The sequence below is a fragment of the Rhipicephalus sanguineus genome, chromosome 10 (genome assembly GCF_013339695.2).
Source record: "Rhipicephalus sanguineus isolate Rsan-2018 chromosome 10, BIME_Rsan_1.4, whole genome shotgun sequence".
Lineage (NCBI taxonomy): Eukaryota > Metazoa > Arthropoda > Arachnida > Ixodida > Ixodidae > Rhipicephalus > Rhipicephalus sanguineus.
The window spans coordinates 19,129,324-19,273,502 of NC_051185.1; the positions used below are offsets into that span (position 1 = coordinate 19,129,324).

Below are 144,179 nucleotides of genomic sequence, written 5' to 3' on the forward strand. Positions count from 1 at the left end.
GGATTCTGGAGGCGATACTAATCCTTAACTTGGGTGTCGGGTAGAGGCCCTCGCACGTCGGCGTTCGTGTTCTCGGCTGTGTTCCTTAAGTTAACTTTAGGCACAACCAAATGCATCAAACACACAGTTAGGCCAGGGAAAGCATAGAAGACGTTAATTGTTGTGTTTCACCCTTTGTGTGACAACAGGACACATACGTTTCACTTATGCATGCAGAAAAAGCTTTTTCTCACACATCAGCTGTCACAATAAGCGCAACGCTAAGTCTACGTATGCTCGTGAAAAATTGTTTTACCGCAATTTCGGAAGGTGGCTGTAGTGCCACGATGTCTTTGAAATTTGTTCCGTGCTTTACGGAAGCTTCTGAATGTTTGTCCCGTTCAGATTTTGAAAAAGCCGTCATTCGTAATGCCGGATAGTCTTCCGTTTTCCTGGTTTTCTAGAGAGGCGATTTCAGCTCCCAGTCATCATGTGTTTATGTAGATTTATGCAGTAACTTGATTGATAATTATACCGAGACACAGTCCTCTGCGAAATTGCCACGCTCTTCTCTAAGCCTAATTGGGGGATAACGGTGCATGGGAATAATCTTCTTGATATCGTATACCTCTTGAAAAGAGGGCCGATATTGAGGGACAAAATCAGTACTCGACCATTTCGACAGCGGAAGAAGGGACAACAAAATTCACAAAGAATTGTTTGTGTGTGTGGTAAAGCAAGCTTTACAGGTGCAGACCACAGCCCTATGAACGCTTGTATAAGATGCTGTTCCGCTGCTGGAAATGAGGTGCGCACAACGTTCTTCTGCCCAACATCACAAGTGCTCATCTGAGCCACTTGTTAGGGCCGTTTCATCCCAAATACACGGTGATGTGATCGCATGATGGTACCCTCGTGGGTCAGTGGGACACAAGTGTCCCACTTCTTTCTAGCAAAGTACTGGTTTGATTCTGATGAAATTTGTTTTATACGATTTCTTTGTAGTTTATATGTATATACCACAGCCGGTTTTTATAATATCGTGTCAAAAATATAGGCGAACCAGGCCCGTAGCCAGTGGGTGGGGCGAAATTTTGATGAAGTAGGTGTTTTCAGCAAAAATAAATAATTAAAGCAGGTGTTCTTCTCAAATAGTCAAAATTTTCAGCTCTTGCCCCCCCCCCCCCCCCCAAAAAAAAAAAAAATTCCTGGCTACGGGCCTGAGGCGAACTTACACCTACAATAGGGTTAAGTGCAGTGTGCTCATTGTTACGCGAAGTGGAATGATTTTTGGTCCGAAAGTGGACGAAAAATCACCCTTTTCCGTCGGTGGGACATGAACCCACAACCTTAGGCAGCGAAGCAGATCACAGGGGCCACGTAGAAAGAAGTGCACTGTTGAGATCCACTCCGCCAGGTGCTGCAACGATCGCAGCTGCTCACAAGAAAGTTGTCTGTTCTTTCAATGAACTCATTCAATTAATTTTCATTAATTATTCTGACAGTTAATTGGTTAATTGGTCCCTATCTTAACAAAGCTTATGCTCCGATATCATGCCTATCCAGTATAGCTCTTAACTTGAACAGGAACCATCTACGAGGATTATTCAAAAAGTAAGGGCCGTTTGGTCCCCAAAAAATAAATATTCGTTAGTAAAAGCTTTTATTGAGAGGTTTAATTTAGCACAAGACTACTTCACTTTTCTGCATGATCACAGTTAAATTCCAAGCACTTTTGGTACCGCTGCACCAGTTTTTTTTTTTAGTCCCTCTGCATAGAAGTTCGCCGCCGCTGGGAATTATCGCTGTTTGAGTTGGTCGGTAAGCATTTTTAGTACCCACCTTGCACACACCGTGACATATGGGCTTTTCAGTTACAGTCGTGCAAATTGTAGTGCGACTGAGAAGACGAAATTCATCCGACAGACGACTAACCGTCAGTCGTCGATCTAATCGCAATGCCCGGCCCACTTGTTGAACAGTTTCATTGGTCTGGATTCTGGCCCTTCCACTCCGCTCTTAGTCGTGCACATTTGCGCGGTCATTTGTGAAGTCTCGACACCGTTTTATTACCTTTCCTTGACTCACCACTTCATGTCCATAAACTAGGCACACTTCCGCATAAATTTGAGAAGCTGGTGATCCTTTTGCAAGCGAAAATTGAATTACAGCTCGCACTTCACAACAGGCGCGAGCAACGACTTTAGCACACATTGTCGTTTGCATTCCCCGACAAGCAGACGACTACTCAGTCAGAACAATCAATAACTTCAGTACCATCGCGAAGAATTAACAGATGGCGCTGCACAAATAAATCTTCATTCTCACGTGTAAATATGTAAATATTAGCAAACGGCCCTTACTTTTTGAATAGCCGTCGTATTTCGTACCAGTTTTATTTTCTAAAACATTTTCTGAATATTCGAGAAACAGGAAGTGCTCGACCGGATATGCTTGGAAGCAGTGGCGTAGCCAGGGCATGGCACACCGGGCCCGTGCCCCCCCCCCCCCCGCCCCTCTCCCCGCCCCTCTCCGCTTCGGCGGCGGTACGAGCGGCGTGAGCAAAAACAGGCGGCGGTGGCGGCGCACAGGTCTAATACACGCATCGCACTTTGAGCAAACATTGTCTGCATGTTATGCATATGACTGCTGTCATTAGTGGACTAGCTAGAGAGAGGGATAAAGGGAAAGCCAGGTAGAAAGATAGAGATGGCGAGGAAATTTGGGACTTTAACAAGATGCTAGGGGCATGTTTTCTACCCTCCTAGGGGTCGGAAAAACGTTAAAATGTGGCGCGCGCGCACTCGCACATACACACGCACACACAAGCACACACTCAAAAAGGACGTTCCAATTAGACTCGATCGCAAAGGTCGGTGTGTTGCAAGAAGTGCAGTAGAATAAACTAGGTTGGATCTTGAACTTAATACGACAGCGATTGAAGCAAAAGCGAGTCTGTTAGGGCGCGGGTACTTTTCAGGGTAAGTCACGCCCGTGCGAATAAGACAGTTTTCTTATTTGAAAGTAGTTTTGTATACCTTCCGCTCGCGAGCAGTGTATACAGAGGCAGCACAGGCGCCAACTTGAAAGCCACTAGTCACAGACAATGCAGGCAAAGAAACAAGTGCGCGTAAATTTACGTTCCGCCAGCTGGGTCAGCTGAATATTGCGCTGAAATTTTTCCCGGTTTTCCTCGCAAGGGAGGAACTTCTCGCTGACACAGCTGCTTTCGCATGCTCCATACCGACTCACCTTAAACATACCTCTATCCTGAGGCAATATTTCATTGTTTCGGATGCGAAGATGCGAGACACATTTCACAGTGAAGCCTCAAGTTTTCTGGCATGAATTTGCACGTGTATTCGACAGATAGATAGATAGATAGATAGATAGATAGATAGATAGATAGATAGATAGATAGATAGATAGATAGATAGATAGATAGATAGATAGATAGATAGATAGATAGATAGATAGATAGATAGATAGATAGATAGATAGATAGATAGATAGATAGATAGATAGATAGATAGATAGATAGATAGATAGATAGATAGATAGGATAGATAGATAGATAGATAGATAGATAGATAGATAGATAGATAGATAGATAGATAGATAGATAGATAGATAGATAGATAGATAGATAGATAGATAGATAGATAGATCAGCAGCCAAATGTTACCGCTGCGGTCAGGGAAACAACTCGGGACCTTGTTCTCAACAATATGACGTCACAGCCTGCGTCACAGCCTGCCTTTGTTCCAGTCTGTAGCCGCCAGTAGCGCTTGTTTAGAGCCTTTGTTTGGGCGCAGCCATGCCGAACATACACATCGCTGACCTTCTAATTGAGTTACACGATACAAGAGAAGGTTGTCTGTCTGTGATGAGTGATGAATGACAGTGGACGAACGGGGCTGGTCAGATATGCTGCGTGGGGACGTTGACCTTTGGGACTCTTAGAGTATTTCGTTCACACTATCAATGTGTGGGCGAATCAACGTTATCCTGAAAAGGCTGAGTTTGAAGAAAATGCCAGCTAACGTTGCCATTTGAAAGAATGCCTTTTCGTTATCTCATATAGTGGACATTTCAGAAGCAGATTTGACGTCAGGATTCGAGGAACATATTGATACCATCGTTACCAATAAATAGGCCGCGAAAAGTTAGCACACACAGAAGAAGAGCACAGACGAGGGCGAGCGCTGCCCTTCTAAAAAATATAGAAAATATGGACCACGATTCTTAAATATAGAGTTCTTGTTTCACGGTTACGTTTCAACACGTGGTGACCGCATGGGGGGCCTCACGGAAAAAAGTCATCGAGACCAGTCATGTCTGTGTAGCTTACGAACATACTTATTAAGAAAATAAATATATGGGATGAAGACATTCGTAGGTGGGCCGCGTGTTTGAGACCCCTCATCTAAATAATTAGAAAGAAAAACGTTGCAACCGGCTGCGGCCGGGACCCTATCACACAAGAGAAAGCTTTCTGTTTGCACGAAACACGCACATACTCAAAATATACCGTCTCACAATGCACTGATCCATTATCTTCCACTGCAGGTAAAAAATTTATAAAAGCACGATATAGCTACTGAACATCTGGAACACTACTTTTGTGTTGCCCCATACCTTCCCTCTCCTGCAGGCCGACGCCACCAAACACAATAAGGCTTACAGGGAGTTGGTCGAAGGACGTAATAAATTCGCGATAAAGACAAACCCTTCGGGGTTGGGGTTGGAAATGTGTTTGTACGCTAGCCACGCAGAAAAAAATTTGAATATTTTTTTCTCGTCAACTTCGCCACTCCGTGATGACGTGGATGATGGGGCGGCGCTGACACTCGCGATTTTCGGGCTAGCTCGTGCGCGCGATCGTCTCGAAGCGCTGGAGATACGCGAGCCCAGACTCGGACCGAAGGTGACCACAGGTGGACAATGACAGTTACAACGTCGTCAGCAGGTGCTTTCCCCTGCTCGCTACCCTTTGTCTTTGCGTTCCTCCTTCCTTTGGGTCTTGGAGACGGCGCCTGTGAAGCTGACGGTGGCAGCAGTGAGTCGTGCAGTGTTGGTGGGGGCGAAAACACCGGAACGCAACATATCGGAAGCTGCATTTCATTCGCAAGCTTCGAGACTGGAATGCGACGCCCCCAAATCTGACAAACAAGGGCGAACGAATATTTTTCAAGAAGTTCCGCGTGAGATGCGTCTATGACGTAAGCTCTGTCGAAGCGACTTCCTCGAAGACAAGCTGTCAGCCGGACTCGACGTCCCGCCCACTAAAGTGCCCGCTCCGCCCACCCACAGACAGCAACGTCATCTTGTCCGGAAACCCGAAAGAAACTCGACGGCCGAAACGAGTAGCTCGTCGTCTGCTCTCGAACGAGTTGAGACCGAAGGTCTTCTTATGCCTTTCGCGAAGAGTTCGCATTGAGCGGTCATGCTGCTCCGATTGTCGTTTTTCTTGGCGACTTGCGCCCTCTCGATGACGGCGGAAGTTGCCATTAACGACAGAAATGAAGACGATCCCTTCCCAAAGTGGTTGATCGACATGGGCAGTACCGTCAACGAATCGGACACGGCCATCTACAGCACCCGAAGGCCACGCGTCACTGGCAAGGTGAGTGCACGTATATGTGATGTCATTGCTCTTTGAGGACGATGATGATGACGATTATGTCTTCCAACTTCTCGCACCTCTCTTTTTCCTCGAGTGATCGCTTGACGTCAGCTGCGATTTTCGAATCACTTGTATTTTCGATTTGTTCGCGTCGCGTTTCTTGCATTGTTGTTTCGCTACTACATTTTTTTTTGTCCATAAAATTAAGGTTATGAAGGTGCCCAACGCAGGATCTGATTAGAGGGCCTTCCGGTTGACTTTGACCAACAGGGGCTGTTCCGGTTGGGACATTGCGCGTATCGAGTGGGCTATCCACACAGCTAGATCCATGGCTAGGCCTATCAGCGGTTACGATAAGCAAAGTCATCTAGAGCATGGATGAAAAAAAAGAAAGAAAATCGGGCAGTACATTAATAAAAACTAAGTCGGTATCATAACGATGTTGTAGGATATTGTAGAACGCAGGGGTCATATGAAAAACAAAGAAAGAAAATGAGAAACAGCTATAGCCAGAATACTGCTGACTGCGAAAGATGCGATTTAATTTTAACCAACGGGGTTGTAATCAAGTCTTAACATAGTCCCATTCCAAAAGGGATGCTGTTAAATATTCTCCTCTTCATCATCGTCATCATATTTTTTGTTTTGTTTTTATTACCGTAGAGTCCTTTCAAGCATTCGTATAAGGGTACTTTACGTGCCATTGTGTTTTATGTGAGCCCATGTCGTGGTTTATATTTAGTTCACCTAACGAGACCTAAGTTTGCACACGTTATGTGCGTCACGTTTTCCTAGCCTTGAATTTGATTTCATTCTCACTCTCTTTCTTTTGTTATTGTTTGCCTTTAAGGTAAATCCGTATATATCATCTGCTTAGAAAAAGAGAAGCACGCATGCGTACGGTCCAGGCCGCAGCACTCGTTAATCGATAACGTCTATTTGACTAATATCGCGACCCGAAGTAGGCACTCTGCGCTTCCTATTGTACACATTATTCAGCTCAACTATTGTGCTCTTTCTTCTCTCTCTTTCTTTCTTTCTTTCTTTCTTTCTTTCTTTCTTTCTTTCTTTCTTTCTTTCTTTCTTTCTTTCTTTCTTTCTTTCTTTCTTTCTTTCTTTCTTTCTTTCTTTCTCTCCGCAATCGCTTTCCTTATGTGAAGAACAACTAACTTGGCAGTCTAACGACTCGCCTGATTTTCTTTTTGCTTCCTTCCTTAGAACTAGCCTTCTCTTCCTTCTTTTTCATTGGAATATTTAAATTCTGGCGTTTAACGCGCAGTCGTGGACAATTGAAGCACGAAAAGCTATGGTTAAGCCTATAACGCGCTCTTTCGATTTGGACTTTTTTTTTTTTTTTTTGTAATACCCGTAATCTCCTACTGTCATCGTGACTTGGGTTTGCACGCTTAGTGTGAAGAGCAGTCTTTTTCAACCGCATAATTACAGGTGAGAGACTCCGCTGTCGAGTTATCGTTTGCGATGGATATTCGCGTTCTATTTGTCCATGACCGTTCACTCCCTTCGTGGCAGCCGTCAGCTGAGGACACGGCCTTCGTCTAGGTCGATGGAGCTAGCAGTGACGCGGACGCCAGCTGTTGTTGCTGGTGTCCTCTGAGCATGGTACATACAGAATGCAGTGGACTGGCCAAGTAGCGGGTGAATTTTCGAAATATTTTCTGTATTGTACAATTCCCAGGTGAGTGAGTCGATTAATCATTAATCTTAAGTGCCAATTATCAGTAATCCAAAAAAAAAATGACAGGAAGTGGAAGATGGAAGCTTGCGATGAAAAAATCGTAAACAGGGGGTGGATGATGCTCGAGCCGACGTTTCGACAAGTGGACTTGTCTTCTTCAAGGCTGGAACTGATTTATTTACTGAATTATCACTACTGAATTATCATTACTGAAACTATCATTACTGAATTGTCAGTACTAAAATACCAGTACTGAAATATCATTACTGAATTATGAGTAATGAAATTAGAGCCCGCACAATTTAGCAGGGTGTTCTTTCAGTCGCATGATATATTGGTGAATGCCAAACATCCCGGTGGCTGTATCCCGAGTAGTGGGCCAAAGAAATAAGAACCGGTTCTGAACCGGTTCTGATAAGAGGGGGTACTGGTACACTTTTCCTCAGTGTAGTGAACGGGCGACAAGATAGGAAGAGATGGCCAATCGTTTCCTCCTGATCACCAGAAGCTCAAAGGGGAAGTCACTAAACCTGGTCCATGCAAGTAAAAATTGAGGAAGGTAACTCAGTAACGAAATTTCATGATGGCAACTTCCGTCATCTTTGAATTACATACGTAAATCGCTGCGCCAGGAAAATAAAAGGTGGTCGTAGGCTCCTCGCCTTAATTTTAGTCCCTTCTTTCTTCTCTAATTTCCCTCTTAAGGCGAAAGCCTTAGGTTGCCTTATCAAACGGGAAAAGGCACTGTCGACGTCAAGCGGCGTCAACGAGGCAAAAAATCACCGCCACGTGATGACGTCATCATGACGTCAGAGTGCAGTCACATAACGTTACGTCACATGATGCCGTCATCAAATGACATCGTTCCTTGGTCAAAGGTGGGCCGCTCCCGGAGGCAGTGCAATACCACGTTGAGTGTAGAAAGCAGGGTTGCCACTGACTTTCGAGCAAATGTCGCCGAACTACGAGCAAAAAGTCGCCAAAAGTCGCCATTTTTTTTACAAATTTCGCCGAACAAGTCGCCATTCTAGATATGTGCGTCATACCTAGTAATAAAAATTTCCTCTCACGTATAGCCCCGTAGAATACAGTACCATCCAAGACCCTTAAATTATATTGACGTTTTCTCAATGCCAGTCGTATGGCCCGCATTACCATGGGAGTGCATGCTGCTGCTTCTCCGACTAGCCGCAAGATGTGCGTGGTGGAGCAAGGGTGAATGAATGAAACACTCACGATATCCTTCCATCCCTGTCCGCTCGTTTCAAAGGTAGAAGTGTGGTAAACATTGGGCGAAAACTGTGAAAAGCGTTGTTTGTAGCCAGCTTTACGCGAACATTATGAATTAAAAGGATTAAAAGGTTTATTGAAGGTAAGACGACAGAATTCTTACAGGAACCGATCACTACTGAGTCTTACACCTTTTCAGTGTGAACTAATATGATAAAGGACGTCACCGGCCCTTTCTTATAGTCCCTTATATCTACACGCGTCAATCCGATGCGTTATTAATGAACAGGTAGGCAATGTAAAATGTTATATAGCAATTGTTTTCATTGCACACGCTCACCGAGAGCAGTGGAAAATGCCTGAATAAATAATTTGTTATTGCACAAACAGCCGCGTACCCGCCTCTCTCCGCTATTCCGAAACAGTCTTTACCAGCTGAATTGGGGGTACTGCAACAGTAAATAAGTCGCCGAGCTATTCAGAACATTTGGAGCTTTGACGGAACAAATGGTTGGAACCTTCAGCCCCTTCAGAAGCGAAACTTTAGAGAAGCTTAAAGCGCCGAAAGCTATTAACTTATAGTCAAACACTGCCCCCTCGCGGTTTACATTTTGCTAGAATGTCTCTGGGGGACGTTGCCGTATCTCCTGCCTCTAGATGAATTGAAGAGATACGCACGAGTTACAGGACGGACATACGGAATGACGCGTAATGTGCACATTCTGCTCTTGGGTCTAAAACCAACAAAAGTACACATAATGTTGCCGCTCATTCGTTGGGAAGACACTGAGCTTAGGATGCATAACACAGTGGAGACCTAAGCCGAAAATCGCCAAAAATTCGCCATGTCGCCATTCATAATTTTAGGTCGCCACGGGCCCCTCAAATTCGCCAATTTGGCGAAAAGTAGCCACCATTGGCAACCCTGGTAGAAAGCTTTTGAAAAAAAAAAGGGGGGGGGGGGATAAGTACAATCGACTGGGAAGAAAAATAGGATGGATTTCGCCTTGGAGTCGTCATAGGCAAATGCATAAGCGCCCATGTGATTTTTTTTACCTACATGTGGCGCTGAGTTGTGCTCATCTACGGGCTGTCGAAAATAGCGGCACTGCTCAGTTTCGTAATCTCGTTAAAGTAACCACTCCGCACTTGCCCATCCCCCGACCCGTCTTCTGCTGCTACTCCCAGTGTTTTTCTTGCTTGACCTTAAAGAAGAAAGTAATATCTCTTTGTATAGGCATGTTTTCTCAGCAGATGGTTTTCAACAGAGCGGTGTTGCGTTTCGATTTTTGCTGCACGTGTGTTCAAAGAAACAAAGACATCTGTTTTTTGTTGGCTTGTGGGTCTGTGTTACGTCACAGATCTCTTCGTTTGTCTACGCTGATACATCAAGCAATGTTGACCGCCAGTTCTCGGTATTGTGTTTACGTCGCAAATATATAACTGGACTGAAAGGGGTAGCCAGCCATGGAAACGCTTTTCTTTCCTCTCCTTTCCTTTTCTTTTCTTTTCTTTCTTCCTTTCTTTATTTCTTTCTTTCCCGTCTGAACGACTTGCCTTGGGAACTCGTAGGCGCATGGCAGAAGCTGCAACACCATACAATGAAATTTTAAAGACGCACTTGGACATTGTTTTGAGCCGCCGTGGTTACTTCGTCAAGTGTCTTGACGCCAATGTACAACTACAATGGAAAATTGTGGGAGTTCATTCGCACCTTTTGGCGAAGAAAAATTAGCAGCTTCTATAAAGTTCACGACATCGTGTGCGTTTATTCATATAGATGGCGGGCGCGCACGCAGCGGAGAAGAAATGAAGAGCCATGTAGTGGGCAATGTAATGGAAAATTGTAGATGTAAGATTAAGAAACAGAAATAGAGTAGAGGGGAACAGAGAACGAACAGGGGTAGCTGATCTCCTGGTTTCCATTAAAGGGGCCCTGCAACACTTTTTCAGCGTTGTCAGAAAACGCTGCCGATCGGTAGTCGAGGCTCCCGAGAACACGCGAGCCAAACGCTACAGCGCAGCGCGCGGCCTAGAATTTACAAATAATTCTCAGTCAGCTAGAAATCACTCCCTCTTCTCTTCACAAATAATGCCATATACCCAAATTAACGGCTATTGGCTGATCTGAGCATCGTGAGCTGCATAGTTACTGCGGCCGCCGTGAGAGGCCCCCACGTGTCCGCGCGCGCGCTCGCGATCGCACTGAAAGTAAGCCGCACGTTCGAAGGAATAAAAAAGAAAAAAAAAATGCCCCCACCTCTCCGAAGGGAATCGTGCGGAAATGCGAATGCATTTCTTGCGCCGAGAGTACACGCCGTAGTAATTTTAATGGCGTAAATTAATGACGAGACGAGGATTTGTACCGTAACCATTTATTTACACATTCATCAGCACCTGTTTGTGTTGTCATTGTACCTGACGGCCATAATCTCACCCTTGTGGTCGCCGTTGGCGTTTCACAGCGGCGTCTCGAGCACACATTTCCGGATGTTCTTGAGGGGAGCCCAGCCAGCGAACGGTCGAGAGTGAGGCTAAAGTGAGCTAGCTCACTTTAGTGAGGCGCGAGCGGACGGGAGAGTCGGGCGCAGGGAGGAGAAAGAGCGAACGGCGAGAGAAGGAGCGGCGGAGCACTGCACCTACCCTCTCCTACACTCGCTCGCACCACATGCTCCGGTTGCTAGGGGCGAGGATAAGCGCGCTCGCCCGCAGCTGTTGCTATGGGAGAGTGAGAGCGGAGAGATAACACCTGCCGGCGCGCGGACAACGCCGGAGGCCTGACATAGCCCGACTAAGAAATGCATTCGCATTTAAAAAGTGCTCAACGTCATGACGCGTGCGTGACGTAACTTCTGTCTCCGTGTCATCCCTCCCTGCTTAACACCCAGCGCGTTCGTCGGGACGAGAGAAGAGAGAAAGCAATTACAGCGTGCGACAAATCTTTGTAACTCCGCTCGTACTTGACGGATTCGAAAAATTTTTGCGGCGGTCGATTCGTCAGGGAATAAACTCCTTTAGTGAAGCCATTCGATGGTTACTTGGGGAAGTGTTGCAGGGTCCCTTTAAGAGAAAAAATTGTGGAGCCCTTGCTCTATCAGAAAAATGGGTGCAAGCGAGGCTTTGCGTCGGCGTGCCTGACGTACTACCTTTTCTTTCTTTCTTCCTGTCTTACTTTTCTTTCTTTTCTTTCTTTTCTTTCTTTCCTTCCTTTTCTTTCTTTCCTTTCTTTTCTTTCTTCCTTTCTTTCTTTTCTTTCGTTCTTTCTTTCTTTTTCTTTCTCTCTCTCTCTCTCTTTCTTTCGCATTGTTCAGTGCTCTCTCCTAACTGTTTCTTTCCGCCATGCCGAGAATTGGACCTTCGTACACGTGCCTAGTAGCGCGACACTTCAGTTGCTACAGGCAACAACGACGGTCATGTGTTCACACACAGGCAACAATGGAATATGGCAACGTGATATTACAAATGACCTCGATAAAAGATCACATTGCCTAATCAGAAACGGCTGACCACCGACAAGCACAGTGATCGAGAGAGCATCAATTATTTGAAAATGGCACATACAAAAATCTACGTGAACGGCTCACCTTCGAGGGGCCAATTTCTGTACGCTCGCCGGCGCCGAGCTTTTCGCGTACGACGCCGCCAATGTAATGCGTGAGTTGTAAAAGACTCGCTTAAAGAAAGGGCCTGAGCGGTTTACGTAGTGCGTAGGAAAAAATAACCGGTGCATAGTTCGCACAGCGGAATGGATACGAAGGGATGGGAATGCAGGCGAGGACGGGAGAAGGTTAGATGGAGTAACGAAATGAGGAAGTTCGCAGGCATAAACGGAATCTGCCCTTGCAGCAAAACGGCAAGTTGGGCCAGTTGGTTGGGATTCATTTTTCTCCCTCGGTTACAGCGCAGCACGCACAAGGACGACAGAAGGAAAACGGACAACACGGCGCTGACACGCAACTGATCTGCTTGCGCAAGTCAGGGTGAAGTGGAGGTCAAAAGGGGAGGACTTCGTCCTAGACAGCACATGAACAATGGGCTGGTAATGACGATGACGTGCACGCAAATGGATGTTCGTAGAACGACGTAAACAATGAAACTCACAGGCTCCCTTGCACGTGCACTCGCCTAAGACGACTCGAAGACGAAAGCCAAGTTCTTCTTCCTCTCAGTCGACGTATTGATCCTTCCTCCACCCCCCTCCGAAAGCTCTTTGCACCTAACGTGGTTTTGCACTTCCTCAACCCGCCACGGTGGTCACGTGGTTATGGTGCTAGACTGCTGTCCCGCAGGTCGCGGGATCGAATCCCGGCCGCGGCGGCCGCATTTTCAATGGGAGCGAAAATGATCCAGGCCTGTTTGCTTAGATTTGGGTGCTTGTTAAGGAATCCCAGGTGGTCTAAATTTGCGGAGCCCTCACTGCAGCGTCTCTTAGTCCGTGTTTTTGGGACGTTGAACCCCAACAGTGTGTATATATATATATATATATATATATATATATATATATATATATATATATATATATATTATATATATATATATGATATCGTAATTTCGGCACCTAAAATTTTGTTGTTACATTACAGCCGTACGTTGCGCTGGGGGGCCTGGAGAGCGGCTCTTCAAATCCGAGATAATGAACAACTGTAATATAATTGTTGGAATTTAACGTCCCCCACGATATGATTATGAGGGACGCCGTAGTGGAGAGCTCCGGAAATTTCGACCACCTGGGGTTCTTTAAGGTGCACCTAAATGTAAGCACAAATGGCCTGCAGCATTTTCACCTCCACCGAAAATGCGGTCGCCGCGGCCGGGATTCGACACCGCGACCTTCGGGTCAGCAGTCGAGCACCATCCACTAGACCACCGTGGCGGGGCTGGTAATATGATTTCAAAAATGATATATTATTATTAGCTTATAAGTAGTTAGTACTAGTGCTCAGAGTAATTAGCAATCAATATTACTTAATTACTCATTACTTACTCTTTACTTACTCTTTTGTACTCAGGTTTGCTGTCTCATTCAGGCGTCGTCGTTTTTGTTGTGGTTCTCGTTGCTTTTGTTGCTAGCAACCATGCATGGCTCATTATTCAGTCCTCCTAAATAAACATTCTGTTTCCTTTACAGGTGAAAGGCGGCACAATCTGCCTCAACACCGAAGAGTGTGGCGTGGGCAAGTGCTGCCTCCGGCGGGGTAAGGATCCCCGACGCAAGTGCAGACGTTACCAGCGCATTGGTCAGCGCTGCACCGACGATCAGATGATGGGCGGCTACTACCAAAACTACTGTCCCTGCAACAGGCACTGTACGTGGCTCCTGTCTTATGCCTGCACGTTATTTCCGTCAATGGCAAGAGTCGGCATGTTACACATGGCGTTTCAAGAAATATGTACAAAATACTAAAAAAATCAGGAAAAGGCGACATTTGCTCGCTGTTTTCACAATTGCTTTTTCTGTAGCGGCAGGTATCTTAAGATGGTTAAAGACATAATTTCAGAGAAAAATTAGGAAGGTAAATTAATCAACTTTTAATAAGTGGAGTTAGGCTGTTATGTCGAATTGGAGATTTGAAGTTCTTAATGCGATGAACCGATCGTAGCTTTGAGGTGTATAAGAAGCGGCCTCTAGTAATTATTGTGGTGTAATGAAATTCATCCAAATTCAACGGTGAAACTGAAACTGAAGCACCAATGAGCGGAACAAGCAGACAACCAGAATGGCGCCACTGTTCAAGACAACGATTACGGAGGTGTAGTTCTTCCGCGTTCGTTAGCGTATGTGCGACATGCGTGTTATAACTGCAAGCGCAGCCCGCACAGCCACACAACGAAGTCGGTTGATGGTTGGCATAACGACGCTCACTCATTCTGGACGTCTCAGAATAACATGGCAGTAGCGCTGTTCCGCGTTTCAGTTTCGGTTTCGCGGCTGAATTTGGGTGAATTTCATTACTTCGCATTTATTATTAGAAGCCTATTTCTCGAAATCCCGAAGCTGCAAAGGGTTCTTCGCATGAAGGTCTTGAATTCTCCCATTTGATACAACCGCCTAACTCTACTAATTAAAAAGTTAGCTAACTTAACATTCTTAATTACTGGCCCAAATGATGTATTTAGCCATCTTAAGATGCCTGCGGCTACAGAAGAAGAAATTGTGGAGACATCGAACAAATATCGCATTTCCATTATTTTCCAGGATTTTGGGCACATTATATTGAACACCCGTGCATTCACTTCAATCAGCCGGCGGCCTGCAACGTACTGTCGACCGCAAAAGTTTGCGGGATGTGCAGCGCGTGGCGGAGCGACGAAAAACTGCATTGCTGCGTCACCTACAGTGATGCGGCGGGTGTTGAGGCTATCGGCCTCGGCGATTAGCGACGGCGCGTTTAGACAACGTGCCGTTGCCAGATCTAATCCCGGAGGCTGCGGCCAATAGCCTCAACACCCGCCACATCACGGTAGGTGACGCAGCAATGCAGTTTTTCGTCTCTCCGCCACGCGCTGCACATCCCGCAAACTTTTGCGGTCGACAGTACACACGCAGACACGTCGGTAGTTGGCAAGGAAATCTGAGGAAAAGTTGAGGACCGTGCAGCGAGTGATGGAATGAACAAAAATGATGTAAGAACTGCGGACCATTGATTCGCTTAAGTTTCCCTGGTGTTTCTCTGCACTTTTCTGTTCTCTCGGTGCGATTATGTGATTTTTTTTTCCTTTTCTGTTCTTGTGATTATCCGATTTGTTTTGCGATTTTCTATTTTCTCTTCTATGATCTCCATTTTTACTATTTTCCTACTGTTTGCTGCTCCGAGCACGGTGCGTCTAACTCTCGGCGCTGGCGTTTCGCCTCCGCTTCTCTCTTCCGTAAATAAGTGTCTAACTCCAGACGCCGTCGCTTCGCTGGCTCGGACAGACTAATTAACCCTTCGGCGATGCTGGCGTTCACGGGCAAGCAAGTGCTAGCGTTCCAAACGTGCATCCTGCTCGGCTTATGTGTATAAAACGTGGGACCTGCGCGACGCCAACGCGAGGTGTCAGGCTATGACAGGACGATTCCTTAAACTGCTGCGCAGTTAAAAATATGTTAGGTGTAGTACTAAGAAGCAGAAAGACAGCAGTCCCGTTTAATAAACAGGCGCAGCTGATGCCTATACGTTAAGAGGGAAAATTTTGAGGCAGTACCAACTTGGGTAATCGTTTTCTACACAAGCTCGAAAGCCTTCATTAAATTGAGATTGCGTGTTGCTGTAAATTTGAGATTGAGCGTTGCTGTAAAAGCGAATAGCTTAAGCTAACCAAGCTTAACAGTCAGAGCAGATGCTTTTGTACATTGACAGTTCGTAACTAAACTCAAAAGGTGCAAACCAGACACGGACGAAAAAGGTACAGCGCACATATAATACAAATGAAGAATTATGCCTGAGGAGCAAGTGTTAATACACAAAGAAAAAAGGCACGTAACATATACGTGTGTGTTATGTACCCATTCCGTCCGCGTCTCTTTCGCGCCTAGCGCTTACTTATACAACGCATAGAACAAGTTGAATTAATTGTGGAAACTCGTCTGCCATCGCAGCCATTTGCACGGTGGTTGGTCACGTCCTGAAGTGCGTCAAGAAGCAACCGATACAACGACCAGGTCCTCGAGGTCCTCGACCGGCGACTCCGCCGCAGGAGGAAAAAGAGAGCAAGGAGAGCGAGGAGATATCGAACCGCCCAGGGGCGCCGCCCAAGAACCCAACCTTCAACCAGACCAAGCTCGAGTTTCCGGAAATACCGGAGTTCTTCAAGACCTTCGGCACCTCGGAATCGTCACTGTTTCCAAACGAAGGAGGAGGAGAAGGTGAAGGAGAAGAGGGTGGAGAGGAGGGTGAAGAAGAGGGTGAAGAGGCCGGGAAGCACGGCGACGACCTGCCCGAAGACATCACGCCACAGGGTCAACCACTGCCCGAAGAGCCGCCAGAAGAGTCCACCGAGAATGAGGGGGCCCCCACTGTAACGAAACCGAGCCCTGCTCAAGGTTCGCATAGTCCAGCGCTTAGCGGTGGCCGTCGGCTATCTGGCCCGGTAAATCATGGACCGCGTGCTAGTCCACAGGAAGGACTTCCCGGGGCAAACAATGTGCCTCATTTGCCACCGTCTCCGCTGCAGCCTGCTGGCAGCGATTAGCGTTAGCAAGGATTACTTCGTCATCTAGGGGATGACCTGGAATCATCGCATCGGGCGCGTATCCAAGGAACCTTTCCGCAGGTTCCCTGCAGCAGCCGCCCGATGTCTCGGATAAGCACAAACTTCTAAGCTGTCTACTCGTTTGGGAAAATCTAGGTACAAAATAGCCTGGGCCTGAGGCAGATTTCGCTTCATAAGCCCACACACTCTACCGTACGTCCCGAAGTTTTTTTTTTAGGTCTTTCAGATCCCTCTCTGCAGGCCATGCGTTGGTCCTTCATGAAGCAACAAAAAAAAAAAAACAGATTACGCGAAAATAACGCGAAGAGCGCGCTTCGTCGCCAACGTTGTCAGAAGCAACGAAAATGACTTTAGGCTACAATGAAGATTAAAGGGACACTAAATAGAAACAATGAATTGGTTTAGATTGATAAAGTGTGCTCGGAGAACTCGTGTAGTTTATTTCACCATTATAGGTTTATGATTAGAGTAGAAAACTAAGTTCAAAGTTTCATTTTTAAATTTCGCGCCGAACCTTGTAATTCGTGATGTAAAAGATTTCAAACAGCATTTAACGTATTTTGGCTCCACTGGCTCGACGAAATTTCCACAAACTCGTTGTATGAGGTCTCTGGCCCCCTCAGAGGACAATGTACTTCGATTTACCGATTAGGAACTACGTAGGCCCAAGCAGGCGCAGTCAAAAATATGTGACGTCATGGCAAATGGCGCGGGAATTCCAAGGTGGCGTCGCCACCTGTATTCTTTTTGCGCCTTCTCTCGCTTATTAAGCGTCTTCTCGCAGCAAGCGTGGTGCCTTTGGTATCGTGGAAGACTACCAATGCGAGAAAAATCGTTTGGTCTTTAGTGTCCCTTTAATGGGTCAGCGTCATGTACCGGCGATGTCCTGGCGCAGGTTCAAATTCACACGCGCCCATTCCCGGAGTTTGCAGCCTTGTGGAAGTAATGACAAGTGAACACAATATGCAGTGTTAATAGCGGGAAATATATACAGTTTATTTGCATCCGTTTCTGTACAACATGCGCAAGATTTCCTTGCTTTTTCAACTTGAGACACGCTGAATAAAAGAAAAACTTATCACATGTTATCTCGCCGAATCAAAACATTTCAAGATTGCGTTGTGTGCACGAAAACATCTCAATATGTGTGGCTTCGGAAAGATGTCAGCATGTACAGCATCAATACAATATCTACACAAGTGCATAGAAAGGTGTTTATTGCAACTAAATGAAGTTTCACCTAAGATCGATTTGGGCTCGATTTGACGTCAATCAAAGAGGCCCAGTTGCCTTTCAATAACGCTAATAAAATCCCCGAGGCTGGGCGTGCAGTTACTTGAATAAACCTAGATATTGTGCTAAAAGTACCATTTTTTTTAACTACAAGGCGGAGTGTATGCTTACTTTGGAGGGTACAGAGCATCGAAATCGTGTATTGCTATCTCTTTAGGGACGGTCCTTGCGTAATGCATCGTTTTGCAGCCACACTTAGCTGCCATTATTTGCAAAACACCTTCACCGGGTATTTTTCCTTTGTTGCTCAGTTTGTGCATATAGTGGACGTATTCTATTCTTCCCACAAGGCCAACGATCCCACGAGTTCAAGGAAAAATAGTTCCTCAGAAAGCGACTGCTATTTGGAATTGTCTAGACATCACAGTATCTTCTTCACGCACACCTCGCTATCTCTTTGATCGGCCGTAGATATCGGAAGCTGTTGACCTTCCGATCACGATGGTATCCTGGCTGTGTACCAATTGGCGATATCCTGAAGAACCTGTTGCGCCATTTCGTCGGGTTCAGTGAGTAGGCTATGGTAGCAGTCCTTGTAGACCTGTAACAAGAGAAAAGTTGCAATGTGGGTTTGTTGAAGTTGCATCGTTTTGATGCAGCGCGAAACGACGCACGGGCACCAGAAGGCACACAAGGACGCCACACAGCGGTTTAAGGACACCATAACAAGGACACCAGGGACTCAACTAAGGACACCACACAGCAACAAGCATAGGTCAGCAACGTGACTCGCTCAGATTCACTCACCTGGCGCTCCTTGACCATCAATGGTCATTGCACCATTAAACAACATATAGCATTCAGATCGAGCCGTGAGTGAGTGAGTGCTATTGAGGAAAATTTTGAAGAGTCCGAGTGAGCCTTAAGCGCAAAATATATTTCTTAAGTGACCATATTTTTTTGCCAACCTATGGCAACAAGACAGCCTTTGCTATAACGTTAGCGGAGAAAGCTTTATTTGATCCTGAAGTTAACAAATTAACTTAGGTGTGATAACCATGAAAATATGAAGATATAGCACTGAAATGTTACACTGAAAATATGAAAGTGCAATAATCTAGCTTTAGTACAGCGACAGGGACATTGCAATGAATAATTGTTGGGGTTTTACGTCCCGAAGCCACGATATGATTGAGGGATGCCGTTGTGGAGGGCTGCGGAAATTTCGACTACATGCTGTTCTTTAACGCACATCGTAAGTCGAACTACACGGGCCTCAAGCCCTTCGCCTCCACCGAAGCGCAGCCGCCGCGGCCTTCGGGTTAGTGGTCGAACACCATAAACACTAGACCACCGCGGCGGGTGGCCCTACAATAAGGTAACCGTGCAAAACTGGCGTCCATGTTTGCTTGCCTTATCTTCTCTTAGAATGAATCCTTACCAAATAGCTCGGCTTTGTCGTTGTAACCTACAAGCTCCTTCAGTTTACTGTTTTAAACAAGGACGTTGCCTTAACAACTCGCTTTGATCTAGAGCACTGATCAGCGCATTTAGATAAAACAGCGCACCCGTGCTATGGAACAAAGGAAGGTACAGGTTGAATGGAAGAGTGATATGGCGATGGCACCACATTATTCCTTTCATTTTACGTCGTTGCTACTACACTGCAGTTAAAGACAATGAATACAACAGACAATGACAATTGTCTGTTGGGTTCATTTGGCTGTGTCCAAAAAAAAACGAGCCCCTCGAAAAAAATTTCACTTCGTTCATGAGCACACTCATGGTGTACTACAAGCGGCTCTAGCTTCAAACTCTGCATTATCTCGCGTAGATTCGACGCGCGTATAGCTGCAGCGGTAGTGTTTTTAGACCTTGAAGCAGGAGTTTCGGGACTTTGGTTAGACAGTGCTTTTAAGCAATTTGCATGATGTGTTCAGCGCACACCTTGAAGCTCTTGTCCTTAGTGAGCGCCTTCTTGTAGAAATCTTCGGACCCTCCAATGTCGCAGAGCTTGTCAGCGGAGCCGTGCTGAATGAAGAAAGGCGTGTCGATCGAGTCGACCTTAGCCTGGAGGTCCTGAGAAAAAGAAAATGGAGTTGAGTGTTAATCCAAGGTCGGCATTTGGTGTGTAGAGGAAGGAGACAAGAAAGGCAGAAGGTAGGGGGTATCGACTATAGTCTGTTACAACTGAATGATAAATACCAGCTCCGCCCCCGGAACTGCGCCTCGCTTGCCAATGACCTGTTCAACAGGGGTGAAGGCTGGTTTCTTTTCAAGCCATTAGTACTTGTCAGGTAATGGAAATACCACGCAAATTGAGAAATAAAAGTCATTCCTACCTAAAGTGTTCCCTCCCACTGACAAAAGCCCGATACTCCCACTGACAAAAGCCCGATACTCCCACTGACAAAATCCCGATACTCCCACTGACAAAATCCCGATACTCCCACTGACAAAATCCCGATACTCCCACTGACAAAATCCCGATACTCCCACTGACAAAATCCCGATACCCCACTGACAAAATCCCGATACTCCAGTGACAAAATCCCGATACTCCAGTGACAAAATCCCGATACTCCAGTGACAAAATCCTCGCGTCTCCTCTCTATCGCCCGCGCAATGCCGCCTATATGCGACTGGTACAATGTTAATCGCCCGTATAGCCGGCGCTTCCTTGAATCTTGGTGGCCTTGAGCGCAGCTGAAGCTCGCGTACAGGTAGTGACACGAAGAAACTGGTCGATGCGCACGTGTCTTACTCAGCTCCTAAGAGCAGCCCATCTTGCGTCAAACTTGTATTGCACAACGAGACAGACTTGCAACCTGATGTGCGCTTCTCACAACTACGCACCTGGGATTTTTTTCTTCTTTTTCTCTCTTATATTTTAGAGGGTTTGACGCAAGGTGTGTTACGAGGAATAAATGCAAATCAAGGAAATGCATTTGACTGGACTCCGTGCAAGGACTGCAGACTGGAAACTGCAACCATTGGATAACAGGCGACAAACGTCGCAGTGTTCATGTAGGCCTGGCTTTACCAGCATTAGGTGGTTGAGACGAATCCGCTTAATCCACGTAACCGCGCGCTAACCCCCGAGACTAGGGACGCTTGCCTTTGTCGAGATTAAGCAGAATCGAGCATGAATTAAACAAGGACTGCGGAACAGCAGCTTAGCCAGGAATTTTTCGGGGGGAGGGGGTGGTGGCTTTAACCGCACTATGTATTTTCGTGCGGCCGTTGGTATGAGTGCGTGTATATATACACATGCGAAAATGAAAATTTTCGAGGGGAGGGTGTTTGAACGCCCTCGCCCCCCGGCTACGCCAGTGGAACATAATTTAAGAAGAGCTACTTTGGTTGGTTTGTACACAACGTAAGTGGAATAGCCCACACTTAGATACGGACGGAGCAAGCCATACGACACAAGCACTAACAAGCGTGACAAGAGCATATGTCGTCTTGCGTACTCCAGTCCCTGTAATGGTACATTCGGCTGGGCGCCATCGCGCTCTGACTCGGGTTGCCACAATGCATAGCTCGATCTTGACCCGAGCCAGAGAACGCGTGTCCGAACCGGACGTGCAGCTGCTCTCCAGAGCAATCGGAGGCCGCAAGAACATACCCTTCACCGCGTCTTCTGTTTCACACAAACGAGGGGCGGGAGTCACGTGGTCAGATCTCGGTCGCACTCCGAAATCAAAGTGAGAGCGCTCCGAGTTGGAGCGGGGTGCTCCGAAAGAGCCAGCCGAACGTATTCAGAGCGCGTCGCCAGAGCGCTCGAAAACGACCGGTCGAATGTACCACAAGTGTGCGCTACTCCACTTTCAGTACAGAATTTGCTTGCGGAATTGATTTCAGCCCCTGATGTTCGAAATTAAACTGTTGCACGTAAATAAGGAAGGTAAGCTTAATTTCTTGGGGTTTTACGTGCCATAATGAAGATAATTTTTAAGGACACCGTAACGGTATAGATGCAACCATTTACCATGGGGAGTTAAAATATTCTAAACCAAATAACTCTTTTTCCAAGCGAAGCTTGGCTGTAACTAATTTGTGAAGCTGGCGAGCTTCGCTAAAACCCTCCTCATCCACAGCTGGCGAGCACCAAGGAAAGATTAGCCGAGGGTCATGAGAAGGCACGGAGATCTATCTTGCTGTACTTGTACAGCAAGATAGAAAGTGTCCTTTGCCCAACAAAGCGTAACTGAAGCCATTGCGACAACCCTCTTTACCAGCCGTGCCATGCCCCCTCCCGCCACCATAGACTGCGAGAGAAGATGACACGTGCTTAGCCATAGAGAGCCTCTCTTGGACGCTCATAGCTCTATGGGGGGAGCCGAGCAAGAGTTGCGCTGAACGGGAAGGGGGGGTCTGGCATGAGGATAGGGAGCGGTCTCACAGAGGAGACGAAAACGATGCGCTCAACCCCGCATGTTTCGAGAACATCGTCTTTGAAGCAAGCAAGAAAAAAGCTCATGTCCTGGTGACCTCATATGGTGACGTCATCACGTGGTTATAATTTGGATCTCTCACGCTGACGGTCAATTTTCGAGTTTGATGAGGTATCCAAGACGTTCGCCTTGACCCTTTGAGACGCTATGTACAAAATTGTATACACCACTTGCCCTTGCTATTGACTACACTCTTCATCAGGTTCTGTTTAAATGGTGGCTATATCCAGGAAACGAGACTAAAAATGTCCGGTTTCCTGGCTATATCTAGCACTTTAAGCGGGACCTGATTAAGAGTGTAAGGGCTAAGAAAGAGCACGATACATTAAGCTTTGGATGAATTTAACCTCCTGCATAATAAATTTGCCATCATTTAACTTCATTTTGCAGTGTACTGTTGCGTACGATCACTGTGCTGAAGACACTACCTTATCTGACGATTTGTTCGACGTGCCGCTTCCAGCGACCCACGTCAAAAGTACATTTTTTCTTTGTTCAACGTGGACATAACTGAAAACGAATTTTCACTATATTTCGAGCCTGATATTTCATTCTGCTTATGAAAACAGAGCGTGAAGGGCTTCAGAATAAATAGATGTTTAATTACAAAGTAATTAGGAATGATTACTATAACACCTACAAGTGAACGTACTACGTTATTTTTGTTGCAATATAATATCAAGTGCCTTGAAATAACGTGGTATCGTATTGACGTGTTTGCGGACAGTTCTTCATAGGTGGCGTCTGAAAGAGTTAAAACATACCTCTAACGCGTTCAGCATGGCCGCGGCCCATCCGACGCGCACACGGCCGTGGTACCGCAGGGGGTCCTCGGCCATCTGGGCCACGATATCGGGGTTCTTGGACACCAGGGACAAGTCCAAGTTGCCGATGGGAAGCGTGGGCACAATTCGTCCTAAGATGCGAGCCAGTGTCATCTGATGTTGAGTATAGAGAGGCAGGAGACCAACGTTAGCAATTTACAGTATGGTGTGCTGACGTTCACTTTACGCGACTCTGCGCGTAGCTTCGTAACCGAACTTAGTTTATGCATACACAGTTTGTGTCAGGGCAAACAAATATGTGCGTCCCCACAACACGAACCATTGTGGACTAATGGAAGACTAGGTGTTTCCCTTCACGATTTGAAGCGCAATTTTTACATTTATATCTCTAGCTCCTATAGAACAGGTTATTTTTACTCTCGCATCCCCGTTTGGAGCAAGCATACATAATCTTTACCCCAGCTATCATCGGTAGGCGCAGCCAGCCGCTAGGGGCTTCGTGACGTCAGAACTGATTGCGAACCACTCGCGGCCAGCCCAGCCAGCATGCGATAAGAACAAACCGGACACTATCGTGGTCGTCCGTTCCATGTGCTCAGTAGCCCACCACTAAAGATGGCTACTCCCGGTAAGCGGTGAAAATTCTGGTCTGTAGGTTCAGACATGCGTCAGAGACAACAGGCTAGTCGTGGCATGAATTTTGCCTCTTGTTAGTGCTTTTGTAATAAGCGTTCTTTTTTTTACAGTTTTTTCCTCTCACTCCAGATGTCCACAGTATTAACACCTTAATGTCGCACGACAAATTCTTCCGACTATTCGAATTATTTTCGCATATGTGTTCTGCTTAGCCAGTGCAGAGCATGGTTAGGATGTTCCACTTGCCCCGCCACGGTGGTCTAGTGGTTATGGCGCTCGACTGCTGACCCGAAGGTCGCGGGATCGAATCCCGGCCGCGGCGGCTGCATTTTCGATGGAGGCGAAAATGTCTGAGGCCCGTGTACTTAGATTTAGGTGCACGTTAAAGAACCCCAGGTGGTCAAAATTTCCGGAGCCCTCCACTACGGCGTCTCTCATAATCATATGGTGGTTTTGGGACGTTAAGCCCCAGATATTATTATTAGGATGTTCCACTTGAAAGAACTTGTAAGGAACACAAGTAAGTGATAAGCAGCGTTGACAGTACCGGAACGTTATAGGCGCAACGAGATAAGCCTTCTTAATCAGAAATGCAGCTAAACTTGAAGCCAGCACAATCACATGAAAAGCAGATAAGTATATCCGACAAACGCAACCCGGCAATCTATGAGCGTCAGGATAACGTCTGACGCTATCATGAGTTGGACGTGGTCAAAGTCAACTCTGGCATGGCTTCAAATTTAGGGGTATTTCTTAATTCGGACGTAAAAGTGCAACTGCATAAGGGGATCACTGGTTTGAATTGACACGAAGCCAATCAGATAAGTAAATCATTATGCAGTACAGCAGCAATCCGAATGAGTGCAGGCGCAATAAGGCTATGCACGCTGGTCCTTGAAGGGCCCCTCACCAGGTGACATAACGAATTTTAATTAGACAATGGAAGTTGTTGCGAGCCCAATAAAGAGCATTATGCCACAAGAATTTTTCTAATCGGTCCGTTAGAAGCTGATAAAAACAATAATTTGCAGCGGCGCGAAACCATGATGCGAGGAGGCGAGCTGCAAACCCTCGCCGCTCGCCCCGTGTAGCCTTCGCAAGCCAAATCCCTTTCCTGCCCTCTTCACTTGACACATACGCATGAACACGTCATGCGCATGCATGGTCACGTGCGCATGACGTGCCCGAGCCAGCCCGAGCACGCGAGCGGCGTTGCACGGCCGCTACCTTTTTTTTTTTTTTTTATGTAGCGGCCATGAGCGTTTTGTCGGCGCTCTCTGTGGTGTACTGCCTGTTCCAGCGGGACGGGCATGAAAGTTGAGACATTTTTACGGGAACGAGACTGGCGGTATCGCATGAGCCAGTGCAGTATTAACGTTAACTTGGACGCGGTAGAATAAATGAGCACAATGAGTGCTCGAACGCGCCAGAACATTACTTTCGTTTCCAGGGCTGACGTCTGCTCGATGCGCTAACCGCGGGGACACGAACGCATGGGAAAGGGAGGCACATTAGCCCCGCATCTCGCTGCAATTCACGAAAAAAAAATGAAAAAGACGCACACATTCCCTTTGTGTGTCATTATTTCTCTCGGGTTTTATTAATCTATTCAAGCAACAAATTACACAAACGACACATGTCGTGTCAAATAATTATCGCAGTGTCACGTGCTACTGTTGGCGACGTCAGAGCACAGTCGTCTACGTAGAGGAGCGACGTCACAGCACTACCATCTACGTAGGGCCATTTTCTCATGTACGTCATCCCCTCATTCTCTAAAGCGCGCGCTCGCGAGAGGAAGGGCAAGCAGCGTTCACCTTCAAATTTGACCCATTTGCGCGGCGCGTAGCGTTGCAAATTTTGGCAGACGTGATCGTGAACGCCCAGTGTATGCATTGCGCTCGTTAGCTCAAAATTGTCAAACATGGTGAGGGGCCCTTTAAGGACACCACTCTAACGCTACCTAGAGTGACCTGCCAGCTTCGTGGAAGCCAGACCTGGCGGGCATAGCAATTCAGAAGAGAACGCTCAATGGAGAACTACCTTGATTCGTTCGATTATTGGGAATCCATTATGAAAATTTCTTAGGTCCTGCTGATAAGGACATTGTGCCTCTCCGAGTGCACGACTTAAGTAATGGTTGCGCCACCCGCATGAAAAAATATTGCCTTCCACTTAATTATAAAGCAGGAACGATAGGCTACCTTTAATAATGGTTTGGAGCGATCAGGGTTAGCCTACATCGACTCACTCAGCCAACAACGCTCGTTGCTTATCGTCAGGTGGCATCTAGCACTTTTACATTTATACGGACATTACGGCGTTTTGTGTACGCAGAAGAGACCGATATACGATTTAACCGGCCGCTTATTAGAAACGTTTATAAAACCCACGATGCTCGTGGGCAGCGCTTAGTGAGTACGCAGCCGGTCAAGGAAGCGGTGCTAGTCAATATGAAGTAACGAGGAGATTGTGGATGGAAAGGAGATAAAGTGTCTCGCTTCAAATACCTCTACCTAGTGGAAGTTATATTTTCACCGAAGGCGCCTTTAATGCAGTTCTGGATAAGCCGGCACCAGTAGTAACGTACTCCGAAGTAACAACGAACGTACAGTGCCGTACGTTGCTAAGGAGCGACAATATATGCAACCTTGACAGGGGTGTGCGAATATTCGAAAATTTCGAATAACGAATGGAATAGCGTTCTATTCGATTCGTTATACGAATCGAATAGCGGGGATATTCGAATCGCCGTATATTCTGCGAATAATAAACGCCCATGAAAAAAAAATTCAGATGCACGAAACGTCGGAACAGGGAGAGGTAACGTTTCTTGTTTTAATCGCGGAATTGCCAAGATGCATGCAGCCCAAGGTTTCACGGGACTATCGACGCTCTCTTTTTTTGCTTAAAACTCCAGCGTCACCGAAGCGACGAAGTCATCATGACATCCACTATGATGACTTCCGAATATTTTCTAATATTTATACAGTAGTTTTATTTAAAAGCTGTTGGCAAAGTGCCATCTTGAATACTATTGTCGTTCCTGTGTTTCAACCTGCAGTTTCTAAGGCTCTAGTTTCTGCTGTATACGAGCGTGCCTCAGTTTACAAAACAGGATTATTTTGTCGGTTAAAAGTAATCGTTATGTTCCCTTGTTAAAGTTAGTTAATATTTGTTTCAAATCAAGTGTGCAATTCTAGGGCTGCTTCGAAAATTGTTCCCTTACTATTCGAAAACTGTTCTAATAGTATTCGAATCTGTCTTCATTATTCGATTCGCTTTTAAAATTCACTATACGCACACTCATAGTCCTTGACTTTACCGGCGCTTCATTTGCATGAGGAAGCTGGAATCGCTCAGACTCGCAGCACAGGGGTTGGGAAAAGTGCCAGTGCCACTGAGCACAGGTCATCTCGCGCTTAGCTTGATGGTTATGCACTTACGGTAAAACTTTCCCCGCATCTTAAAACCATGTGTTTCGTCCAACAGTGTCTCACGCGATACACTTCTAGTTTTGCGATTAGATGCAAAAGTTAAGGAAGCGGGAGTCTGGCGCCTACGAAGCATAGCAACCGCGATGAAGCTGTGGTGAGCTATAGTCGTAGATATTTATGGAATAAATTCAATTTACGTATTAAATGTGCGGGTTTTACGAGCCAAAACTGCGCTGCGATTGTGATAATATCTGGGGTTTAACGTCCCAAAACCACGATATGATTATGAGAGACGCTGTAGTGGAGGGCTCCGAAAATTTCGACCACCTGGCGTTCTTTAACGTGCGCCTAAATCTACGTACACGGGTCCCAAACATTTTCGCCTCCACCGAAAATGCAGCCGCCGCGGCCGGGCTTCGATCCCGCGACCTTCGGGTCAGCAGTCGAGTGCCATAACCACTAGACCACCAAGGTAGGGTGCGCTACAATTGTGAACTCCGCCGTAGTTGAAAACCTAATGTAATGCACACGGGTTCTTAGGTGGGCTATAGTTTCTACGTGAGCATTAGTTGATAGCCTTGCGACGTGAGAGTTTCACTGTTCCGTATTTTGCACTGTTCTGGCACAACGATTTTGTTAAATCTTGAGACGCGTGCATTCTTTAACGGGCACTTAAATTTTAGCGCACGTGGGTGTGGAATTTGCCGTCGTTACCACCACCACCACCTATTATGTCACCACCACCATTACCAGCATCGCCACAACCACTGTTAGAATTACCATCGTTGCCACCATCAACACCACCAGTTTCATTACCACCAGCATTGCCACAATCGTTACCACCACGACCACCAAATGCACTACCAAGACCTTTACCATCAACACCACCAATTTCATTACCACCGCCACCGTTAACACCACCACAGCCAATACCATCACCATCGTTACCACCAATTCAATTACCATCACCATCGTTACCACCACCACCACCAGGCCACAGATTCGCATGCACCTTCGCATGCCAACGCAACGCACCTTGAGCCAAGTGGCCTGTTCCTTGTCGACGGCTAACATGGGCGCCATCATAACGACTCCCGCGATATCCTCGGGTCTCCTTTCGGCAGCCAGGGCAACTAGCAAGCCCCCCTGTTGGAGAGAAGCACGTGAATTCTTAGCGAGAGTGGTACGGTTACCTGTGTCCAGCTGGACTGCACGGGGTCCAGCCACAGGGCCGGGGCGTTCAGCACCATTCCGGAGAATTGGTTTGGACGCTCCAGGACACTCCGGACGCACATTGTGCCGCCCTTTCGTTGGTGAGTGAACAGGACCGTTCCAGGCGGCCACCAGAAGATGGCGTTGTTAGTAAGGCAGGCAGGATGTTATGCAGAAAATTAGTAAGACATGGATTAGTCGAGAACAGGAGGTAGCGTCACGGGTGCTATTCCGGACTTTGTCCAAATTCCTCTATTGGTCAACTCAGATTGGCCCAGAGGGATGCTGCGGCCTCTCCGAATGGCTTAAAGTGCCACCATTACGAAATTTGACAAGATGCCGGAATTTGTCAGTATCCAGAATAGCACCCCATCTGTGGGAAGGACAGAAGGAAACACTTGGCATGTTACAGGTCAGTCAGAGTTTGTATGTTGAGAAGGAATGGGTTGTGGATTCAAATCATGACTGGACACCAGTAGGGCATGCAACACAATAACTTGTCTGCGCATGCGCAAGCATGCAGCGCTACCTGCCGATCCGGCACAAGTGAGCGTCTACGCGAGAAATAACTAGTCGGAAATTTAATTTGTTTATGCAAGTTAATGACGGCTGGCTCACGCATGCGCTAACAATATACTGTCGTTATGCCATGCCCCGACTAGTTATCTCTCGCGTAGACCTCGCACGCGTGACGGATAGGACATGTAACACGAGTTAATATACAAAGTGCTGAGTGTAATAAACTAAGGTTTTACGTGATGAATCCACGATATGATTATGCGGCACGCTTAAGTGGGAGGGTACGAGTTGATTTCGACAACCCGAGATTCCTTAACGTGTACCTAAGTACACGGGTACTCTCTCATTTCGCCTTCATCTAAATGCGGGCACCGTGGCCGCGTATCGAACCCACGTCCTCGAGTATAACAGCCAGACACCTTATCTGCTGAGATATCCTAAGTTACGTGCTGGAATGTCATTAACTTGTCGCTACTGGTGACCTACAATCATCACCACTGTGTTGAAAGGATTGCCGTGACAATTTTGTTCCAGAAACGAGCTTGTAACAAGTCGCGAGGAAATTCTAAGCTGCTACGCAAATCATGTAACCAAACACAAAAGACTGGCGTGCGAGGGCTGAATCGCAGAACTGACTGAGTAAGAAGGCAAGAGGAAGGGAACAACGAAGTTGATGTGCGCGCAGAAAGTCGTGAATATTGAACGTACGCGACAGCTTTCGTAATGAAAATGACAATATAGGGTCAAGGGGCCGTTTATCCTATAATGCTACGACTGACGACAGATCGTGTGCCGCGCAAAAACTATTTCGATGGCACGAACGAAAAATAGAGCTGACGAAATCCGGTGCGGGCGGGCGGCACTCGACAGCTTCGATCCGTCACCTCCAGTTTAATAACAAACTCCAACGCTGTCAGCAGAACGGTAAGAACGGAGTGGAAGGTGAGGCGAGGAAATATGTTTTCGAAGGGGTTACAACCTGTCGAGAGTTTGGAAAAAAAGTAAGCAATTTTTCTCGGTCTGACGACGTTCGCGTTCTGGTGTTTGTACACAGAATGCGTTTGGCGCTGTTCTTTTTAACCAAAAAGTTAGGACCCTCCAGACGACGTGAAGAGACGAAAAAAAATTGTGTCAAAGTCGGCTGCGACGGCTTCCGAAATCTGAGCGCTAGCGAAACGAACAAACATACAAGTTAAGGAATAGTAAGGCAGTGCGACAACGCCGCCAGCAAACCTTTGCGCAGAGGTATGAGACCTGCGAGTGGCGACGTTGCAGAAGTGCCGACAGCCTGCAGCTCGGAGAAAAGACTGAAAAGAACACGAAAGATTTGCGAAAATGGTAGCTTCATCACGTCTGTATGACCGCGACTGAGGGAATCACAAAAGCTCGACCGGACGCTTGTTTCTTCCTCGTGTCTTATGAAAGTCGCAGCCTTTTGATGCCCTCCTCTTACGTTGGTTCCAGTTTTATTTTTTTATTCCTCTTGTTGCAAAGAGCAGGAACGTTTCATTCTGGTACTGAGCAGCAGTTTCTTGAAGGCTGCAGAAAATGGCGCCGCATTCCTATTTTTTAAAACGCACTCCCTTATGTTTTTATAGCGAATCTGCGTGTGGGCCATTTATAACTCCGCAAACATTTGCCTACTCAACAGAAAATTATGAGCGGCCTTTACCTTCCAATTTATAAAAAAGCGACCGTGGCCATTCAGATTGAGCTCAAACGGCAGCTGGTGAAATGGTTGACGTGACTACAAAACCACCAGCAGGTGTGTGCCGCGAATATTCGCGCAAACCCTACGACTCACCACAGCGCCACCGAAAATAAACAACGAAAGGAATGTAAAAAAAACGGATGTGTAAATATAAAACCTGTACGCTGCGCTTCTGGCGCACGCAAATTGAGGTGGAATAGCTTTAAAGGAGCATAAGCTTAATTCAGAAATTATAAACAGATTTTTAAATAAATGAAATAAATGTATCCTACAGTTTCACTGGTCATCCGTTTTCGTAAGCAAAAAGTATCCCGTTTTCTTTTTTTTCTCGTTACGGCAGGTTTCCAAGACGTGAACATCCTACATGAACTAACGAAACCCATGGGAATGACCACTTCGAAGTGAATGTGGGTTAAGGTCGCTTGTTCGTAATAATTTTTTTAGGCTAAACGCCCGTTAGGCGGCGCATTGATCATCGTTCTCAAGATGATTAGCTTATAGAATTGAAACACCCGCAACCGAAGAGCAAGCTATCGGAGCCTCGGCTTCGGCATAGTTTTAGTACTGACAGTAAATACTACACGCAGTAATACCGTTTTCAAATATGTATGTGCAAGAGTGTTAAGAAGGGGTGCAGATCACGTGAACACGCTAGAAAGCTAGCACACTGAGAAGTACACGAAAACAAACACCAACAGTATGTAATTGAGAGCTTAGAACGCAAAACAGAAACAACGGTGATCAAAGTGATCTGGCACACAAAGAAAGTCTTCGCAAATATGTAAGGGCGGCCCTGTTCTGTTAACATTTTTGGACGTAATTGAATCCAGAGTATGGATGATAACTTACGTGCTTAGCAGCGACCAAACGGTCATGTAAAACAGCCGGGTCACTTACCTCGTGCAGCTTACGGCATAAATTACCAGTGAAGCATCAAGTAGGCTTCGCAAGAACTTCAATTTCAATATGGTTAGCACACATACGTTTTTCACGGTGCAAACAACTCGGCCCCGTCTCTAATAGTGCTCATGTTCAGCGCTGCATTGACCAGCACGTAGTAAAGCAAAAGGTTGAACTGGCATGGATTGGAATTCATCCTATTACAGGCTGCACCCAGGGACACTCATGTTCATGTTAATCGCATACCAACGCGTTAAGACCTCGTTTACTGGTCAAAATCAAATGAGGACTTCTCTTATTTCACCATGTCAAAAAAATTCGGAAGGACAAGCTAGAGGTTGACACCGTACAGTCAGGAAAAAAAACGTTTACGGACCACGGAATCTCAAAAAAAGTTCAATGCCCGAACGGCCTGTAGCAGTAGACAGTAAAACTGTACGACAATGTTCACATTTCGGCAATCGACTTGAAGTTGCTAATACCAGACTTCTTTGAGAGGCTGCGGGGATATTAGACTCGCAGATTCCATGGTCCGTAATATTTGCTGGTTGACTGTGCGTCAGGAGGGAATCAAGTGATGCTGCAAAATGGTGTCGAAAGCATCAATGCTGTTTGTAGAAATGAAAAAATAGGTAAGTCGGCATTGCTTTCCGCATCTTTTCACACAGGCTATTATTAGGGCGTAATTAAAGTTCCAGAAAAGGCTCAGCGGAGCAGCATGAATCGGGTATCGCTTTTTGAATGCTTAGCCTTCACATCTGCATTCCACACAAAGCTAACGCAAAAGAAGACAAAAATGTCAGCCATTGTGTTGTTTTTGCTGAGTCTTGGTTAAATGCAGACAGCGAAAAAATTAACCCAACTCTCGTTACCAATGCGTGTTACAGTGCCATGCGCTAGTTTCGCGTTATTCGAAATTGGTCTTCTTTCATGGGACAACTTAACAAGGCGAACGCTATCAACAGGGCGAAAAAAAAAGGGATCACGTTCCACTGATGATGCTTGCTATGTCATCAGGTTCTATTCTCTTCATCACTCAGATTCAATCACACCCCCCCCCCCCCAAGCCCTCCCTTGAATCCCCATCTCCCCCCCTTTTTTTTGCAACTAAATTTCTGCGAAAACTGCTAACATCGACATCACTATCCCTAGATTCGCTCGCTACATTTTTTTCTCTTTTTTTTGCAAAGCCTTGGATTTCCAGAGTCCCAATGTGATCCCGGTCTGATTGCAGTTTCCGTTCATCATATACCGGTTCATTTCATTTGTTTCATGCTCTGCAAGCTTTTAATCTTCGTGGCCTTCAGCGTTGCACCAAGCCACGGATCCTCTCGGCAAGCGGCAATTCAATCACGACCAGGAGTATTTTATTTTTGCTCCACGTATCATCTGCGACGCGGGACTTCTTTTGTGAACCGTTTTGAAGGGTGCAGATTTTTTCTCTTTTTTTGATATCTGCGGGAAACTAAACGACGACTAGATGAGCTGTCATACGCCCGCAATTCGACGTTATAAATGGGCCGTCTTGAATGGTAAGCGTGCCTTTTCGGGAGCGTCTCTATCATTTTAGGGCATCACGGTTGGGGAATCTTATCGATCGATCCCGATGCACAGAACTAGGTGTAATTCTCCGCTAGCCTTCGCATTCAAAGTAGTAACAAGACCAAATAATGCTGCGTGGACTGAAAAGAAAACTACTTGCATTGTAGTGTTATACGCAATATTAATGAGAACTAACAGACAATAATGCCAAGGAAAGTATAGGGGGTGTTATTTGTAATAATTGGGATATAAATGTGTGGGATATAATCACATTTATATCCAAATTATTACAAATAACACCCCCTATACTTTTCTTGGCATTATTGTCTGTTAGTTCTCATTAATATTGTGTATAACAAAGAAAAAACGAGCCCTTGAAAGCAATCTTTTCTTGCATTGTAGTGAGCGTTTATGTGACAGAACAGCGCAGCGGCGGCAGCCTTTTGTGGTGTCCTGAACAGGGCTCTAAAGGTCATGATGCGAATAGGACTTAAGAAATGGACAAATTAACGTGAACTATTCCCAACATTGTATATACGGTTGGAAAGTCCGCGCCGCAAAGGAATTAAATTTCGCGGGCATTTAAACTATACGATTCATCTTTTTTCGGTCGACATATTAGACTAAAACCTCCGACGAATCATCCTTAAACATGCTTATCACTGCGATTGAAAATGAATTGCTTGCTTTACAAATAGCACTAACGTCATTGCAAAATCAATAAACGCGCTGAGCGATTACTCTGTCATGTTACTAATGCACAGCTTTTTTTATTTAATTTTTACGACATACTATTTTGAGTGACATGCTGTTCGATTAATTTGTTGTTGCTGTTTTAAAGTGTTCTATAGTAATGTGTAATGTTAACCATATGATTCTGTGTGAACAAGTAATGCTTTTTCTTGTGCCTTCAATGTTATAATCTCTGAAGAGATTCGCAGAGTTAAATTAGATCATGCGGTCCCTTTTGCATTAGACTGACACGACTGAAAGGCGAAAGCAATGTTTTTCTTCTCAGTTGACCTCGAAAGTTTCTGAGCCGAACATGGTTTTACACTGCTTCCCGGATCAGAGCCAATGGAAGCATTTTGCATCTCACGTTTTGCAGTGCCCGCGGGATCGGCCCACTATTGACCAAGCGACGACGCCATTTGATGACGTCATCATATAAAATGGCGCTATGAGACTTCATGCGGAAGTCGTGATGACGTCACAAATATTTGCGACCTCCGACGTAGTGGTGAAGTCATATGGTGTCGTCATCACGTCCTTTTTTGTGTCACTGGTGCCGACGCTCACTTTTTCGTGTTTGATGAGGCATCCAAGGCTTTCGCCTTCAAAGCAAAGCTGTAGGATGTATACCAACCATGGAGTGTCCGAAGAGGAAGACTGGCCTGCTCGGATACTTCTGCTTGACGAGGTCGACGTGCGTCAAGATGTCGTCCACGTAGATATCGGCCGACTTGACCAGGGCTCGGGGGCCTTCGCTTTTGCCGTGGCCAACTGTGAGAATGTGCATAAGCAGAGAGAATAAAACATTTATGAGTAAAAAAAATTAGAAGTTCTTATGGTCGGACCTCCTAGTCCGGAAGCTTTGGCCGCCGTCCGGGCTCGGTTAACAAAAGCTTGTCGCTGTTCTGGGTCAGAGCTGGACAGGGTCGATTCCCACTCGAATATCGTCGGATTCTTTGTGGCCGATATTTCAGGATTTTGTTGACACGCCCAGACAATGTGGTATAAACGTGGCCGTCTAGGGACAGAACTTACGTTGTGGCTTGCGCGGCGTTGGATCTATTTTAGGATTGCGCATACGGATTCAGAAAGGACAATGTAATCGTCGCCATTTAACCTGCGTGGCCTTATCTAATCTGCAATCGGGTGTTGGTAGAGTGCGCACGCCTACTCAGCCGAATGTGTTGCAGGATCTCAGAATATGAAAGGAGGGGCTCAGCTGTCGTCCTGGTCGGCGAGAAGATTCACTGTGTAGGAGTCGGCGGATTCCCGGTGTAGAAGTTATCGGGAGGAGGCGCGCGAGCAATCTCATTACAGGTTTTGAGCTTGTCCATATACTTTTCGCGTTAAAGGGTTACAGGATAGAATCTGCGCATGCGTGCACCTTTACGGAACTTTCGCCGGATAAGTTTCACGTTTACGGCCATATCTCGCGAATTCACCTTCGTCAGTGGCTACTCGTTACATCCGCTATAGGGAGACGCCAGCCGCCGAGTCATAAGACGAAGTGAGAGCGCAAATTACGAGGAGGTTGAGCTGGATTATCGATGCTATAGAGTGACCTAGAATACTGAAGCCGTATACGTGAGAGGCCTAAAGCCCCCGAGACGGCGAATAGGTGGTGCCATCTGGCGGAGCCGAGATCAACCAGGCTAGCAAAAATTGTTATTGCAGAAACAGTGCATTCTACTTCTAGTATAAATTCCTTGCGGCGGCGTAATTACGAATGAGTTGTCTCGGTAATTTTTTTTTCTCAAAACACTAGTCGAAAACAAACGTGTCTGATTGTGGTTGCACGAAGCGTCACAAGATGTCGGTTCCATCGTCCGGTAACTTGGTATTCCTACACCCCTTTGCGTGTACCGGGAATACCGTACACGCTAAAAAAACAATTATGGCAGCTTAGCACCAGTGTTGCCAAGCCTGAAGGAAGAGCGGAGCTGGATGGCCTTCCTTGTTTCTTTCTATTTATTTTTTCTTTCTACTCAGTGTTTCTCTTTCTCTCTTGCATATTTTAACATGTTTATCTCTACGTCATTCTTTGCCTTTTTTCAATGTCATTATTCCCTTCACTTCTCTCTATCTCTCCATTTTCTCTTTATATCTTTCTTTCACGTGTTTGACGGGCTCCGATACTTCGACGAGCAGAGATTTCGTTGAACAGTCGCACCAGCTGTACTCGGCATTGGGGCTTGCCCGATTCCGGTGGCGCACACCCACCTGTGGTTTTCTGCGGACACCAACGTTCTCACGGAGAGTTCAAACAGCTCCGCTGTCAAAAGCTCTATTACGATTTTGCCTAAGTGGTGATTCAGTTATCACTTAGTGGTTTGCGCGAGCATAAACTTCAACGTTTATGTACGTTTATAAACTTTTCGGTAGCTTAAATTTTGCTAAAACATGCGTTCTGGTAGCGCGATAAACGCACTCCGTTATTGCAGTAACGCGGTAACGTTAACAAGTACACGGACAAACTAATAACCTCTAATGCATCGAACTGCCGCACACCCTGGTACCCGTAGCAGCCTTTTCCACTGACCTTCACGACTGGCCAAGAATCAGGCTTAAGGGTCTCTGTAGCTTTTACGAACAGAATTTCTAACGAGTACCGCATAGAGACAAGCACTTTCCGGTAACTATCACCGAAGGATAACATCTGAGCAGAGCTGTAAGGACCAGTCGTTAATGTATTCAAAGGCATATGCGATCGCTCCCCACAGAATGGCGCTAAATCCTAAGACGCGTGGTTATCCGTTATCTTGAAGGTACAAAGTATTTCGCAATGCCGTTAATTTTCACCGAGAGGCGCTGGTTGCGACATATTTTATGCGTCGCACGCAGCACGAATGAGGAAGTTAACATTGATAATTCAAAGATGCACACTTCGTTTTAACTAGTCACCTTGACAATCCACTAGTAAAGCCTATTACAAAGTCGGCGGGTGCAAAGTCACTGTGTCGGAAGTAGTATGATGAACGAAATCGCTATAGTGTAAATGAAATAGACCATATATATGTGTGTGGCTATTAATAAAAGATACGGCGAACGGCATATATTATTTAGTTATATGTTTAGGGGATGTTGCAGCTTTTATCTGGCGCCGGCTACGTTTCACACAGATACTAGGATTCGTGAAAGCCACAGAAATGAAAAAAAAAGCGATAAACTTTACGTAAAACTGCCAATCAGTACAGCTCGCGTAAGTCAGTCAGGCGATAAAAAAATTCATAAGCACATTCACTTAGCGACAAGAAAACGGAAGTACAGTCCACTCGCATAACAGCAGTATGTTGAAAACACTTACACTGAGCCTTAACATCAGTAAGAGAACACCGATATGAAGGTTCTCAATTGCGTCGCTCCACCTAAGCCTTTGTTGCCCTTTGACCGCGCTTCCCAGCTTAGAAAGAGCGATAGTTGCGCTAGTTTGTAAGAATTCGTCATGGAGGCGTGTATACACACCAAGGAGGTTGCAATAAAGTGTGGCAGCTACGTGCTAGTGATGCGAAGACTGAGGAATCCCTCCTTTCCCTCACTTTTCCCACGCTTGCTAAACTACATGGCTATGCTTGCTGTATGTGGCCTATCTTTTTTGTGTATGTGTCTTTGTATCTTTTTCTCTCTGCCTATTTCTTTGTCTGCATATGTCTTTCTTTTTTACCTGTTTTTTCTCTAGTTCTCTCCCTCTCTCTGTACTCCTTCTCTCGCCTTCTATCTTTACGCCGTAGCAATCGGCGCACGTGTTGTGACAGCGAAGCAGAAGATGAAGAGGACGAAGACAGCGTGTGCCGGTTCGTGATGATAGTTTTAAGATTCAGCACACACATTACGCCCGGGTTAAACAGCTCGGCTGTTAGAACTTCTGGAGTGGAGGAAGAGAGCAGTCAGTGAAGCAAGCAGCGCCGCCATAATGCGAGGGGCAGAAAACGTGTGCTCGCAGCGTTCACTTGGTGTGCGAGTACTTCGTGCGTCTTCGTGAGCAATACGCTCGTAATGGGATCTTGAGCTGCATATGGGTGCACCCATCGCGTGAAGTGGAAGCGAGGGACGCTTCACATTTACGTGAGCACTTGTTGCGCTGAAACACCGTGGCCGGACTTACAACCGATTTATCGGCGCATTCACGTACACTTATACCCCTGATCCCGCGCAAGCGCACAAGCTATAACCAGAAGCCTGTCATCAACCTGATGATTAGCCGCTCCCTAAAAGAAACAGCCACTCTTTCTGTGATATGCGCTGAAGATTCACTGATACAAACGTGCCCATTCTTGATGCGGTACGCCTCAAGCGGTTCGTGCTTAATCTGACCTCCCCCTGGCCAGAATGCTGGTCCAGGCAGGGGGAAGTCAAAGATTGAGCGCGAACTGCTTTCTCAAAAATACCGTATACAGGCGTCATGGCGCGCAAGGAATCTCCTTTACAGGCTTAATATAGAGTGGTAGGGGAGTAAAATAACGCCAGGTGTCATACAACTTAAACTGCATAACAAGTGGGTGGTTTAAAGCTTTGCACCCGTTAGAAAGGGCTCAGCCATCATTTGTTCATCGTCATCAGCCACAGCATAAACAAAGTGCACATAATGGCTTACAAACGCGTAGCGGGTACCTCGCTCCTTCCCAGAATTATGAGTCTGGGCATAATGGGTATTGATTATGACTATGACAAACTCAGTAGTGGAGGGCTCCGGAAATATTGACCACCCGGTGTGCTTTAAGGTGCACCTTAATCTAAGTACACTGGCCTCAAGCATTGTCGCCTTCACCGAAAAGGCGGGCGCCGCGGCCGGGATTCGATCCCGCGACCTTCGGGTCAGCAGTCGAGCACCTGGTACCTTGGTGCAGTGGGTACCTTGTAACTGTACGTGCGGTACTGTCTATGTAAGAGTTTACCACGGGCTCTGTAGAAAGGCCGCTCCTGCCGCTTTCGCTGCGACTATACGCCGCGTGTACCGCGCAGGCCTGGCGTTTCTTTTTTATTTTCTGCAAACAATATAGAGTTCCTTCAGTGGCTGGTGGAACGGACAGCGTCAAGCAACACCAGGAAACAACTTTACGCGATGTCCAAGCATTCAGGGAAGATGACCTCGACTGCGGTCACCGTGGGACCTTGTAACGTGGCGTGTACGCGAAGCGAACCACGTGGACCCATCTTTGGCATCGTTCCAGACGTCAGCTTCAGAAAAACCTTGCTGGATATTTTTTTCTTTCTTTCTCCTGTGTCGCGACGCTGCTGGCAGCTTGATTGCCGCCGGCGTTGGCACGTGTCGACGGTCATGCCTGTTTAGCCAGCGCACACACGCACCGTAGATACTTATCGTGTGAAACCAGATGCCACATGCGAAGCTTTGAACAGTAAGCGGTTACGGGTGTAACTGAAGTGCGTGGTACGGAGAAAAAGGACCGAGAGAAAAGAAAGCGGGGGGAGGGGGGGTAATGATTGAAATGTGTCATTAAGCGGAGCCCGTGTAGTATATTAAGCAATACGCACTACGCTTTGCGTAGTGCGTATTGCCCAAACGTACACCTGGGTGGATATCTCCACATTCAATCAGAACATGCTCCGCCGTTTCCTTATCTTCCCCGCAGCATGTGCATTGTTCTTTACTGAATCTCGCTTTATAACTACGCGTTCTAAGGCAACACGATCTGACTTGAAACAATAAAGCGCTTCTCCTTGAATTATCGTAAAATGCCTCCCTCCTTATTTCATTTTTGCCCTTTCGGTAATTACTCAAAGCCGGGTTTTCTCCATAGCTGCCATCCAGTAAATCTTCGCCTCCGACTTTTCGCTTAACGCTCTTTGAGGATAGCTTTCAGAATACGAAGGGAGCGGTAACATGTGCTTTACGGCGCTGCCACGCATCCGCTCACCGGTGCGTGTAAGTGTATTCGTGTCCCGCGCTGCTGCATTGCATCCGAGTCTCGCAGTGAGGAAAACTGCACCCGCTTTCTTTGGAACGAGACATTTGCGAGGGGGCTCCCGTCAGCGCATGCAGTCACGCTTTCGAAGAACGCCAAGCACGCACATGGCGCCCAGTGGTGCACACGTGAAGGTGAAAGCATTAGATTCCTCATCAAACTCGAAAATTGACCGTCGGCAACGTCAACGCGAGTAATGCAAGAAATTATGCGATGACGTGACCACATGACGTCACATGTCGCCAAATTTTGGAACTGCGTCATGACGTCACTATGACGTAACATAAGATGACGTTAAATGATGACGTCGTTTGGTCAAAGGTGGCCCGATCCAGGCGGCACTGCGAAACTATGCAAGGCGCAGAAAGCTTCCAGTGTCTCCGATCCAGGAGGAAGGCAAAAAAAAAAAAGTTAAGGTTAGCCAGACATGTCCGGTCACACGAAAGGAAAGCAATAGAGGTAAAGACTAATCTGCTACCCTGCATGTGGAGAGGGGAATGGTGAAGTAAGAGAAAAGTTACGAGTCTAAATACGTGCCACCGTGATTGTCAATCATCTACAGTCAGGCAGTTAGATCAGTAGGTCTTTAAGTATTAAAGGAGTTGGCACGACTTTCCAGGAAGATTAGAGTAAGAGCGATCTTTGCCAACGAGCTTACTCCGCCAGCTAACCTCTGGCATATATCGCCAAACAAAATGCCGTGAACGTCGTTGCTTCTAAGCTATCTGTGCTACAAAGAAAGTTTCGAAAATTTCAAGAGCAGTTTCAGAAAAACCGCCGATTTATCATTGCTGCCTTTGAGTTTGTATTACAGCCAAACGAACAAAGATAGCGGGTGATGTGTAACTGTCCGCGTAGCGCAAAAATTTGACATAGGAAAGGAGAAGTATTCTTCCCTTCTCGTGTCCTGTGTCAAGCTTTTGTGCTATGCGAACAGCTGGCTCGTTTACCGCATGCAACTATTTAGGGTATCTACATTAGACAGATTGCTAGATAGACTGACGAATTAGACAAATAGATAGGCAGCTAGCTAGATTAGTAGACTGGTAGATTGACAAATTTCGCAGGTTGGTAGCCAGACAGCAGGATTAGATTGGATTGATGACAGACGAAGTAGATTACAGACAGAACGTACCGTGGTCGTGAGAAAACACGTAGCATCCCAGCTCAACCAGCTTCCTCGCCAGCATGTCGTAGCAGGGGCCATGGCAGTGTTCGGCGTAGCCGTGGGCCAGGAAAACCAGCGCCCTGCAAAAATAAAAAACATTTGAGGGCTGCACTCCACTGATAACGAGACTCCAACAGCGAAAAGACAACGTGCTACAGAAAAAGGATATTAGAACCTTACTTTTTTTTTTCTGACCATAAGGAGTACATTGGTGTAACAAATATATCAAGCTTGAGCGAAAAAAAAAAAAAACTAGCGCAGTAGTAAACTGCATATTGTAAAAAAGTCAGCGCAAACAAGACTGAACACAAGAAAGGAAGGACACGGTACAAGCGCTGTCTAACAACTGAAGTTTTAATTTAGTAAACTGCATACCGGTCGCTTGCAGCCGAGACAAGCTCTTTCAAAAGAATCATAATAAAATGTCTTAACTTGCCTGAAGGGAGTGTACACTAACAAGACTTTCACAGCGTGCCGCTTGTTTTATTCCACTGTGTTGCTTGGTCAAGTTTCGTTTAGGTCCGACGACATCAAAGGCTGTTGTACCCTTAAGCGACTGCAACAGAGGCAAGTTGTTCACACGCAGTTTGGTTCTTGTACCCCGGCCACCTTTTGGAGGCGCGAATTGGAGGATGTACTCAACTGCCGACGCTCAGGCAGACGGCAGAACGCATGCGCGATCCACTCTCGCTTGTTTAGCGACGCCCATTTCGCGATTAACCCTAATCAGTCAGTCTCCCAAGCCGCGTGTACATCAATGTGACAGGATGAGACAGTAGCGCATACCTTTCACAGCGCATCACGAGTAATGCCATGCGCCTGCGTTTGCATGTAGCGCATTACCCCTGGCGCGATGGTGGTGTCCAACACCGAACGCAGCGTTTCCAGTGCCTCCGGCACTCTGCAAACACCGCAGCTCGGCCAGCGCAGTGCTCCCTTCTCTTTATGCGATGAGACAGCGTTCACATGCACTGTGAAAGTAGGCTTCGCCCGCCTAAATCCACCCCCGAATGGCGCATTAGTACGATGCGCCTTCCTGGCGTATTACCCCCCCCCCCCCTTCGCATTTACATGGATGCGATGCGCCATTTGTCGCATTCATGTAAACGCTACGACTACAAAATTTGCAGCGAGTGCTCCGCCATGTAACATTAAAGAACAGACAATGGCGTTAAGCTTGCAACACAGCGGAAAGGTGGGCAAGTTGCTTACGATTCATGCTTGAAAAGTACTGTATACATATAGAAGTATCGACAGCTAGGCTAGTTGGCAATAGTTCTTGGACATCTTGAAAACAGGGCAGAAACGACGTGGACAAGACAAGATAGAAGGATCTGTGGTTTGTCGTATCTTCTCTCGCCCGTGTCGTTTTTGCCTTGTTTTCAAGACGTTCGTACTTGAAAAGGCGGGTCCCGCTATCCGTTTATCTTTTGTGGTGGTATTCTCGCGCCTTTTGAAGCACGCGTTAAGCCTGCAATGGAAGCAACACTTGCAAGGAAGAAAAGAACAAGTCCTTTACTTTTACTGTTCTCCATGGCCGCAGCCGTTCACGACACTTCTCACCGATCGATCGGGTTGCTCAAGAAGCCGGCTGCCAAACACAAACAAAAGCCGGCTGCCAGCAAACTTGCGCGTGACGCCCAGTGTTCCGTGTTACATGCAGCCTGGCCCATAGAGTTTCCTAAAATGACCTAGAGGGAACTCTGGCGCTGCGATCGTTCAGCTACCATGGGAATGATGGGTAGTACACGGATTTGCCTAGTCTTCGTGCTTGTGGGCTTCGAACGCCCTTGTGGCTTTGTTTATTGCTATGTTTTGGTTTTCTTTCGGATAAAAGAATCGATCGTTGTGAACTTCGTGACCAGATTTGAATCGGTAAGCCTAAAGCAGTTAAAGTGGTGAAGTGAAACTGCTGATTTTTGCTGAACTTCGTTTTGCGACAAAGCGGATGCAGGCGACGCGGAGCCAAACGGAGCCGAAAGAACGAAGTTTAGACAAATCCGTGTACTACCCATGATTCCCATGCTGGCTGAAGCGCGATGCATTGCAGCTCCCATAGACACTAGCGCCAGAGTTCCCTCTAGTAAGTATTGTAGGAAACTCTATGGCCTGGCCAACGTCGATCGGCGACGGACTGCACTCGCGAGACAAGTCACACCGCGAAAGCTCGCACATGCGTGCAACACGCGACTGTTCTGAATCGCTGAAAGTCAAGCTGTGGTAGGAAACACGCGATTCTCCGCTCCAACTTTTTTTCAGACGCGACCTACCGTCTATGCGCATTAAGAAATCTATACAGCGTTATAGATTAACGGAACGGGAACTGACGAAAATTTTATTTGCATATTTTCGTGGACGTTTCGGTGAGTCAGTGAATATTCGATTCATTGGCTCTCGTTTTTTGCAGTCGACTTGACTGGTTGCTTGAAAAGTACACCGCATGGTATAGATTGCTTGGTTATGTTATGGTTGAGAGGTCGGTTGCTTGGGACAGAGTTTCCGACAATACTTACTAGAGGGAACTCTAGTGTCTATAGGAGCTGCAACGCATGGCGCTTCAGCCAGCATGGGAATGATGGGTAGTACACGGATTTGCCTGAACTTCGTTCTTTCGGCTCCGTTTGGCTCCGCGTCGCCTGCATCCGCTTTGTCGCAAAACGAAGTTCAGCAAAAGTCAGCAGTTTCACTTCAGCACTTTAATCTTTTTAGGCGCACCAATTCAAATCTGGTCACGAAGTTCACAACAGTCTATTCTTTAATCTGAAACGAACGCCAAAACACAGCAATAAACAAGCCACAAGTGCGTTCGACACCGTAAGCACGAAGATTAGGCAAATCCGTGTACCCATCATTCCCATGGTGGCTGAACGATCGCAGCGCCAGAGACTCCTCTAGTTAATTTTAGGAAACTATGGCTGGGGACTTGTTGGTTGGTTGGTCGCACGGTAGGCATTACTTTCAGACTGTGCGTTTAGTTTCGAGGGCCCCGAATATGTTTCAAATATCTTTCGTATCGAGCGCCTAAGGCGCACAGCACGGGTATTTCAGAGCCATGAGCATCGAGTGAAAACTTGTTTCTCTTACAAACACTTCCGGCCGAGCACTTCCGGTATTCCGAATATTCAGAAAACGTCTTCTAAAAATAAAGCTGGTCCGAAATGTATGGTTCTTGTTCAAGTTGGAAGTTGTGGCGTATACACGTGATGTCGGGGAGGGGGGGGGGGGGCGAAAGCTTACTAAAGATAAGGGCTAACAAACTTTCAAAATAAATAATGAAAATTGAATGGGTTCATCGGAACAGCAGAGGGTTTTCTTGCGAGCAGCCGAGACCGAGGCGTTACCTGGCGGAGCAGATCTCAACCACGCGCTTCTTGCAACGTGTCCTCTGAGATCCACTTCGGCTGGGCGACGATACACAAAGTTAACCCGAGGAATACACCAGGACACAAGAACACGAATATGCGCATACCACTACCAGGCACCGAAGTCAAGGTTTGGTGGCCTCCATTTTTTTATATTACCGGCAGAGGAGGGCAGGAACCAAACCAGCTCTATTCAAACGGTTGGAAACGTTGAGTATGAAATTAAAGTAAATCCGTATGATTTTATAGGAAGTATATGTCGATTCCATACAAGTTTCAGAAAACTTCCAAAACGATCTCACGGATAACTTAGAATTTTTGTTATACTCGCGGAACGTCGACGTCGAGCATTGCAGTCATCGCGATGTCACAGTAAACTCCCTTTGCTACGCTATGTAGTAATAAGCCCCACACTAACCCTAACACTACAAGTTCGAGTACTGCATAGTACTGCTGAGAAAGCAAGGACCGCCGTATTTCTACACTGCACCGTATTAGCAGCGATGCGTGGCGCCAGTGATACGCGGAAAGGAAAAGCGCGAAGACCATGCGATGCAATAATTTCCAACATACGCAGAGCCTGTTGCGCCAAGGCTGAAATTGATTATGCACACAGACATACTGGCGAGCTTTTTCCTCGTTTCTTAGTAGCCTGTAGCAAAGCAGAAAAAAAAAATTTCGCTATGAAAAGCGTCAGCAAGCGGCTGTACAACGGTTACGAAACGCGTTCGGTGTGGTCACCCTATCTCAGAGGACGTGCTTTCAGGGCGAAAAGCGAAGTACGAGCTTCTCGCATGCGGTCAGTGCTACGCATACTACTCACAGTCGATGCATGCAAATGAGCTCGTCAGGGTTGTGCAAGATGTATTACTGGGGATAGCGAGCTTCCTGGTAGTGTCCGTGATAGCGAGTGACCTACAGAACAGTGCACATAATTATGCGGGAAAGCTTTGCTGTCATGATCAGACAGTTAACCAAAGGTGTCCACGTGACTTTGTGCGCAACGGGGATGGAATAGCGAACGCTTAGGGACGAAGTAGTCAAGCGCTATCAACGTGCGTTGCCAGATGAATTCAGTGTTCTGGTCAGCCTACCGGAGGTAATCTTTAAACAGTCTTTTAGTGAGCGATGCCGTTTGACGTACAGGGTCGACCAGATCCAAGGTGAACACCTGATTAGTATTGAAGCCGGTAAAACTAACGATTATTGTACTGCATTGGGGAAATGTCCGTCATACGACGCTTGATCATGTCGATAAGCACAATTTTACGAAATATGTATTGAACATGATCTTCTATGAGGTCTTGAATATTAATGAGGTGTTGACCTTAGATCTGGACGACCGTGTGAACGTGTACCTGCCTAGGTATGCGTTATTTCAGTTACGTTTAGTACCAGCAAGGTTAAGCTGCTGTCCTTGTCTTATGTGCGCATTTCATTATCGTGTTCACTGCAGTAAACCACGCGTGCGCCTATGCAGTGAATAACGTGGTATAATGAACGGTGGTTATGTCTGGCGCGTTAGCAAATCAGGAGCTCGATCGCGCAAATTCGCTGGCACTAAGGTATCTGTAGGCAGCGTGCCATCGTTCTCTTGTCACTGGCCTGGGTTCAAATCCCGCGCGATCCTGGATTTTCTTTTTTCTCCTTTCGCGTGATAGTGGTTACGGACAACGGCGGCGGACATGTAGGGCACCACAATCTGCTGTTGTGATGCACCAGCTTTCGCTGTAAAAAGATTCACCTCGGAGGCCCCAAATCGACTGGCATAAATGCATAAGCGCCCGCGCTCGGTAGTTTTCCCGATGATATCGTTAAGCGTCGAGGTTTTCCTGTTTGCGCGTATCCCAGGAACACGGACTGGACCCCATTGTGTCGCAAGCGTCCACTTGGACGACATTGGGCAAGCAAGCAGGCAGGAGGCGAAAGTGACTCGACAGCGCTGGCATTCATTGTTGCTGGACCTGTGTCGGGGTCTAAGCGAAGTACCGCGTTTATCCGTACAGAATGGTACTTCTCTACTTAAACGTCTCTAGCGCTACAAGAGACCATCGGCATCACCGTGAAATGATGCAGAATGTCACCACGTGACGACGTCCTCATGATTACATTATGGCGTCACAGATTGCCAAAATTTGTGACGTCATTATGACGTCAACACATGACGTCGATTGGTCAAAGGCGGGCAGATCCCGGAGGCAGTGCAAAAACCACGTTAGGTGCAGAAAACTATCGCGGCGACGGGGACGGTAGGGCGAGGAGTGTTCATTAAAATATACTCAGAAAAAAAGAGGATTGGATTGCTTTCGCCTTCGAGTCGTCTTGTGTACAAGGTCACGTCCAAAAGAGCGATCTTTAAAGGGAGCGTCTGTAGCACATTGTTTAATGGCGTGTCCTTTACAGCAGATTCTCCAAACCTTTTCTGCGGCGAATGACCCGTTAACGTGCCATGTTTGCGCAGTAGGTCTGGTTCAGTATACAAAAAAAAGAAAAAAAACAAAGCGATGCAAGAAGTCGGGCAACATAGGCGTTTAACTATCAGCTAGTTCATTTGAAAAAGTAAACACTGTCTGCACGTTCGAAGAAGAAACACCCTAAGGGTCTTCAACAAGAGAGCACTCGGAGGGGAAGAGCTTGTTTAGAAAAGCACTTTAAATTCTTTGCCTTAGCTTTGGTGCGGGCAGAGGTTATCGGCGTACGAATCGTTGATCTTGGTCAATGGAATGCCTTATAAGGAACAGGTTGCATCCTACTCTAATGCGTGCACGCCTAACCGATAGCAGGTAAACATACCACTTTATTGATTGGTCATCGTGATCTCGGGTCACGTGCTAACAATCCGACTCCTGGCTTCCGAGAACCTGTTGACCGAGAGGGAGAGAGGGCGAAATTATTAGAAGGCGGAGAGGTCGGCCTGAGCTTGTGCGCTCAGGCCTGCTACTCTGCACAAGGGAAAAGGAGAAACTGATTATGATTGGGGACAGGAAGAGGTCATGTGTATGTACAATGGGGCAAGACTGATAGTTGGGCTAGTTGGTGATACATTATGGGCGGTAACAGCGCACACACTCACGGGACGGATAGAAGGAACACAAACAAGCGCTGACTCTCAACTGAGGTTTATTCAGCGACATTTTTCTCGGGAAAGTTGATTCCCAACTAGAAAAGAAGTTGGAGGGGAATGTGGTTCGTGTCGCCCGTTACGTGGACGATTACCTAATAGTTGTGTCCAAAAATGAAGAGCTCATGAGTGTTGAAAAGGCCCTGCACGTTTTTCAAGAAACGGGGATGGGGCTAAAATTCGCGAGCGAAATGCCTTCACAGCATGTCTTACAGTTCCTAGACATAAAGATAACTTTCGCCAACCATCACCCTTGTTGGGCGTATAACCCTAGATCAGTTAAGCCATTGCTTAGTTACAAATCTGGTCATTCAAAAATAGTGAAGAAGGGCATCGCTACGTCTACCCTCGGGGCGGCGATTCAGAAATCGTGCAGGCACCAAGTGGAACAAAGCTTCTCTGAACAGTTGTGTCGCCTTCAGGCAGCCGGCTTCCCGACACCTGTCATCACTTCTGTTTGCGAAGGTCTGATATGTCAGATCAAGAAGGGAGAAAAAAGTGTTGAAAAACAAGAGAGGTCAAAGAAATGTGCCACCATGCCCTACAAGCATAGATTAGCCCATGGACTAAAAAATGTGGCATGAAGGTACGACGTACAGGTACTATTCTCAGCGGGAAACAAATTAGGAAAATTGTGCCCGATGGTGAACAAAAAACTTAACAGAAAAAGCTCTAGCCAAAATAAGTGCGGTGTGAAACTCAGGGACGCTTCAATACCCTGTGCACTAGGGGTAGTGTACAGAATTCCCTTAACATGTAAAAAAGCGTATATCGGGCAAACGGGGCGCTGTCTCTATACACGATTAAAAGAACACTACGGATCCTTCAAGTCCTGCACGTACGCGAATCTGCCTTCGCACTGCAACACGTGTGGGTGTACGCCTTTGTACAATGAAACGACAGTGCTCTTCAAACAGTGATCAGATGACAAGAGAACTGGTAGAAGCCTACTATATCAAAAAAGAAGGGGAGTCCTGCGTTAGTCAAACATCGGTATCATTGCATGAAAAGGAAGAAATATTAATCAGTGGCATGTTTGTTTGACAACCATTTTTGTCGCGCCTGCGCAGTCACTCGCAGCCTTAAGTCTGTTAATGACGTAGACAAGGTCCCTCGCTGGCCCCTCTGCGCATGTTCTATATGTTTATCGCAAGTGTTCAAATTATTTGTTTGTTGCAATAAACCTCAGTTGAGAGTCAGCGCTTGTTTGTGTTCCTTCTATCCGTCCCGCGAGTGTGTGCGCTGTTACCGCCCAGTATGTACAATGACCATGTAACACTAGTTTTCTCGAAGTCTAGTGTCCAATGCAGTAGTACCCTTTAGAAAGTCTATAAATACCCTTGTAGCAGTTGTTAATGGTGTCTGGTCGGACATTGCAGACCAGGCACGTAGGCAAGGGGGGGGGGGGGGCGGGGGGCCCGGGCCCCCCCCCCCCGAAATTTTTCCAGCCTTCTATATTCCCAGGCAACTTTTTTTTTGTTTTTGCCATGGAAAGACTCTTTCGAACAATTAGGCCTTGGGCCCCCCCCCGAAAAAAAATCCTGGCTACGTGCCTGTTGCAGACGATAGGCTAGTTTCACAGAGTTTTTGCACCGATGCCTGCCAATGTTCACGGGAGAGACTGGGAGGTAGGTAATAAGGTTTTGCCTACTGTGGCATAACTGAAAAAAAAAATCGATGATAGCGGCACCTATCCCCGTCGGCATAGCAAGCACGTTGTCATAGAACATGCCTTGCAGGTTTGCGTTGCAGATTTGGAAGCATTCCCTGCTTGACAGTTGAGAGGACAAGTTTTAAAAAATTCACCGACGATTACGATACTGCCTAATGCGAATTCTGAGCGCAGCTTCGTGTTGGGGCAAGGCCCGCTGCGACTGAAGTTCTGGCTTTCCGCAAGGTATCGACTACGCCATAAATCGTAATTTTGTGATTTAGGACAGCACCCACTACGCCACTATTCGTCTTTCTGCGGATAAGCTACACACCTGTAAGATGTTATGCGCACTTTGTTGATGCTGCATGTGGCTGTTGACGATGAATAATTATGGCTGAGCACTTTTAAGTGGATGAGAAGCATTAAACCACACACTCGTTGCGCAATTAGCATTGTGTGATGGCCGGCTGTTATTTTACTCTTCTGCCACGCTATATTACATAGGTTAACGTGATTCCTTGGCCGACGTGACGCCTGCATAGGGTCTTTTTGCAAGTGAGTGTCAAGGAATTCTCGGACTGTATGACATTGTGTGTTTTGTGCATGTGTGCATCTAAGTATTCTAAAGCGATGAATTCCGTTGGAATAGTTGACAAGATTTGATGGCATTATTCCCATGCATGAAAAAAAAAAGAAAAAAAAACCAGCGTGGCTCTGTGGTAGAATACTCGACTGCCACGTAGAGGGCTCGCGTTCGAATCCCATTTGATCCTAGGTGTTTTCTGACTATTTTTTCATGTCTAGGAAAAACAAAAAGGAAGGAATACGTGCAAACAAATACTCAACATTCGTTTAGAAAACGCTTCCGAGGCGTTGCCGAAAGATTCGTCTGGAATAAACCCCTTCACTGACGGAGCCATGAATGCTGCATTTTTTTCTATGCTTACGCATCGGTATTGCGTAGCGGAAAACGCGGTACCAAGCCTGGCTGTTCGCACGTTTCGATTGTTAGACAGCCACCCCAGCGTCGCTGTTTATGCTCGCAGTCTTTTTGTTCGCCAGTTAATTTCGTCACGTTGAGTCCCGCTAGGAAAACGAAACAAACTAAAGAAACAATATTTCCACGGTCTGGAAGGTGTTATCTTTCCTCTCCAGGAACATTGTCGCGGTTTTATATTTTTCTATTGCTGCACCTCCCGAGGAAAGTCTCACTTGGTATGACCTTCTTTCCTTCTTTTTTTTCTTTCTTTTTTTTTTGCAAATGATGGTTGGGTATGGCGACATGATAAGAGCGCATTCCGTGACAAGAAACAAAATTTGTGCGAGATTCATGGATTCGTGAAAGAAGCGACGGCGTGCAGACAGGGGGGGGGGGGGGGGGTACGAGAGGAGAGAACAAGGGCCGGTTCTCTTGTATCCCTGTCTGCACGCTTGGCCTTTCATAATGAATCCCAACTAACGGGTTACACTTAGTCGGTTAAGAATACAATAGAAGCGTAGTGTGTGCGACTATACGCATTATCTGTGTGAATATGTGGTCACTGTGTATACCGTAACGATCAGTATAGCGAGCCAGGTGTTAAACCAGGCTAACAACTCCGCGGATGCCATTAAAAATTGTCATCTAAGAATTGTGGAAAATTATCAAAGCAGCTTATGCTGTAGTGTATGGTATGCATGAAGATGTCCTCTATATTAATCCTGATTCGAAATTTAACTGCGAGTATGTACAAAGGTACTGCAGGTGGCTACTGTATGTAAATCTGTTAAACACAGATAATAACCAAATTTCAAAAGCACATGCTTGGCAGGAAGTTAGGTGGGCAGATGAGATTGAGAAGTTTACGGGGATAGCGTGGCCGCAGCAAGCACAGGATCAGGGTTGATAGGCGATGCATTGGGGAAGCATTTGCTAGCAGTGGAGTCAGACTGATGATGATTAATGTCTTGAGTCCCTTGGCCGATCGAAACGTTGGCTCTAGCAGCATTCACCGTTTCTCATGACCGATTTCTCACGACCTCAAGCCCCTATAGTGTTCCTGCGTTCCTCTGAACCTTCTGTCTCGTTTGATTGTAATAAAATAGGACACTTCACACATCTAAGCATTTCAAGTCATCGTCGTACCGTCACCGTATGACAAGACATAGAAATCTTCACTTCCGCGAGGCCCTTTCTTTTACTGGAGTCGCAGACAGCGACGGATTTCCGAGGAGATAAAAAGTAAAAGACAGAAGCGAAAGCGAATCACAACGTCTGCGCGCGCTCAGCGGGAAGTTCTGACAAACCCAGAACAGGACGACGTTTTTTTTTTTCATCCATGCCAGTGCCGGAAGTTGTTTTTCCCGGGGACGAAGGAGCGAGAATCCGATTCGTGTGTGACGCACCGTCTGAGACCGGGACGCAGCGCGCCAGCGTGTCGGACACTTACGCGCTCGAATTGCCCAGCTCATCCGCAACGCCGCGTTCAAATTGCTGTACGTCCGCGTGGCACGCGTCTAAGCGCCGTCGGTGCGAGGGGTGCGTACGCGCTGGCGGATGTTCCAAGGACAGGTGAAGAGCCAGGCTTCCATTCAGACATGGCAGCTCGCTGCCACGATGGAGCGCAGTTGTGAATAGCGAATCTGATAACAAAACTGCGGTTATTTTGAGAAGCCTTGCATGACTCATCAAACGCGAAAATTGACCGTCGGTGTCCCACGTGATGTAAAAAAAAATCACGTGATGGCATCACCATATGACGTCGTCATGACATCATATCGCCAAACTTTATGACCGACTCCACATAACGTGCGTCATAATCGCACGACATTGTCGCTTGGGCAATGGTGGGCCTATCACGGAAGCAATGTAAAACCAGGTGAGGTGCAGAAAGCTTGCAATGCCTCCGATCCCGGAGGCAGTGTAAAACCACTTTAGGTGCAGAAAGCTTTGGGAAGGAGCGGGAGAGAATACATCAACCGACAAGAATAAAAGGAAGATGTCTCGCCTCTGAGTCTGCTTAGGCGATAGCATAAGTGACCGTGTGAGTGTTCTTATTTAGACTAACCACCTTGCAGCATAGCAGTACGTGCACTGCGCACCAGAACACTCATCGCTCTATAAAATATAGCAATTTTCAGCAAGCGTTGACCGTTACGCAGAATTTCTGCTAAGGAACAGCTGCGCGCGCTTTCACATTTTCACTGCATGACGCGGCGCCGACATTTCCACAACGCATTCGCGCACCTTTCAGTTCTGGTTTCCAGGTTCGAACATCACAAGGTCTGATGTCTAAGATGCCGCGTTTCGTCATTTACAACATAAATACTTCGTCTCACCCAACGATGTTTGAAATTTTTCGACCCCCTTGGTCCCACCAGAGTCGTTGCTAACATAGGCGTGCGCACGAGAGGGAGGGGGGGGACTATTTACCCCACAAGTTACTTAAAGAGTTTCGCAAAGTCTTCCCCATACTTTGACTCAGTAGGCCCTGTGCCGTCATTGTTCAAAGAGCAGGGTTATGGCCGCGCAGGTTTTTGAGGACAATGGCGGCCGAAGGCTTCAGATCTTGCATTCTAAGAACTGTTTGCTTCCCATGTTTACTCCCACAAAGCGAGGGACCAAAGGCAGGCCATTGTGAGGAGCACTTAATCGCTAGCTTCATATTCATTTTTTTAGGTGCGGAGCACTTTATGGGCCCGGGCTGTCGTCGCCTGGCGTAACGCAGGCAAAACCACGCGTATGAAAATAGAAAAAGAAAGAGGAAGCAAGCGATAAATAGAAAGACAGAAAGAAAGGGGGAGAGAATATCAAGAAAAATGGAAGCAAATATAAATAGAGAGAAAAATAGACAGAAATAACTTAGATTTCTGTCGTTACGATTAACTGTGTTTGACGTGGTCTGTATAATAACCGACTCCTTGGGATCTCTTAAAGAGACCACTTTTAACTGTACGATACTACGTGTATAAAACCATATGGTAAGCGATTCCTTGGAGTCTCTTATCAAACAGACTGCTTGTAAAATAGTAACGACAGAAATCTAAGCCCGATTACACACGCTCTTTGCCGCGATTACTCAAAGACTCACACCTATTTAAACGAACCACTTCTGGCGATGCATTCATTGCGAACAAGAATTCCGTGCTGGCAGCTGAAACGTCAAACGTTTTTGTTTGGACTGGTCGGAGTCTCCTTTTTGTTTCGAATGCAACTTCTCGGCGAGACGGGATTCCGTCATGCTCTTGACTTCACAACGCTTGTACGTGGCACTTTTATGTATCGTGTATCTTGGTTGCGCAAGTTCTGCGGTATAAAGATAGACCTTATGAACTTGAAAGTATAAAAAGATCAGTGGTACAAGGCGCGTCTGAAAAGTTTGGTGAATGGTCTCAGAACACCTTTACTGGCGTTCAGAGTAAGCACTGTTAGCCATAATTATGACCTTTGCTGTAAAGCTGTTGGAAACGAAGCAATCAGCTGCGAAATCGCTCGAAGCAACGTAGTCACGGGTTGTTGAATATCCGCGATGTCTCCTAGACGCCTTCCTTTCAGTCCCGAAAGCGTTTAAACCAGTCACATTTTAACTTTTATATTCACCAGCAATTTTCGTGGTAAACGTGAAACACTAGAAGTTTTGACATTATGAACTCCTTTAGGATGGATGGTCCATATGCCTTGCTGAAGTACGGCAGCTAGCTGGGCGAGTCGGCTACATCTGCATCTTTGCTTACATGGCGAAGGCTTGCGGTTGCACACCCGGTTTTAATAGTAACTGCTAAGGGTTCATGTCCCAAAATCACAATACGATTATGAGGGACGCCGTAGTGGAGAGCTCCGGCAAATTTCGACCACAACACGCACGTAAATCTAAGTACACGAGGCGTCTAGCTTTTCGCCTCCATCGAAATGCGGTCGCCGAGGGTGGGAGTCGATCCCACGACCTCCGAGTCAGCAGTCGAGTACCATAACCACTGGACTGCAGTGGCGAGTGCACGTCCTCTCTTGATGGCACAAGAGTTCTGCGGAAAAGTGAAAATGAATAGTCCACCCGATTTCTGAAGGCTATCAGATCTCTAAATGGGGCGATAGGTGCATCAGCATGGCGTCACTCGCTTTGCACAGCAGGTATGAACTTTCTAGACGCGTAATCGATAATCATCTCTATATTTGGTCGTCTTGTGTTTTTGTCGTTTTTTTTTTTTGCCGTGGTGTGCTAGTGTACGAATGTACAACTTTCTACATAGGTGTGGTTTTGCGTGAATAAACCTTTAGTCGTGAGTAAGCACATGTTTCGTCGTTTCGTCTAGCGGCTATGCTATTTCATTAGCGCAGTGTGTAAAGACGTATACGTTGCTCCATGTCGAAGCGAAATTCAAGCAATGACGTCAGAGTTGACCACGCGATAAACGACTATTTACGTGCGGTAACTCATTCCCGACAGCTTTGGTTCACGAATTAGCAGCCTTATCAAATTGCTTCGAAAGTCGAGAAGATGACCAATACTGACTATTTTTTTGCGTTGACACAGGTGTACCGATTTCATTTCCGGCTCTACAACGACAACGTCCCCTACGAACCGACACAAATAACCCAGGCGCGGCAGTCACAACCGCTGTAGAAGACGCCGCGAGTGCTCTCCTAAAGTCGCGAGGAAATAAAAAGCGAGAGGAACAGCTGCTCAATTGATAGCACAGCTGCGCACGAGGTGCGCACGGGAACGGCTCTCCCAGCGGGGCTCCGTAGAGAGCTTCAAACGTCCCTTCGCGTCCAACAGCGAACACACACCCCTTCCACATGCTGCACACACACACACAAGGATGTTTAAAAAGAAAAATGCATACACACGAGAACGTATGTCTATTTTTGCCTGCACTTCCTACGCTCATCTCGTGCTGTGAGCCTGTGATCACACCACCGCGCAAAAGCCGGTTTCATCGTCGCTATGGCCATAGCTTTAAGAAGCGTCGTCCCTGAATGGGATCCTTTCGTGTCTTGAAGCTATTTTAAGACTTATCCTTCAGCGTACTGTAAGGTCATAAGGAAAGCCAGCAGGAAAAAAAATGTGGGGTTTGTTGTCTCAGAGCAACGAGAGTTGCGATTTAGTCAGCTCTCTTGGCACTTACAATGAACGCTCCTCATATTTGTAGCGCGGAACTTGATACCTCAGAATACTTTAAAGAGGAAAAACTTCACGCAAAAGCCGGCAGCAGTGGTTTTGAACCCGATGAAGCGATGACTTAGCTGTACACATTACATAAAACATGTTAATTAGTATTCACTATGCTTAAATTGTAACCAAGGTAACAGTGTAAAGCTACAAGGTGTGTTAGTTGGTGTTCAATCTAATGTTGGGCTGAGTAGACAGTGCGTACGGAAATGCAATAACGAATACATACGAGGATACGCATTCATTATTGCATGCTTACGACATAGTGCAGAATTAAGATGAAATAACATTTCGTTATTTTCTTTGTATTTAAGAACTATAGCCACAAATAAGCGTGATGTCATTTTTCCATTTATCGTTGTGGAATTATGCGAGGTATACCGGTCGTCGAGATCAAGAGAGGTTCTTTAACATCAATTGAAGGTAAGCCTCCATCGGAATGTGGCTGCCGAGAATCGAACCCGCGACATCTTGCTCAGCAGCACAACGCCACTGAGTCACATAGGGCGTCTGTTCTTTTTTTTTTTTTTTTTTGAAGTACATAGTGCACAACAAAGGGATCTTCAGAGGACGAGTTGACTCATGTACTACGAAGGCCGCGCTCGAAATCAGCGGGCACACAGAGCTGCGGAGTGATGTAAGTGTTACAGGGGAGGTGCATTGTGGGCAACGAACACACCGAACACAGAAGCGCCACTGATCAGTCACGCGTGAAGAAAGCACGGGGCTGCTTGCAAATGTGCCGCACAACGTTGCTCAAGGGAACGCCTTTCACTGGGAGAGAGCCATTCGTGGAAGCTGTCACACTGCATAGTGTCCCTTTGTGTTTGACGGCGAAGAATACGGCAACAACTCGAGGAGTAAATTTAAGGACGAACTCTGTTGAGTTAAATCATTCCCAGCAAGACAGAGAACACTAACGTACAACGATAGCGGGTGAAACGCGACGGCTCTTTATATACGAGTCGCCGAACGTTCCAGACCAAGCAGTAGTGCTCGCGTAAGTTCTAGAATGGCCATCACTATTCGTGTCACGAGTGCAATCTGGTGAGCGATGATACATTCGAAGATATTAGAGACTTCAAGCGCGCAGCTTGCGGCGAGCGGTAACACGTGCAAGAATCTCAGCCGGTAAAACACTCACCTTAAAAAAATTGCTGGGTCAGAGCAAAGTTGGTGAACGCGTTTCAGCTTCTCTCAGTGTTAACCATTCTGTACAGAATGACGTTTCAGCTTCTATCAGTGTTAACTATCGCTACAATGATTGGGCGATCATTGAGCGCATGGCGGTTCGTGATCATTTTCTATCCAAGACACACAGCAAACCTCGCGCATAACAGCCCTGCCGAAAAAAAAAAAAAAAAAAAAAAAGCACGCGTGTCAATAGAATATAGAGATTTAAAGTGACCCTTCGAGGTATGTACGCCTCGGCGGGGCCAAGCCGCTCCCAAGACCACGTTCAGCAGAGCCGACAAGAATAGACAAGGAAGAGGATGGCGTATTGATGATGTGGCCTACATTGGAGACTGTCGTGCACAGTGCACGTTATCAGGAATGGCGACCACGCAGCTTCGCTAAGACGGCGTACGATCAGTGGACAAGAGGCACCGAGAGCTAGACACTGGAAGCGAAAAAATATGCTTCTGTCGTACCGCATTTGAGACGTGATGGAGTGTGAACCGTGAAGAAGCGAGCCGGGATGGCTTATCCGACTGGCGTAGCTAAAGGGGGGGAGTCAAACCACTACCCCTCCTAAATTTGTCAAATTTGCATGTGTATATATGCCCGCATACGCATGAACATGCAAAAAAAAGTAAGGAAAGCTTCGCGCTAATGGTGCCAAGCCTAAAATAAGTGCGGAGCTGGGCAGCCTTTGTTTCTCTTCGGTTCTCTATCTTTCCTCCTCTCTTTCACTCTGTTCCAGTTTGTCTTTATTCTATTTCATTTCCATTTTTCTTCTAATTTTTCTTTCTGTCTATTTCTCGCTTGCTTGTTTCCTTTCTATATTTATACGTGGTTTTCCCTGCGTTACGCCAAGCGACGACAGACCAGGCCCCTAAAGTGCTCCGCACTTAATAGGTTTTAGAACTCGCCACCACCAGGCAAAAAAAAATTTCTGGCTAAGCCCCTGGCTTATCCGTAGCGGTAATGCAAGACTAATAATAATAATAATGTCTGGGGTTTAACGTACCAAAACCACGATACGATTATGAGAGACGCCGTAGTGGAGGGCTCCGGAAATTTCGACCACCTGGGGTTCTTTAACGTGCACCTAAATCCAAGTGCACGGGCCTCAAGCATTTTCGCCTCCATGACGTTGCAAGACTGGAGGGAAACATCTGCTCCGAAACCATCCAAGGCTTAATCAGTTCCCCACAGCGGGCACGCGCGAGCAACGAAGAAAAGAGCTAAACAAGCAAGGAATGTGCCTAAAGGCCTTGAGATGCTGCGGGGGACATCGAACGAAAACGCCGTTTCCTCCGATCTTTTGCGAAAACATTGTCGCAGAATTCTCACGTATCGCCACTATAGGGCGTAAGCTATCGCTATGCCATGAACGGAACTCGTGACAGAAAAAAGAAACTAACCTATAAATAGCGCACAGTGACGTGTGACGTCTCTTGACGCAGGTGCGTCATTTAAAATTTTAATCTCCAACATCGCTTAACGGTCGTGAGGCATGTGATGGCAGCGCCTCGGGAAAAGATTGGGAGAATTAAATCTCGTCACGTAGCAATTGTAGTAAGGCATTACAGTGTCGCTGCCACCGCACGTTGACACTGCGCAGAGCAACACGTTCGTGAGTCAGCTTCTGTGTCGCCGAAGAAAGCAATGATCGTGAAAATGAAAACTATTTTGGTCTTGCTGTGACCAAAATAGACCCGTTCAACGGAGAAAAAGAAAAGATCAAGGCTGGTCAAAGTGAAAGTCGAAAGCAAGCAAGGCGCCTCGGACGCCCACAGAAAAGCGTGCAGAGTAGCTTGAAGTACATTTATTAAATACATATAGTAATAATTTGTGGGGTTCCACGCCCCCAAAAGGACTATATGATGAGAGACACCGTACAGTGGTTGACTGAAAATTTCGACCACCTGGAGCTTTTTAAACGTGCACCTCAATCTAAACACACGGGCCTCTAGCATGTTGCCGCCATCGAAATGCGGCCGCCACAGCCCGGATTCGATCCCGCGACCTTAGTGTTGGCAGTCGAGCACCGTAACCCCCAAAACCACCGTGGCAGGTTATTAAATACATGTACAGTGCGATCCACTGTTAAAGGGAACACTCCAACGAGCACCTTTCATTTTGCTGGCCATTTAACAGCAAGTAGACAGGGAAACCTTGTTCATGCACTGCACGAGTCTGTCAAAAAGAGGCAGAGCTGTCAACCACCAGTAGTTTTATCCAAATCTAAGTCACTATGTTTTTGCAAGAGAGCGTAATCCAAACATGCCCTGCACGCAAGTGTTTCCTTTAACAGTGGACCCGTCTGTACATCTCAAAGGCTTTCATATATTCGTGTTGTTACCCGCAGCAAGTGAAGCAAATACCAAGGTAGCCGGCTGAAACAACACTCGCATTTTAACAGAAGCCATTAAGGCAGCCAGAATCGAGCACCTCGAGTGTTTACGCCGCTAAGAGACTGCTTTCTTCATAACATGTGGTTAGAGGAAAGCCGCACCGGCAGTGCCACAATTTATGAAAGCTTCCGCCATCGAAATAGCAGCCTACGGAAAATATGCACTTTGGTTCCAAGGTCTCCGAGTCAGTTCCTCGATCATGTTTACACCAGAGTTTTCGCATCTGGTTGTACTTTACGTCTCCGAGAGCTCAAGAAAAAAACATCACCGTCGCGACGTGGAAGATTCAAAGCGTAGTCATGAAGTCGCGGTTTCTGTCATGAAGGAAAACATTGCGTATTTCTCAGGAGTTCGGGCTTTCGCTTCCATTTTCTTTAGGAAAAGTCGAATTCCTGTTACATCCAGGGGGGGGGGGTGCACTTTCTTTAGAGTGTGCAATCAAGAATCGTTCACATCATCCGTAGGAGGGGCTTAAGATTAACTTTGGATCACCTGGGTTCTTCAGACAACCGAAATAAACACAGACAATAGAGCTAAGGAAGGTACAGGGCACATTAGTAGGCTTTAACTGTGGCGTAGAAATTATGACAAATGCAAAGGCATTGAAGTGGATGAAAAATCAACTTGCCGCCGTTAGGGACCAAACCTACAACCTTCGGATAACGCGGATTTTTCATCTACATTGATTCATTTCCACATACGTCATAATTAGTATACTAGTTAGAACCTACAGATAATGCTCCCTATATCTTCCTTAGCTACAGTGTTTTCATAAAGTTGTGTTTCATCGGGGAATCGAACCCGCGACGTCGAGGAAGTGACCGTGCACAGACTGTGCTCAGTGCCTTCACTACGGGGGCCAGCTGTTTTTCAGCTACTTTTTGTCGCAGGTAAGCAGAATATCCGCAATGGGTAAGGCTGAAACAGCGTGAAATAATGTAATCGTCATCGCCATCCTCTCTTGTGTCCTATATTGCCGAGCACTAGGTAGTTAAACTGTAGACTTTTCGAATACACGCCATTTATTACATGTGAAGTTAAAGCTCATAGCGTCCTGCTTCGTATGGTTAAGGCCTTAGAGGTAAGGGTGGCGACAGGACAACCCAACACTTTTAAGAGTAAAAAAAAAAATCAAGTGCGACCACCTCTATCAAGCGCAATGCTTTTGATAATGTATGCAAAGCTGCCACAGGCACACCTTGGATATACATTGATTTTAAAATAAAATACCACTTATCGTACTCGACTGCTGACCCTAAGGTCGCGGGTTCGAATCTCGGCCGCGGCAGCCGTGTTTTCGATGGAGGCGAGATGTTGGAAGCCCGTCGGATTTAGGGGCACGTCAATCCCAGGGGGTCAAAATTTCAGGAGCCCTCCACTACGACGTCTCAGTCATATCGCGGTTTTGGGGCGTAAAACCCCCGCAATTTTAAAATTGACATGCTTTATTCGTCAGGCGTAGCATGTACGCGGCGATAGAATATGCCGCCAAGGTCGTACAGAAGTTCCCATTAACCACCGCGCCTAAACATGTGCTGCTTTACGATGCAACGAAAGCGCAGTATACAACATACGGGCGACGACGTGCATAATCTTACGCTCATTCCAGCGCGTCGCGCAGTTGCCGCATTTCACGCAAGATTGTGTCGCCGCAACGCGTGCGTGACATTTAAGGCAGTGGATGAATACGAGTGGAATCGAGTAGCAGAGAACACCTAAAGCAGTGCAATTAAACATTCGCGCTTGTAGGCGTTCAACGATACTCCGACGGTCCTGCTTTATGAATAAACACTGCAGAAGGACGGCACGCGAGCAGAAATACAGGTGAATGATTCCTTCAACTTAGAAAAGTCTGGTGTTGGGCCTGCAATTTGTACATAGCTTGGAAAAATCAAGGAACCCGGCCTTGAAAGACAAGTACACAAGAAGAGAAGCTTTGACGACCAACTTAAACTCCTTGGGAACTCCTTTTAATGTCCTGTGCATGGCTAGTTCAGTGAATACCACCATCTTTGAGAATAAGTTCTCGCAGTGTGCTTCATCGCTGACGAATAATAAAGAAAGAAAAGGGCTTTTGTGAGGGGAGAGAACTGCCGTACAAAAACGTGCGCTTTGTGCTTTTAAAGGGGCCATGAAGCACCCCTTGGGCTTGTTGAAAAAAGATCCTGCGGAAAGCTGACGCGGCTATGAACTGCTTTGCAAAATATTAACAAAATTTTACAGTCGTGCGCGCCGCGTGAAGGCCGCAAGCGGAGCGCGAAGTTGCCGTTTCCTCAGGCACCCTCTTTTCAAGCAGAGGCCGGTTCTCACTCTCGTCTGTGGGCGGGGCGCCTGCACGTTGACATCGCGGAGGCATAGCATGCTTATTGGCCGATAGCCGGATGAGACGCGCTTCTTGCCACGGGGTGCCGCCACTTGCCCGCGCCGCACTCCTCAGTCTGCTAACTTTACACGGTAGCCGCACTCGCGCATGCGAATCACAGCGGGAGAGCGATCGCGTTTCATGACGCGCGCTGACGTAACTTCTTACCCCCGTGCCATCCCTCCCTGTGCAGCTTCCAGTGCGCTCGTCGGCACGAGAAAAGAGAGAAAGCGCTGAGAGCGTGCGCCAAACCCCCGTAACTCCGCTCATTCTTGACGGATTCGAGAAACTTTTGCGGCAATCGATTCAGGGAGGCAGTAAATTCCGATACTAAGGTCATTAGATCATTACTTGGAAAAGTGGTTCATGACCCCTTTAAGACCTTGTGGCGGGGGCTAATTTTGGCAATGAATAACAAAATGTATACCGGTGAAATGTATATTGCACTGAATCGAATTTTAATGACGTGTATTTCATTACACTTAAGCGACGACGAAAGGTGGTTCTCGGCTCACGGGATCCTCTCACATGGAACAATACATCAGTTAGAAGAGGCAAAATGAAAAAAAAAAAAAAAAAAGAAGCAGGAGCTATGGAGTGAAACAGCCTTACGCAGCGAAGCCGTGAATACGGCTTCACACATTTCAGCGCATATAGTGGTGAACATTCGTGAACACGGGGCGTCACTGGAGCCGAAGTTTCGACGAGAGCGACTTTTCTTCAAGGCTGCAACTTAAAGAAGCAATGTCCACTTGTCGAAACGTCTCCTCCAGGGACACAACGTGCTCACGAATTTTCATCTCTTCGAGCTTCCGTTTTCCCCCGAACGTCTGCCTTTCTTTGGAAGGCACCATAGTGTAGCGTTCAAAAGTCACAGCAATTGTTGAATACGAAACCAAAACTTGGAGGAAGCTTGAGCATCGCCTTCAAGAGTAGAACGCGGTAGCGTAATCGCGCCCCGTGATGCATCGCCTACTCAATTGCCAGCTTGGCTTCGGTTCTTGGTGCATGCCTCAACCGTGCCGCAAGGGAACGAACGACCGTGCGCGTAACATTGGCAGTTTCAAACTATCCTATAGAACACCTACTGCTGTAATTACAGCTAAGTTCCCACTACGCCATAATTCTTCCTTTTGCGAATCAGCGAATGGCTCGCTACACGTCCGTAAGGCAACACGACTTTGTAATGGGCGAGCCTTTAGAACACGCACTCGTTGCGCAATTCACGTGTTTTGATGGCGGGCGCCATTCTACGCTTCTGCCACGCAATGTTACATGCGTTAAAGGGGCCCTGCGACACAATTTGAGCATGTCTTTTTCATCGGTTCTTCTGGTACTGTGGAATGCACCGATATTGTTGCGCAAGTGGCAACGCCGAAATCGAAGCGGTTATAATTTTAATTCACGGGATAAACTACCTTGATTTCGCACTATGGTGACACACATCGGCTATTTCTGTTACAGGAAGTGACGTGATATCATGTGACAGTGACGACAAAGACCGTTCGTTTTTGATTGGCTTGACGCGACACGTGACGTGCAATATTCATATGGTGGAAGCTTGGCCATATTACGGAGGCCTAAGAGGAACAAAACCCCTTTTTATGCTTTCTCAGAAACAAATGATTTCCGTTTCTAACTGACATATTTTCAAAACAACGAACACGACGCTAGATGCGCTGTGGAATGGTAATCAAACGATACTCTTCCGCGTTTTGTCTTTTGCGGCAACAAGCGACACCGGCCACACCGGCACCTACGAAACACGCAACGCTCAGTTCGGCACGATGCTGTCAACGAAAAAAAAAATCTAAACGCTTACCGGCCGACGCCTTCCGCGTCATCGGGCGTTAGCGTTTCGTCTGGGCCCATGGATCCATCCTCGCGTTGCAGGGGCTCAGCGACGCACTTTCAATTTGCAATGGCGTGCACGACATGCAAGCAATCACTTCGTCGCAAGAGCTCGCGCTCGAGGTCTGTTAGGTTTTCCAGACTGATTTCGAGCACTACACGACAAATCATGGGAGCGTCTGCTAACTGGCGCACGTGGTCTGTCGTAAGCATGGTAACAACGCCGTCAAAAAGAGCGGTAGCAATGTACTGTGTGAAGGCCAGCATGAGGTGACATTTCCGGTATGTCTTTATAAGACGCGCGCGGTGATTGGAACCGGTCTTTGACGTCAGCGGGAGAGTGAAATCCGAAAAAAACGTTTCTCGTCGTCGTCTGCTTGAGTTTTGAACTTTGAGGACTAATAACTTCACTTCTCGTGTACCAATTTGCATAATTCTTTTTGCGTTCGTCTCGGCATTCATAACTACACGCATCTGCGGTGCTAAATAAGGCAGTCGCAAAAGTGTCGCAGGGCCCCTTTAAGGAAACTCCTGCCACTACATAGCATTCATAGTGTTTTCTTCCGAAGCAGTTTCAAGCAATCGCGTGGCTCTGTGGTAGAACACCTGCTTGCCACGCAGAAAGCCTGGGCTCGATTCTCACTCGAACCAAAGACGTTTATTTTACTTTCATTTCTCGATTTTTTCGCTCAACCAACGACGCCGGAGTTCCTGCGAAACGAGCTCTTTAACGCTATCGCGTTAATACCGCGTTGAAATTTCACTATCAATGACAGCAACTGACCAATGGTTGAATAAGCGAGTCAAATGGATGATGCAGGGCTGTACAGTCACGCGACTGCGGAGGTCGCACTCGGAGGTTGACACATACTAGGAGCTTTGTCAATAGTGCGCAGAGGACGCGGACTTGCGCTTTTGGGTATTTTGCGGCGTTGTGTAGCCAGCTCCGAAGGAATCTGTTGCAACGACGAATGGCCTTGCGCATGTTTTGACCATTTGTGAGCAGTGCAAATGCGTGATGTTAAGCAAGCGGCATCAATTGCGGTGAATGCCGCGACGTTCTCTGGCGGCCCGCCTACCACGGTGACTTTTCCAGGGCTGGGCAGTATCGCGATAGTATTTCAGAGATACTTTGAGTATCTGTATTTCTGCATCGAGGTACATTTTAAAAATGTATTTGTATCTCAGTAGTGAAATACATTTACGATGTATCGCCTGTATCGCGATACTCTGCAGGACACGGGTATCTCGTTACATTACTTTTTGTGTCGGAAATGAGTTGAGGAGTGTTTCCAATGGGGGAATGGCGTTTTTCTTTTTTATGCCAAGACAAGCAAAGGCGCGCCGCCGGTCGCCGACAGAGAGGGCGGCGATGGTTTCCCCTCAAGCACAGAATGGTCCATGTGGTAATGCGCGCGACGCCGCAGACGGCAGAATCGCGGGGGCAGTGTTGTCGGCCTCGGCCGACGAAAGTCGCTGTCTCTCAAGGTCAGTGCTGCAAGCCTAATTTTTTTTCGGGTGGCAAGCTATTACTTCGCGACCCCCAACGCGGATACCGCCTTGGAACAGGCTTTGCAATGCTTCGCGTGCGTTCAGTTATCAAAGTGGCGGCACTTCCAAAAGCAGTTCCCGTAGTCGTGGCGGAAGTGACTAGACTATGGCTATCTTTGATGCGCTCTCAGCCACCTCTCCAATGTCAGGGTGCGTTCGTAATTGATTACATGCGTGAAACGGTCTTTTGTGGTAGCAGGCTCCCCCATCGCCGGAGCGGACTTCGCCTGTTGCGGCTTTCTGAAATGGGTGCTGGTAGCGTCGGTGGTGGTGACAGCTTCATTGAAGCCGACAGGGTCAGACGGCTGAGGATTCCGAAGATGGGGACAGATTCGGATTCTCAACGGTCAGAACAACCCAAGTGAGGGCGGAAGTGTTTCGGATATCTAGATGACCCGAGAAGAGATATCGCCACGCTGCAGGGCAATCCGGCTATGAAGGCGATATTTATTCACTATAACACGAATTTGTGCTCTCCTTTAGCGGTATAGACAGACTATTTCTTTCGTGAGTCTTGTGCTGAGGCTGAACCGACACTGTTAGAAGACAGCCTATTTGAGAAGCCTACACAGCAACCTTCTCAGCAAAGGAGATCTTCAAAATAAATGTGTGCTTTTTCTCAATTAACTGGTGTTCATTAGTGATTCGAGTGATTTGCCTAAAGTGTGCTATTTCTAGCATAGCTTAGTTTGTTCGCCAAGTATGTCGATTTCAGTGTCCAATCCTTGTTACTGTTGCTGTGGAATAGTGTACTCTTATTGCAATTGATACTTGTAATTATGTCATTATTACTAATTATGTACTTTGTCCACCCCCTCCCCTGCAATGTCGTAATGGCGTTGAGGGTACTGTAATAAATAAATGAACTGAACGTTTCGATGCGCTGTAACTTCAATTACAACTTTTTGCTGCACTAATAAGTGTCTTTGCGTAGTATGAGCATCCTTTAAATAAAAAAAGTATTCCAGTATCGCTGTAACTGTATTCCGGAATACTTTTTTCGTCTTATTGCAAAAGTATCTCCGAAATATCCCGTTACGTTAAAGGCAAATGTATCTCCGTATCTGTATTTTAGGCTTCCAGTTCATGTATTTCGATATCTGTATTCCGGAATACTTTTCTGAGTATCTCTGCCCAGCCCTGCTCTTTTCCTGTTCACTAACAGCTCTTAAAGTCTCAAGGACTGTTCCGTATCACTCTTTACTAAACACGATATCAGAATTTTGGCCAGAAACAGCAGCAGGGGCATCGAGAAACTCGCTAACAAAATGGCGAAGAGCTAGAGGCCTAGGTTAAAAGGCAAGTTTGCGGATAACCCGCAAAATAAGAACGAAGGGTAGTAACACAATTATGGAGTGATTGCGAACGGTGTTATGGAACTGCTCGTACTTTCATTTCAATTCTGCATATAAGAAATCAAACGTAGGAAATGCGAACACCGGAAATTACTATAATATGATCAAATAAACCAATCACAACGTTCAAACGAGACACTTGCAGAGATTCTCCCACACTTATTAAGTGTGATCGGTGGTCTGAAAGACAACGTTTGACTGACAACAATGTGTGTTGATACAGACACGAGGGCTACGTTGTGCAGTGCTGGCGTTTTGAGACAGAGGCCGTATGAGATCTGCAGGCCGATCAGATGCCGACGAGGCATAACTAACACTGTCGACGGAATTTGAAATATACGGTAGACCCAATTAGTTTCGCATGGCAGCCGGTAGATCAAGGTACACAGAAGGCGACTAATCACCTTTACGCCCGGCAAGCACCGCAAATTGGCGTTTAGTGCAGAACCCCCCCCCCCCTCTTCTCATCCGAATGTCCCCTTCAGGCTCGAATTATGATACACTGTCTGCAAGTATGTAAAATTTACGCACCATTATTCCAAGGCACTATATTATATTTTTAGGAACAAAACAAGGTAATGTGTTGTTTTGTGGAAGTTATTTAATTAGCATGTAATTAAATATCTTTATTCGGCAGTCAGTTATGTTCCATTTTCGCATAAAAAGAATGAAATTTTACGCTCAAAATGCACAGTTTGTCTTTGGTTGCATACATTTCGAGAAAACAAAAATCATTGTGGCATGACTCCCGGAATGCAGCACGTCGAATACTCGTAGCTCGTCGAACATGGTTATCATGTTCGACGGCATTCAGCAAAGTGATCATCTGCAGCGATACGCAGCACAATTAAGTTAAATGAGCACTAGTTGTCCAATCAGGAAGCGTGTACAAATGTGCACTCTGCGCTTCAAGTCAGTTAATGTGACACGCGCTGAGTGACGATGAGCCTCTAACATTTGATGCGTACAGTTGTACAGACCGCCACTGAAGGGGTTATGGTCGCAACCAGTGTAAGTTCAACGAGTCAACTTCTACGGAGTTTGGAACAGTTCATCTTGGATAACGCAGAACTCGTCGGCAGTCTTGTCCATTCCTTTGTGCGCGCATTTCTTCCCACGTTCCAAGGTGTCACCGCCTTCACAAGCCGATTCATGGCCCAGCGACTATGGGACTGCAAAGATGCAGAGAGAAAAACTACCGTTCTCCCAGCCCGTCCGATTTCCCGATTCGTACGATTTCTTTCTCTCACACCAAGGCACGCCGCGAGATCTTTTTTTTCCTTTTCTTTGTTCCTGCAGACGGGCCCGTTAGCGAACGACGCGGGACCCCATCCAAGAAAAAATAAAGAACTTGGACGATCCGGTCGCCATCGCATCTGCCGACGTGTACGTCTGAGTTGCATGTTGCCCAACTGTCTGCACACAGGCGCAAGACTGCTGGCCAGTTCGCAGTTATTGTTGGCGTGAAAACATGCCCGGAGGGTTGCTGTCGCCTCAAGGACAACGACGGCTAGACTCCTTAATGGTTCTGACCGTGATGTCATTAAGGCCAAGCAAGGTCGGAACACTTTTCATATCGCTTAACTTCATAGGCATGCGCAGGGTTCCCCATTAGGGGGGGGGAGGCATTCCCCCCCCTTCCCTCGCCCCCATCGCGAACGCCTATGCTTACCACCTCAACCAATGCGACACTATACAGCATGCTTTTCCAGCTTATGTTGGCTTTTTCTGCCCATGGATTGTCGCATCAACGATTTATTTACCTCTTGTACCACTGGCGTAGCCGGAGGGGGTAACTTTTCTCTGGAAGTTCGGTTTTGCATGTGTGTATATACACGCACGAACATACATGCACATACATGCACGAACATACATGAAGTGTATGGTTAACCACCCCACCCCAAGAAAAAAAAGACTAAAAACATTTCTGGCTACGCTATTGTCTTGTACCCCCCCCCCCTTGCCTTCGTCACTTCAATCAGTGAAGGGTAGCAAACCAAATGTTTGCCCTCGTTGCGTTGCACTCCGTCTTCGCGTGAATTGTTAATTGTTAAGGGGCGGGGCAGCTATTAACGATGTTTTTTTTGTCTTCGGAACAGAGAGCACCCTTGTTTTGATGCCATGCCAGAGGAGAGACGCTTTCGAAGCAATTAGAGGTCGTTCAGATCTTACGAAGAAAGCGGTCAGAGATTGAGCGTAACAACATCGCACTCGTCGCAATGGGCGTTAACCTTACAGCTAACGACTGTTGCTATCAAGCCATCATTTCGAGTCAGGCTACACCAAGTCTTCACAGCATGATGGTAAAGCAATAAAGCCGCCTGTGTCAGTGCACTCGTATCCATAGCGAACTTTGTAGATGCAAACTGGTTTAAATTGACATCAATCGATATACGAAACAGCGCACGTGTGTAAGAAAGAAGCGACTTGGGTATACTGAAATAAGAACAGTTCGAAAGACAGGACCAGTAAATGAAGCCCTGCTAGCGCTGCTGTCTTTTTACTGGTCCTTCTTTAGCGCTGTTTTTTTTTTTTTCGAGCATGTCGTTTCAACTCACCCAAGCTTCCGCTTTAGCAGATTTGGACAAAGTTCTTTAACCTCATGGAAATCAGTGACTGAGGATTTGAATTTCGCCGAACTTTAATGACTACGCCCATTCGATTTCAAGAAAAGAAAGTTTTCACGCTAGAGATAATTTCAACAGAGACAATTCTGTATCATATTCGGCATAACTTTGAATGACTAAGCGCATACTCTCTTACTTCGGCAGTGCACATGTATCTGGTACACGTTTCGCTACTGTCCCGTGTCGAGTCATTCGCATGGCCTGTTTTTTTTTTTTGGCTCGGATCCAAGAAACTATAGATTCACCCTGGCGTGAGACGCTTCGGAGACTTGCGTCGAAGCCTTGAACCCCGCGCTTCGTAGAGTTCGCAGAAAAGAACAATTATATCGGGCAGTTAATGATGCTGGATTGCCGTTGGCTTGGCTGTTGGCCATGAGAAGGCAATGTGGCTGAATGCTGCGTTCGTACGATCGCGTGCGCTTATCCCGTACATAGATATACATTGAACGAAACAAAGCACATACCGACTCTACCAAAAATATGAAGAAAAAAACCGAACCATGCCAGGAGCAGTGACAAGTAGGAAGGCTCGTGGAAGTCCGTGTACAAGTTCATTAAAGATACCATACGTGTAAGACACGAACGACATACGCAAGATCAGGCGTGGTATCAAAACATTTCATAAAATCTACACATTGAATGAAATTGGAATACTATTTATTAAAGTCCCGTAAGGTTAAGGATAATTTATTTAGAGGATTCTGACCACGGTCCAAGAACTTAAAAAGAAGTTTGCACAACGGCTCTCACAGAGCGGAGGCATTTGAAAAATCCGTGCGGATTTTCTTGTGGCTTCGTGCTACAAACGGGTGGTTGTGAATTCCCCCCCCCCCCCCCATCTGAACCTTTCCTCCGCCTTGCGGGTTTCCGTAGAAGCGATTTGCAGTGCTTCAATTTATCTCGGAAATGAATTCGCTGTTGGTCACATCACACGCTACACTATCGTTTCACTGTGTCCTTTTAAGATTACTTTCACGATCGTAACAGATAGTCCTCCAAAATATATTAGCAAAATGTCGTGTTACTACTAAACGCTTTCAAGGCCCTGTATGAAGGAGTTGCGTTACAGTACACACGTAATTAGATTAGCGAAGAAAGTTTGTCAACATCCGGCGCGAAGCCAGTGCCCCCGAAGCCATGAAACAAGCAAGCAACGCTTCACGGTCACGCAAGGAGGCCCCTAATTGCCTTAAGCATCGTCTAACCTCGTCGAAGAGGAATCTGAAGAGAGTCCTTCCAGTTAATGGACACAGAAGGACACACACCCCGCTTTTAGTACCTCTTGACCTCGAAGACCGAGGCTGCGCGGCACACTGAAAAGATCGAGCTCTCCGGCTACAGTCATTTTTTTCTTGGACACAAAATGACGAAGTGGCCTACTACGCCGGAAGTAGTGTACGCTTTTTAAGCGATGCTTCTACGAGTTGGATTTCAGTGGATGAAAGTACAGGAATGCGGGTGTACACAAATGAGTCCCTCGAAGATGCGCCGGTCATGTGCGTATTCGTACTCACCGTTTTCCAACAACTCATGCCCTCTCGATCGTAGGCTTGTCGGCGGTAAGCAGTTTCTGGTATGGCAAGCAGGTCTTTTAATCGAGTCTGCTTGTCATTTCACGTCGCCACATTTCATTGTTGCCTGTTAATGAACGCATGGCTGTCGTTGCCTATAGTAGCTGAAGCGTCACGCTCCTGAGCACGTGGATGAAGATCCAGTTCCAGGCACGGAGGAAGGACACAGGAGGGAGCGTTGAGCAACACGACAGAAAAAGGAACCGAAAAGTACTTAGTACACACACAGGCCAAGCCTCGCTTGCCGCCATTTTTTTGAAGTACAATACTCGGTCGCACTAACCATTGCGCGAATCCGGTGAAATCTACGTCCCCAAGGCAAGTGTGCTTAGAGTAACGACTTTTGTCAATCGAAGGGATGACGGGGTGGGGAGGCAAAGCTGCACATAACGCGCTGACAAGTTGACTCTCAATACATCTTTATACTTAACCGTGTCTTCGTCACATTGTCGATCAAGGCTAATCCTAACACCACACTCGCGTCTAACGGCTTGTATTACAACAGCACCGGAGACGAGAACCTGTTCACGGAGAACCTAGTCGGAGGAATTTAGGCGTTTCTCTCCGTGAAACCCGGAGCAGGGTGAAAAATCGTCCGCAGAAGTAAGAGCTAACACTAGTTACTATCGAGGTTGCTACTTAAGAAAAAAAATGTCGGCTCTGCTTCTGCCAGCGTTATCCCTCCCAAAAATTCGCATAAATGTCCAATAACGCGTACTGATTGATTGTTGTGACGCCGAGCAGTTTTCAAGTGTTTCAGATAGTCGACTTGCCCCACACAGACGTCGTTGTCGCAGGTTTTAGAGCGGAAGTTTCAACGTCCTGGTAAATTTCATGAGGGATTCTGACATCGATTTCCTGCCAAACGCAATGTATTAGGTTGTAACGACGAACCTTTAACTCTTTGTACACGTAATATTTACATTAGCCGAGAAGAGGTACTTACGTTTTGAGCGGAAACCAGCTAGCACGACTGTCTTTCACATGTGAAGGGCAGGGCCGCCGCGGCTTTGTGGGCGTAGCTTACATTTTTTTATAGGTTGTAACCGAGTATAACTTCAATGCTTCGTTGCGCGAACCTTACACCCCCTTAAACCCTATTCATATGAACTCAGAATAAAATGACAATTATGTGGCTTCTTCCTCAGCGCACTAGGACCCGACCTATCGTAATCGAATAAGTTGATTTAGCAAACGCAGACAAGGTCGACAAACAGCAAGTAAACGTGCAAAACGTTTAATGCTCGAGACTAGCCGGAGGCGGTAATTCTGGGCAGTCATATCGCTCTTGGCTTTCTTCCACAAGGTTCACTGCGCAGTCAAAACGCGCGGCTTGACGTCACAAGATCACGCGGGAAGTTGGCATCGGACGAGCTCACCTGTGCGCTCAAATATAGCTGACGTTTTGAGATGTCTGGTGCGTCTGCGACGCTTCTTTGCACCCACCGTCACTAACCTTTTGGATACGAAACATCACGTCGATGCGACCTGCGCGTAAACCTTTAATGAGGGCTATCGCGTTTGAAGTCGATCAGCGCGGGAGCAGCAGGTGAATTAAATATCTACACTTCTGAATTTATCCTATAGAGCAGGGACCTCAAACACGCGGCCCGCGGACTTTCTAGCGGCACGGCCCACACAAGACTCTTCGTCCTATATAAGTTATGCTCATGAGCTACACAAACGTGACCGGCCTCTGACACTTTTTCGTGAGACGCCCCATACGATGAGCATGCGTTGAAGCATTACAGCGAAACAAAAATTTGGAATCTGCATCCAGATCTCAGTCATCTGAAAATCGGTATCGATGTGTTTCTTGAATTGTTACGCCAAGTCCATTCATAAAGGACTCATGTGAGATATGGGTAAAGGTTTCTTTCAAATGGCAAGGGGTTAGCCGACACTTTGTTTTACAAGAACTTTACAAAAAATAAGTAAACATTTATATACACAAACCTGGAACTTGCTACTTTGAACGCATCCCGTATAAGCAAGGTTACAAAAATACACAACCAAAAATAACGTTCATATACACATTGCTAACTTCTTAGACTTACGAAGTGAACTGTAGTTCTGGCTGTCATAACGAAGCAAAGTAATTGATACGTCCTACGGGCTTGGCCAATTGAGTGCGAAACGAAACATACCTGGGCTCAACTTCGGGACTCCAGGTGAGGCACGAGATCTTGTGTCCGTCCCTGTTACGAAACGAACCGCTGTCGTCTGCTAGAACGCCGATGGTAGACGACATGGTGCACCAACTCTTGTGACGCCCTCCGATCCTCGAGAGCATCAGTAACGGCACCGCAAATGCGAGTGCTCCACCACCTTGCCTGGACGCGGGTTCCGAACACCGAGTCCTTGGTCCCGGGTTCGTACACACCGAACGCTTGGTGACGTATCCGGACCGCACAAATGAAACCGGCGATGTCGTCTGCAAAAGAACGCACCGAGTTTCGTCGTCTGCAAACTCGCGCACACTTGGTCGACAGCCTTTCTGAACACCTCACGAAACAGTACGACGTGGGATACACAGAAATGGGAACGCTGGCTGACGATACGACTCGTCTACTATTATCAACTTAACACTCAGCTCGTTAACTAGTACAACTAGCGAAAGTGATGTTTAGAGAGCCGCCCGCGGAGGAGTCAGTTCGCGGCGTCGCTCACGGGGGAGCGATGCCAAATGTGAGGTTGCGGCTGCGCGTTCCGGTTTTGAAAGCAGGTTGTTGGCGCGCTGTGCTAGATTATTCTTTTTGATTGTGTTTTGAGGACGCGCGCACCGACCGGTAGTGACGTATGAGCAGTGCCGAAACGAGAGGAGTCACTCGCTCTCTCTAACTTCCGGTCTGTCCCTCTCAACCGTCAATCGACACAGGTTCTCGCTCTGAGCCAAACGAAGCGCTTTCTTTTCGCTGGTTGATCTCACTTTTCCTTCCTCGTGTTTCTCGCTCTCGCGGAGCGGGAAACTTGAAATAGAATTCCGACCTCATTGCTCGAAAAACAATATAGGCAATTTTACATTTTGCACTCCCAAAAATATGGCGATGCGAACCACCGGCCGAACAAGCGACCGCAGAAGTGTTTACGAAGCACAAACCGAACTTGTGGCTTTTAACACGCAAGGTTGCGTGGGCGGGTAGTTTTCGAAAACTATACATACGAAGAAAAAAAAAAGTCCTTGACTACTCTTGTGAGTTCTGAGTTGCGATGTATACATGTCCCTTTAAGGAGAGTCATACGTGACAAGTCATGAATCGGTGAAAAGAGTACACATACCCTGTCTTAGAGTCTAGCTTCAAGTTCTGCGCAGTTTTCGTTAACAATTAATAATGAGGCAGTGTAGTCCGTCATGCAGTAAACATAGAACAAGCTGACGATGATGTGAGCTTTAACAAAACTGTTTGCTGGCCTAGTTGCTATTTACTTGGACATAATTTAGCCGCGAATTAGAACAAACACAACAAAGAAGAACACGATGTCGTCGTGTTCCTCCCTTTGTTGTTTGCGTTCTAATTCGCGGCTAAATTATGTCCTCAAGATGATGTGAGCGTAAGGATTGAAGTGACTTGTGATCACAGTTCGCGTAGGGTTATACAGTCCCGATTAAGAAACCATGCAACTGCTTGCATGCACGGAAGTCAAATTTGGTGAGATTTTACGCAACCTTATTTGCCGAAACCACGGTATGACTATGACGTGCGCAGCAGGGGAGGACTCCGGATTCGTTTTAAACACCTGGAGGTTTTTAACGTGCTCCTAAATCTAAGCAGGTTGTGTGTGTGCGCGCGCGCGTGTGTTTCGCAAGCATCGAAATGTATCCACCGCGGCCGGCAATCGAACCCGAGCCCTCTAGCTTAGCAGCGAAACGCGATACGACGCCGGGTTTAACTATAAGAAACAATACGGGGTGTCCGAAAATATCCGGCGTTGCCGCAGGCATTTTGTCGACTTCTTCACCCCCCTTCCTCTCAGCGCAGGAAAAAAACAGGAAGCATTGCGCGTGACTGCAAAGAAACAGCTGGCTGCGCCAGCCGCATAGCAACCGAACACTTGGGCAACGAGTCAGCACACTATCTGCCGGTCAACGCACCGAGCCAGCTGTACAGTATAAGTCACTGGCGTAGCTAGGGGGAATTTGAACAGCGGCGCTGTTAAGCTGATCGTTTGTCCGTGCAGAGCGAATAGAGAACAATCATGAGTTTGAACGCGCGCTCTTCGTCCTCTTCTGCTTCGCTCTTAGAACACGTGCGCCGTGGGGATGCAATAGCTTTGATGGGCGAAATAACGAGTACAGAGAGAGAGAGAGAAAGAAAGAAGCTAAGAAATAGACAAAGAAAGAACAGAAAAAGAAAAGGAAGGAACAGACAAAAGCAGGTAGACAAAGAGCGAGAGAAAGATAACGACAGAATCAGAGAAAGGTATGGGTAGAAAGGAAGAGGAAGCGGAAAATAGAAAAAGGCAGATCGAGAAAGGAAAATTGATTGAGAGAGAAGGACAGAAATAGAAATAAACAGAGAAATCTCCCGCTAAAGGGGACCATGAGGCGATGCGAAGCAGTGTTTCGGCATAGCCCGCGTTCTAGATGTGGAGTGGTGAGGGGGAAAGTGGAGAGGAGAAGTGGAGAGGGGGAAATGAGAGGGTAAGTATGAGGGGGAAAGGAGAGGGGAGATGTGATGTGGAGAGGGGAAGGAGAGAGGGGAAGGGGAGAGGTGATGTGGAGAGGTGGGAAGGGGAGAGGGTTTGCGCATGCGCAGTAAGGGTGGTCACGCCGCACACTACCACCACCACCGGATTGAACTCCGCCATAAGATGCTTCACATCTAAAATATAGAGACAAAGAAGGCCACCAAATGAACACTTCCTTCTGGCTTGGCACCACTGGTACGAAGCTGCCTGTTTTTTTTTTTTTTTTTTACTCTAACAGCTTCAAGAACTGGCGTGGTTCTGTGGTAGAACTACCCGCTTGCCAGGCAGAAGGTATGGGTTCGATTCCGGCTCGGACTCATTTTTAACTACGGAGCAGTCTAAGGGACCGCCCTCTCGTAGTCTCATGTCTGGCGTTGGCGTCGCGCAGGTCCCGCGTTTGATAGAGTGCATAAGCCGAGCAGGCTGTGCGTTTGGAACGCCAGCGCTTGCTTGCCCGTGAACGCCAGCGTCGCCGAAAGGCCGAGTCCTTCCGAGCCAGCGAAGCGACAGCGAAGCGACAGCGAAACGCCATCGTCGGGGGTTAGACACAAATCAGCGGAAGAGAAGCGGAGGCGACACGCGAGTGCGAGGAGTGAGACGCACCGCGCTCGGAGCAGCAAACAGTAGGAAAATAGTATAAAGGAGGAGGAGGAGGAAAGGAAAAACGGAAGGACAGGAAGGTTAGCCAGTTCTCAGATCGGCTGGCTACCCTGTGCTGGGGAAAGGGGAAGGGGGAGTGAAAAATGATAGAAAAGAGATGTTACATAAAAGTGGAGAGGGAAAAAACATACAAAATTAAGGTAACGCTGTTATTAGCTATGAGCAGGGTGTTTAACGAAAAAATTGGCCGCGTATCTGCGTGATTCGCTGCAAATGTCGTCGAAAGACGGTAGTCTTCTGCCGGCCCTACTACGTGAGTCCTCCTTTATGTTGAATCGCAGCATCTGGCTCCTAGCGTCGAATTTGCAGCGCAGCCCAAGAAACACTAGCATTTTCATCGCAGCCCAAGAAACACTAGGGTCTTTAGAATTACGTATCTATGCATTTTCTAGTAAATGAACGCACCACCTAATACTAACGTATTGATGTTGTGCCTCAGGTATGCGTAACATTTGCTTCTTGATCGACAATGTTCACAAGTATGAACGGCGATACCAATGCAAGATGGCTGGGCGTTCAAAAAGTGGTTAAACTTTGGCCGGGTGGCTGAATCGTGACAGACAGACAAACAGAAAGACAGAGGGACAGACAGAGGACCAAAATTTCTGCGTCTGAGAGTGTGAGTTACCCAAGAAAGACCATCGTCATTAAAAGAATGATAATACGATAAACGACACCGCTTAAAGTCGGTCTCTGAGACTAGTAGACCATAGAACCGAAAATAGATCACAAAACAGATCAGACAACCACAAGAAAAGGGTGTAAAATACACGTAATCACATGAAAAGGACAGATAACACAAAATAAACACATGGAAAACGCAGGCGAATCAACGCTCCGCAGTTTGTACAGCTCATTTGTGGTGGCACTGGCTTGCATTTTTTATTTGCATCGAGTACTTTTTTTTGGCTCTAAACAAACTACGCAGACACCGGAATCTAGGCGATGTGCTCTTTAATAACGCGGTGGCGTTGAAACGTGACCTTCTAGAGTTAAAAGAAAAATCACACCATCTCCCGCTAAAGGGGACCTGAGGCGATGCGAAGCAGCGTTTCGGCATGTAGAGCACGCGTTTCAGAGGGGGAGTGGAGAGTTGAGGGGGAATGGGTAGGGGGGAGAGGGTATGGGGAGAGGGGGAGGGGAGGGAGGGAAAGTGGAGAGGTTGAGGAGATGTGGGGAGAGGGCTTGCGCATGCGCAGTAAGGGTGGTCAAGCCGCACACCACCACCACCTGATTGAATTCCGCCATAAGATGCTTCACATCTAAAAGTTCAGTTGCTTAGAGTAAGACGTACTCTACTATGTGAGAGCTGGTAATCGTGCCCCTGAAACGGCTAAAGCCTCGTTGATAATGCAATCGGATAACGTAACACGGAGGCCGACTTTGTCAACGGAGCCGAATACAATGTCATGCTGGCAGCATACACCACCTTGCAAAGCCCGCGTGCATGCTCTGGTTATCGTCCAGATTTAGCTTCAATGTACAAAATAATATTTGGCAACCTTAAAGAAATGATCGAGCAGTCATATCTTGAAGCCTTATTCACACCGTTCCTTATAACGTCTTTAAATAGACCAAGACATTGCGATGGAAATATTTGCTAGTGCCGAGTAAAGAATAAACTCCACGCAGAATGTACTTCTCGAGGGGCCCAAGTGGCATGTAAACGAGATTTAGTAAGGCGAAAGCCCTAAATGTCCTCATCCACTGTGTTAGAAAAACCGAGGCCACACTGCTCAGCTCCGACCCTGCCGTGCAGGTCTGGATCACGGGGCGGGCAGAGGCAGCCGCCAAGGAGCAGGGGATCGTGGCCGACTAGCCGTCGTCGCCTCCCACAATCGAGGAAACCATTGGTTTTCATTAAAAGGTTTTGTTCTCTCTCTCTCTCTCAGTGTCATCAAACGCGGAAACTGGCCGTCCGCGTCGGCGGCGTCAGCATCCCCCGGCGTCAACACGAGAGATGCAAAAAATCCCGTGAGGACATCACCATATGACGTCATTATGAGGTCACTATGACGTCACACAACGACGTCATCACATGGCGTCTTCGCTTAGTGAAAGGTGGGCCGATCCCGGAGGCAGTGCTAAACTAGGCCAGCTGCAGAGAGCTGGCAGGGCCTCTGATGCGTGAGGCAGTACAAAACCACGTTAGGTGCCGAAAGCTTTCGGAGAGGGGTGGCTAAGACATCGACTGAGAAGAAAAAAGATGGCTTTCGCCTTCGAGTGTTCTTAGGTGATTGCATATAAGGAGCCTGTGAGTTTTTGAGGGATGCTGTGCAAGAAGTTCGGCCAGCAAGATGTGCAAGTCTGCGCCGTTGTAAACTTGGCCTCCGCGATTGGCTCCGGCTGCGCGCAACCGCAACTGATCACGGAGGCCACGATACGAAAACAGGCGCTAAGCAGTCCCGAATAACCTACTGAAAGCCCTGTAAAACAGGTGTTTGGCTTATTTCTATGTCACGAAGCGTCTTTATTGCTGAGCCTAAAAGCTAAACGAAAAAAAAAAGCACATTAGGGTGGTAAGGTCGTGAAAGAATTCTTGGTGCGAACACACATACTGCAACATTCCCAGGATATGGGAACATTTGTGCCTGGCGCCATCTCTCGGCGGAAGTAACGGCATCGTGTCATAACTGAATGGGAAATAGTCGAGAAAAAAAATCCTTGAAAAAAGCTAGTTATCAAAAACGACACCGAGTTCTATGCACAGCAGATACTGTCTGAAACATTTTAGTAAAACTGCAGTATCGCACTAGAAAGCTTGTGGCTTCCCAGGCCAATGGAACACAGCCCATTAGCAACACATGGGACCTCACTTGCAAAGTATTAAACACTCTAGGATGTCACGCGGTTTGCAGCGCGACACTAATTTTAACGGAATGTTCAAATAAGTAGTCTGCTGTATAGAACCTGGGAGTAATTTTTGATAACTAGCTTTTTTTCGGCTGATACGATTTTTTTTTTTGCCTATTTGCCATTCAGTTACGGCAGGCCACCGTTGTCACCAACGCGATGGCGCTACGTGCATATGTCTCCAAATCTTGGTCATGGAAGTCTCGCTAGCTGCCGTAGCCGTTGCACTTGACAGTGAATACGTAGTATACGGCAAGCCACCCCGCCCAGAGCCATCGACTAAAGACCTGACTTAGCTTAAATAAAGAAAGAAAGAACCAAGAAATTACTTAGAAGTAACTTGGTGAAATGAAAGAAGAGACTTTAAGGCCCCGAATGAAAGCGGCAACGGCCTCGCTGTCCGAAGGCTTTCACGGCAGTGTAACAGGCCGAACCCCCCCACCTATCACACTTGAAAGGCTGATGGAAGGGTCAAGGTCCCGCACACCGGCTTTAAAGCTAATCAGAAAACAGCGTACGTTGACGCTGCCGAGATCCAGGGACGCCTGTGTTTTAAGAACGGAGCTGTTTAAGCTTCACTTCTGACCGCAGCCGGTGAAAGAGCCAGAAATAAGAAAGAGAAATAATGGAAGACAAAGAAAAAGAGAAGAGAGAGAAATAGATGAAAAGGAAGAGGCAGGGTAAGTTAACCTGGTGCTAGCGACCGGTTTGCATCACGTATTGCATCTAAAAAAGCCGTTGATCGGCATCTGTCATCTGTTGAAGTTTTTCGCAGGGAAGACTTAGGGAATGTCCCCAAGTGCCATGCTACACAGCTGTACAGGGTACTTTTTCTCGGCTTCCTGCGGTACAGCTTGCCTGCATTAACGCAAGCAAAACAAGCCTACGAACGTTACAAAGTGTTCAGATCCAGGCACTCTGAATTTGCCTAGGCTTGCCTCTTAGTGCATCGACGGTAGCTTCTATAGCGATCGCCGGAGACTATCTCATCAAGACACACATTGACGTTGAAACACTCAGGACACATATAAGGCATCTGGCTCGGACTCCCCGCCACCACCTAGCCTCTTTACCAGCAGACAGACCACGCGCATCTTTTTGCCAAACGGTGACCACGTATCGCGAGTCTTTACCAACATGCTTCATGTCAAAGAAAGAAAGAAAGCATATACATGTATAGTATAGTATAGCAAGAGGGTGGGAAAGGGAAGTGATGGTGAGGAGGAGAGAAAGGAGGAGGGTAAAGCACGGCATAGCCATGCACAGTACATTGTAGCAAGTGGGTGGGAAAGGGAAGTGAGGGTGGGGTAAAGGAGGAGGGCTAGGCCGCCAGCACCGAAGTTTCTACAGCCTTCATTCATTCATTTTTATTTCCTTAAGGACCCCCGAAAGGTTATTACATAAGGGGTGGGTTTATATACAATCAGTTGCGTTGTCAAAAGGATCAATGTAAAGTTACATTTGAAATGATATGCATGAAACTTGATGGGCAGTGATTGTGGCGACATCGTGGGAAAGGCCGTTCCAGTCTTTTAGCTGCTCTGAGAAAAAAGAAACCCTTAGTGCGTAACTGCCCGTTTTTTTTTCTCGATACAGCATCAACTGGCGTGGCCCTATGGTAGAACTCCCCACCTGCCACGCGGAAGGCCTGGGTTCAATTCCGACTTTGGACTCGTCATTTTTGTTCGCATCCATCGCGGTTTTTCGCTCAAATAACGCCGGAATTTCTGCAGTATGGCTCTAACGCTATTCGCGTTAAAATGTGACAATGTGGAGTAGAATTTTAAACAAACAAAAAAAAAAAAGAAAAACTCGATTTCGCCGCAAGGGCGAAGCAATGAATGCGATAGCAACATATTGGAATGTCACACGAAGAACGGCAAACAGCTCGAAACTTGATGCGCACTGCTCAAGCATGAAGGACGCACGAAAGCACGCATTGGGCGAGCGCGAACTAACAACTGTCACAGCTCGGCACTTGCAGCGCGCTGCTCAAGCACAAACGGGACGGATGAAAAGAAGACACATGCATACGCAGGATGAGCGCGAACTGAGAACCATCAGTTGTTACTTCAACTAGCTCCTACTTTGGCTCTTCTAGCTAGCAGATTCGCTACTTTCGCAAACGCGACCATTACGGCGAGTGAAGCGACCTTCGTATGGTCTATAGCTTCAACGCAAAATTTGCAGTGAAAGCAGAAGACTTACAACCCTCCCACTCAAGAGAAGCGCGCGAGCACGGGCGACCACGCCCTGTATGTCAAGTACAAGTCGGAGGCGCACATCCCAACTCCGGCGAAGCACTAGAGAGTTAGAATTTGTGACCGAAATAACTAGGGGACCCGAAACACTTGCGAACCGCCACGGCGCATGCGCAGAAGCCGAGCTACTCTTGGGCTCTTGCGCTTGTACATCACCGGCGATGTCCGATATTAAGATAACAGGCCAACACGGGCAGTGTTAATACTGTGGTTGTGCGCGCAGAGAAGCGTTGACACCCAACATCTCCTCCCCCCCCCCCCCCCCCCCCCGCGAGAGTCAGATGGTTATTGCTGGACAATCATCCCAGATGGCTAGTCAGATGGCTATTGTGTTATCACTGTAATAATAATTGCTGGTGTTTTAAGTCCTAAAAACCTACGATATTGGTGGCGTAGTTGTCCGTAACCGCTATCGCGCACGAAGAGGGAGAAAAACAGGGTTTGAGCGAAATTTAAATTTGACACTGCGTGGCAGTCGAGTTTTACCACAGACCCGCTCCGGTGCTTGAACCCCCATCGCAAAAAGACCCTATAGAGGAGTCAGTGTCTCGCCAGGAATCACGTTTACAGGACTTAAATATAGCTTGGTAGAGGAGTAAAATAGTAAAACAACACCAGGCGTCACACAATGTCAATTGCATAACGAGTGGGCGCCTAAAGGCATCCCACCCTTTACAAGGGGCTCAGCCATCACTTGTTATCGTCATCAGCCACAGCATCAACAATGTGCACGTAATGGATTACAGTCGCGGAGGAGCTACCTCGCTTCTTCACAAAATGATGAATAATGGCATAGTGGGTACTTATACTTCGCGAAATTATTTATGGCATAGCGGGTGCCTAATAATAATTGTTGGGGTTTTACGTCCCAAACCACGATATGATTATGAAGGACGCCATAGTAGAGGGCTCCAAAAATTCCGACCACCTGGTGTTCTCTAAAGGGACACTAAAGGCAAATAACAATTTATGTCAGAGTCAAAGCCCAATGTATGACAACTAAAACGGCAATATTATCAACAGCAGTGCCCTACTTACCGAGAAATTAAGCTAAATGTATCACATGATGAGCGCCACGAGTGGGACATTTTCGAAGTGATCCCGGTGATGTATGGAAGTCGGCCTACAATAAGTCACTAGTAATCAAACTAGCAGCAGTAAAAAAAAAACACATTCCGAGAATCAAAAGACGTAATAAAATGCTGTTTGTTCGTTTCCGCTTGATTCATGGAAAACAAAACCTCCGTGGCGTTGCCATGGGGAACGGCGCGCGTGGTTCAAAGGTTCCGTTTTCGCCGAACTGCGCCTCGCCCGTCTCAGTGGTAGTTTCGGTATCGCGTACTGCCGTGCGTGTTTTGCGCGCTCGTGAAAGTCGCTCTGACAGAAAGTTCGACAAAATGCCGCATGCGTGTGATATTGCCGGATGCCCGAATGGTGCACAACGCCAGTGCTGCAGCAAGGAAACCGGTGTGTCTTTTCACTGGGTGCCGCGGAATGAACCCTTACGCTCGAAGTGGCTTAGTGTCATGCCATTGCGCCAGTGTGCTAAACAGTCAAAACCTCCGTGTGTGCTCGCTGCCCTTTCGTACTGAGGATTACGAGACCAACCGCAACTTGGTGAAGACTTTGAATGTGCCCATCCGAGCAAGTCTTTGCCGCAGCGCCGTTGTTGCTACTGTGGGTCCCGCTACTTCCGCTCGGCTGCTACTAGTGTCGGCGGCCGCGCAGTAAAAGCGGGCAACGTTGGGCACGGCAGCAGTGACGTATGAAAGTCGTATTTTCAGGCGGGAGATTTGAAGCGCGCTAACACGATGCGGGCCACTAAAAAACGTGATTTCAAAATAAGTACTTCCTTGGCACAAATGCAGCACTACGAGGTTTCTGGACCGCTATTTCAACAATCAACGTCGACTTCATATTTGTCTTTAGTGTCCTTTTAACGTGGACCTAAATCTAAGGACACGGGCCTCCAGCATTTCAACCCCCAACGAAATGCGGCTGCCGAGATTCGATCCCACGATCTTCGGGTCAGCAGTCATGCACCATAACCATTCGACCACCGTGGCGGGGGGTGTTATGGTGTCGAGATGAAACATGTACAGTCAAGTGCAAATGTGTTAAAAGCAGTGTCGATGGCATGTTACGACCCACTCATGTTAGTCATACCACACAAATTCTGACGCATATATTAACGAAACCGTCGCGAGCGCACCAAGACAGTGTCATGCAAATCATGCCGTACATGACACGTCGCGATTTTCATGTTAAGACATGTCACCACACCAATATTGGTATATATCCATTCAACGAAACGGCCACGAGAGCACGAAGTTGTTGGCGGCTAGATAGATACGCTCGATGTAGCAGAAGTTCGCTAAGAAATGCTTCGCATTGAAAAACTTGAACAAGTGCTTAGAAAGAAAGAACTTTGCTCGAGTTTCGCCTTCAACAGTAGAACGCGATAGCGTAAACGGGCCCCTTTTCGCATGGCCTTCACATTCGCTAACCAGGCTTGGCTTGACGGGGCACACCAGAACCGAGCAGTGTAGAAAGGAACGTATGTGCGCGTAACATTAAATATTTTAAACGCTCCCAGAATACTTTCCTATACTGCAGGTCCAGTTGCGAAGTGCTCTGTACACCGTAACTATTCATTTTGCGAATTAGCGAAGCACCCACTACGCGTCCATCAGGCAAGACGTTCACCTAAGGAGCTGCACACTGTGGATGCTGCTGCTAACGATTAATTATGCCCGAATAATTTGCCCTTTAGACCACCCGCTCGTCGCGCAATTCACGCTGAGGGACGCTTAGTACGATTGTACACTTCTGCCACGCAATACTACGCGTGTTAACACGACTCATCGGACTACATGATACGTGTATAGCTTTTTTTTTTTTTCGAGGCAGCTTCGACAAATGGCGCGGCTCTGTGGTAGAACAACTGTGCCACGCAGAAGGTTCGATTCCAGCTAGCACCCATTATTTTTATTACAGTCAAAACCGCATATATCGAATTCTCCCACAAAAAAAGGGCGGGGAGGGGGTGATTAGTTTGATATATCGTACAATTCTATGCAAAACTTAAATTTACTGTATTATCGGTGCGAATTTACGCGTGCAAGTTGGGTTCACGGCACTGCTTTACAATACTGCAAGGAACCAGGCTTCAAGCAACACTCTGGGATTTTTCATTAGCTTATTTTTCCCGCGGTTGTGGTTGGGGGTGCAAGTTACCAGCAGGGGGCGGGTTAATTGCGCGTAAATGCTCGCAAGGTCCCTTATGCTATCGCCTAAGACGACTCGAAGACTGAAGCTACCTTTTATTCTCAGTCGATGCAGAGATCCGTCTCCCTCCGCCTCCAAAAGCTTTCTGAAACTAGCGTGGTTTTGCACTGCCTCCAGGATCGGTGGCATCACAAGCTTTCTGCACCTTATACGGTTTTGCACAGCCTCCGTGATCGGCCCCTGCCTTTGACCAAAGCGACAATGTATACCATGGCGTCATGTTGTAACGTCATCATATCACAAGTCATGACGCCGGGTTTGACTATTTGCATCCATCGCGATCTTTCGCTCAGAACCAACGACGCCGAAATTTCCGAGAACTGGGCTCCTTAATGCTATCGCGTTAAAATGTGGTAATGTAGAGTAGTATTTTGAAACAAATGGTGAACGGCTTAGAATACACTAGCCCCGATATTCCCCAAGGCTCGTCGAAAGTAACAGCCTTGTCGCAAGCGCTCGCACCGTCAATGGAGCCGAATTCTATCATGCTTCCGACATGAGCTATCTTGCAAAGCTTGCGTGCTTGCTCTGGTTATCAGCCAGCTTTAGCTGCGAAATACAATTAACATATCTGTAATCCAAAGCAAAGATAGGAGGATCACGTACTTTAAAACCTGATTCACACCCTTTTTACTCTGTCTAAATGGGCCGAGTCTGTGCGATGCAAATATTTGCTAGCACCGAGTACAGAATAAACTTCACGCACAGCGCATTTTTGGAGCTGCACCGCACGGACTACGCCTTTAGTTGGACGTCTCCCACTAGAGCTGTCCACGGGCCGTATTTCCGAGCCCGAGCCCGGCCCGGGCCCGCTGACTTTGTCGAAGGCCCGCCCGAGCCCGACGGCAAAGGGCTGCGAGCCCGCCCGGCCCGACGTACGAAACCACAATCCCGGGCCCGGCACGGCACGGCCCGGCTTTTTGAAGGTTCGCTGCGAAAACAAAACATTTTCCGGTAATTTGGCATTTTACCGAGCATATCAAATATGATCAAACGACACGCGACGAACAGTCTATTACACAGATTACAAATTACAAGTAGACAGCCGCATGCCAGCAACACTGGTGTTCGCTCGCCAAAGCCATCACGTGTATGGGGTATGCCCATGCAAGCGTGAGCTTGCACGAAGGCGATCTACGTCGGGTCGCTGTCGCGTGCATTTTCACTCATATGGGATTTGGCCTTAAAGGGCCCCTCACCAGGTTTGACAATTTTGAGCTAACTAGCGCAATGCATACACTGGGCGGTCACGATCACATCTGCCAAAATTTGCAACGCTACGCGCCGCGGAAATGGGTCAAATTTCAAGGTGAGCGCTGTTTGCCCTTCCTCCCGCGGGCGCGCGCTTTAGAGAATGAGGGGATGACGTACATGAGAAAATGGACCTACGTAGATGGTAGTGCTGTGACGTCGCTCCTCTACGTAGACGACTGTGCTCTGACGTCCCAACAGTAGCACGTGACGCTGCGATAATTATTTGACACGACATGTGTAGTTTGTGTAATTTGTTGCTTGAATAGATTAATAAAACTTGAGAGAAATAATGAGACAGACAAAGGGAATGTGTGCGTCTTTTTCATGTTTTTTTCATGAATTGCAGCGAGATGCGGGGCTAATGTGCCTCCCTTTCCCATGCGTTCGTGTCCCCGCGGTTAGTGCATCGAGCAGACGCCAGCCCTGGAAACGAAGGTAATGTTCTGGCGCGTTCGAGCACTCATGCTCGTTTATTCTACCGCGTCCAAGTAAACGTTAATGCGGCATTGGCTCATGATACCGCCACTCTCGTGCCCGCACAAATTTCTCAACTTTTATGCCCGTCCCGCAGAAACAGGCAGTACACCACAGAGAACGCCGACAAAACGCCCACGGCCGCTACATAAAAAAAAAAAGGTATACCGACCGTGCAACGCCGCTCGCGTGCTCGGGCTGGCTCGGGCACGTCATGCGCACGTGACCATGCATGCGCATGACGTGCTCATGCGTATGTATCAAGTGAAGAGGGCAAGGAAGAGATTTGGCTTGCGAAGGCTACACGGGGCGAGTGGCAAGGGTTTGAAACTCGCCTCCTCGCATCATTGTTTCGCGCCGCTACAAATTATTGTTTTTCTCAGCTCGTAATGAACCGATCTGAAAAATTCTTGCGGCGTACTGCTCTTCATTCGGCACACAACAACTTCCAGCGTCTAACTAAAATTTGATATGTGGCCTGGTGAGGGGCCCTTTAAAGGGGTCATGAACCACTTTTCCAAGTAATGATCTAATGGCCTCAGTATCGGAGTGTACTGCCTCCCGAATCGATTGCCGCAAAATTTTCTCGAATCCGTCAAGAATCAGCGGAGTTACGGGGGTTTGGCGCACGCTCCCAGCGCTTTCTCTCTTTTCTCGTGCCGACGAGCGCACTGGAAGCTAGACAGGGAGGGATGGCATGGGGGAAAGAAGTTACGCCAGCGCGCGTCATGAAACGCGATCGCTCTCCCGCTGTGATTCGCTTGCGCGAGTGCGGCGCCGGCAAGTGGCGGCATTCCGCGGCAAGAAGCGCATCTGATCCGAACGCCGCTCTCGATTTACGTCGGCTATCGGCCAATAAGCATGCTATGTCTTTGCGACGTACAGCGGACAGACGCCCCGCCCACCGACGAGAGAGAACCGGCCTCTGTTTGAAAAGAGGGTGCCTGGGGAAACGGCAACTTCGCGCTCCGCTTGTGGCCATTACGCGGCGCGCACGACTGTAATATTTGGCAGAGCAGTTCATAGCCGTGTCGGCTTTCCGCAGGATGTGTTTTTTCAATCAGCCCAAGGGATGCTTCATGACCCCTTTAAATCTAACGCGAACAGTCGCGTGGCGCCGTCATTAGCTCAGGTGGTGTTACTTCTCTGTTTGTCGGAGTGCAACAGAGGCAGTGCTTTACCTGCTCCCCTTTTGTTTAAAGTAGCGAATGGACAGGAAAAGCGGTAAAGCGCGGTCGCGGAAAAGGCGCTGCATGCGTGCTGGAAAACAATTCCCGCTCATTCTCTATATTTCGGGCTTGAGTCTGGCTTTGCGCCGGGCCTGCACCCGGCCCGATAAAACTCCAAGTAGCCCGAGCCCGGCCCGGGCCCGAGGTGAAAATACGTCGGCCCGCCCGAGCCCGGCCCGCGGGCCGGGTCGGGCTCGGGCTTTCGGGCTACCCGGAGCCCGTGCACACCTCTATGACTCCCACAATCCGCGTTGCCAGTTCCATTTATAAGCGGATTTGGGCCTCTTATCGCCCAAATTTTTCAGTCGCTTGGGTTTTTTGGGCTCATTTGCATTTTTTCAGCAAATATAGGTATTTTAGAGATCACCACGTTCCCCAATAGCGTGGTTGCCGATTTGAGTAGTTCAGTGTTGAAGTCAAACATACGTTTGGGGGAATCAACAGTAACATTAAAGGGATACCGAACGAAATTTTTTCCGCCAAGATTTTCAGCCAAAATCAAAGATTGCGTGCTGCAATCGATACAAACAACCTTCATTTCAGGCAGAAACTAGAGGGAGATAATGAATTTAATGCGTTTTAGGGGCGAAGCTCCTTAAAGCGGCACCTGTTCGTCCCTCGTAGTGCGTAACCAGTCGTAACGCTAGTACCAGATCTTGACCTCCAAGGTCGTGCCGGTGGGAGATTTCTCCTGTGCGTTGTTGAACAATAAAAAATTCGCAGCGTGCGCGTTAACTAAAAGCCGAATTCTTCTGTCTCTCATTCCCCATTAGCAGCCATTGGCATGTTCCAGTAGGAAACGTTAGTAGAAGTAGAAGTGTAAGTGTTAGCTAAAAGTCGACTTCTGTCTCTCATTCCCATTAGCAGCCATTGTTTACCTCCAAGGTAGTGCCTGGTGAGATTTCTCCTGTGCGTGATTAAACAATAAAAATTTTGTTCAAAACGCCGTTGATTGATGAAATAAACCAACGAAAGACGCCAGATGTTTTCTAAAAGCGAAACGAAAAGACGCCAGATGTTTCTAAAGCAAAACGAAAAGACGCCAGCTGCTTAAAGGGGTCATGAAGCACCCCTTGGGCTGATTGAAAAAACACATCCTGCGGAAAGCTGACACTGCTATGAACTGCTCTGCCAAATATTAGTCGTGCGCGCCGCGTAATGGCCACAAGCGGAGCGCGAAGTTGCCATTTCCCCAGGCACCCTCTTTTCAAACAGAGGCCGGTTCTCACTCTCGTCGGTGGGCGGGGCGTCTGTCCGCTGTACGTCGCAAGAGACATAGCATGCTTATTGGCCGATAGCCGACGTAAATCGAGAGCGGCGTTCGGATCAGATGCGCTTCTTGCCGCGGAATGCCGCCACTTGCCGGCGCCGCACTCGCGCAAGCGAATCACAGCGGGAGAGCGATCGCGTTTCATGACGCGCGCTGGCGTAACTTCTTTCCCCCATGCCATCCCTCCCTGTCTAGCTTCCAGTGCGCTCGCCGGCACGAGAAAAGAGAGAAAGCGCTGGGAGCGTGCGCCAAACCCCCGTAACTCCGCTGATTCTTGACGGATTCGAGAAATTTTTGCGGCAATCGATTCGGGAGGCAGTACACTCCGATACTGAGGCTATTAGATCATTACTTGGAAAAGTGGTTCATGACCCCTTTAACGAAAGACGCCACATGTTTTCTAAAGCAATGGTTTTCTAAACAATGAAAATTCACAGCGTACATGTAAAATTAAAGTGAGCTGTAAGTCGTCATAACTCATCGAACCTTTAGTATGAACGCGCCCGATCTCACGTCGGTGATGATGTACTGGGCAGAATTCACGGAAGATTCACGGTTTACCGATGAACCTCCGCAGCTTCGCCCAATCATCATCATTCACTCCGTGGATATGCTGTGATTTTTTTACAAACTGCCACGTCTAGCGGCCGCGCCGAGAACGTTTGGTGACGCTACATACAGTCGCAATCTTTTTGAGAGTGAACGCAGGAGCGCGTGTCTTTCTGTACTACCAGCGCCGTTAGGCGACACATCACAGTATCTGCGCGCATGCGCGCGGACGGTAGCTTTCCTTCGCGCGCATCACGTCACCGCAGTGCCCGTGTGTCGTCGGCTAGCGGTTTATGGGCCTCGGTGGTTGTCTTATTATGGCGGCAACTAAAATTTGGACGCTTTAATTTCAAGCGGTGTGCTTCTTAGCCTAGGCGTGTCACCCAGTTTTCGCCTTTTTTCTTTCTCCTGTGTTGTAGGCGTACAACGAACAGGCAAAGAAACACAAACATGCGAGCTGTTATTTGGCGCACGGTTTGACAGTAGAATGATACGTCGAAGGAAGTGGTACCAAGAGACTGGAATAATCTTGTTTGATGTTATGTTAGTATTTTCTCATGTCTCCCTTTTCAAAAAACACTGGTGCCATTCTAGAGGGCAGTGAAGAATACAGCGCTGGCACAAAGTTATGATGCGCTCGAACATTCTCCAACTCTTCGCGAACGGCTACCTAGAGTTCGCCCGCAATCGTCGAGTAAACATGGTGCCGCACCATGGCTGCTTTTTTGTATATTCATATATTTTCACAAATGTTTATGCCAACCGGATGAGCGCAGCGATACTACGGTTTTCCATGTGCTCTTTCATATCTATTGCAGTGTGTACCGGCGCCAGGTGACGCTGGAGCATAATACGTGCGACTTGTTTATTGGTGAATCGTGTGGGACGTAATTGCAAATTCAACATTGTTACCACACTGAAAACCACGGCTTCCTTACTGCACTACGCATGGAGCAGACGACACACACTTGCTTGCCTGACGTAATGCGCGCGACAGCAGAATTCTTGCACGCCGGACGCACTGCGCATGAGCAATGCTTCTCGCTGCCACCGCTAAAATGCGCTGGAAGCTCTGGAAGCAACGCGATCCTAAAGCCCCTCCATCGCGTCTACTGGCGGAAAACGCATGGAGGGGCTTTACGCGATCCGATGTTCACTCAAAAAGATTGCGGCTGTACACCTGAAACAGGCATGCCAACAATGCCAGTCATCGCCCGCGTCTTTCAACCCACCCAGCTTTGCACCGGCAGCGGACATTGTTCTCGGGTGGGGTAAAGAATCCGGGCTCTGTGGAAGACGGAAAGTAGGATGAAAGGAGAGGTGGAGAAAGAAGCGGAGGACAGGAACACGTGCACCCTGCGTGCGCCTAGGAGAATGTGACGTCACGGCTCGCGCTCGTGTGCAGTCACCGCGCGCTGATAATCCACCAAAAATAAGCAAAATAAACTATTTATCGGAAAAATCACGTCTTCCGAGTAGAGTTTCGATATTTTCATCAGTTGGTCCAATTTTTGTTCAGTATCCCTTTAATCATGCGCTGGCAAACGTACATTCAAACGGAGACTACCTTGGAGACAAAAGTTCATGTATGTGCTTTCGTTCCTAATTGCGCATACTTTCGCTGTACAAAATAGAAATTTTTAACTCCCCTTCGTACTTAAGTGACGTTTTTAGATTAAAAATGTTTTTAATAACTGAAAAATTCGTCCAATTTCCGCTTCTTTTGGGCTTCTTCGCAAAAGCCGCGCCGCTTTTTTTTTGGCTTCTTTAGTGACGATTATTCGCTTGTTAGCTCGGTAGCATCTGGCAACTCTGCCCACAATACACGCGCACAGCTGTCAGTGGAGTGGGGAATGGCCCATTCTCGTCCGCATAGCGTGGGAATGCGAATCGCGGCCCCACAAAATCAATTCTTCCCTTTTTAGGTCAACATCTCCTACAGGTCAGTGGGGACCTGGCTTACTAGCAAGGATCGGGAGAGCCAGCTGGCTCTACTCGACCAAGCCCAGCGAGCCGTAAAGGCCAGTGGAGCCTTTGATTGAGGACCCCATCCACTTGCCCAGAAACTTTACAACAGTTCTCCTCCGCAGTAATAGCTCTGCAGACTAATAACTGCATTATTAACGCGATAATGTTAAAAAAGCTCGTTTCGTGGATATTTCGGCGTCGGTGTTTGTTAGGGAAAAATCAGCGTTGCCCGTTAGCGAAATTCGAGATAGATGCAAACAAATCAAAAACCTTCGCTTCGAGTGGGAATCGAACCTAAGACTCCTGCGTAGGAAGCAGGCGTTCAACCAACCACAGGGCCACGTCTGTGCTTGAAACCGTTTCGGGGGGTGGGGGGAGGGGGGGGGGACATACAAATGTCATTTAGTGCGAGTACCTACTAAACGTATGCAATATTAGTGGCAGAAGCGCAGAATCGCACCGGGCGTCAAAACATGTGAATTACGCAGCGAGTGGTTGGTTTAAAGGTCCACCAATTACAATGCCCAAGGGCATAATCATTATCAGCAACAGCATCAACCAATTGCGCAGCTGCGCGTGTTGCCGATACGGACGCGTGGTGGGTACTTCTCCACTTATGACGTAGTGGGCACTTCGCAAGTGTACTTGCAGTAGGCATTCTAGAAGAACTTGAAACTGCTAATGTTACGCGTACAGACGCTCCTTTTCTTGCGACACGATTGATGTGTCCACCGAGATGCGAAGCCAGGCTAGCGATTGAGAAGGCGAAACGAACACGGTCCTATTGCGCTGTCGCGTTCTACTCTTGAAGGCGAAGCTCAAGCGTCCTCCAAGGTTTTGTTTCTAAACAACATGAGCTGCTCCCTCGCAAAATCATAGAAGCTGCTAAAATTCGGCAGCTGGGTGAACTTCGTATCAGCTTTTGAACAGGGTTAAAACCGCACAGAAAACATGGACGCGAAGCTGTTTAGGAAATCGTTCCTTGTCTGAAGAACCAAAAAATTATCATAAACGGCTATGTGCCACAGAAATTGGGTAACTCCCACTACTCGCCAATTGCCTAACCGAGTCCAAGGCCTGGCGTATTAGTCCGTAATTGCTTTTGGTCTGTAATTACTACGATCAATAGAATCGACTGAGAAGTAGGCTTTCGCCTTCGAGTCGTGTCAGGCGAATGCTTAAGGGACCTTGCGACCTTTAAAATCGACGCTGCTAAAGCCGGGCGTAAAGTTTTATCCGTGGACTGAAAAAAGCCAGTTGGCGGGTATGCGCCACAGGAATTGGGCAAGCCCCACTACCGAGGACAAGCATCTATGGATGCGCTGCTGCTGGGAAAGGAAAAAGGGCGAGGAGTCACGCGAGGGTGAGCAGGAGGGAAGCGAGCAGGGAAAGAGGTTGAAGCATTGCATGTCCATGTCTATAGTCGGGTACAGCTTTAGAAGGCAGCGGCATTTCCCCCTCAAAGGCGGATGAACAAAAGGCTGCACCAATGGGCGCCTACTCGGGACTGACGTCATGAGCGGGACGGCCGGTGGCTCCGCCTTCGAAGAACACCGGCGCGTGCATGAGCGGGACTATTTCTTTGGTCGCGGAGGCGATCGGCGGTCGCGCTTCGGTCGTCTGGGCGGGGCCTCTGCTGCCTTGTTTAGTTGTATCCGACTGTAGTATAGTATAGCAAGGAGTCCGAAAGGAAAGTGAGGAGGACGGAAAGGAGGAGGGGAGTGGGTAACGCACAGCATATCCTTGTTTGGTGTAGTAAGGCAAGCGTGTGGGAAAGGGCAGTGCTAAGGATGAGTGATGTGAAGAGGAGGAAAAAAAGGGAACGCCACCAGCTGTGCTGTTTCGATCCTCAGTCTTCGCACCACTCGTAGCTGCCTCAATCTTTATATCATTCTAGCTACTAGTCTTACGTGACAGAGGGAAGGACGGACATTGCTTTCTCGCGGCGGCATGTAAACGGTCACGTGCTTAGAAGTAAGGATACAAAATTCAAGAGCCGAGCGTAGTATTAGGGTTCACGGCGATTGGTTTATGGTTTAGAGTAGCACGGGAAAGGACTACAAGTCCCTGTGAAACTGCTTTATACTTAGAGAAGAAAAATGACCGATCGGTAGACCTCGTGTTTACTCAGAATTATAATTCCTTGACGGATTCGCACGCCCGTGCACCGATTTAGTGCTGCATTGACGCGAGCGGCCGCTCCGGTTTATAAGAGAGTTCTAAACAATGCCGTCAAGTAGCGACGGCTAAGCGGGACGTCTGGCTCAGTTAATCTACTCCGGGTTCGCAAATAATGAAGCCTGTATAGCAAAGTAATGGCAATCTAGAACGCAATATCATAATTTCTGAGGTTTTACGTGCCAAAACCATGATGTGAACCACGATGAACGGGATAGTGTCGACCATCTGGTGACTCGTGTTGGCGCTGACAGTCAATTCTCACGTTTGATAAGGCATTAAGGCTCTCGCCTTAATACTAAGCAGCGGATGCACGCGCTGTGCGCGGCTATGACCCTGACCGGCAGGCCAGGGTTAACGAGAGAGCAGATGATGGCGCCTGAGCCCAGGGACGCGTGGCCGTCTAACCATGAAGCCACCCACCCAATTACCTTGTCTTTAATATGAAACTCATGTCCTAGCAGACTGGGTGCGTCCCGCACAGTCCATAGGAGTACTACATAAAGGATCCTCGGCGTTTACAGAAACCGCACACCCTCGCAATATTCTTTTTTAGATGCGAAGCAGCTTTTGCGCTGGGCTTTGTCCGTAGTTCCATTGGCGACCGTCCGCTTTCTAAAACCTAGCTACCATAGCCATCTGTAACATATTGAGCGCTCGGGCCAAGGAGATGTCTTCTTCGTCTTGTTCTTCGACCGCCTTGATACGTGCAGAGCACTTTAGGGGCCCGGGCTGCCGTTTGCTGTCCTAGCTTGGCGTAACGCAGACAAAACCGCGTGTGCTGGCACGCGCTAGCGGCTGGGTAAGACGCTGTGGCATGTCCCCCTTACACTCTCTCAGCAATCACGTGATGGCGTCGGGGAACGAGATTCTGCAGACGCGCGATGAACACGGATGGCGTGCTCCAACAAGAGTTCGGGACGAGTAACAGCAACTACAGTGAATTCATGATGTGCTCCACATGCAAGGACGCATTAACATCTGGCAAGGTGCCCGTGATGAACGGAATGTTAAGTCGACCCATGCGCTGATTCGCATCCCCACATGGTTCCCTTTAGTGGGAGATGGTGAACACTTTTTTGATGTCGCGCGAGCGTCGACATCCAGGGTACGGCAGCTTCTAATATCGGCGAGAAGCAGCTAGACCAGCGATACGACGATCAGCGTCACACCGGCTTTCTGAGCACACGATCGCACAGATAAGGCTCAGAGTGCGTGTGCATCTCTAAGCAACCAGCGTAGCAGGCTGCGCTGGCACATGAGGGTTCTGTGCGCTTAATCTGAGATCTTGTTAATTCTTGCCTATTTAAGGCGCTACCATGTCAAAGGGTCAATGATCACGCGATATTAAATTGCAAAGGTACACATTCCACACAGAGTTGCAATCACAAGAAGTTAACCAAGATAGCGCCATTATGTCCAGAAGAGCATAAGGACACCTGCATTTTTTTTACTCGCTCAATTGTGCGCAAAGAAAAAAAAAGAAAAACTGGGCCTTAGCGTCTCAGAAATATGATATTTATGATAAGGCTACGGGTTAGTTTTGACTCCTGCAATCTGATTAGAACGTCGACCGAATTAGAATGATAGGGTTCCATTCCCCCACCCCCACCCCATGTCCACCCCCATCTAAATGTGGCCGCCACGGAAGGGAATCGAACCCGCGTCCTCATGGGTGGCAGCTACACACCACAACCGCTAAGTTAACACTGCTATAGTTGCGCAACTTTGGTTGAACTCACGAAAACTAACTAATAAATATATATGCTAGAACGCGAATCGTCCGGGAATAAAAAGACAAACAAATGAACCGAACAGACAGCACAACAAATTAACGGAACAATAAATGAGCCCCTCAAAAAACTCCCGTTCTTTGGAATAAAAAGTATTTCATCGCTTATGCGTGATTAAGCAGAATTACGAAAACTAACTAATTAAGCTTCATTAGAGACCGGACAAGACGCGGGCGACACCGGATTTCGTAGCTTATTACGTAACGTTATAATAACTGTTGGCTTTTCATGTCCCAAAACCACCATACGATTATGAGACGCCGTAGCGAAGGGCTCCGGAAATTCCGACCAATTGGGGTTCTTTAACGTGCACCCAATTCTAAGCACACGGGCCTCTAGCATTTCCGCCTCCATCGACACGCGACCGCCGCGGCTGGGATTTGATCCCGCGACCTTCGGGTCAGCTGCGGTCGAGCAACAACCACTAGACCACCGCGGTGAGTTTACGTAACTATATCAAGTCAAAAGCTAGCTGGAATCCCGCCTGGTCTGGGAATAACATGCGACGAGACAGTGCCAGCCACTGGAAAAATGTTCACAAGAAAAGACGTTTCGGCTCACGCACAGGAGCCTTGTTCACAGCGATAGCAAGAACAGCAAGATCGTTTATTTATGAGGTCGTCCTGTCAGGTGTTTCAGGCAGTGTGCATATCTTGGGGGTAGATTATCATTGCTCTTATAGCGTGTGCGCAGTGGTCTGAAGCATCAGATTCTTTTGTATTTTTACTTTCGTCGGCGCTGTCTGTTTCGTCGTCCTTATTACGTACTGGGGTTTTACGTGCCAGTACCACAATACGATAATGAGGGACGCCGTAGTGGAGGGCTCCGAAAATCTCGAACACCCGGGGTTCTTTAACGCGCACTGCCTCCGTCGAAAATGTGACCGCCGTGACGGAGATCGAGCCCGCGACCTGCGGGTCAGCAGCCGAGCACCGCATGCCACTCTGCTACCACGGCGGCTATAACTGCATGTAGATACATGGTGAAACTTCTTTAGGCGCGAAAAACACGCACTACAAGATAAGACGACGGGACGGAGCGCCTCTTCTCATGTGGTATTTTGCGCATGGAGAAGTTTTAACATGAACAGATGCCAACTCGCCCGACAAGTTCTCTTAATACATGTAGATAGTTGGGGTTGTCTAGCAATAACTGTTGGCGTTTAACGTCCCAAAACCACAATTTGATTATGAGAGACGCCGTAGTGGAGGGCTCCGAAAATTTCGACCACCTGGGGTTTTTCAACGTGCACCTAAATCTAAGTACACGGGCCTCAAGCATTTTCGCCTCCATCAAAAATGCGGCCGCCGTAACCGGGATTCGATCCCACGACCTGCGGGTCAGCAGTCGAGCACCATAACCACTAGACCACCGTAGCGGTTGGGTTGTCAACGAATAATAAAACGGCATTCGAACCCAAGAAAGATGCGAGAAAAACAAGACTTCCTTGCTTACAGTTAACCAGCTAATGCTTGTAAAACTAACGAAGTGTCAGTATAGACTGCGAAAGATACGGACGAAAGAGAAGTTGCCTCCATAGTGCTTTTTCAGCGCAAAAGCGACAACGCAAGACAGACGACAGGACATAAGGACGACAGAAGTTGCCTCGCTTACCTGAGCTCGGTGCATCGGGTCACGCCCCCTCCATTGGCTGTAGGTTCGAGTACAGCTACGCAGCGGTTCCGCCCCGTTGAGCGGCCGTCCCTTGGGCGTGAGTTGAAGGCTCGAAGAAGCTCGAAGTAGACGGTGAGCGGTTGATTTGCCGAGCCGAAACATTGTTGCAGATTCCGAAGAAGAAACGGCTCTCGCCTTCGCTCGTTAAAGCTCGGTTGCCGCCGCTAAAGGCTTCTGCACGACACACGTTGCGATTAGCTCTAGAGCAATGCGTGGGCTACTGCAATGCTCACCCGAGACTAGCCCCTTTAGACCTGTGACGTAGCCAATTTATAGCGGCCGCGATACATGAACGGACAATTAGTTCCAAAACCTGTCACCACGTATAACGCGCGCAGTGTTACACGGTTGACACCCAACGTAAGAACGGGGTATACAAACAATGAAACAAAACATGAAATAACTAAATTTACACAGACGTTAAAACTGTTACAACTGCGAAATGAAGTACGAATCCACTGAGAGGTAATGCTGGCGTATTGTGAACACAAATGTAGGCTTATTTTTTTTTTCTTCGTATTTAAGAACGTAATAGTTCTTTTTTTTTTCATAGGCAATTCACAAACCCTTCCGTCTATTGCGTCACAAAACTTTGCATCATAGACCATTGCGTCATAGAGCTTCATAGACCGCTGCGTATGTACATAAGTCAATAAATGTACAGCTGACATATAAAACAAGTGCGCAGGGAAATATTAATCAAAAAATATTCACAGTTGCAGTAACAGTTCATCTCGAGGCAATTCTAGTGCGTTAAAGAGCGACATTTAAACCACTCATTTTTTCTGTATTTTACAATGGATGAATGGATAGATGGATGGGTGGGGCCACGGGGTGACTCTGCACCCTTTTGATCGGGCGGCGGCTCACGCCACCTAGCTGTACCTTATTATGAAGTACACACTACACACTCTGTGTATTGAAAAAAGTAAGCTTCACAATGCTTTCGTTTCTGGCGACACCTATAGTCATATGCTACTAAGAAAGGATGTACCAGTAGGCCTGAGCAAGCCTATACGAAGGTTTTATATCGTCCCAAATGGTGTTCCGTTCGCCGGAGCGTGTTGGTTTGGACAGAGTTTTTTTTTTTTTCCTGCTTTGAAGTGCTTATTTTCAAAGCAGTGACGTGCGCTTCACCTCGAAGCTTCGCCTGATCTAGAGCACGATGATCTTTTACGGGACAAGCGAAGGTGTAAGCTGCAGACTTGTTCCTCACAGTGGTCAAAGCGTTGCTGCGTCAGGTGTGCTGCGATCCGCCGGGACCATGAAATCGAAGAGCTGCTTCAAGAAGCGCCGAAAGGTGCTGCTTGTTCACTCTACCAAGCACAAGCTCTGAGCACGCTACAGGCGACGAAAATGGTAGGCTACAAAGGTTCTTAGGTGGGCTAGTCGGTTCATGAACATTGTAGCAGAACAACGCAAAATACGGGATAGCGAACACACAGCACACAGCGCTGACTTTCACCTCTGAGTTGATAGTCAGCTCCATGTCCTGTATGTTCACTGTCCCGCATTTTGCGCTGTTCTGCCATAATGGTAGACCAAATTCATTTAAACAGTGGAACTTTTTAAGCTTGAGTTTCAGCCATGGCTGGCGACCGCTCAAAACTCGGCGCAGCAGTGGAAGTGGAAGCATAGCATATATTGTATAGGCGCTGTGATTGCACGGTTTAAAGGGGCCCTGCAACACCTTTCTTAGTTATATTGGAATAGTCTCATTATTGACGTATGATTCTTCACGAGTCATATGCCGCAAAAATTTTTCGAATCCGTCAAGTCTAAGTGGTGTTACCAAATTATAGAGATCACGTTCCGCAGCTTTCTCCCTCAACTCAACGCCGCGATCGCGCGGAGAGCTAGGCTGGCTAGGCAGCGAGTCGAGGGAGGGAGCGCAGACGAGCGAGGCTCCGCCCAAGAGCGCCGGCGGAATTTTTTTTCTTCATTTTTTTCTCTCTGACGTCTGGGTGCAACCACGTGGTCTGTGCCGCCACTTCCGGTCGGCTTGCGTCGTTCTCGTCGAGCGGAGCCTTATGACCGTAGCCGTATCGCGCGTGCTTGAAAACTGCGCGTCGGTTTGGTAATGTTGGGTGTGCACCTCGAACGCCGTAGTGTTTTCATCGCTCTGCCAACCATGGAAGCAAACCTGCGCGCTCGTTTGGAACGAATGACAGCTGAGATCGGTTTCGGCCCATACTCCGATACATCGCCTCGTAAGACGGCACTGGCAGACGACCCCGAAGCGCCGCCATTACCGGACGCCAGCATTGTTATCGGAGACACGCTGCGCCCTTGCCTCGGTCGGTCGTGAGAACGTACCTACGATGCAGTTTCCAGCTGACGAGGCAACACTCGAACGGCTGCCATTCTCAACGGCAACCGGCGATGGTCAAAAGCACAGAAATATTTACGTTTTCGGCACTGCGCATGGCGAAGAAAACGGAACCACGCAACTACGAGCAGACGAGCTGTCGGTGAGACCGGAAGTGCTAATATTAATGTTTGTTCGGTGTTTTTAACGCGATAAAAGAATATAAACATACATATTATCTACTTATTGAACTCAAAATTAACAACGAAAGTAATAATGAGGGTGTTATCGTGATTATAACATCAGCCAATGGTGGAACTGCCGACAATCGCGTCATATTTTGCGGACTAATACATCATTTGTCGAGAGAAGAGGGAGCGATTTTCAGCTGACTTTGAGAATTTATTGTAAATTCCAGGCCGTGCGCATCGCTATAATATTTGGCTCGCGTGTTCTCGGGAGCCTCGACTACCGATCGGCAGCGCTTTTTGAGCATGCTCGAAAAGTGTTGCAGGGCCCCTTTAAGGTGGAGCGGGGGCGACGCCCTGTCGGCGACGCTAGACCGGCATACAGAAAACAGCAGCGAGCCTTTGGGGTTTGGCGGCGTGTGCCGACGAACGTCTCCCGCGGTGGTTCCATGGGGACTATACCGCGGCTCGTGTCCCGTAGACCCCTCGTGGTGAGCCGAACGTCCGCGACGCCGCATTCGCGGTATCTCGCATATGCGTTATGTTGCTTGGGTTTGTTATGTTTTCTGGGTATGGTATTGGCATTATATAAGCGTGTTACTAGTTATGTATTTCACTGACTTGCACTTAAACCTAGACTCATCCTTTGCAACCGATGTCATTTACCTCGATTTTTTTAAGGCTTTTGACCGCGTTCCTCACCAGCGTCTCATGAATGAACTGTCTTGCCTTTCAATCGATCCGCTGATATTATCATGGATTCACTGCTTTTTAACTGATCGCTCCCAGTACACCGTCATCGAAGGCCATCCATCTGCCGCCACTAACGTTATCTCCGGAGTCCCACATGGCTCTGTTCTTGGCCCGCTTCTATTCCTAATCTTCATCAATCATCTTCCTGCTCGAATTTCATCAACCGTTCGTTTGTTCGCGGATGATTGCGTTCTCTACCGACGTATCTCTACTATTAACGATCAGGAATTGCTGCAGGATGACTTAACCTTAATTCAAAACTGGTGCTCGACCTGGCTCATGCAGTTAAACGTATCAAAATGTAAGTTTATGCACATGTCCCGTAAGAAATATCATCTACACTTCCCATGCACGATAAACAATACCACTCTACAACACGTGGAATCTTATAGGTATGTCGGCGTAGACATAACAGATAATCTAAATTGGTCTAAGCACATCACGTCACTTTCTGCAAGCGTTTCTAGATCACTAGGTTTCATCAGACGATCACTAACATTTGCTTCGCCCACAGTTAAACTAATGGCATACGAAACTTTTATACGCACCAAACTTGAATACGCATCCCCTATCTGGACCCCCATCAAGAGTACCTAATCGAGGCGTTGGAGGCAATACAAAATTGAGCTGCTCGTTTTATAACTTCCAAATATGATTCTAGATTGAGCGTCACTAACATCAAAAGTACGATTGGTCTAACCCCTTTGGCATCCCGTCGCAAAATAGCAAGTCTTTGCCCTTTCCATAAGCTGTATTACAACTTTCCTCATTTACGCGAGAGCCTATCCTGCCGCCCATGAGATCATCACGACGTCTGATTAATTGTCACAGTGTTCAACGCATTCATGGTTCAACTAACTCCTTCAACAAATCATTTCTGGTCGATTCCACGAAAGATCGAAAAAGGGTGTATATTTGATGTTTCCGATTTTCCTGATAATTTTGTATGTTGTGCACATATGACGGCACAGCACGAAATCGCAGTTCGTTTTCAAATAAAAATTTTTTTCAACACAGGAAAATTCGACAAGTGTCGCCGGTTGACGATGACCATTTTACGAAGAGTGCGTTTTCGTAAATTCGCAATCATGCTGGCAGCCACTGAAGCTATATATTACAAATATCTTTCTTTTTGGCGGTAGTAGAAGTAAAGAGGAAATAGCTCTTATCATTTTATGGAATTCTGAGTAAATTACGTATTTTTAAAAATTCACGAAAAACGCTGCGTATTTGAAAATCAGTCAAATTTGGGACGCTATGGCTACTTCTGTGAACATCTTAGCTTGTTCATATTTGCAGTATGAATAGGCCTTTATGTGAATAATGAACCTCTGCATTTGTATTTCTCTAATAATTTTCAAAGTAGTAAATTTTCATGCTCGAAACACCAAAAAGAGAGAAGTGCTCCTCCATTCAAAAATCTATAATAAAAAAAACCCAATCTCAATTTTGTTCAAAGTCCCCCAAAATGTTCTCAAAGGATTGCAGAATGATATTATGAAAAAACATGTTGCATCATTTTTATTACAACAAAAGCAGAAAATGTCAAACATTGTGTTTCCAGAGCGTGGTGGCTACTGCGCAAAGGACATCTCTAGTAACAAGAAAATACAGTAACACGTCTTTTTTCTTTTCTGAGCTTCGCTAAACAACAGTAGTGATCTATGGTCGTAAATTGGGAACTGTTTTGTAAAGAAAAAGACTGTTCCAATTAAATGCATTCGCGTGGTTTGCGACTTCACGCCAGTGTTAGACATCCCTCAGTCCACAGTATGCACTTTCAGTTGTAGCCTCCTTTTCTTTCATCTATTTCAGTTTAGTATAATTAATATCTTGAGTGTTAAAGAACGCATTCCCTCCATGCGTCTCTTATGATGATGTGCTGTGCCAGAATTGAGAGATTGGTATAAAAGCCAAGGTCTCTTCATGAATGGAAATGAATTTCTGGAGAGCGGTCGCCAAGAGGTGTGGTTTTTGTTGGCCCAAATGTGTGCGTTGTCAAACCTTATGTGATCAATGCAGAGTTTAAAAAGAATCGATTACGTGAAGATTGGTGGCAGCAGTTCTGGCCACGGACAAAACACGTTTTGTTTGCATTGCATCTGCTTTGTTTTGCATATCCTTCTTTCTCTTGAAGGAGTGCTGGCAGATCTGGTTTCCCTCTTGAATTGAGCGCGCATCCTGCTTCATGACCCTCCGCAAAAGAGTCTCGATCCGATATCTTCTACGTAACGAAAATTCTGCTGCAGCGGAATTTTCTTTTTGTGCACCATGAGGCAGTCCGTACAAAATCATGGCCATGGCTATAACGCCTACCCATAGCCACCTTCAGAGCGTAGTATAGTGATCGCATCAAAGTGAAGCACAATTTGGATGCTTAACTTCTATCTCAGGTCGTGTTTGGCTGACTGGCACAGCCGTACTCGTTGCTGTCGTCTGCTCAGGCGGGCGTCCATCGCGCCGCCCTTTGTACCTGTCCGCCTAACGCATGCTACTCCGTTTACACGAGTGCTTGTAGCGCGGGCCACACGATCCGCACTGTGCGGATCCAGAAACCGGGCGGGAGAGCGACGAGCGGTGAAAAATGTATCGTGTAACCAACGCAATCGACACACCAGCCTTTTCTCGTGCATAGCGACAAAGCTGGGCAAACAATGTGTGGCTGCTGTGCTTAGGTTGCACTGCGGTACTCGCCGTTCACCACTGCCGCCATTTGCGATTTCTCACATTCTTACAATGCATGATCGACTCAGCTACACATATTTCGCGTTTAGCTTCGTTACTTTTGTATAAGCGCATTTACTAAAAAAAAAGTTATCCAGAGGAATGAAAATGTCCGTGCTGCCCGTCGACGAGGAATGTAAGTGGTGTCGCAAATGCATTTAATTAAAACGATCTTTTTTTTCTTTACAAAACAGTTCCCACTTTCCAACAATAGATCATTACTGCTGTTTAGCGAAGCTCAGAGAAGAAAAAAGACGTGTTACTGTATTTTCTTGTTACTAGAGATGTCCTTTACGCAGTGGCCACCAAGCTCTGGAAACACAATGTTTGACATTTTCTGCTTTTGTTCTAATAAAAATGATGCAACATGTTTTTTCATAATATCATTCTGCAGTCCTTTGAGAACATTTTGGGGGACTTTGAACAAAATTGAGATTGGGTTTTTTTTATTATAGATTTTTTAATGGAGGAGCACTTTTCTCTTTTTGGTGTTTCGAGCATGAAAATTTACTACTTTGAATATTATTAGAGAAATACAAATGCAGAGGTTCATTATTCACATAAAGGCCTATTCATATTGCAAATATGAACAAGCTAAGGTGTTCACAGAAGTAGCCATAGCGTCCCAAATTTGACTGATTTTCAAATACGCAGCGTTTTTCGTGAATTTTTAAAAATACATAATTTACTCAGAATTCCATGAAATGATAAGAGCTATTTCCTCTTTACTTCTACTTCCGCCAAAAAGAAAGATATTTGTAATATATAGCTTGAGTAGCTGCCAGCATGGTTCCGAAGTTACGAAAACGCATTCTTCGTAAAATGGTCGTCGTCAACCGTCGACACTTGTCGAATTTTGCTGTGTTGAAAAAAATTTTTATTTGAAAACGAACTGCGATTTCGTGCTGTGCAATCATATGTGCACAACATACAAAATTATCAGGAAAATCGGAAACATCAAATATACACCCTTTTTCGATCTTTCGTGGAATCGACCTTCTACCGACTGCCATATCGGATTGGAATGTACTTCCCGACGGTATTGTTAGTGAGGTAAACTGTGTGAAATTTAAAGATTTAATGTCACAGCACCACTGTCAGGAGGCCGAGTAGTAGCCCTGTTCTTTGCGCGTTTATGCCTGCCTTCTCATTTTCATGTTTTGTTTTCTTGTTTTCCTTGCTTTTTTCCCCCTTACTGTATTTTTTCTTGTTTTTCCAACAGTATTTATGTCATGTAACTTTGTGACCCGTGGTTACCTATTGTTACCCCCCCCCCCCCCTTATGTAATGCCCCATGAGGGGCCCTTAAAGGTAAATAAATTATGATGATGATGATGATGATTTGGCTGGCGAGCTTGTCGATGTAAAAGCAGGTTAATAAATGTACACGTGGGTGTTGCCTGACGGCGTGAATTGTATCCGCGTGTTACGGGAGCGGCGATCTCATCTCGAGACCCCACAGTATTTAGATTAAGGTACACGTTTTAAAACCCCGGGCGGTCAAAATTATTCCGGAGTCCCCCATTACTTCTTGCCTCATAATCATATCGTGGTTTTGGCATGTAAAACTCCTGCATTTACTCTATGCTTATTTGATTATTTGAATACAATGTGCTGCAGCTAAATGTAAAATCTTGAACGAGTCCTCGAATAGATGTTGCATATATCTTTATTTTGGGACTGTGCGTTGGCTATGTCTATACTGAAGTATTCTTCAAAATTGGATAGCGCGAAATCGACCACGACTACGAAGGAACACAGATGCACAGGACAGCGCCTGTCTTGTGCATCTGTGTTCCTTCGTGGCCTTGGTCGATTTCGCGCTATCTTATTTTGAAGATTATGAACCAACTAGCCCAGCAGCGTATTTTGTTAAACTGCAGTGTTAATTCACTGAAGCAGAGTTATTTCATTCCATCGCGCAGACTCTGGTCAGATCAGACGCCCTTGATCCGACGTAGGGTCCGGGCAAGTAAGTGGGGCCGAGTGTCATTTTGTGCTATGTATTCCATGGCAGAAGAAAATTTCGGGTGGGGGGGAGGGGTGCACGGGTCCGCTGTGCCCCCCCCCCCTGGCTACGCCACTGAAACAAGGCTGTAATGTAACAATGTTTATTGCAGCTTTGGTTCTCATTTCAGAAAAACGTATGGTCACTCTCAATACACGCCGTAGGCCTGCTAACGTGACCGCAGTAACAAAGCGTCGCTTTATAATCGTAATTATCGTCTTCGTTAATTAAGCAGCGCATGTCGTTTACAGAATACGCCAAGTGTAAGGAATTGGTGAGGTTGATTCTATCGCGTAACAACGCAGCCTTTTGTTTTTTTCCCAGCTGCCAGTCTTTGCATTAACGCTGGACCGATGTATCACCTTCTACAGGAGGAGGCGCCCGCTCTGAAGAGAGTCGGGTCGCGAACCAGTCGACGATGTCTTTGAGTACCTGCCGCCGAACGTCTTCGAGATCGCATAAAAGATCGTGGTACGCTTCAGGATAGGTCTGCAAAAGAAAAACAACAAAAGATAGTGCAAAGCTGAGGATCGTATTTACGAAACACTTCTTACGACAGTTCGCAAGAAAATAAAGCCACTGGGATTTTTTTGTCCACTTTTGACGATAGTTCGCAAGAAGTGCTAAAAATTATCACTGCGTCTATTTATTTCGTACTGCCGGCCTGATTATCAGGCCCTAGGCATGCTTTGGTTATAGAAAAACGTAAAAAGCAAAAATAGCATCCGACAAATGCAAAAAAAAAGCAATCTATATCGCAATAAACAAGATAGGATATCTCAACTGGAAATAAAACAAATTGCAAGCACAAAAGATTTCATCGCAAAAAGCAGAAGCGTCATGTTTTGTGTGCTATGTTAGTCCAAGACGTAGCATTAAAAACTCGCCCAAGTCAGTCGCAGTTTTGTTGCAGCCCATTCACCACTGAGCAGCAGCCTATTAGAAAAACCCAGTGGGCGCCTAGTGGGACTCGAAATCGAACCCGGTACCTCATACAGTGAAGTGGAGGCTCTACCGCTTCACCACCGCTTAGGGTAGACCACGGCCGGTCTGGAGGCGCGCGCTCGCTCCCTTCCGAGCGCGCACTCCAGACCGGCCGTGGGTAGACGTGGAGCGCCCGTGGGGGAGACAGAACGGAAAGTGAGAGAGGGAGGCCTCTGGCTCGTCTTCGATTTCAGGGTTGTTTATAGGCGTCCTTTTTAAGTGTGCCAAGATAAAGATAGACGCGCGATAAGGACACAAGTGTTTGTTTACCTTCATGGTCTTATCCTTGCTGGTAGCTTTATCGAAGAACACCTTGGAGGCTTCCGGGTCACAGACCTTGTCGGCAGTGCCGTGCTGAATGAGAAGGGGCAGCTCCATGCGATTCGCTTGTTCCACCGCAGTCTGCGAAGAACAACACATACCCTATTCACTCAATTCAAAGGCACAAAAACTTTGAAACTTGGAAACGACGCTAGGACGGGACACAGAATAGAAGTGACGAGAGAGGGCGCTGTATGTACCAACAAGCCTGCATCGACGCACTTTTACAGAAATGTGCCCCTCGAAAATTCACTCAGACTGTCTGACAGCTGCAGCGTTACCTCGCTGACGTCACCACATAAACAGGACGCTGGCGACGTTACATCGGTCAACTCTGGCGTTACGCTTCCTCTTGAGACGTCTTCTAAGAGATATTTTAATAATTATTGTGGTTTAACGTCTAAAAACCACGGTATGATTATGAGGGACGCGGTAGTGGAGGGCTCCGCATGTTTCAACCAACTAGGGTTCTCTAACGTGAACCTAAATCTAAGTACACGGGCTCAAGCATCGTCGCCTTCATCGAAAACGCAGCCGCTGCGGTCGGGATTCGATCCCGTGACCTCAGGTTCAGCGGTCGAGTACCATAAACACTACACCACCTTGGCGGGTCTGAGATCCTTTAGGACACCCAAGGCCTTCACCAAGACACGCTGAGTCATCTAAGGCATATTTTATTACATCTTCTAAGATCTCTCATAAGACATCATCGCATACATACGCCAAGTCGACTCAGGCGCCTTCTGAGGCATCATTTATGACATCTCCTAAGATCTGAGATGTCTCAGCAGAGTATCATTTAAGAAACCCAAGACTTCTTCTAAGAAACACTCTGTGTCATTCAAGGCCTCTCCTAAGACGTCCTTTATGACATCTTCAGAGGTCTCTTATAAGCCATCGTACAACAGCATGCGCCGGCACTTGCCCCTGGTGTGGAGGACAGAATGTGAGAGGGCCTTGTAGGAGACCCGACCTGCACCACTAATGTATCGCAGGAATGGTGTGGAGCACACCAAATCACGCCCACATTACGTTGGAATGTGAACTCATGCCACCCAAAATTACCACGCCTCAGATTCCGGCGCAAAAATTCAGAGCGGAGCAGTGGCAAACCTTGTTCGCCAGCGTGGAAAAGGAGGCCCAAGTGGCACTCCTCGACTAGGCACGGCGGGCTGCAGAGGCCAGTGGAGCCCTGGCCGAGGAGCCAATCCACCTGCTTCTCAAACGCCTTTCATTTTAATAAACGTTTTTCAATTCAATTCACGTCTAGGGACTTACCTCGAGCGCAGGTATGATGGCCGCCACCCATCCGGCGCAGACGCTGCCATGGTAGCGTAGCGGGTCGTTCTCAAATCGACGAATGGCCTCGGGGTCCCTGGACAGCAGCTTCTGGTCGAGGGAGCCCACGGGAAATGCCGGCAAGAGGAAACCGACAACGCGTGCCAAGGTTCTCTGTTGGGAAGCACAGATTTTGGGAATTCGTGAATACCATTGGGCCGCTTGCGTAATAATCTGCATATATGCATTTCTATAATATCAGAACTTTCCTTCCTTACAAACCCCAATTTCATCGCGCCACTTTTTTTTCGTGAACTCACCCTGAAACACGTGTCCAGTTCCTTGTCGATTCCGAGTAAAGGTGCCACCAGAACCAGGCCGGCGAAATCATCGGGTCTTCTTTGAGCTGCCATGACCACCAGCAGACCACCCTGCATGTGTAACCCCCTCCCGCTTAATTGCTATGATCGTAGATGTTTTTGGAGTACAAGATCTGACAAAATAAACCAAGATTTTGACGCAATCACCGTAGCCGCTATTGGACCGAAAAAATGTGTAAGAAATTCCTTCTCTTGTGACCAATGGCGCTGACTTACACTCAAGTACCAGCATCTAAATCAGTACATTTTTTAAGGAGAAAGCCTTAAATGCATCATCAAACGCGAGATTTGACCGTCGGCGTCCCGCGGCGTCGGGGACGAGTGATGCAAGAAACCATCATCACGTGATGACGTCACATATCGCCAGAATGTGTGACGTCGTTATGACGTCATCATGAGGTAACTGTGACAAAACATCATGTGACGACGTCTTCACATGACATCGTAGCTTGGTCAAATGTGGTCCGATCACGGAGGCAATACAAAACCAGGTGAGATGCCTCCGATCTTGGAGGCAGTGCTAAGCCACGTTAGGTGCAGAAAGCTTTCGAAGGGTGGCGGGGCCGCATCAATACATCGACTGAGAAGGAAAAGCAGAAGGCTTTCGCCTTCGAGTCGTCTTAAGTGAATTCATAAGGAACCCTGCGAGTTTTTATTTCATGTTCTTAAGAGACTGATTAACAATGAGACCTGACTTTAAGATGCATTGTGTCTCGCTAGCATTTCGTTAAATCTGAGGATGCTACAAGAAAACTATTGCGTTTTAAAACTACTCGCTTTGCTTGATTCTGACTTCCAGATACTCCAGTCCACTTACCATGGAATGACCGACGAGATAGACAGGCCTGTTGGTGAACCTTGACCGCTCCGTGTCCACGTGCTTGAGGATGTCGTCCACGTACACGTCGGCGGACTTGACCATCGCACGACGCCCTTCGCTCAAGCCGTGACCCACTGCGAGGAGGCGAGTACTATTTTATTGTTTGCTGGTGGCTTTCTTTACACACTGTCAAGTGTTGGCTCTGAAGATTCCACAGCAGGGCCTCCGCGAGAAAGTTGTGTTTAATGAACGTAGTTCCATCGGCGCCCAAGATGACGGGGCACAAAATAAACACAGTAGAGCGGGCATTCGTTATCTCTCTTTCTTGCGGCGTCCAGTCGTGATACAGGCCGATAAAGCCACGTTTCATAAAGTCAGAATACCCCTGTTCGCACGCCTATGATTGAGTGTGTTTGCCAGATTGCTGCGGGTCGCTTACCGTGGTCGTGAGCAAACACGTAGCAGCCGAGTCCGACCAGCGCCCGGGCCAGGGTGTCGTAACAAGGGTCGTGGCAGTGCTCGGAGTAACCGTGAGCCAGGAACACCAGAGCCCTGCACAGGCAAAGAGCTGGGCACCGAATTGTGTAGAGCAGGGGTCTCAAACGCGTGGTCCGCGGGCTATATGCGGCCCGGCGCGAATGACTGTCTTTGTCCTATATTTTTTTAGTTTCGTACGAAACATGTTCACAAGCTCCGCAGACGTGACTGGTCTCCTGTACCTTTTTTTTTTTTTTCGTAAGACACCCCATGCGGTCACCATGAATTCGTTGGGAAAAAAATCTATATTTCAGATTCAGAATCGGCGTCCAGACTTCAGTAATTCTGGAGATCAATAGGGATATGTTTTTTTAACACCTGACGTCAGTGGTGCAGGCAGAAATCTTTTCGGGGGGGGGGGGGGGGGGGAGTCGAGGAGCACCTCTTCGATCAGACATGGGGTCCGGGCAGATAAGTGCGGTCGAGTGTCATTTCGCGCTCTGTATCCAATGGCGAAGAAAATATCGGGGGGGGGGGGGGGGCACGGGCCCGGTGTGCCACTCCCTGGCTACGCCCTACCTGCCGTCAAGTCCCCTTTGGAAATGACCCACCTATGGGATATGGCAAAGGCCTTTTTTTTTTTTTCAAATGGCAATGTTAGCTGACATTTTGTTCAAGAAATAACGTCTAGGCGCACTCACAGCGTCCCCAGGACTCATAAGCCACTCGATCGCACTCAATAGTAACAAGTACTACTACGACTTCTGCCACTGACTACTACTACTGCTATTACTACTACTTGTACCATTGTCTACTGCTATTACTTCTGCTTCCACCATTGACTACTACTACTACTTCCACCATTGACTACTACTACTACTACTACTACTATTACTCCTGCTTCTGCCATTGACTGCTACTGCTACTACTACTACTACTACTACTACTACTACTACTACTACTACTACTACTACTACTGATGCTGCTAATTTTCGATGAGGGCAAAGTGCGAGAACAGTATACTTAAATTCAGGTGCACGTTAAGGAACACCAGGTGGTCTAAATTAATTCGAAGTCCCCCCCCCCCCCTAATATAAGAGTGCCTCATAATCCTACCTCTGCTCGAGTGCTAACCAGAAGGTCGCGGGATCGATTCCCGACCACTGCAGCCGGATTTAGATGGAGGCGAAATGCTAAAGGCCCGCGTACATAGATTTAGGTACACGTTAAAGAACACCAGATGATCAAAATTTCCAGAGCCCTCCACTACACTCTTAATCAGCTTCTGGCTAAATACTGGCTATATCCAGGAAACCAGACGAAAAATGTCCGGTTTCATGTCTATATCTGGCCCTTTCAGCGGGATCTGATTAAGAATGTACGGCGTCCCTCGTAATCATATCGTCGTTTTGGGACTTAAAACCCCAACAATTAATATTATATCATATTCATACTGTGGTCCTCGACACCTAAAAACCCAGAAATTAATCAATTGCTGCTGCTCCTACAACAACAACAACAACAACAACAACTACAACAAAGACTATAAACAACATACCTCGGTTCCGATTCGGCTCTCCAGGACTTGCAGACGATCTTCTGTTTGTCGCCATTGTAGAAGAAGACGCTGTCGTCGACTTTGACGTCTGCCGGGCTCGGTGCGCTCATTCTGACGCGCCTTCGAGAGCAAGTCTACAGCGGCGCGACAGCGACGAAAAGGTGACAATGGGGCCTTTGCACGGCTGGCTCGGCGGGGTGTCGCGTTGGTGGCGATGATAACCGCGCTTCCGCTGCACTTTGAATTCGGAGCGTCGCGTGCGTTGCGCTATAGCCTCCCCGATTGCTGTTATGACAAAAACAATGTATAAAAACGATTCGTTCAGCAGAAAGAACTATGAAGTGCGTTCGCCATCGTCATTCTTGAGTCTATCACAATGTGCTATATATATATATATGACGACGTAATCGTCCGCGGGGGCGGAAACCTACAGGTTGTGCGCGATAGCGTGTCGCCGACAATCTGCGCGTCCTACTTTGGCTCTTTCTTTTTATCAGACTGGTGTTTTCTAACACTTTCGTATGCGCTTATCTATGGTGGCGCGTCAGCCAGTGTAATCTTACAGCGCCGGGGAAAGGCTGAAATGACACTTGTCTAGCTACGATATCAAGTCTTGCTGTGGTACTTGAACTCTCTTTGTTTGTTTGTTTGTTTGTTTGTTTGTTTGTTTGTTTGTTGTTTGTTTGTTTGTTATTAAGGCGAAAGCCTTGGATATGCCTCATCAAACTCGAAAATTGGCCGTAGGCGTCAACACGAGTTATGCAAAATATCATCACCCCTTGGCGTCACCACATGGCGGCACAAATCGCCAACAGTTGTTACGTCATCATGATGACGTAACAAGTTTTGATGTTATAATGCCACATAATGTGACGTCACACGATGAAGTCATCACACAAAAGCATCGCTTGGTCAAGGATGGGCCGATCACGGAGTCAGTGCAGAAGCAGGTGAGGGGCAGAAAGCTAGCAATACCTCCGATCCCGGAGGCAGTGCAAAACCGCGTGAGGTGCAGTAACCTTTCGGCGGGGGAGTGGGGGGGGCTTGGGAGGATCAATACTTCGACTGAGAAGAAAAGAAAAGATGGCTTTCGAGTCGTCTTAGGCGTGTGCATAAGGGACCCCGAGAGTTTTGATTGTTTGTTAGCGTAGACCGGCTGCGGGGGACTGATTATCATATAAAAGCTCGAACAATGCAGTTGTTGATTAGTCGGCACGGGCTAATTGGTTACGCATGATATGTGAACCACCAGCGTGAATTCAAGCGACACGAACAAAACATTTACACACAACATCAGCGCTTGTATTGTGTGCAAATGTATTGTCCTTGACTTAAAATGGCGCTGTGGTTCTCATATACTGTTGATAAAGAAAAGGAAATTGACAACCAGCCGTTTTGTGGCACGAAGCCACAAGTAAATCGATACGGATTTCAATAGGGTTGAAATAGGGATGTCAAATCACCACACGGTATGATCACCGTACGGATTTATCCGAAACAAAGGCTCTTAGTTGCCGAAAAATTCGTCCGGGTCCGGGGATCGAACCCGTGACCAACGCCTTTCCGGGGCGGTCCCTCTATTAACTGAGCTAACCACGAAGCTAGCAATTGGCAGCGTTAGGGCGAATTCATCGACAACTCGAAGCAAATTGTCAATTTCCCCGTCTTAATCCTTCAGCCACCTTGCGGAATTCCCCAGAACTGATTCGCTGTTATATTGTTGGTGTTGATGATGTTGTTGGCTCATACCCGCTACGTAGGAGGAGGATTGACCAAGGATGCTATTGTGAACACTTATCGAATTCCGCCATGTAGTCGCTCTTATTGGCCCAGAGGACAGCTACAGCCTTTCTGATTGGCTGAAAGGGCCGCCATTACGAAATTTTACAATATGGCGGAATTCGACAGTGTGCTGAATAGTAACTCAACCGTCAGTGGAGACAAAATTTCATCTTCAAGCTAACGTTGATTTCATTTTGTAAATGCGTGCGTATGTGTTTAAAGGAATGTTTAAAAGGACAATAAAGAGAAAAATGATTTTTCCCGTATAGGTAAACTACTCTTTCAAGATACCAATATCACCACTCTTGCCGCGAGAAGACGCTTGGTAAGCGGGAAAACGCGCAAAAAGAACATGCGGGTGGCGACGCCACCTTGAGATTCTCGCACCGATCACCGTGACGTCATAGATTTTAGCGGCGTCAACTAGGGCCTACGTAGTTCTTAATCGGTAAAAATGAAGTACATTGTCCTCTCAGGGGGCCAGAGACTTAATATCCCATGTTTCAGGAAATTTCGATGAGCCAATGTCGTTAAAATACGAAAAATACACTTTGAAATCCGCGACGTCATGGGCGGCGATTTCGGTGCAAAGTCTAAAAATGAAACATTGACCTTGATTTTCTTCGCTATTAGTAGACCTGTGTTGGTAGAATTAACGTCATTAGAGTTTTCAGAGCACAGTTTATCAATAGAAACAGTTTCATCGTTTCGCAGTAGTGTCCATTTAATAAAATGTCCTCGGTGTTGCATGCATCACAACGACCGCTCTGTCTTTATCTTGAAGTAGAGTTTCAGGCAGAAGATGCCACCGCCGCTACAGTTGCTCCATCACTTGGATGTTCACTGGCCAAGCGTGGCTGCGGTGTCTCCTCAACCGGGAGCCTTGATGAGCACCAGTTCACGATGTCCTTCAGGGCTTGCTCTCCGACACCATCGGGTTCCTTCAGCAGGCTGTGGTACGCGCCGTTGTAGATCTGTCTTGCAGGAACAAAAAATGAATTGGAACAGCCAACAGTTCTTTATGAAACATCAGAAGTCAACTGCAGCATATCTTAATATAGTCTTATTGGGTGTATCTTAATCGACACACGAAAGTTCCTGAGCTTCTGTTCCTCAGTCCTGCTATGTTATCGTCGCAGCTTGTTTCGTACTCGACCCGTCCACGGGACACATATTCAAATCTCCTTGGTTACGTACCATTCTCGTGGATTTAAACATTACATCCAAACATTTCGTATAACGACTGTTATATGCAAGTGCTCGAGATGGACGCGTCATGTCGCTACAAATATAGCCGCTAAGTTAGTGTTGGCTCTGATGAAAGCGTTCAAGTCGACTTTACGCCGATACGACACGAAGCGAAGACCTAAAATACGTGTATTGCGTATAGCCCTAAGTTGTCGCGTTTCAATCCGTGCACGCACGTTTCCCTTCCTACCGCGTCTTAGCCATGTCACGATACGCATGCGCAGATAGCCAGGTCAAAATAGTGACATTTTTTGCTGTACAATCGATCGGTTGCGTAGATATGCCATTCCACACAGGACCGCTTGAGACGACGTAGCCACAGAGTCTGTGGGCCTTCTAAAGGAGTGTTTCCAAGCCAGCGGCACGAATCAGTTGTTTTACCACCGTTGCTATACCACCGTTGCTATACCACCGTTGCTATAGTCGTTGCTATACCACCGTTGCTATAGTCGAATACGACTTATAAAGTCCGGAGGGGCCCCGCCTAAGTGACTGAAGCGCGACAGCCGATCACCTCCGCGACTACAGAAATAGTCCCGCTTATATATGCACTCCACTATGTTCACCTAAGGCGGAGCCACCGACTGTCTGGCCCGTGACGTCAGTCTGAAGAGCGCGACCATTGGTGCAGACTTGTGTGTATTCTCCTTTGAGGAGGAAATGCCGCAGACTTCTAAAGTTCCATCCGACTACAGATACCAGATATTATATCGCCATTACAGTGTCACATTCCCGGATATTATCACACCATCACCTTGATGCTCTTGTCTTTGCTGGGAACGCGTTTGAAGAAATCACGAGAAGAATCTGGATCGCACATCTTGTCTGCCGAGCCGTGCTGAATGAAAAGTGGCAGCTCCACAGCGTTCACTTGAGAGTGGGCGACCTGCGATGACGTGAATATTTACTTAATGATATTTTACATGCATCCATATTTGGCATCGTTGCCGCAGCTCTAACAAAACCAAAATACTGGTTAACTTATGTTAACTATTGCGTATAAATATCTGCCAAGTAAGCACTGAGGTAAACGAAAAGGGGAAGTTACTCGTAAGTTAGACTTCAAAAGTTACGCTAAACTGCGAATGTGGCTCGGACTCAAGGCTTGGTGTATGCGGATGCAAGGGCTCGCTGGACCGTGTGCTTTTAAGTGAATTAAGTCGTTCGTGCGATTGCTTATTGGTGGCTCAAGCAGCGAGTGCCGCTCTTGTTTCTTAATCAGTGACTTCCGGTCGGCCACCGACTTCCGGTACGCGCGAAATTCAAAACAAATGTATTTAAATTCAAAATAAATCTTTGAAAATAAATAACTCTACGAAATCGTTAGTTATGACTCAAGTTAAGAGTAATATTGCGGGAGGGTCATTTTGGATAATTAAGTTCGGCCTTTTTTTCTATATCCGCTGCCAAGCGATCGTTTTGATTTATTCGTTTGTGTGCTTTTTATGTAGCGTGTTTTTTTTATTGCGCTAGTTTGTCCTACGGCATCAATACACATTACACAGAGTTGTGAAACTGTATTTCCTCCATGAACTCCAGTAAGGCCCTATGATTCGGACCTTATATCCATCGCTGCAAGTCAGGCGGCCTGGTGTGCTGAAGTCCCCCACGCCGCAGGTGCTTCAGCACACCAGACCGCCTGTTAATAGTTATATCTATTTTTGCATCTTACTAGTTTTACTAATTTTATTGAAGCCTGTATTTGTACACGCATTGAAACTGTACTAAGCACCCCCTATGTAATACCCTCAACCAGGGAGCCTTTGGGGGTAACTTGAATCAAAGAATAAATATTTAATACATACGATATCGACGCATAAGTTTACTTAAGATAAGGTCTGAATAACCGTCAGGATAATTAATGAAAATTAATTGAATGCGTTCTCTGAAAAAGCAGATGGTTTTGTGAGTAAAATCACTGCAACGGGCTTTACAGTGACTTTACTTGTGACTTTACAGTGACTTTACTTGTGACTTTACTTGTGAGCAGCTCGGATCGGCACCTGGCGGAGCAGATCTCAACCACGCACTTCTTTCTAGGCACAGTATAGTTGTGAAAGAAACAAACAACGAATTGCTATTTGATATGTAACATCAGTATTAACAGCATTACACTGGATGATTAGTAATTGATTTGCTGAGCTGTAAAGCAGAACAGACTCTCACCTCAAGCGCGTTGAACATGGCGGCAGCCCATCCGGCACTCACGTTGCCACGGTAACGCAGGGGGTCATCCTTCATCTGGTCCACTGCTGCGGGGTCCCTGCACGCCAGTTCTACGGCCGTCTTGGCCACAGGAACGTTGGGCAGAATGCGCCCCAGGGCGCGAACGAGGGACATCTATAGAAAACAGGATCCCTATAGCTCCTGTTTTGCGTTGCGAATCTCAAGGACCTAATCCATCTGAAGCAAATCCGAAGCCTGTATTTCCCATCATTCCCATGGTGGTTGAAGCGCCGCTCAAGAAGCCCGCGTAGACACTAGCGCCAGATTCCCCTCTAGGTATTATTGTAAGAAACTCTATGCCTTAAAGGGCCCCTGAACCACCCAGAGGTCGAAATTCAGTTGTGGTGTTGCAGTTGTGCTCGAGTCTACGGCGAACATGTAGCCGCGAGAATTTTTCGAAGCGGTGTCGCAATAGCGGAGTTACACGCGTTTGATTATACAAAAGAGGCCCTCGCTCGTTTCGCTCTTTCCTTCGTTATGCTCCGTCCATTGGTTCGTCTCTCCTCCTCGCCGAGTGCTCCTCCTCACCGTGCGAGGAGGAAGAGCGGCGAGCTCGCGTACTTGCCAGCAAACAGGTTCTTTTTGTGGATGATGTGAGAAGACGACAATGATGACGCCACGGCGAACACTGAGGGGTTGAACACTGCCGAAAGGCCCGCAGAGTAGAATGAATTGTTTCTCGTAATTTGTGGGGCGTACGCCGTTCGTAGCGCTGCCGATTTTGGCATTGTTGATCGTGACGGCATTCTGAACTCGATGCGCGCGTCGTTTACTTGAAATGTTAAAAAAATTATCTGAGGGGCCCTTTAAAAATGTTGCAGAGGATCCCTAAGCGTTTCTTTTGGCTAGGCTGCTGTTAGGGAGGGGTGCTTCAAAGTCTTCTGCGGCGTTTCCCCTCTCCTACGCCGGGGAGGGTAATCGCCAATTCAGGTGGGAAGGGGTCACGTGATTTCCGGGCACGGCTTTTTCGGACGCCAGCTGAGTGCGCGCTTTCGCCAGCCTAGCCAAGAAACGCTTTCGCGATAAAATCTAGATACGTTTTAAAATGAGGGAGAAAGGCTACGTGTATCGCATGGCGCTTACCCGCCACAAACCGTAAAAGCGTTTAATTAGCAGCAACACCACTTCACTATTTAATGGACATAATCTCAGTGTAGCTAGGATGGATATAAAGTTCGGAGATTATATAAAATTATTTAACTGTACGAACACTGAAAACACACGAGCCCCACATGGTCAAAATTAATCAGAGTTCCCCACTCTGAGACGTGCCTTAAACATATGGTGGTTCTTGCATGCAAAACACGGATCGTAAAACACAACACGGAACACGAAGGAATGGCGAAAACTTTACCTTGAACCGCGAGACCTGCTGAACGCCTAGGAAGGGCGCGAGCAGGACCATGCCGGCGAAATCCTCGGGCCGCCGCTGGACAGCCAGCAGGATGAGAAGGCCGCCCTGGACACGATGCACGACCAAAAAATTGGTTTCAGAAACACGCAAGAGATACAGGATTATGGCTGTTCATTTTCAAGGTACACGTGCATGAAAGCACATTTAACGCAGTTAAGTGATGACTACGGCCGGGACATATACAAAAAAATAAGGGAAGTGTGTCGGTATGGTCACTCTTGCTTTGGCGTTGAAACACGGATCAACTTGAATTCATGAATTTTCAGAGACTTGTGGACCGGTGGGGAAGGGGGGGGGGGGTCGGGTAACAACACAGCATGCAGCGTGAGGTACGTGCTTTATATTTAAATTGGTCTCCGCGGACCCCAACCGCATTTGAGAACCACTGCTATAAGATATAGCACGAACGCAACCCCGTGTTTAAATGCATACGCATTAGGTACACGTTAGGGAACACCATGTGGTCGAAATTTAAGGGGCCGTCCACTATACGGCGTCTGTATTGGGACGTGAATAGGAAGTTTTACAATAGGAGGCTTTGCGTTGGCAATCCTATACGGCACGCAATCCAGTCTATAAAAGGGGAGAAAAAACCTTCACGGGCGATTAAGCAGGAAATGTGGCATAAATGATTTACCATTCATCTACCTCTAATTACCTTCAATTATTCTGGCTGCAAATATCAGCCACACTTAGGAAAGAGTACTAACCTATTTTAACCAGCCGTTAACATTAGTCATCAGTTCGCCAACATGAACCAACAGTTGACGAAATGCGGTAAGCTTCAGACAAACTCTCGCACTCTCTCGTTTCGTTCGTCCTCACCTCTGCCCTATCCGTCTCACTTTATTGTTGTCTGTCCCTTCCTTCAAACCTTTGAGGCCCGTGTACTTAGATTTATGTGCACATTAAAGAACCCCAGGTAGTCGAAATTTCCGGAGCCCTCCATTACGCCGTCCCTCCTAATCATATCGTGGTTTTGGGACGTTAAACCCCAACAGTTATTATATATTCCTTCAAACCGTAAATGAAGTTTGCACCAACGTGTGTGACAATTACTGCAGGCTCCCTTTCTTTTTTTTCCAAAATCATTAATTCCTCTACTAACCTTTCCTCCTGAGCACCCTCAGCACAGGTATTCCTCGTTGATCGAACAATTAACAACTTTACAGCTTGGTTCGAGCAATGTTCGAGCAAATACATCGACAAATACATCTACAAAGAAGAAAATGGCTTTCGCCATCGAACCGTCTTAGCGAATGCATAAGGGAACCTGTGAGTTTTACACGAAAGCTGTTATGAGGTCACAACAGCCGATTTTGATGCCGTAGTTTTCCGCCGCCAGTGTCCGTAACCGCAATCGTGCACAATGAGAAATAAATATCCAGGATCGAGCGGGATTTGAACCCAAGCCCTCTGCGTGGCTGCCTATGCGAGTATTGTACCACAGAGCCACGAGGATGCTTGAAACTCCTTCGCAAAAAGACGCTACACAGGTGTCGGGCAAAGAATCAGATTAACAGATGTAACATAGCGTGGTAGGAGAGCAAAATAACAACCAGGCGTCACACAATTGCGCAACGAGTGGGTGGTTTAAAGCTTCCCAACCATTGCGAAGGGTTCAGCCATGATTCTTCATGGTCACCAACCACAGCATCAACAAAATGCACATAGTGCCTTATAGACGTGTAGCGGTTACCTCTTTTCTCCGCAGAACAACGAATAATGGCATGGTGGGTGCTTCCCTACTTCACAAAAATTACGATGACTTATGGCGTAGTCGGTACCTTGCAAGTGTACTCGTAGCAGTCGCCCCAAGAGAGTTTACAAAGGGCTCTATAGAAACGCCGCTGCTCCAGCTTTCGCTGTGGCTGTGCTGCGTGTTCCGCGCAGGGCTGGCGTTATTTCATCATCAGGTCAATCGGGCAGACCTCTCCTTTAGCCTTCAAGACAACACACTCACCATGGAGTAGCCGATGAGGAAGGTGGGCTTGCCCGTGAACTTTGCGCGCACGCGGTCCACGTGACTCAATATGTCGTCCACGTACACGTCGGCTGTCGTCACGGTTGCCCGTGGACCGTCGCTCCTTCCGTGACCGACTGTGACAGACAGTGAAAGTGCTTCGTTCACATGCTAATCCTAATAATCATCAGCTGTTAACCTAAAGACGCGACGCCTTAGTGTAAGCTACGTCAGAGCACTTTGACTTGGGCGAGTTAACGGAGACGAAGCGAAGGCACATAGAACATGGCCTCCGAGATTTGCGCGCGCTGTGAGGTTTACTACCGGCGCCAAATCTCGGGGGCCAGAAAGACGTCCTGAAGGCTTCAATCTTTTTGCAGCGTATAGCAACTTGCATTAAATCGCAGTCGTTTGATGAATGTATCCTACTCCATGCCAGAGCTTTATGCAATCGTCGCGGATTCATACGCGAGCGTTCCCGGTATTTGCGTACCAGGGGCGGCTCCAGCGAGGGGCGCGGGGGGGCTAGAGCCACCCCCCCCCCCTTCAACATTTTTGCGTGCCCTTCCCCCCCCCCCCTCCCCCAAAAGCAAATATAGTCAAAACACAATGCATAAGTTCCCCTCCTCCCTGACCCCTTGAAGGAACTCACTTAATGGTCATGGGTGCCCACCCAGTAAAGAAATCCTGGCGCCGCCCCTGTCACGGACATTCTTACGTGGCGACATAGGCAGCATTAGAGTTACTGTATATGCTACGTTTAGGTAGCATATTTTAGGCAGCATCTGTACGTGGCGCCATCCCTCGGCGGCGCCAAAGGCGCCGTGTAGTGAACTGAACGGGAAATAGGCGAAAAAAGTCGTATCTGACAAAAAAAAATGTTATCAAAATCGATTCCCGGTTGATATATATCAGAGACGCACTGACATTCCGTAAATATGCGCTATCTCACTAAAAAGCACGTGCTTAATTTTCAGGAGCGGCGTCAGGTTTTTTTTTTTTTTTTTTTTTTACTGGGGGGCACCCACGACAAGCGAGATCCCTCGGCGGGCGAAAGGGGTGGGGTATGGGGGGGGGGGGGGTGCAGGGAGGCTAGAAACTTATGTTTTGTGTTTCGGTTATGTTTGTTCTTGGGCGGAGGGGGAGGGGAAAAAGTGGCAAAAGGGGGCATTCCCAGGGCATTCGCACATCTCCCATAAGCAACACATTGGGCCACATTGTAAAATTTTTCAATAAGCTGGGAGGTACGCGCTTTTTTTGTCGCGCAACTGCAGTTTTTACCAGACTGTTACAGTACCAGTGGGTCTGTTCTGTATAGAAGCGAGAGTCGATTTTCATAACTAGTTTGTTTCGTTAGATACGATATTATTTCTCCAATATCCCATTCAGTTACGGCAGGGCTCCGCTGCTGGCGCCCAGAGATGGCGCCACGCGCACGTGTCCGCTAGAGTCGCTGTACATGGGTCCTTTCTGAAGCGGCCCTATTCAGTAACTCTATAGTGTCCCAAATCCTGGTCATGATATTGGAAATAAATGAACTCAGGCCAGTGTGGGGGCGTTGCTACTTGCCGTGGTCGTGGGCAAACACGTAGCAGCCGAGCCGGACCAGAGCTCGCGCCAGGGTGTCGTAGACGGGATCGTTGCAGTGCTCGGCGTAGCCGTGCGCCAGAAACACCAGCGCCCTGCGTGGAGTTGCGGTTCCGTTACACATCTATATACATGGTCAACGTCAGTGAATATTTTCAACACATTCATTTGCCATGCAGTCAAACATCGCCCCCCCCCCCTCCATATGAAGCAACCTGTGCACGCCTATGATGAGCCCTCTTTTTTTGTCAGAAATATGACATCTTCTTGCGAAGTTACAGAATGTAGGGTGGCGCTTAGTACGAGTTGTAATACGGCGACTGTGGTTAGTGCTCCGAAGCCTGACACCGGTAAACGTTACATTGGTTTTGAAACCGTCTCTACTTCATCAATTGTGCTCTACTTCGGTGCCACCTTGCATTGCCGGTGCCACTTCGACCACGGGCAACGCGTTACAACTCGTATTGAACGCGACTGCATGTCCGTGGCGTGGACCTAAGAAAGTCTAATCGACGTACAGCCGTACAAGCGACTACAGCACACGTGCATATCTCACGACCTCGGTTCTGGCCCGTCAGCACTCCAGGACTTGCAGGCAATCTTGTGGCCGCCACTGTTGAGAAAGGAAACACTGTCGTCGACCCGGACTTGTCGATGTGACGCTGTCGACGAGGAGCTCATTCTTTGATTCTTATCGGTGACTCGTGTCCACTACCGAATGCTTCCCTGTTAGCTTGCTTGTTCCTTGATTCTTGGCTCCTGCCCACTACGGGGGATTGGCCATGAAACCGGCGGTTAATGTTGCTGCCACATTGAGGAAGTTGTTTCAACGTTGCGGCAACATTGCGTGCTACTATACTCGGCGACAACTTTCCTCGGCAGCACTGTGGAAGCTACAGAACCGAAGCGCATGCCTGCTACTGCGCCAAAAAAAATAGTACTTAAGTTTATTGATAACTTTGTCATTTGCCTTGCTGAAATAAATGCTGCTTTATTTAGTATGAGACTCAAATAATTGCAGGAAGTCGTAGGTAAAATGCAGTTATTGGTCGCTTTGCAAGAACGCCTTCCTTTTCTTTCCACTTCTCAGACAGCATCACCATTTCAGCACGCCCGTTTTCCAAAGTAAATATGGCGTCCGTGACGTAGTGGGTCAGTGTGCGGCGGCAAACACGTGGTTTAGTTCTCCAAGAAAAATATACTCGTAATATGACACTAAAATGTACGCTGAACAATGGAAGTGTTTCTCCCATTCCCATTTTTGTGTATATAATTTCCTAAACGAGTTAGCAATGCGAGCGAGCAAAACCGAAATCAGCCGCAAGCTGCCGTACTACTTGCGGAGCAACACGAATGTGCGGAAGCCCCGCCTCCGTATCCTTCACTCCACTGTCAAGATGAGTTGTCGCCGAGTATAGGGATGCAAACATTAAGACCAAGGCAGGGAAAGGCAAAAGTCAAAATTTTTTTTAATATAATACCGTAATTTTATGACCCGGAATAAATAAATAATAAATAAATAAATAAATAAATAAATAATAAATAAATAAATAAATAATTTTGATTAATTAAAGATAATAATTCCTAATATATATGATTTAAAAATTTTTTGTTGGGTTTCCAAGCTACCGAAGAATTAAGACTGATCAATCAATTAGCAAGGTAATCTCCTTGTGCCCCCCAGGAATTCGCAGCCGGTTTTCTTCTTCTTCAAAGCCCTTTCGGATGGTGTATGCCCGCAATGGAAAAGTGGCCGAGTAATCAACGGTAAGGGAAAAGAAATAGGAATACAATGTCCCAGTATAAAATAAAGGCAGAAAGAAAAAAAAACCTGGCTGATCCCTCCGTCATAGGAATCGGTATAACACGAAAGTGAAACGTGTCTTCACGGAAGTAGGGCTTATTGTGTAGTGATATATGAGAACTCGTACCATGTCTATTCTTGTATGGCAGCTATAGCACCGTTTGACGTGGATGCACCCATGTTGACTCCTAGTGGCACGTCGCCATCGCGACGACTAACGCCCATGATCATGATTGAACCGTTGTGGTAGCTGAAGTTGTGAACATATATTTGGACACAGCGAATCGTGAATGCCGCGCAAAGATGACATCAACAAAGCTCATAATCAACACTGGTACCCGATATGCACTTCCTCAGAACGTGGTCAATTAAGGAGAGCCTCCAAGGCATGACATTCGCCCGTCGAAATCGTATCCTTTCTGCAACGCGTATTGCGGCAGTTTTGTTAGTAGGTGCTCTCGGAATCGAAGTAGTCGGCGGCGGAGAAATCCCGTTGGTGCACGTGGAAGCTGCACTACTCCGATGAACCGGCGCACGCCAACACGAAGCGAAAGGCAATGAACGTAACTGCGTCTAGGGTGCCTCGACGACGCCAGCGCGGCCAGTGTCCCTTACTGGCATCGATACGCTTTAACCAGGACCTCCGATATCGCGCGCAATCTCGGAGTAAGTGCTAGTAAGTGTCGATCGTGACGCATTACTTCTTTTCTCCTCTCACAGACGGCGGCCCCGCCACGCTCCGCCCCGCCTACCTACACCGCGAACAAAGAGCACCTTACGAGAGAGAATGTGTGAAAGATATGAGGCGCGTTCGTGAAGTGTCCAGCGTCAGCCAAGGTAGCGTAGTCGATTAAGCGTCGGGCGCTTACCGTCCCGGTCGCAAGGTTGTGCGTTCGATTCCCAGCGGCGGATCTTTTTCTTTGTTTTTTTCCTTCTCACCCGTTGGCGTCCATTTTATCAACGTCATATCCGTAACGGATGTACTTGGTTGACCCCGGCATAAATCACTTTCAAAACGCTAACTCTCAGGGTCCCTCATGCATTCGGCTAAGACGGCTCGAAGGCAAAAGCCACCCGGTGTGGCTATGTTACCGTACGCGTGTGGTCACGTGACATTTCGTGCCACACGCCGGCTTTTCGATCAAGGTCACGTTTCAATGGTAAAGATAAGACTATCGCATTAGGAACGTCAACAAAACAAATGCGGCTAGCTCCATTTGGTGAACACTGTCGAAACAGCGAAACTGATGCCCCACCCCCCTTTCTCAAGCTCAACCTCACCCGTCTTTGCTCGCCTCTTATTGGTTTACCCTTTCCGCCTAGCCTCGACACTCCCCCTAATGGAGCGCATATCACTGGTTCATCCTTTCCACCGAGCCTCACACTTGCCCCTCTGTGCACGCCTCTTATTGGTTCGCCTTTCCGCCGAGTCTCCGCCTCGCCCATCTTGGCGTGGTTCAGGGGGCCCTGCCCTTTCATACCAAGTCCAGCTCTCGCTTCACCGCAAGGCCACGGGACCAGCGCTAAGCCATCAACGGATGAGGAAGCCTCGACTAAGAACAACTTCGCTGCTAAAATTTAGCAAGAAAGCTGTCTTGAAACAAAATATTATTTCCTCAAAAAGAACTTGTTGTTGGGCTAGTTGGTAGCTGTGCGTGGTAGCTGTGCGTGGTAGCTGTGCGCTGTGCGTGGTTGATGTCTGGGTGTGTGGGTGTGTGAATGTGTCGTGTGGTTGCGCTCTAATCAAGTTTTGAAATTATTTCCTCAATTTAACTGGACAAGCACAAACATCCGTGTGCTTTAATTAGGTGCACGTAAAAGAGCCCCATTTGGTTAGAATTAATTCCGAGCTTCCCACTACGGGATGCCACACAATCGCTTCTCTGTTTTAAGATCTAATACCCCAAAAATTAATCTCATTTTTATTTATCCATTTTAATAACCGGTCGCAGATAGAAAACATCAATCCTTCGGTTGGTTCTTCTCGAAGAGGCGTACATGGACAGGAAATCGAAATGTAGTGCAGATGTTGTGATGGAGCCGTAAATTTGTCCCACATAGGGTGGGCATGTCCGTCTCAGTTGGGTAGCTCGCACACTCTGGAATCCTGGGAGGCTCTGCTCCGCAGCCCAGCCCCCAACGTCCAGCAGGGCATCATCAGTCAAGCCCTTGCTGCTGCCGTGTCTCAAGGGATTTCGGCTAACGGCTAGGGGTGGCGGGGGAGGCGGACTTTCTCCTGGCATCCATTGGCTGATGTTCGAATAAGATACTTTCCTCTTCACGACTAATTACCGAAATGCTACTGATCACTAGTTCAGGCACTCTCCTAGACCGAAGCGTTGCGATCCCTAAATGCATTTCGTACTGCTTGCAAGTGAGACACCTATAGTTCTCCAGAACAAAAAACAATCGTGTGAGAGCGTTAAACTTGCATCAAAGCAGTGTCGACCACGCTTTTCTGCGCGCCTTCTTAGAACGACAGACATTTGAACGTGTTCGCGTAAGTTTATCATCATTATCATCATCATCGCCACTACCGCCAACATCATTTTTAGGGGCGAAGCTCCTTAAGGCGGCACCCGTTCGTCCCTCGTAGTCGTAGTCGTAGTCCGTAACCAGTCTTACGCTTTGACCTCCAAGGTGGTGCCGGTGGGAGATTTTTCCTGTGCGTTGTTGAACAATAAAAAATTCGCAGCGGTAGCTAAAAGCCGACTTCTTCTGTCTCTCATTCCCATTAGGAGCCATTCTTTACCTCCGAGGTAGTGGCTGGTGAGATTTCTCCTGTGCGTGATTAAACAATAAAAAATTTTGTTCAAAACGCCGTTGATTGATGAAATAAACCAACGAAAGACGCCAGATGTTTTGTAAAAGCAAAACGGAAGAACGCCAGATGTTTCTAAAGCAAAAAGGAAAAGACGCCAGCTGCTTAACGAAAGACGCCAGATGTTTTCTAAAGCAATGGTTTTCTAAACAATGAAAATTCACAGCGTACATGTAAAATTAAAGTGAGCTGCAAGTCGTCATAACTCATCGAACCTTTAGTATAAACGCGCCCTATCTCACGTCGGTGATGATGTACTGGGCAGAATTCACGGAAGATTCACGGTTTACCGATGAACCTCCGCAGCTTCGCCCACTCATCATCATTCACTCCGTGGATATGCTGTGATTTTTTACCATTAGAGGCCCCTTTTCAGGTATTACATGAGCGGGGAGCGTATATAAGAAAAAGGGAACGTTTAAGCAGTCATGACGGAACAAAAAACAATGAAAAAAAAATATTTGGAAGAGCACACAAGGTGTAACGCAATGGCAGCCGAATGCAGAACGCCGTTACTAAAAAAAATGGTTTATCTGGAAGAAAGTCAGGTGCTTGTGTCGTTTGGGTCTCTTTTCTTGTTTTCCTGTTTTCCCGCCTTACGTTATTTCTCCCCTCGTGTATCGTCTACCTGTTTGTTTTCTTCGCATCTCATAAGGCTTGTACGAAAGACTTCAGCAAACCAGAATGTCTGGACGCGCGTCCTGCATTTCAACGTAAGACACGAGGCCCGTGCAACGGCAACGGCAGAATGCCGCAGTAATGCTCTGAGGCAGTAAACACACGACCCTCCCTTTTCTCTCATCAACGCCTCCTTTCCCTCTACCCCCCCCCTCCTCCCGGCTTTTACGGGGCAATTCGTTGGAAGGTCATTGTGATCGCAATGTACAGCCAGACATAGAGTTTCATAATCGTCGTACGCTAGAGGAAAATATGGTGCTAGTGTACGTGGGAGTTGCAACACGTGGCGCTTCGGCCAGGATATGAGAATGATAAGTAGGACATAGATTTCCCTAAGCTTCGTTCATTCGTCTCCGTGTGGATTCGTGTGACATTCAGCCACTCTGCCGCAAGACAAAATTAGCAAAAGTTAAGCCTAGGTTCAGCAGCCCCACTTGAATACCTTGGCTCTTTTAGGCTCATAAATTCAAATCGGCTCACGAGATTCACAACTAGCCGTTCCTTTATCCGAAACAAAAAACAAAGCGAAAACAACAATAAACGAAGCCACAAGTGTATTACCCATCATTCCTATGGTGACTGCACGATCGCAGCGCCGCGTTTAGTTCTAGTAAATATTGTAGGAAACTTCAGTTGGCCAGCGGTCGACGACATCTCTGAGTGAACACAAATAAACGTCGTCTGCTCGCATACGTGCTTCTAAGACCAATAAGGCCATTCTTTCTTGGAGAGTCTATTTGCACCTCTGCAGCTCGGGATCACGTGACATGCGCTAAACCGTCACGTGTGACGTCATTGTTAGAGCAGCTGACGTCGCTGTTGCCTTCACGGTGTAGCTTACTGAACCCTCCCCCCCCCCCCCCCCCGGGACACTTGCCAACCACTGACACTGGCAGTACGTATGCAACGCTATCAAGGGTGGGAACTTGAGAATACTGGCAGTGGTAGCACATAATAAATGTTAGAGAGAGAGAGAACGGCAAAGGGAAGGCGAGAGGGTTAACACAGGTTCATCCGGTTTGCTACCCTACACAAGGGGAGGGGGAAGGGGAGGGAATAATGGAGAAAAGAAAGAGAGGACAAATAATATGCTCGCACGCAGAGCAGAGAGAGATAACGATCTTTAATGAAATTCCCGGAGAGGTTAGCCTGGTTTGTCGCCTGGCTTGCTACTCCAGGTGTCGGGTGATGACTGTGGTATATACAATGATCACATATACACACACAAATAGTACGTACAATACTCACGGATTGAAATAGCACAATTCCGGACTAAGTAATGCACATGTTTTCGCTTGTGCCGTCTTCAGTTTGGGTCATATCGGCGTGATTTCGACTCGAACGCGTAGATCAGAGCCAACATTATCTTTAGAGACCAGATTTTTCGTGACATGGCGTTCGTTATTTCGAGTAATTGCGCAAACAAGTCGTTATACTATAAAATTTCATGTCGCGTTTGAATCCGGGGATATTGTCCAGCCACAAACACGCATATATACACAAAAGAGTCATTCACAAGCTTTTCCTCGGAAACAACAACAGCGCTTTCGTGTTGCGCATCGCACAACCGCCGTCTTGCCACGGGCCGAGGAGGTGACGCAGCCGCGTTCACAACGCATACCCAAACGCTCGCAAACTGCGAAATCTTGCACAGTACGGCTCGAAAACAGCGCAACAAATGAGCACCAGCGTTGTGTGTGTGTTCTTCGCCGCTCCTTGTTTGTTGCGCTGTTCTTGCATTTAGTGTTCCACGCCAGGCAGAGCCTTGCCTTTCCAGCAAGTTGTATGACGGTGGTATGGCGTCATGGGTGACGTGTCTGGTCAAGGCATGTGACCCCGAGCAGTTGGGGTGCAAATAGACCCTCCCATTCTTTCTTTGCGCGACGATGCCGACTCTACCGGACCTGATTTATTTCCACACCTTCACGCTGCAGTCGTGGCCGGGACCTTGAAGCGAGCGGGCTGAGGCAGTAAAACTTTCGGTATGTCTGCGGGGTCTCACCTCATTACGCTGTCGCTTGTGCTTCCATTAAAAGACCGTCGTTACGGCTTGCGATTAGGACATCCTGAATCGGCTTCGGGGCGTTTAAATCGGTCCTGTTCCCATATCTTCGATAACAGGGTACACGAACTAGGCTTATTACGTAGCGCCTGGGTTCCCTTGTTTTACTTGTACCGAGCGTTACAATTAGGTAATCGTTCCTCCGATTGCGACAGGGAGGGTCTCGAACGCAGTAGACAATTCGTGAGAGGATTGTACTAATACTGGAAACGGGACGGGGGAGCTGCACATATCCTGGGCGTTTTTTTTCCCTTTTTCTTCTTTAGGCCAATTGGTGCCCGATACATGTTTCCTGTTTTTGTCGACGAGAGGATTTCTTTCTTGCTTCGCGAACCCGATGCTTGCACAACGGCAGACCTGTTCAGCCGTACCGGGTCTAAGCGATAACACTGTTCTCTCTCGAGCCCTTTCTTCTCTTTATTAAAAGTGTAATTCACTCGGAAAATAGCGAGCTTATCTTGAAGCCGCGTTATTACGATGAAACAATAGACTGTAGATTATTTTTACCAACGACTCCTCGTTGTTGGGCCGATTTTGGTGGCTTGCTGACGTGGTCACACAATCGCGCCGAAGCCTATTGATAACACATTCATCGATCCGTCTTGCCTTCTCAGTTCTTTTTCTCTCTCTCCTTTTTTTTTTTTTTTGCTAGGTGAACTTCCAAGGAAAAAATCACAGCATATCCACGGAGTGAATGATGATGAGTGGGCGAAGCTGCGGAGGTTCATCGGTAAACCGTGAATCTTCCGTGAATTCTGCCCAGTACATCATCACCGACGTGAGATCGGGCGCGTTTATACTAAAGGTTCGATGAGAGTTATGACGACTTGCAGCTCACTTTAATTTTACATTTGCGCTGTGAATTTTCATTGTTTAGAAAGCCATTGCTTTAGAAAACATCTGGCGTCTTTCGTTAAGCAGCTGGCGTCTTTTCGTTTTGCTTTAGAAACATCTGGCGTCTTTTCGTTTTGCTTTTAGAAAACATCTGGCGTCTTTCGTTGGTTTATTTCATCAATCAACGGCGTTTTGAACAAAATTTTTATTGTTTAATCACGCACAGGAGAAATCTCACCAGGCACTACCTTGGAGGTAAACAATGGCTGCTAATGGGAATGAGAGACAGAAGAAGTCGGCTTTTAGCTAACACTTACACTTCTACTTCTACTAACGTTTCCTACTGGAACATGCCAATGGCTGCTAATGGGGAATGAGAGACGGAAGAATTCGGCTTTTAGTTAACGCGCACGCTGCGAATTTTTTATTGTTCAACAACGCACAGGAGAAATCTCCCACCGGCACCACCTTGGAGGTCAAGATCTGGTACTAGCGTTACGACTGGCTACGCACTACGAGGGACGAACGGGTGCCGCTTTGAGGAGCTTCGCCCCTAAAACGCCTGTTTGAGCTGACGTGTTGTTGACGAAGCACAACGACGCCGCATAGCTCTCTACGGCACGCGGCTCAAATGCGTACCTGAAACATGTAGCTCAATGTTTTTTGAAGAAACATTTCTCAAACCTTCGGCATTCACAACTCTAAAATGAAGTTTTAAAGGCTACGCTGTGGAAATCCCCCTCAGTGTGTGGAATCCCTTTGCTCGACGTTGCTTCAGCTCACCGGTTTCAATAGCAGGTCAGAGGCGAAGACTTCATCGCAGTGTGGACTCAATTACGGAAAGAAAAAATAAGTGCTAAGGAGAAGATTACTGCAGCAATCATTCCTTCTTGTAAGATTACCGCCGGCAAAAAGATCGACTTACAGAACAGGGCATGCTGCTGAGCTAGCTGGGTCATTACTTGAACAAGATAGGTATTGCGCTAAAAGGACGGGGACGAACGGACAGTCACGGGCGCCAACTTCCAACTGTTTATAAACAGAAACCGTGCTGCTATATACATGCTGCCAAACAAGGTAATCACATTACAGGTTATTGTAGTATGGGTGAACTAACAAATCATCGTGAGCCAGTAATCTAGCAGAGTCGAAAGACACGCACCGGTAGCTGCATTTACATGAAAGTAAGCGTAGTCAGGCCGATGGTGATGATGATGATTATTATTATTATTATTATTATTATTATTATTATTATTATTATTATTATTATTATTATTATTATTATTATTATTATTATTATTATTATTATTATTATTATCTAGCATTGCGCAAGATTATTCAGCAGTCGTCTACGTAAGGAACGAGATGTCGGTAGGAAGGACTGTGGGTGAGCTAAAGTAGACGCGTGATACACCTGTATTTCGTACGACTAGCGAATGAATTCAGAGTCACATTTGAGTAAGGTGGATATTTGGGCAAGTTGGTAAATCTTCATCTTAAGACAGCGCACACACACGAACACAGAAGAATAAGGAAACGACGACACGAGCGCTCGTGTCGTCGTTTCCTTATTCTTCTGTGTTCGTGTGTGTGCGCTGTGTTAAGATGGAGTCACATTTGAATCAACTATGCACCGGCCACCAAAACATAGAAATAGAAAAAGGCTCTTTATTCAAAAAAAAAAAACTTATTCTTGCTTACCTGTACATAACCGCTGGCGTGGTAATCTGCATAGGGGAATGGGATTAAAATATTTCAGAAGAGAGGGAAAAAATAGTAAAAAGAAGCAATATAAAACAATATGAAATGACCGAGCGAACCTGATACAAATATTTACAACTAGGATGTCAGGTAAGTTTAGGCTTTTCTCTATACAGACACGCCTCGGCTAGACTGTAGGGCGTGTGAGAGACAGCGCGTTGTTTTTTACGCTGCGCGTATCTGACACGTCAAAGAAACTATTTTACATCTGAATAAGAGGCAGGTCAGGATAACGAACGGCCGAGATAAAGATAGCACCGCTTGCCTCAGGTCATCACCCTACGGTTTGAAACAATGATGGTCGTCGCTTTATAGTTAATGCTACACGTGCGGGCCGCGTCACGTTCTTTCGCTCATTCATTCATTCATTCATTCATTCATTTGTGAAAGAGCTAATGAACCGCTCTAGGCCTTAGCAAGGGTGCAGTTTTCTTGCACAGTAAAACTTGATTCGGGCTTAGATTGCACATAATACTGAGGTTAAAGTTACGGCCCAAACACACAAGATGTCCCACGGAGAAGAAAGTGTGTGTCGTGTCTTTTCTTCGTGGGGCGTCTTGCGTGTTTTCGCCGTGACTTTAAACTCGAGATTGTGTTATACATAGAAGAAAGAAATTTAAGAAAGACCAACATAGAACCCTGTAGAAATAGAAAGTTAATGAAGGAGAGAAATTAGACAAAGAGCAAGCACACGCGCTAAACGCTAAAAATGTCCCGATCGAAACGCAATTGTCTTTTGTTGTGTTACAATACGTGTAATAACCACCTCACAGGTACAAGGGGTGCTCACGTTAAATGGGGTCACCCATAAGAATGATTTATAATAATAATAATAATAATAATAATAATAATAATAATAATAATAATAATAATAATAATAATAATAATAATAATAATAATAATACCAGCTTGCTTCCAGAAATAGGTACAGGTTATGGAGGCAAAAAAAAAAAACAGGAAAAGGATACCTTGAATGGCCTAAAACTTGGAGATATTCAATGCTCTTAAGTGGGCCTGTAACGTGTTTTACATAAATAAGTAAATAAATAAATTCTGCTATAAGGTCAAAATCGCAGGTTGCACTGTAAAAGAAAAGCCGGCAGAACTGCAACAGTGCTTCACAGAATGCCTCCATACTGATTCCTGAAAGGTGCTTTTTCATGCACGTGAACGACCTGCCACTTAGAACAACTGGGACTGTATGCCTATAATCTCGCAAATACTGATAAATTCGTGGCGTGCGCAGCGCGGGTCAACGAACTGTAGTACCCTTGTGCAAGGGTCGGTAGTGAGGGAAGGCGAGCCATCAGCTTCAACCCTTTCGGAAAAGGGTACGCACGGTGAGCGCGTGCGCCTGTCGTGTTATAGCCCGCATGAATGCCCGCACAGGAGGCATAAAGATAAACTTACCTCTTTGAGTTGTTTTCTTTTTCTTGCGTTATTCTTACCATACAGGGGTGTTCAAAATTAAGCTTTATGGTTTTCTTAAAATTCAGCTCTGGGAGGTACATGAAAACCACCTCGAGGGTAAGACATATATACAGGGGCACACAAAGTGAGACAATAAGTATCGCTGTCAGCCGCCCAATTAACTAAGATTGTATAATGAACTTTTTTAAAAAGTTCGAGGCAGTCGCCTTTCTATACAGTTCCCCTTGGAAGAATTCTTCTAGCATGTCTGTGCTCCGAGATATACCGCTGCAAAGTTTAATTTGCATTGATTACGCATGCAACACGGTGAGCACTAGCGCAAAGCTCCTCCCCGATGTGCCGCGTCAGTTGCGTGCAGCGTTTAATCTGACAACGGGTCGAAGGCACAGGCGAAGATGATAACGGTTACCCTTTTACTACCTGCTGACGATAGCAAGCAATGACTGCTCAGTTCACAAAAAACGTTGGTTCACAATTACTGCGCGGTTCACATTCTGTGGTGCGTGTGCTAGTGTTTTACTTCGTTCGCAGAAAATAACAATACGATAAGTTTGACTTCTTTTCTGTTCTCACTGGCTTGCTGTGGAGAGGCTGACGCTTATACCCTCTCGGTTACTTCATTTGAACAAGCCTTCTGCAGGCTGCAGCGCAAAAAAAAAAGAAAAGCAGTTACCCAAAAGTTACCCAAAACCAAAAATGAACAAGTCAAGAAGAAAACGTATAGCAAACTGACTTAAAGCCAGGTTCACCACATACGGCTCGCTTTGAACTAAGCGTTCAGCGGCCTATTTATCCTTGTCCGGTGGTCGCTTATGCGGGCGACAGAAACGACATAAAAAGCCCGCGCAGCGCCCGGGTTCTGTGTCAGAAGTCGTCTGTGCAACGCCACCGTTCGGTCGCTTAAGTTGAAATTTTCAGGGATTGAGTGATATCGCTTGGAGAAGCAATGCATTCGATGGTGTTGGCGGTTGGCTTCGTCGTGGCTCTAGCCACTACGGCTCTGGCCCAATCCGGCGGTGAGGTGGACACGGAGTGCGTCCAGCGTTTCCGAGTCTGCGAGCAGGAGTGCGTCGCCGAGGCCGAGACTTCCAAGCAAATGGCCAGGTGCACGCGGGACTGCGAGAAGAAGCACAACTGCAACCAACCCAGTAAGTGTTTTCCCTACGAACGTTGGCATCTCACGCGATTGGTGGGGCTGTGTCTTACGCCAAGCATTTATTCTGGTAGCAATCGTCAAAGTTATCCAAACAAAATAGATAGAGAGAGAGAAAGAAACAATTTTTATAAAAACAAGGCTGCCTGCTGCGTTGCTGTGGGTGGATCCCTTCGTACAGGGCCCCACTGGCTAACGCGGCTCGCCGGGCCTGATTGGCTTCGCGAGTCAATATTTCTAGAGTCGCGCCTCCCACGAGCAATCTGCGAGTCTGTCCTTAATTAACGACGACACGGGACCTGCCGGACGCTGTGTGCACTGGTGGGTTATGTGTTCAAGTGTAGAAGATTTTCTTTTTCTTCTTCTTTTTTTTTTTCTGGTAATACTGTCAATCCCGTCAGGGATTTTTTACCGGAGTGGGTTTAAAGAGTGTACAGACATTATGGTACACGCATTTACGCAAGTATGCAAAAGTTAGATGGGGTTGCAAAAAAATAATAAGAGATACTAATGATAATGGACCGATATTATTGAGGAGGACAAGAAGGATGACGTAATATCGCTTTAGCTCGGTTACGTATGAAGCAATGAAAAACAAAATAACATACAAAAAGAAAGAGAAAGGCAAGCCCGTGAGATAAAACTGATAGCAACTTCCACCACGTTACATCACGAATTTCCAATATACAGGTAAGAAGGACAATGATAATGGAACACCTAGACGTATGAGGCGGCGAAACGTCGAAGAAGGAACGTAATAATAATTGTTGGTGTTTTTAACGTCCCAAAACCACCATATGATTATGAGAGACGCCGTAGTGGAGGGATGCGGAGATTTCGACCACCTTGGCTTCGTTAACGTGCACCTAAATCTAAGTACACGGGCATCTAGTATTTTCGCCTCCACCGGAATTGCGGCCGCCGCGGCCGGGATTCGATCCCGCGACCTTCGGGTCGGCAGTCGAGCATCTTAACCACTAGACCACCGTGGCGGGTGAAGAAGATGGAACGTCGCTGTACCCAATGTTTCAGCAGCAGAACTTTGCTTCGCTTGGGTAGCAACTGCTTTCCTTAGCAACGTCTCCATCTACGCCTAGCTAAGGAAGGGGGAGAATGAACTTGTTCTCCAACTCCCCCCTGCATTTTTTCCTCCTCTTCCATAGTTAGCTCGAAGCCGCGATTTTAAGCCAAGCGATGACAGTAAGAGTAATGTAGACCGAAACGCCCTATATAGAGTTCGTTTAACAAAACACGTTGCGGGTTGTTGATACATTCTTACTTAAAAGATTCCAACGCTACTTTTGACGAAAACGGGACAGCGAAGTGCATGACTTTTTCCTCTATACTCGTCAGAAGTGGCTCCGGAATATTTGATGCGAGACTATAGTATAGTGTGCCTGAGGAATTTCTCGTCTGCGCTTAGGTTGGACGACCTGCTTTAGCGAAATTGGCGGGAGTCGTTCCGGGAATATTGGCCCCATCCTTTGTCTCCTGGCGGCGCCACCCTAAATATAGACACTACATTAGCATGTTAAGGATGCAGAAGCGTCTATAAATGTGAGTAAACACTCCGCCTATCATTGGATCGTTTCCCTGTTCAAACAACAACGACCGACGTTATCGTTACGAGCGGTGGCAACTTGCCAGGGTCTGCCACTCGCGATCGCTACGAGATAGCGCTCGGCGTAAAATAGGCACAGCGTAGTGGTTGTTGTCCGCCGTACTTATCGAGGAATTCGCGCACGCTTCCAAACATCTATTCGTTTTATACGCTTGGCTAGTGGCCGCAGTAATTTCTTCGTATTAGCGCCAGACAAAACAAACTTTTCGAAGAACCGTTGACTGAAAGATACGAGAGAGAGAGAGGGAGAAGGAATGTAGGAAAGGCAGGGAGGTTAACTAGACAATGCGTCCAGTTTGCTACCCTACACATTGGGATGGAGAATAGAGGAGTAAAAGAGAGAGAAGGATAGACACATGTCACATCACACACACAGTGCCGAGTTTCACAGGCGGTCGCTCAATAGGGTTCTTTTTCAAGTATCGCAGGAGGGCTCGTGTGGCTTTCTGGGCTGATATGCTGCGCGACCAGGCTCCTTAGATCTTTGCTTCATTAAAGAGCCGGTCATCCAGTCTATTCAAGGCGCACTGGAGAGTCCGGCGATCTTCATCAAATTGGGCACAGTGGCACAAGAGATGTTCAATAGTCTCTACACAGTTGCAGCTTTCGCACATGGATGAATCTGTCATGCGAATGCGATGACTGAATGAGTTGGTAAACGCTACGCCGATCCACAAGCGGCACAGCATTGTAGCCTCACATCGAGAAATCTTGGATGGCAGTTGTAGCTGGAGTAACGATTCAAGGTTCTTAGGGCGAGGATTGGAGTTAAGCGGGGAATTCCAGTGCGCACGCGTGGCATTGTGCGCGATGTGACGAAGTTCTCTAGCTGCATCTACTCTTCACAAAGGTATGAACAGTGTCGGCGTGCCTTGCCAAGGGAGTGTACTCAAATAAAATTGCGTGTGTTTATACTCCAATAAAACGTCTTTCCTTAGTAGCATGTTTCCGTGCGTTTTGCTCACTCTCACTCAACCTCAAGCATGCACTAAGTCAGTTTAACAAAACTTGATATTCAGCGAGATGGTGCGTAGCTTTTGGGAACATTCAAGCGCGAAACCAGAGTTTCACATAGAACGAGAGACACAGGACAGACACTATAGCCAGTTAACTTGAGACGCATAGCCTTTGACGGACCACATAGAAAAGAGCATTCATGGCGTGAAAGAGTTTAACAAAACTTTAAATTCGGCGAGATGGTACATATCCTTTAAAATATATGTTCCATGTTAACTGGTTAGCGCCTGTCCTGTGTCTCTCGTTATGTGTGGATGTCTGGTTTTACGCTTTAATGTTCCCAAAAGCTACGCACCGTCTCGCCGAATGTCAAGCATTGTTAAACTATATTTTACACCATGAAGGTTTTTTCCTCTGTGATACGTCTCAAGTTAAGTTTGCATCAGTCCTGTGTGTCTCGCTCTATGTGAACTTATAGTCAGTTTCACTTTATTTCAAGGACTACGGGTCAAGTAAAAAAAAAATTGGGGAGGGGCGAAGCATGCAGTGTGCGCCGGTGTTTTCCACAGCAAAATCACTGCTAATGGGAAATGAGAGACAGAAGGAAGATTAGACGCAGAGACCCGCAATCCACTTTTTAGTTGCTGAGGCGGCTTTGCACGAGTGGGGCCAAGCCTGAAGGAAGAGCGGAGCTGGGCGACCTTCCTTAGCATACCAGCCAAGCCAAGCCTAAAGATGCATATAGCCACTTGAGCATAGAGGGGGGCAGTTAAGCCTGGGAGATCAAAGTTGAGGCTTTCTCTCTCTTTCTCTGTGTTTGTTTCTCTCTCTCTCTTTCTTTCTCTTTCTTTCTTTCTCTCTTTCCATTTTTTCTCGGTCTCTTGCCTATAGAAAGCAACGCGATCATATGGTTTCCATAAATGCTTGCTCTGCTAGCGTGCCTGGATAGCCGAGTGGTTACGGCGCGCGCCTTCGGACCGTGGGAACCCGGATTCGAGTCCCACCTGACCAAGAAACTTTATTTCGTTATATTTAATTCTTCTCCTCCTCCTCTCCACTTCTCTTCTACTCTCCTCCTTCTTTCCTTCCTCCAACGCCTTGCTAGGCGACGCATGGTGACGTCATCCCTCCACGGAGTTTCTGCCAACGCCATCGTACCAAGCTCTAACTTAAACATCTCCGCTGTTAAAAAAGGTAATTAAAGAATCCCGGATGCAACTTATTTGTGTACTTGCCTCCGTTTCAGGCTGTCCGGAAAACTACGACGACAATAAGTGCCTTCTTCAGACGCCGTTCCTGAAAACCTGCTACGTGGATGCCATGTGTCCCGAAGGAAGCCGGTGCTGCGCCACCGGAGACGAGGCCTGCGAATGGCGATGCACGAGGCTCTTTTGAAGTCGCCTCCCTTTGGTCACACGTCTATCTTCTTATCTGAATTCATGGAGAGCGGATAGAGCGTTTTCCCGCACTTCGATGTTATTCTTCCTTTATCTGCAATTCGGTGTAGTCAGATGTTATGTTTGCCTTTAATACGTGAATGTACGTAGAAGCCCTGTTGGTGATTGGACATTCTGCTTTGTGTATTCCGGGAAAGAGCACCCTCGCACGAAATAAAATCTGTTAAACACTCGGTTATCGCTGATTTCTTGTCACGCGAAAAAAGTGGGACAGATGCACTTTATAGACTCTCTTGAAATAGCATCCTTTTGGTCACGCGTTTAAATTACAATTTCAGGGACAGGCGACGTAGCCGTTTCCTGCGCTGCAATGTAAACTTTATTTGATGAGCAGTTCGCTGTGGTAAAATGTAATACAAAACGATACACCTCGCTTTTTTATTCCGGCGCGTGTTCCAGCACTGAGTTCCACACTGTCGCAATGAATAAACTGCTGCTGCTCACTAACTGATGTACCGAGTCTTGCCGTGTGGAGAAGTGGGTAATAACAAGCGCACACACACACACACGGGCGTCGGCAGGGGGTGCGAAAGAGAGAAGCTGCGCCCCCCCCCCCCCCTCCCCGGCCGCAAGCCACACTAGCCCCTGTCCCTCATGCTTCTTTTCAGAAACCATGCAGGTTTTTGATGATAATGGCGGCCAAGAACCCCTGATGTGGCATACCAAGATCTGTTCACTTCTCACCCTTTATTCCCGGAAAGCCGGGGACCAAAGACAGGCCTTTGTGCGAAGCACGTCATCGCTTCATTTTCATTTTTGCATCCATTGCGAAGCTTCTTGTTTTTCGCGCTCGACCAATATACAAGGGGGGGGGGGATGAAACCTCCCCCCCCTCCCCCACTTATATGGAGAATCCTACGCGTGCCTATGGTGTAGTCCTTTAGATTGCATACACGGACTAAAGTTCCCTTCCGCCTCTACAGCTGCTGGAGTAAAAAAGTGACACCACGTCAGATCATTCAATTTGGTAATTCTTCCTTTTGTACAACAACCCTAACCGGTCCTTTCTCCTGGAAAGACGTAATGTTGATCGTGACTAAAGCAGCTGGTCACGTGGGCATTTCCCATGAGGCTTAGCGCGGAGGCGCTCGAGGCGGTTGACGGTTGTTTTTACAGATCTGCGAATTCTTTTCGCAGGCTGCGTCGCAAGGAAGTAGCGTACGCGAAACCAAAGAAGTGTGCGTGCTTGCACGTTGAGAACTTGGCGCAAAAGGAGCGAAAAAAAAAAAAAACACGGAGCTGGTTAATTACTTGGAGATCGTTTTGGACGCAACCCTGGCACTTATTTCGCCTGATTGTTGTCGACAGAAGTTGTTCTCACGCGTGCTTGTTCAAAAACGTGGTTGGGAACGGAATGTGTGGGACACAGGGTATGGGGGAAGTTAAGAACAGGACACGCATTGCGGGTTGCGCCTCCTGTTTCTTTTTACGGCGAAGAGACGACAAAATCCGTCCGTACTGCGTACACAAAACCTCCTAGCGCGTTCGTGCCACAGAAAGTGCCACAGACTCACTTATGAAATATATTTCGCGCTTAGGGCGGTGAAGCAAGGCCTCGATGTCCCCGCGGGGGAGACCTAAAATCCGGTCGGCGAAAGCTCTGCAGGACCATCAATAAAGTTGTTACCAACCAAAAAAGGGCTCACTCGCACTCAGACTCACCGAAATGTCCCTCAACCGGACTGACTGGGACTCAGATTCACTAAAACATTTCTCAACCGGACTCACTCGGACTCAAGCTCATTAAAATCTTACTCACCCGGACTCACTCACACTAAGACTCGCGGCTCGATCTGAGTCTGAGTGAGTCCGAGTGAGTCCGAGTGAGTCGTCTCATGAGTGAGTTTGACGACCTATGCATCATAACACTGGTCCGCTAAAAGTGAAGAAGGGAACACGCGAGCGACAAACTCCAATTAAGATTTCTGGACAGACGTAACTAATGATTGAGAAAGGCATCAGTGAACCGGCGGGATTAATCCAATGATAAATACCGGGGTCGTACGTTTCAGCGTGACCGGTTAACCATCTCTACGGAGTGCTTAGGCGGTGTTTTTTTTCCTTCTTCTGGAATTTGTGTCATTTAGGTCATTATTTTTTAAATCTTTGTTCGAGTAGCAATACTTTCTGGCAGAATCGAATAAAAAATGTCTAAAAAATGATTTTAAAAGAACGATCTTCTAACATTCAGTCGAAGCCAAGTATTTTTAATTTTCAACAAACGGCGGTATAAAAGCTGTGCCGCAGTCCATTTGCCAAAAAATGAATACATCAGCATATTGATTGATGTATAATTACAAATCTCAATGACTCGATGTAGTTAGATCGAGTCAAGCTGGAAGACAACCTCTGCATTGACGGAGAGCTGCAGAAAACAAAAATCCGCCTTTGTTGTGATCAAAACATGAAAGTTAGTGCAAGGCAAGGTTCATTCCAACATTATGCGCGATACCGAGAATAAAATGAAGCCGCAAATCTCGGTTGATAAGTCATTCGACCAGTGTGAGGAGGGGACGTAGAAAAGTTTTGGGTGCGGGGGGGGGGGGGGTGAGCGCCCCCTCTCTCCCCTTTCTGGCACCTCTGCAATGACTACACTACTCCTGGTAAATTTTACACACTCTGGTTTTACCGTGCAGTTGGCAAAGCGCTGCACTTTTCCCGTGCGTCTACCGCGCCCTCTGTAGCGTTGGTTGTTACTACTACATGTATAGTCGTCAGCCTTACTCGTGAGATGGCGGCACAGGCAAACATGTTTTCAATGGGATTACGGTCCCTACTCTAGGGACCGTAATGGGATCCCAGATTCCATTCATCTTCTCACAGAACACCAAATAAACTTTTTATTCTCTCTCTCTCTTGTTGCCTCACTGAGTAGACTAGGGATGGAGCCACGAATCCACAGCGAATATCAGATAAGGTAAATAGAAGTTCAGGGGAATACGGAATCTTGAAGCGATGAAAAATTCTCGGAACACGGGGTGTCGCTGGAACCAGCGTACGCTTTGACAAGCGGACTTGTATTCTTCAAGGCGGCAACGTTGTTTCGTGCAGAAGATTCTGCATGAAACAGCGTTCATGTACGTCACAAATATGCGGGGGAATAATAGCAGAATGCAATAATTGCGCAAAAAGAAAACACAAGATACGTATATCGACTAGTTGCAGCCTTGAAGAAATCAAGTCCGCTTGGTTGAAACGTTGACTTCAACGACATCCTGTGTTCCAAGGAAGTTTCATCGAATCCACAGCGAGGGGCTTTAACAGGGCCTGCTTTTAACCTGTGTAACCGCATGTCGTTCATTGTCGCTTACTCGCTACAGTTGTGCGTGATAGTCGTTCTCTTTGGCGCAAACAAGTCTGCAACGAACTGTGACTAAAAAAAATTGGCCGCGTATCTGCGTGCTTCGCTGCAAATGTCGTCTAAAGACGATAGAAGAGGCGCTACGTGAGATATGAACGCCATCTGGCAATACGTCGGGAAACGTGAATGCTGTGTTGCGGGCTGGTAGTCCCGGCGCAGCAGCAGGCGAAGACCGGCGGTGACCAACGCGACCGGCGGGGACGCCAGCCAGCCCGAACACGCGGTTTGGCGCGAAGCGCCGAAGCAGAAGAAACGTCCGCACTCAACGAGTACTCTCCACACACTCCTTTATATTAACGTCGCCTAGGTAAAGCAGGAATGCCAGAGCGGCGCCCCATGGCACTCGTGCAGTGCAATACTGAACCGAAACCGAAACACAACAATGAGCTCGTGCAGAGGGCACGGAGGAAGCCAAGTTTCGGCGCAGTCGCATTTTCAGCGCAGCTTAAGAAACTAGGGTCTCTAGAATTACGTATCTATGTATTGTTATACATAGATACGATGGACACGATGATGCCGCCTTCCATGTACCCACCTACTGAGTACGCTCAAGAAGCTATTGCCCGCGCCGACCATGCACGTCAAGTTGCGCGCGTTCGGTTAACCGAATCGCAAGCGGGCCAACAATCTCGCTACGATCGCCGTCACAGAAACGCCCACTTTCTTGCTGGATCTCTTGTCCTCCTTTGGTCTCCAGCACGACGTGTTGGGCTTTCTGAAAAGCTCCTCTTCCCGTACACCGGACCATACCGTGTATGCCACCAAGTGACCGACGTGACGTATACGAAATCGAGCCATTGTCTTCGTCCTCGTCGACTCAGCCCCGCACCGACATTGTTCACGTTGTCCGTCTGTAGCCCTATCACATACCGGAAGCCACCGACGCGTGTGTATAGTGACCATCCTCGCGACCGTCTTAGCCCGGGCGCACCGAGTCGGTGCTTTCACCGCCGGCGGGTAATGTTATGTGCCGCTTACCTAGAGGACGAAGAGGAAGAGGACGTGTTCGTTGCTGCTTTCGCCATCATGGTTGTCACCCCTACCTCTGTGGTTGTGTAAATACTGTAAATACAGCCTTCTTCTGTCGTCTCCCCGTAACAGTATTTTCTATTAAAGGAACACACCACCTAATACTTACCTAGTGATGTTGCGCCTCAGACATGCGTAATCTTTGCTTTTTGATCAACAAAGTACACAAGTATGAACCTAGTCAGCCGTTCACGATGGCTGGCCCTTGGGCAAGTGGTTCAACTGTGGCCGAGTGGCTGAAACGAGGGACGTGCCGACAAACAGAAAGACAGACAGACAGAAAGACAGACCAAAATTTCTGCGTTTAAGTTCCCCAAGAAAGACTATCGTCTTTAATAATCTGACGTTAAGATGTTGCCGACTCAGTCCGGCGCTGTTTTAACCAACTTAGCTTCACGCGCAGAGGATTCCGCATGAAACCGCGTTCCTGTATAATGCCACGTGCGTTTTCCTATTTTTCTGGAACCGGCCCGTTACACGTGTTACCACTGGCTTGCACAAACCGAGCTAGAATTAATGTCTGGAAACCTTCCCGATTATTTTAGAATGCTCCAATAAGATTGTGCGCATGACGCGAACAACAGAATTTATTCTGGAACTAACCTGGTCACCAGCGATAACGCTGCAATATCTTCGACGCCACATGTATAAATGCCGACGCGCTTTACCGCTGACCAGATTACCGTCGACTGACGATTGTGCTCGAGGATATCGTTGCACTGAGTGCGTCACTTCTTTTCTTTCTGGGCAGAAGTTCGCTCAGTAAAGTGTTCCATTGGTGCGATCTTGTACGCATTCCAAATAAGCACGAAGGCGTGGCGTTACATCCGGCCGCACGCGAATGGCCAATGTGAACCGCGACAGACGTCACGGCCCTGCATTGACCAATCGCGTGCGGCTGGATGTAACGTCACGCCTCCGTGCTTATTTGAAATGCGTAAATAGGCGTTCTGCTTGCTTCACCGCTAGAACCACGTGATATCATCTATATACAAGAGAATAATAGCAGAACGCAATGTGCAAGAATAAAACCAACATATAGGTATGGACTAATTAACGAAGTTTCACTAACGAACTTTCCAACTTAGGACAAATGTGCTGATGTGACAGAAGCCGGTTATGTCGCGAGGCATTTTCACTTTGAATGAATTTCGAATCTACTACCAGTTTCGGGATAAGCGGTGCTTTAATAAGAAAAAAATCACTGTTTTTTTAGTAACGCGTATTCTACACACATCTTTTTATGCACTGTAGCAAGGAAAAACTTATAAAAATATGTGCACTAATTTTCCTTTACATTTTTTGACGCACATATTTTTGTCACAGTCAGAATTCCGTCCAAGTGGATCGTGAGGCAATTATTTTTAAGTTAATTGGCGGAATATTTGGTTGCTATAGTGTATAATAAATGGCTTTCTCGTTCTTTAGATTGCACCATGTAGTCCAATTCAACGAATATATAGAATTCTGCTGCATAACGCTTATCAAATGTGTGTTGTTTCCCAGGCTTTCGTATTCTTTCTCCGAAAGTTTTACTCTCAAATCTCGCATTGAAGTGCGTCTCCCTTAGGAACCACACCTCTACTGTTGAAGCAGTGTCGAGCAAGCGAAAGTATTGTCTCTGCGATCAGCAACTAAAAGGTCTCCTGTTTATCGGCAACAGAGTGACGTGTTTTCGCAGTTATTGGAAGCGCAGTAATATCTTGGAAGCGTAAGCTACGAAAGCATCGCCTCCGAGATAAAGTAGCGCTGACTCAATTGCGAAAGCCGCACAGATATACGATAATCGAGGCATCGAGGTTATCCTAACGTTGTTGTCATGTCGTTTCTTGCGCAGGAAACACTGTGGTCGTTATAGTGGTTACAGTTCTTGCCTATGTCCTCGTCTATTCTCGCCAGACAAACGGGTTCCGAGACTTGCAATATTATACGAGGCAAAGAGTTTCATACTATGAAACTCTATGATGATGCGAGGCATCATTCATGACTATAGTTACTGTACATGGCTCCTTTCTATTCATGACTAAGGTCACTAGATAAAATGTTTCTGTCACCATCACGATACAAAATCTTAATTAAGGAAAGCTCGTCTCAAAGTCCGTGCTTTCGTGTCCCGTAAGAGCCGAAAACACTAGAAAATGGGGTATAGATCGACGTCATGGACTGCATGCCCTTGAGCAACAATAAATGCAGCGTGGCCTCCAAAACTTGAAGATACACGGTCTCTGAGGCCAAATATACAGGTCGCGAGTTGTTGTTTCTTGACAACAGATGGCAAAAAGCAACAACCGACCGGCATACGTGGGCGTTTCAGTTTCGTTTCTCCACCACCTGCCCCACCGGCCGCGCTGCTCTCAGGACTCCCTTCATCTGCCGAAAACAACACCGGTAAATTTCATGGCTACCACAAACCTGTGTGTTAAATGATATCATTCGCGAGATCACTGGGAAGACGGCTGGAAAAAAAAATAAATGAAAACCAAGTGCACAGTCTCTGAGGCCAAACATACACGTTGCAAGTTTGCGTTTTTTGACGACAGATGACGCGAAAGCAACAAACAGCATAGAAAGTCTTGCGAGATCAAGGTGAAGACGGTTGAAAAATAATCAATAAAACATAGCCTCCGAGCTTAAAAAGCTTTGTCTCTGAGGCCATATATGCACAAGTTGAAAGTTTGCGTTGTTTGAATAAGCATTCGTGGGCGTTTCTGTTTCAGTTGTTCGCCACCTGAGAAGACTCGCTTTATCTGCACCGATAAACATCATTGCTTTTGTGTGCTGCCTATTCGAAAAACATCTTTTAATTGTACAGAACATCCAGCCTTAATATCCATACAACGTACTGAGAGCGTGATCTGGGTGCATTTTAGATGATCTATAGTTCATCCGT

At 47.1% G+C, this 144,179-nt stretch overlaps 4 protein-coding genes across 5 annotated transcripts; 1 reads left to right on the forward strand and 3 right to left on the reverse strand.

Annotated features, from left to right (window-relative positions):
- The first annotated feature begins 4,710 nt into the window (after positions 1–4,710).
- Positions 4,711–17,768, forward strand: LOC119407185 (basic salivary proline-rich protein 3). The gene is made up of 3 exons (XM_037674057.2): positions 4,711–5,605; positions 13,660–13,837; positions 16,111–17,768. Exons 1-3 carry the CDS (start codon positions 5,426–5,428, stop codon positions 16,701–16,703), a joined length of 951 nt encoding a protein of 316 aa, XP_037529985.1. The 5' UTR covers positions 4,711–5,425; the 3' UTR covers positions 16,704–17,768.
- A 481-nt stretch (positions 17,769–18,249) lies between these two features.
- On the reverse strand, positions 18,250–96,516 carry LOC119407184 (monoglyceride lipase). The gene is made up of 8 exons (XM_037674056.2): positions 96,242–96,516; positions 72,309–72,595; positions 40,945–41,057; positions 34,523–34,659; positions 28,308–28,418; positions 23,179–23,352; positions 19,905–20,036; positions 18,250–18,558 (listed from the first exon to the last, which is right to left on the reverse strand). Exons 1-8 carry the CDS (start codon positions 96,401–96,403, stop codon positions 18,454–18,456), a joined length of 1,221 nt encoding a protein of 406 aa, XP_037529984.1. The 5' UTR covers positions 96,404–96,516; the 3' UTR covers positions 18,250–18,453.
- A 7,851-nt stretch (positions 96,517–104,367) lies between these two features.
- LOC119407186 (monoglyceride lipase) lies at positions 104,368–110,423 on the reverse strand. 2 transcript variants are annotated; one of them, XM_037674058.2, is made up of 7 exons: positions 110,101–110,423; positions 108,505–108,617; positions 108,063–108,199; positions 107,186–107,296; positions 106,866–107,039; positions 105,537–105,668; positions 104,368–104,771 (listed from the first exon to the last, which is right to left on the reverse strand). In XM_037674058.2, exons 1-7 carry the CDS (start codon positions 110,208–110,210, stop codon positions 104,622–104,624), a joined length of 927 nt encoding a protein of 308 aa, XP_037529986.1. In that variant the 5' UTR covers positions 110,211–110,423; the 3' UTR covers positions 104,368–104,621. The 2 variants fall into 2 exon arrangements, with proteins under 2 accessions (XP_037529986.1, XP_037529987.1); XM_037674059.2 differs by lacking the exon at positions 108,505–108,617 and having other exon boundaries at positions 110,101–110,356.
- A 2,235-nt stretch (positions 110,424–112,658) lies between these two features.
- Positions 112,659–119,534, reverse strand: LOC119372386 (monoglyceride lipase-like). The gene is made up of 6 exons (XM_049419894.1): positions 119,525–119,534; positions 118,734–118,870; positions 116,711–116,815; positions 115,297–115,470; positions 113,885–114,016; positions 112,659–112,856 (listed from the first exon to the last, which is right to left on the reverse strand). Exons 1-6 carry the CDS (start codon positions 119,532–119,534, stop codon positions 112,674–112,676), a joined length of 741 nt encoding a protein of 246 aa, XP_049275851.1. The 3' UTR covers positions 112,659–112,673.
- Between the last annotated feature and the right edge of the window lie 24,645 nt (positions 119,535–144,179).

Excerpts from the sequence above, each read along its gene's own strand:
- LOC119372386 (XM_049419894.1), bottom strand. Across the intron at positions 116,816-118,733 it reads TCCTCATCGGCTACTCCATG|GGCGGCCTTCTCATCCTGCT; the intron begins GTGAGTGTGTTG and ends CATCGTGTCCAG. Across the intron at positions 115,471-116,710 it reads AGCAGGTCTCGCGGTTCAAG|ATGTCCCTCGTTCGCGCCCT; the intron begins GTAAAGTTTTCG and ends TGTTTTCTATAG.
- LOC119407185 (XM_037674057.2), top strand. The coding sequence starts at position 5,426 with ATGCTGCTCCGATTGTCGTTTTTCTTGGCGACTTGCGCCCTCTCGATG. Across the intron at positions 5,606-13,659 it reads GGCCACGCGTCACTGGCAAG|GTGAAAGGCGGCACAATCTG; the intron begins GTGAGTGCACGT and ends TTTCCTTTACAG. Across the intron at positions 13,838-16,110 it reads CTGTCCCTGCAACAGGCACT|CCATTTGCACGGTGGTTGGT; the intron begins GTACGTGGCTCC and ends CTGCCATCGCAG.
- LOC119407184 (XM_037674056.2), bottom strand. The coding sequence starts at position 96,403 with ATGTTTCGGCTCGGCAAATCAACCGCTCACCGTCTACTTCGAGCTTCT. Across the intron at positions 72,596-96,241 it reads ACCCGATGCACCGAGCTCAG|ACGACATCGCCGGTTTCATT; the intron begins GTAAGCGAGGCA and ends GTTCTTTTGCAG. Across the intron at positions 23,353-28,307 it reads AACAGGCCACTTGGCTCAAG|ATGACACTGGCTCGCATCTT; the intron begins GTGCGTTGCGTT and ends ACTCAACATCAG.
- LOC119407186 (XM_037674058.2), bottom strand. The coding sequence starts at position 110,210 with ATGAGCGCACCGAGCCCGGCAGACGTCAAAGTCGACGACAGCGTCTTC. Across the intron at positions 108,618-110,100 it reads AGAGCCGAATCGGAACCGAG|GGCTCTGGTGTTCCTGGCTC; the intron begins GTATGTTGTTTA and ends TTGCCTGTGCAG. Across the intron at positions 107,297-108,062 it reads ATCTCGTCGGTCATTCCATG|GGTGGTCTGCTGGTGGTCAT; the intron begins GTAAGTGGACTG and ends TTACACATGCAG.